The sequence below is a fragment of the Hemiscyllium ocellatum genome, chromosome 24, assembly GCF_020745735.1.
Source record: "Hemiscyllium ocellatum isolate sHemOce1 chromosome 24, sHemOce1.pat.X.cur, whole genome shotgun sequence".
NCBI lineage: Eukaryota > Metazoa > Chordata > Chondrichthyes > Orectolobiformes > Hemiscylliidae > Hemiscyllium > Hemiscyllium ocellatum.
The window spans coordinates 2,905,595-3,049,773 of record NC_083424.1 but is presented as its reverse complement, the minus strand read 5'-3'; the positions used below and the strand labels follow the sequence as shown (position 1 = coordinate 3,049,773).

At 45.2% G+C, this 144,179-nt stretch overlaps 2 protein-coding genes across 2 annotated transcripts; one reads left to right on the top strand and one right to left on the bottom strand.

Moving 5' to 3' along the window:
- Positions 1-13,902: 13,902 nt before the first annotated feature.
- ran (RAN, member RAS oncogene family) lies at positions 13,903-23,266 on the bottom strand. Its single transcript, XM_060843900.1, has 7 exons — positions 23,181-23,266; positions 22,353-22,412; positions 19,260-19,344; positions 18,095-18,220; positions 17,816-18,003; positions 16,220-16,390; positions 13,903-14,714 (listed from the first exon to the last, which is right to left on the bottom strand). The coding sequence occupies exons 2-7, from the start codon at positions 22,386-22,388 to the stop codon at positions 14,670-14,672; spliced, it is 651 nt and encodes a 216-aa protein (XP_060699883.1). The 5' UTR covers positions 22,389-22,412; positions 23,181-23,266; the 3' UTR covers positions 13,903-14,669.
- Positions 23,267-64,738: 41,472 nt separating this feature from the next.
- stx2b (syntaxin 2b) lies at positions 64,739-127,640 on the top strand. Its single transcript, XM_060843898.1, has 10 exons — positions 64,739-64,896; positions 80,253-80,327; positions 80,879-80,978; positions 96,195-96,269; positions 98,680-98,753; positions 101,895-102,003; positions 109,837-109,910; positions 111,782-111,919; positions 119,123-119,233; positions 127,265-127,640. The coding sequence occupies exons 1-10, from the start codon at positions 64,867-64,869 to the stop codon at positions 127,343-127,345; spliced, it is 867 nt and encodes a 288-aa protein (XP_060699881.1). The 5' UTR covers positions 64,739-64,866; the 3' UTR covers positions 127,346-127,640.
- Positions 127,641-144,179: the final 16,539 nt, after the last annotated feature.

Here is a 144,179-nt window from a genome sequence, read left to right as displayed (position 1 = left end):
CACTTTACCCCAGAGTCGTTCATTGTTTGCGTTTCCTATACAATACCGCCACCTACTGTCAGAGTAATGTACAGCAGGTCAACACTGGACAGCCTGCCAATTAATTTCTAAACGTGACAAATTGATCATTTAACTGAGATGCATGTTTTTAGTTTACAGAGCAGATGTTGAGAATTTCTTGATGAGTTGATTTATTTCTGGTAGACATGAGACCAATGGCGAAGTCAGACTGGTTTCGCTTCTGTACTTAGGCAGATTTTCAATGAGAATTACTCATTATCATAAAGACAAATTCTAAACAAAGGAAATAATTATAAGAGTCATAGAGTCATAGAGATGTACAACACGGAAACAGACCCTTCGGTCCAACCCGTCCATGCCGACCAGATATCCCAACCCATTCGAGTCCCACCTGCCAGCACCCGGCCCATATCCCTCCAAACCCTTCCTATTCATATACCCATCCAAATGCCTCTTAAATGTTGCAATTGTACCAGCCTCCACCACTTCCTCTGGCAGCTCATTCCATACACGTACCACCCTCTGGTGAAAAAGTTGCCCCTTAGGTCTCTTTTATATCTTTCCCCTCTCACCCTAAACCTATGCCCTCTAGTTCTGGACTCCCCAACCCAGGGAAAAGACTTTGTCTATTTATCCTATCCATGCCCCTCATAATTTTGTAAATCTCTATAAGGTCACTCCTCAGCCTCCAACACTCCAGGGACAAAAGCCCCAGCCTGTTCTGCCACTCCCTATAGCTCAAATCCTCCAACCCTGGCAACATCCTTGTAAATCTTTCTGAACCCTTTCAAGTTTCACAACATCTTTCTGATAGGAAGGAGACCAGAATTGCATGCAATATTCCAACAGTGGCCTAACCAATGTCCTGTACAGCCGCAACATGACCTTCCAACTCCTGTACTCAATACTCTGACCAATAAAGGAAAGCATACCAAACACCACCTTCACTATCCTATCTACCTGCAACTCCACTTTCAAGGAGCTATGAACCTCCACTCCAAGGTCTCTTTGTTCAGCAACACTCCCTAGGACCTTACCATTATGTGTATAAGTCCTGCTAAGATTTGCTTTCCCAAAATGCAGCAACTCGCATTTATCTGAATTAACCTCCATCTGCCACTTCTCAGCCCATTGGCCCATCTGGTCCAGATCCTGTTGTAATCTGAGGTAACCTTCTTCGCTGTCCACTACACCTCCAATTTTGGTGCCATCTGCCAACTTACTAACTATACCTCTTATGCTCACATCCAAATCATTTATATAAATTACACAAAATAGAGGACCCAGCACCGATCCTTGTGGCACTCCACTGGTCACAGCCTCCATTCTGAAAAACAACCCTCCACCACCATCACCCTCTGTCTTCTACCTTTGAGCCAGTTCTGTATCCGAATGGCTAGTTCTCCCTGTATTCCATGAGATCTAACCTTGCTAATCAATCTCCCATGGGGAACCTTGTCGAACGTCTTACTGAAGTCCATATGGATCACATCTACTGCTCTGCCCTCATCGATCTTCTTTGTTACTTCTTCAAAAAACTCAATCAAGTTTGTGAGACATGATTTCCCACACACAAAGCCATGTTGACTATCCCGAATCAGTCCTTGCCTTTCCAAATACGCGTACATCCTGTCCCTCAGGATTCCCTCCAACAACTTGCCCACCACTGAGGTCAGGCTCACCGGTCTATAGTTCCCTGACTTGTCCTTACCACCCTTCTTAAACAGTGGCACCACATTTGCCAACCTCCAGTCTTCCGGCCCCTCACCTGTGACTATCGATGATACAAATATCTCAGCAAGAGGCCCAGCAATCACTTCCCTAGCTTCCCACAGAGTTCTAGGGTACACCTGATCAGGTCCTGGGGATTTATCCACTTTTAACCATCCAGCACTTCCTCCTCTGTAATCTAGACATTTTGCAAGATGTCACCCATCTGTCTCCCTATAGTCTGTATCTTCCATATCCTTTTCCACAGTAAATACTGATGCAAAATATTCATTTAGCACCTCCCCCAATTTCTGTTGCTCCACACAAAGGCTGCCTTGCTGATTTCTGAGGGGCCCTATTCTCTCCCTAGTTACTCTTTTGTTCTTAATATATTTGTAAAAATTCTTTGGATTCTCCTTAATTCTATTTGCCAAAGCTATCTCATGTCCCCGTTTTCCCCTCCTGATTTCCCTCTTAAGTATACTCCTGCTTTCTTAATACTCTTCTAAGGATTCACTCGATCTGTCCTGTCTGTGCCTGACCATAAGATAGAGGAGTGGAATTAAGATCATTCAGCCCTTTGGGTTCACTCCGCCATTTAATCGTGGCCAATGGATGTTTCAACTCCACTTACCCGCATTCTCCCTGTCGCCATTAATTCCTCGAGACAACAAGAATCTATCAATCTCTGCCTTGAAGACATTTAGCGTCCCAGCCTCCACTGCACTCTGTGGCAATGAATTCCACAGGCCCACCACTCTCTGGCTGAAGAAATGTCTCCGCATTTCTGTTCTGAATTGACTCCCTCTAATTTTAAGGACTTTACTTAATTTTAAATAATTAAACAATTGTCATTTATTAGGTTTTCTTTGCAGAGTCTCCTGTTTCCTGTTTTATTTTTGGATCATAGTTGTATTATTGAGTTGCTCCTGCGGTTATACATGTGTGTGGGCCTTCATTGGGAGAGGTTGAGTACAGGAACGGGGATGTGTTGCAGTTATACAGGGCCTTGTTGAGGCCACATCTAGAATACCGTGTGCTGTTTTGGTCTCCTTATCTGAGGAAGGATGTTCTTGCTCTCGAGGGAGTGCAGTGAAGATTTCCCAGGCTGACTCCGGGGATAGTGGGATTGGCGTTATGAAGAGAGATTGACTAGATTAGGATGGTTTTCACTGGAGTTCAGACAAACAAAGGGGGAATGTCACAGAGACTTATAAAATTCTGACAGGATTCGACAGGGTAGATGCAGGGTGGATATTCCTGATGGTGGGTGTGTCTCAGGATTCGGGGTGGATCATTTAGGGTGGAGATGAGGAGACATTCCTGCACCCAGAGAGTGGGGAGGCTGTGGAATTCATTACCACCTTCTGTGTGAAAAAGTTGATGCCAAAACATGTAGCACTTGGAGCGAATGGGGCCAAAGGTTAGAGGGAGACAGCAGGATTAGGCTGGATGATCAGCCATGATGGTGATGAATGGTAGGGCAGGCTCGAAGGGCCGAATGGCCTCCTCCAGCTACTATCTTCTATGTTTCTGTTACAGAATGAGCTCAGCAATTTTTACAATGACCAGGTCATGACTGAACTTCAAAGGAATTGGGATGAAAATTGCATAAAATCAATGCTTCTTGTAGAATCATACCGCGCAGAACTTAGTTCCTGCTTCTCTTAAGGAGATGCCCAGAATCTGTCCTACAAAGGGTTGCATAAAGATGCCCGCCTTTCCGACTAAACCCACCTGTATATGGGACCCAAACATACACAAAATCTGATGGTTCTCCCACACACACCAACTTGGAGTATGTCTGGTATAGTCTGGAAGCAATTGTGTTGGAAGCAGAACATAAAACAAGCTAAAAAACAAATCAGTTAATCAGTGGAAAAGGTAACTGTGGCATTTCTGACGACAGAAGTAACCAGCAGCAGCAGCAGCAGCAAGGTTAAAACAGCGTGGGGTGCGTGAAGAGTGCTTCATTCTAAACCCAGCCCTGAGGTAGACAGAGCGGTCAGGCATGAACAGCACCATCGTGCTCTGACCACCTACTCTGCTGGGCTGTTTATTGGCACAGGGACACAGTGCCATAGTGTGGCTGTTACTGGCAAGAGTTCATTTCTCATCACTGCAGCTGGTGATCTAAGTTCAATACCTGATAAAGCCAGTATCAGTCATGGTGACCAGACCACTGACAAAATCACTTCTGCTTGACTGATACCCTCTTCCTCTCCTTAAGACAGTCTGCCTGAATCCATCTCCAAACTCTCAACAGTGAGACAGACTGGGGGGAAATGCCCCAACAAGCCTCTCAGTTCAATTTAGGAAAATGGCTCATCACAGAACACTGATGTTTATTGCAAGGAGGATACAAAAGATAGGTAAGTGTTGCTACAGTTGTGCAGGGTTTGAGCTAGTCCACATAGAGTCATAGAGATGTACAGCATGGAAACAGACCCTTCAGTCCAACCCTGTCCATGCCGACCAGATATCCCAACCCAATCTAGTCCCAACTGCCAACACCAGGCCCATATCCCTCCAAACCCTTCCTATTCATATACCCATCCAAATGCCTCTTAAATGTTGCAATTGTACCAGCCTCCACCACATCCTCTGGCAGCTCATTCCATACATGTACTCCCTCTGTGTGAAAAAGCTCCCCCCTAAATCTCTGTCATATCTTTCCCCTCTCACCCTAAACCTATGCCCTCTAGTTCTGGACTCCCCGACCCCAGGGAAAAGATTTTGCCTATTTCTCCTATCCATGCCCCTCATTATTTTATAAACCTCTATAACGTCACCCCTCAGCCTCCAACACTCCAGGAAAAACAGCCCCAGCCTATTCAGTCTCTCCTTGTAGCTCAGATCCTCCACCCCTGGCAACATCCTTGTAAATCTTTATTGTATTGTTAGAGGGGGACTCAGTGACCCGGGAGGTCTGAGTCTGCTGAGCTTTGCCCAGGACCCAGGCAAAGTGGGGTACCTACCCTCCCCTCACTTTCTAAACTACTAAACATAGCCTTTTCCCAGCAGCTCTGGTCATTCCACATCAAATGTTAGCAGTTTAATACAGTTTAAAATGACCAAAGATAAAAGACAACGGAGTTCGCAACAGACAGGGACCCTTCCCCCAACCCCCACACCCCCTAACGCGGCAACAAAGGCATCCACCACCCCCAGGAGGGACGTACCTGCAGAGGTGAGCCTGATCTCGGAGTTCGTGAAACTCTGAGAGAAGATCGACAGGTCCATCGAGGAGACCCGGTCCAGGTGGGAGTCGATCGCGGTCGTGCTGCAGAAGCATGACCGAGAGATCGAGAAACTCGGGCAGTGCGTTAGATGGGGCAGAGCAACAGGCCGCGGACTCGGAGAACGCTGCTGAATCAGGACTGGGCCTGGCACATCGAGTCCAAAGCTTAGAGGAACATATCGACATCGATTACCAAGGTCGTCAGGAAAATCTGCCGGTTGCTGGGCCTTTCCGAACGGGAGGTAGAACGCCAGTTTGTGGATCTCCAGCTGCTGAAGCTGGAGTGTGGGTTAGGCCGGGTGTGGGTTGAGTGGGCCCAACGGGTTGCTGTGCATAGTCCCAGGTCGGACCAGCGTCCCCGCCCGGTCCTAGTGCAACTCCACCACTACAGGGAAAAACAAATGATGCTGCAGGCCTCCAGAGTTTTGGGGAAGGATCCCTAGGCCATGGGATACAAGGGCTCCAGAATAATGCTGTTCCAGGACTTCTCTCTGGTTGTGGTTTGCAAGAGGAAGGCGTTTGACGAGGTAAAGAAGCATCTGAAGGGTTCAAATATTCAATATTCCATGCGATACCAGGCAACGCTGCGCTTCAGTTATGGAGGGTCTGTGTACAACTCCAGATCGCCGGAGAAAGTAAAATAAATTTTGGATGCTCTCAAATAGACTGATGGACTTGAATTATGTCCGGGCCGAGGGCATGGCTCTAGCTGGGACGGATTATTGGAAGGTAGGAGTGCCCCCTATGCACAAGGGGGAAAATCTTCTCTTGGTTATGTCTTACGTATTTTTTAGGAGTAGTTCTTAGTTGTTTTAAAGGTTGTATTTTTAAGTTTATGTGAATTGTTTATGGTCTCTACTCAATGCTCTTTGAGTGGGGTTCTTCCTCCTGGGGAATCTCGGATTTTCTTGAACAATCATGGTTTGTCATTCATTTAAACGATGCACCTGGAATCTCAAGGGGAATCACTCGCCAATTAAAAAGAAAAAGATATTATCAAGTCTTAAAAAAGAGAACGTTGCTGTAGCCCTCCTACAGGAGACACATCTACTTGATAAGGAGCATTCGAAGCTGCAGCAAGAGGATTTGGTCAGGTGTTCTTTTCATCTTTCAGCTCAAAAAGTAAGGGAGTGGCCATTATTATCTGGAAGAATCTTCCCTTCCAAATGCTAAGCCATATAAAAGATGAGTCCGGATGGTATATATTACTTAAAGCCCTAATATATAGAAAGGAATACGAGATTTTGAACGTATATTGCTCCCCCAGCACATCCTTTTAAATTTGTAACAGATGCGCTCTCCAAGTTGCTGGCTCTCGGGCTGCATCACACATTATAGGGGGAGATTTTAATTGTATTATCGACCCCAAGGTGGACAGGATACCTAAGAGCTCCGCAGGTATATCTCGGAGATCTAGGCAGCTGGGTGATCTGAATAGGGAGTTAGGACTGGGAGATGTGTGGAGGTGTCTTTACCCTAAGGGAAGAGATTTTACTTTTTACTCCAACCCACACCAGAATCGATATGTTTTTTTTGTCCCCTCAACCTTCCTGAATTCGATATTGTCTTGTAAAATAGGTGATATAACTATTTCTGACCACGCAGCAGTGTATATGGAGGTTAAGACTAGTGATGACAAGATGGGTTCCCGACATTGGCGTATGGACCCTTTCCTATTGGAGGATAGTAAGTTCTTAGAATATTTCTTGCAGGAATTTAAAACTTTCTGGGACATTAACTCAGGCACGGCCAGTAACCTGTCGATGATGTGGGAGACTGCTGAGGCACATGCGCAAGGCTTGGTTATCTCATATTCTGCGACCCAGAAAAGACAAAAGGCAGAGCAGCAGTGGCTGAGTCCGTGTATGTTGATAGGCCCTCCATGACTAAACTATAGCGGATCACAGCTGTCAGGGCAACTTTGAATCCGCACTTAGTCAAACAGCAAAGAGGGAGATATTAATTACAAAGCAGAGACTATTTGAATACGGGGATAAGCCAGGCAGGTATCGAGCGTACCTTGTCAGGAAGGAAAAGGCTCCCCAATCCATCACGTCTATTAGAGAAGGTGCTGGTACTCTGACTTGTGATACAAAAAAAATCAATGCGGCCTTTAGAAAGTTTTACTTTGAGTTGTATAAGTCGAAGGGCTGTGAGGATAGAGCGAGGAAGATGGAGTCTTTTTTTAAAAATCTGGCCCTTTCCGACTTAACCTCGGAGCAGGTGTCCCTTTTGAATGACCACCCCCTCCCCAATAAACCAGGAAGTCCAGGAGGTGGTGAGGTAGCTCCAGAGTAGCAAAGCACCCAGACCAGACAGATCCCAGGGTGAGTTCAATAAAGAATTTATAGACAAATCGGCCAGGCCACTTACAGATATGTATAATTATTCATATAGTGGTTAGCACTGCTGTCTCACAGCGCCAGGGACCTGGGTTCAATTCCCGCCTCAGGCGACTGACTGTGTGGAGTTTGCACGTTCTCCCCGTGTCTGCGTGGGTTTCCTCCGGGTGCTCCGGTTTCCTCCCACAGTCCAAAGATGTGCGATTCAGGTGAATTGGCCATGCTAAATTGCCCATAGTGTTAGGTAAGGAGTATATGTAGGGGTATGGGTGGGGTTCGCTTCAGCGGGTCGGTGTGGACTTGTTGGGCCGAAGGGCCTGTTTCCACACTGTAAGTAATCTAATCTAAAGTAATCTAATCTCCCTGAGAGAATATCTCTCTCATTGTTAAGAAAGGAAAAGCCCCAGATGACTGTACCTCGTACAGACCTATATCCTTATTGAATGTGGACTTTAAAATTCTCTCAAAAATGCTGGCAATAAACTGGAGAGGGTTTTACCTTTTATTATAAAAGAGGATCAGACGGAGTTTATCAAGGGTCACAGATTTACCAACAATATGCGAAGAGTGTTAAACATGGTATAAGTCTGCCTGCAGGGAGTGATCCCGGGATTAGTCGTCTCCCTAGATGCAGAGAAGGCATTTGATCGGGTAGAATGGCCACATCTTTTTTATACTATGGAACGGTTTGGCATTGGAGAGGTTTTTACCAAGTGGGTCACAATATTAGACAACGACCCTAGAGCAGCGGTGATTACCAACGGCATAAGATTGGATAGCTTTAGTATTGGCAGGGGCTGTGATCAAGGATGCCCTCTCTCACCACTACTACCTTACACTACTACCTTACACTAGTGATAACTTCTGCCAGCTGGTGAATCTGAACTGACCCTAACATAACGGTTCTGGAGGGAGGATCAGGTTTAGTATTAAATCACTCGTTACACGGAGAACATCCTTCTTTTCTTAAATAACCCATCGATATCCGCATCCTGCTTAATTCAAGTGGTTAACTTGTTTGGTATGTTTTCGGGTTACAAAATTACCTTTACAGAATCAGAGGCCATGCAGCTAGGAGGCCTTATCCAATTTTCCAGATGGATCCAACTTCCCTTTTCAGTGGCCACAGAGGTTTTCTCTATCTAGGTATTTTTTATTACCTCCATAGTTGGTCAGCTATACAAAGCTAATTATATGCATTTATTAAAGAAAATAAGGCAGGACCTCCAAGGCTGAGAAGACCTCCCGATATCCTGACTAGGAAGAGGAGGTTTGGTCAAGATGAATACTCTCCCTCACCTAATACTCCATGAGAATGCTTCCTCTGATGTTGCTGAGACAGGCACTGCGTAAGCTTTATGGTCGGCTTGGCTCCTTTATTTGGAACCATCGACGGCCCCTTATTGAATTAGATAAGTTGCAGCTCCCACAATTAAGGGGAGGTCTAGATTTTCTGGATTTCAGAAAGTACCAACTGGGTTCTCTGTTATCATACGTGCCTGATTGGGTCTCTTGTCACACACAATCAATGTGGTTGGATATTGAAGCTTCCCAAGCAAAATGCCCCCTCATCAATCTATTATTTATGGATAAGATGAGAGTTATTACAGATCATTGTAAAACCCAATTGTATTAAATACAATCAAAGCTTGGAGGATGAGGCAACAGGATGAGGGTAATTTACAAAAAACCTCCCCTTCTACTCCTACAGTGGGAACGTCGGAATTCCAGCCAGACTTGGCTGACACTGGATTGAAAATTTGGGAGTCCAGAGGTATCTCGTGTTTTGGAGATCTGTTCGACGGGGAGGTCACGATGTCCTTCAAATAGTTGCATCAGAAGTTCGGGTTGCCTAGCAAGGACCTTTTTTGATATTTTCAGGTTCTGGATTTCATACAAAAAAAGACCACATTGATGACTAATCGGTACAAATCAGATATGGGTGCACCCTCAGTCAGCACTCTCTACCACTCGCTAGGTAATAAGTTATCAAAGGACATGGAATGGTTATATAAACCCTGGAATCAAGACTTCGGGATAGAAATCTCCTTAGAGATATGGGAGGATATCTGGGAAAATGCCAGGAAGGTCTCGATCTGCAATAGAACTCAGGCTACTCAATTGAAGATACCTCATAGGGCTCATGTGGCACCACAGCAACTTGCAAAGTTCAAGGCAGGAGCATGTCCAGTGGGCCCTACATGTAAAGTAGAAGTTGGACTCTCATTGTTTGTGGACATCCAGAAGATTTGTAGATAGTGGGACAGTGCAGCAAATGCCTTGGCAAAGATTTTGGGAACAGAGATTGGGTTGGACCCAGTGTCTCTCCTTTTGGGCTTTCCAAATTTTCCTTCTCTAGATACATACGGGAAGAAACTATTTACTATCCTTTCCTTTTGTGTGAGGAAACATATTTCAGTAAGTTAGGTATCGGAAAGTCCCCCAGGACATTCGAATTGGCATAGGATAGTTATGGCATATATCCCCCTGGACTTCCGTACAAATATGGTGCATCACAAAAGTAATTGTTTTATAGAACACAGCAGCACTTTTTGAACTACACCGATGCAGATGTATCAGCCACACTGTTTCGGGCCTTTGTTGAGCCGTGAGGCTGATGCTTGTTGGTTTGGGGGAAGGAAGAATCCCTTATAGATACTGGCTTTGTTATGATTTGATAAATATGCATTCAAAATGCAATTATATTTATTTACATTTTTGTTGGTAATGTACTATACTGTTGTCTTTTTTAATATATAGACCTTTCTTATATCTTATTGTGTGTTTTGGTAGCTTGTAGGGTAGATCAGCAGTTAGTTTTAATTTTATATTGATGCTGTTATACTGTAAAGTGGATATACTATTTAATATTAATTTTGTAAAAACTCAAAACATTTCCCTTTCAATAAAAAAATTTAGAAAACAAAAAGCATAATAGAAGAATCGCATTGATGGCCATTCCAGAAATTCACTCAGCTGGTACACCAGTATTCTCCCATTTGAGGGATGTGAAAAGACTAGGTCTGTACCCATTAGTTTAGAACGAGCTGATCTTATTAAAATGTCTGAGGGGAGGGAACAAGGTGGATGTTGAGAGGTTTCCATTTAATAGAAGCATCTAAACAAGATGACAGAGTCTAACTACAGGAAAAGGCCACCTCTTACTTGGCAAGTCCCTCATTCAGCAACATTCCCTAGCCATCCTCCTGGGCATTAAAGAAACCTCCACCTCACAGCCTCAGAGGACAGATCTTTACAATCAAATGCTCCTCTGTAACAAGAGTCAGTAACCGAAGCACATTGGCGAACTGTCCCACCAACTAGAGTCTGCTTCCCTTAGAGAAACCATCAAATTGGTGGAAAAACACCACAGGTCCAGCAGCATCCGTGGAGAGAAACCATTAATGCTTACGGGCCTTCCCCCTTCTTCAGAACCAGACCAGAAATATATTAACTGCGTTCTCAGGCACAGTTTCTCCAGCAATTGCTGAGGTTTCCCAATTTCCAGCATCTGCAGCAGTTTAGTTTCTTTCCCTGCAGGGAGTCAGAGTATTGTAACAAGCACACATCAGTGAATTTGCTGCTTTCTTCAGAATGGAGGCCAGCTGACTATAGATTCTCCAGCTTCCAGAGTCAAGATAATGTTGGCAATGTCCCTACCTGAGTCAGGAGGCCTGCATTAGAGTTTCACCTGCTCTAGAGGTGGGTCACTAATAAACCTGCTGCAGCCATGTAGAGAAAAAAAAACTGATCAATGGAAGCACATTAGGACTGCAGTGGTGTCCCTGTCTCTAAGCCAGAAGGCTCACATTCAAATCTCTTCTGCTCCCAAGTTACTATTATAACATCTCTGAACAGGTTGATTAGTAAATGAAGGAGTAAGAGAAATCAGGATGAATGAACTCTTTAGCAGGCCAGATGATCTTAGCTTAACCTGCACCCAAAAAAAAATTCCTGCTCCCATTTCAGATGGCAAAAGCCATTTTGGTAGTCTGTGGGTAATGAGATTTACAAACCTGTTCAATCCTCTCCACCATCCCAGATCCTCCTGGACTCTGAATACTTTACAGTGTCAGTCACTTTGGACCCTTCCCCAGTTTCTGCAGGTACACCCATGTACACAGCATTTTAACAAGAACCTGATCCACTGGCTTTCTTGATAAAACAGATTATATTCTTCAAATAGTGATGTCATTTTTGTAATGAATGTATAAGTTGTGCACAAATCCCCTATGCTTCTATTACTTGGTCAGGGTTTGCTGCTGTACCACTTGCCTCTTGACCATCTAGAATACCCAATACCATAGTTGCTGGTCGATGAAGTGTTTGCTGTATTGGTCAACTTCACAATTCTACTGAACCCATAACCATAGTTCATGCCAGCTCAGTACAAAATGAAGAAAAGGTAGCACATCAGTGGCTAAACAGAAAAATTAGGGTTAGTATTACTAAACAACCTGATGCTAGGGAACAGTTTAGAGTTCAGCAAAGGAAAGAAATGAATAGAAAAGGTCTTTTCCCTGTTTAAGTGGGATTGTTCAAAAACTGTCACATTTTTAAAAAGGAGGAAAAAAATGGTTAAAAACCTTGTCCTTTTAAAAAAGTGATTCATGCATGGAATGAACCGTCAGTGGTAGTGGTGAATGCAAGTACAGTTACAAGACATCTGGATAAATAGGAAAGGTTTGGAGATATGGACCAGGAACAGGCAAGTGGACTAATTTAGTTTGGGAACATGATCAGCGTACATGTTTGAACTGAAGGGTCTGACCCTGTGCTGTATAATGGAGTTTGTTTGCAGAGGGTATACAAAATTGGTAAAGACAGACTCCTTACAGTGAGAAGTTATAATGATGAAAAATGATAGCAGACCAATTAAATACAAACTTTGGCTCTGCCTTCAGTAACAAAAAACAAATACCATCCCAACAATGTTGGTGATCAGAGTCTAGAAAGAAAATGAAGGAAATCAGTACTAGTAGAGAAATGGTATTGGGGAGAAATGCTAAATGCTACCCCATTATTTTAAAACGGAAATAGACAGGACAGAATTATAGACCAGTTAATCTAACATCAGCAAAGGAAAATACTAGAGCCCAAATTTGAACGATTTAATAGCAGTACTAGAGTGGCAAGACTGGACAGTCAATATGGATTTACAAAAGCAATAGTGCTTGGCCAGAATTGAGAGGATGTGACTATTAGTTAAAAGGGAAGCTGTCGAATGAGATTTATTTCTGCTTTCAGGCATTGCCCAATACGATCACACAAGAGATTAGCATGTAAAGTTAAACTGCATGGATCAGGGATATCAAGCACTGACATGGGGAGAGAACTGGCTGGCAAAGATGAAACAAACAACAATTATGGGTCAAATGGAATAAGTGACAGTTGTCCTTTTTCAATTTTTGTTTTCAACACAGACACCAGGTGCAGGTAGTGATATTGTGGCAGGTGGCAGTCCGGGGAAAAACTGCTGCAAGGGTCAACCTTTGTCTTCAGACACCATTTCCCTTGCTCATTTTGCATTTTAATCACAGCCAAGACACAAAGGCAGCAACTTTTTCCAACATGTGGACAGAACTTGCACTGCAATTCTCTAGTCATACTGCTATAAAAGCACACAACAGCAAATCCTTTCCATGTCCAGGAAGGAAATAGTTGACACCTGTTATGCATGTAGGCAAATACCAGAATAGATTACTTTATTTAGGTAGAAATTAATTGGAGAAAACACAGCTCTAATGAGCTGTGCTTTTATTGAAATACCAGAAGTTCACACCTTGGTAGCTGCACACAGATGGGTTACCCATGCATTATAGTCAATTAATCCCATTAGAAAGAATTGACCAACTTGACCAGAAGATTCCCCCAAATCTAATAGAGAGCCAGGATTGAATGGATTAAAAGGGTACCTTTTTTGCAAAGAGGCAGGCGCACAGAAGAGTTCAGACCTTAAAACAGATCTGCCACAATCTCTCAAGTGCAGCAGTCTACCATGCTCCGTGCATTCACCTATTAAGGTGAAAGATGCTGGCCCTGCTGCGACCACATTTCTACAAACAAAGCTAGTCCTGACCAATGCCTGCACATCCGCTTTCTTCCATCCACATTAAACTGCTCAGACCCTTCCTCTCAAATGCGATACATTAGTGACTCCACCCACATTTAGTTTTCAATCCCGATCACTGCTTATGGCATTTCCAGAATTCATTCCACCATGTTACACTTACTTTTCCTTCTAGATTCTGGTCTCATTCCTGAAACCAAAAAAAGAGTTTCCAAAGCCCAGCCACTTTAGTCACAATCCATGTTCCCGCACCATAAACATACCCAGGTATATTTTGATATCTCAATCACTGCTTGGTCAAAATGGAATTTTGCTGGATTCCCTTGCATATGTAATATGTAAAACAGGTAGCACGTAAACATTAGAACAGCTGTGCAAGAGAAAGTGATTGAACAAATTAACTAACATCACAAGCTACAGCCCGATTGCAGCAAAACCTCAAGGGTTGTTAAAGGCATTCTTTGTATCAAATTTGCAAGTTTGTGTAACACCAGATCACATAAAACACCAGCACTATATTGTGAACTAGTATCCCCAGCACTGGGAACATTTATTTTACCTCAGGTTCTATTAATGTAATTTGAAAGACAGCAGAACAGTCAGTCCTTCCCAAACAGGAGGGAAAAAAAAACTTTAAAGAGACAGTCATGTACAGTCACTGCAGTTACAATGCAAGCATTACAAGTGTACAAGCCATCAAAAGTTTCCATTTAAAGAAATCGCAACTGGGGTATGATGTTTCCAAATTCCTGAACCTATGTAGCTAGATGCAATATAAATTCAATCAGTCATCCAGTGGGTTCAGGACTTAATTCCTTACCCACAAAAAGGCGGTCTAAATACTAGCAAAACCAAACCAAGTTTTGAAAGGAATGCTCAGTACTTTAAATGCCACAATTCATTTAGTTATTTGGAATATAACTTTATTAAGATCACAACTTTATGATCCAAACAAAAAAGTTAACAAAAAAGAGTAGGAATGACATTAACATACAACTTGTAACGATGTATATTGTGATTCTACCTGTATCATAAATTAAATTATGCATACACGCCAATGTTGCAGTCTATCAATACAGTTTTAGTATCAAGTACACAGGTCCAAGTGTGAAGGAAATTGTCATACTGCACACCATTCACTCCCAATTACAACTCCTTTAGCCCCCTTAAGATTTAAAGATTATAAGCAGTTAAGTTCTGTTCAGCTAATTAACTGGCAAACACGCTGCATCACAGGACAGCGCCTATAAAACTAGGCTGCTGGTGCTTGACTCCAGCCATTAAATCACAGGTCATCATCTTCATCTGGCAAAGCAGTGCTCTGAGCAGTCTAGGATAAGAAAAAGTACACAGTTTAAAAAAGATCATGTCAGACTTGTTTTTATAAGGAGCAGGCAGGAGTGCTTTAGCCAGCAATACAACTACATTAACAGATCTTTGATTCAAATTAGTACAACACAAGAACAGCAATAATTATACAAACATCAGGACAGGACTAAAATCATTGAGCTCCTCAAACCTGCTCATTATTCAGGAATAACTCCATATACCTAACTTTAGCCCATATTCCTCAATACCTTTTGAGTAAAATGTTCAGATTAAAAAAAAACTGATTAACAGTTTCATTTGCTAAACACAACCACCTCTTCCCAGTGATCTGGTTTACTCCTACAGTCCAAAGATGTGAGTTAGGTGAATTGGCCATTCTAAATTGCCATAGTGTTAGCTGCATTAGTCAGAGGGAAATGGGTCTGGGTGGGTTACTCTTTGGAGGGTCGGTGTGGACTGTTTGAGCCAAAGGGCCTGTTTCCACACTGTAGGGAGTCTAATCTAGTCCGATTCTGTAGTGTAATTATTTGCAATTGTAAACAGGTTACAGGCAATTTAAAACCAAAACCCCCAATTCAAAATTCAAGTGCAGAATGACTGCTATGTTTGAAGTTTCAGGTTAATCCAAAATGCAATCAGAACAGATGAACATAATCTAAAGTGAACAAAACCATTTTTAAAATTTCAATTTAGACTCCATTGCCACGAACTATCCTTATGGCACCAGCTATTTAAGCTAACTTCAAGGGAAATGTTCAAAAGTCAGCTTTATTACCCAAGTAAATATTCCCAAATTTAATTTTCACTAATTAAAAACTCATGGGCAGAACATTAGTTATCATAACTGTGTACCAAGTTTGCCACACCAGTAAACTCTTCAGATAAAAGAAATATTACACCAATAATTAGAAGGGATTGCCTCAAGTAGCAGAAAGTGTTGCTGATAGCTGGTAGGCTTTTACAAAACTGATGCTATTAAGACTGCAGAAAGCTATAATTACAACTCAATTCACTGAAAACCTCTAGACATTGCAACTGAATCACTAAGATGACATGTTAGAGGGGCATACTAAAAAGGTGTTTCAGCAGTTATCTTGCAGATGCTAAAAGATATTAAAACGCATTACATTGCTTAAATTTTACCTTTGAACTTGCAAACAGTTCAAGTATGAATCTAATGTGTGTATTTGCCATTGTGAAATAACTTAAAAATAAAGGAAGAAATAAACTGGATGCCACTAAATGTCCGACAGTCAAGAGATGTGCTGTAAAAGCAAAAGCCAGAGAACGTGAGCATTTTCTGGACCCATATATTCAAGTTCCTCACCCAGATCAAACTATAACACAATCAAATCTCAAAAGGAAGTGTTTAAACCTTGGACAAAGAACGATAGATACTAATCACACTACACCTGTGTTAGAAGCGATAATTTAAAAAAAACAGAAGTACTTGGTTTTCAGTTGCCCCTTAATATCAAACTAACAAATAGTGGAGCAATACTGTACCTTCAGTTCTTGCTCGTACTGTGCTGCTAATACAGGGTCCATCTGAACCTCTGGTGGTGCCAAAGCTGGCATAGCAACAAACTCCAAATTGGGATCTCCAATCAGCTTTCTGGCAAGCCACAGAAATGGCTTCTCGAAGTTGTAATTACTTTTGGCAGAAATGTCATAGTACTACAAAGGAGGAAAGAAATGTCACTGGCTTATTAAATAGAGATTGTCACTATCTGGTTCATACATTTAACCACTGAACATCTTTTTATTCATATGCATAGGAGTAATAACAGACAACATCATTCTATTGACAAACCTCTGATAATATTGCATAGAGCAGAAAAATTATGTACAAACTCTAATACACTTGAGTAGAGATAAACAATACCAAAGATGCCTTCAATGCTCTTTACAAAGACAGTATTACTTTCCAATTTCATTAACAATGTTTTTGAGCCAAATCTATAAAATCACTTTCCTTTTTAACAAGGTTGACAAGCAAAAATACCAGACGTTAGCACCTACCCTCAACAGTAAAAAAAGTAATCATTGTACTTCTTCACAATAATCCAGAAAGTCATTGCCACTAATCACAGCCCAAACCAGATAAGTGTGAAAACCAATGCAACTTTCCTCATGATACAGAAGACCAATAAATCTTCTACTGCTGGTGAAATTAGTACACTAATTCCTGGGTTGGTGAAGTGAGGAGGTGCCAGATTTGAACTGGGGTGGACAAAGTCAAAAATCTCAACACCAGATTATAGTCCAACAGGTTTATTTGGAAATACCAGCTCTTGGAGCCCTGTTCCTTCATTAAGTAGCACTGACAGCTATATTAAGAAATAGGGCTCTGAAAGCTAGTACTTCCAAATAAATCTTTTGACTATAACCTGGTGTTGAAATTTTTAAACTAGGTCAGTGAAGCAGTAGATCAGTACTCTTTTCCTGTCTCATACTCACTTCAACTTCTGTTTAGACTTGTCATATCTTCAATGTGGAAATGACACTTCAGAAGGGAAGCTCAAAATGAATTCTTGTGCAAAAGGTCCCAGCCTGACTAGAGCCAAAAAAAAAGTACAAATTGCCCTGGCTGACAAATTCAAATAAATGGTTTCAAATGTAGCAGCCAAGTATCTGGTCAAAACCAGTATAGCTTCCTGCCCACATATGGTTTTCCTGTAATCATCCGACCTTTTTATCTTGTACTCAAAACTGAGTTTCTGAGATCAACGGAATGGATTCATTCTCTATGAAGGAAACTAAATCAGATTCAGAATGACAAACTTTGAAAAACTGACCTACAACTTAACTGAAAATTGTATTGACTATTCTACACTTTAGCCCATAACATTCATCATTAATACCCAATATTGCTTCAAGCTCCACATGAACAGATTCTCTTCTTATGGACTAGCTTTCAGCACTTCAACACAAAGCTTGAAGTTTTAATTTAGGAAGGACTGAAATAGTTATCTCCACTGAACTAATGATAGTTCAAACAAGTATTTCAGATCACTACATTTCATAAATCCTGGTTACAATTTCTTGAGCCAATATAATTTGCATACTCATCTCAATTACATAGATACTATAAAACCATACCTGAAGATTTTTCTTCCTGTGGAAGACAATAGATTTTGCCTTCACTTTTCTGTCTTTAATATCAACTTTGTTGCCACACAACACAATGGGGATGTTTTCACACACTCTCACCAAGTCTCTATGCCAGTTAGGCACATTCTTGTACGTCACTCGTGAGGTTACATCAAACATAATAATGGCACATTGAGCTGTGAAAGAAAGTAGTTGTTAAGCCCAAGACATTATTTACAGGATACAAAATGTTCTAGTGTCAAGTAGTGTGTAACTCTAGACACTTACCTTGAATGTAATAACCATCACGGAGACCACCAAATTTCTCCTGACCAGCAGTATCCCAAACATTAAATCTAATGGGACCTCTGTTAGTAAAGAACTCAATTGGGTGAACTTCAACACCCAAAGTTGCTGCAAAGGGTAAACACATTACATTGGCATTAGTATGGAACACCAAATTAAGCATATTCACCAAGTTTTGATGAAATAAGAAGGTTGATAAACATCTAGGACTGTCAAAAGGCATTCATTAAAGCAATAAACCGGTTAGCAAAATTAAAACAATTTCAGTCATTCCACTGACAGAAGGACTGAAAGTGGACTAGATTATTTTAATGTGAAACAAGTGCACTTTGATACACTGGTCATAAATTCTACACGTACTGATCACCAAAAAAGGTGATGAGACTCCAGAAAGACTACTATAAAGGGCAACCAAACTGAAGGCAGCAAAATGTGAAGTTGTTCTCCTTGTTAGAAAGACAATTAAAACTAATGGCACAAATCTAAAGGATAAGGTAAACAAGTCTTAGAAGTAGTGCAATGTGTCAACTACTGATAAAGAAAAAAGATCAATAATTTTATGAAAGTGAGAAGGACATAGCATGAAAAAACTGAAGTTAAACATTTATAAAAGTAATCAATCAATCAGTTAAGCCTTAGATAAATCACGGCATCCAATTCAGAGCACCACACTTGAAGATGTCATGGTCTTAAGATTTTAAGAGGATTTTAACAGCCCCATTTCCAAGGTCTCCTTCAAGTAGGAGACAAATGTTTCTAGGAAAAAGTGTGGACTGCAGATGCTGGAGGTCAGAGCTGAGTGTGGTGCTGGAAAAGCACAGCAAGTCAGGCAGCATCTGAGGAGCAGAGCTGACATTTCAGGCAAAAGCCCTTCATCAATTAAAAATGCTTCCAATGGTAGAAGAATCTGTAAACCAGAGATCAAAAATTTAAGGTGATGTTCAAAACTGCTTTTCTTAAAAAAAAGCAATCAAGAATGCAATCAGACTAGAAAAACAGATGCAGACTCAATATTTGAGAACGGCAAAAGTAATTTAAGAGAAGTTTCACATAGCCGGTGAAGTAAGGGAGAGTGATTTCAATAGCTTTTGCAAACAAAAAGACAGCCACATGGAGTAAATCATCTCCTGGCACCATTTTAACATACCTACATACTTCTTTTCAAACTCGCCAGTTATGTGGCGCTTCACAAAAGTAGTTTTCCCAGTACCACCATCTCCAACAAGTACAAGCTAGAAAACAAAAATTACCCAAAGTTACAAGGATGCAAATCCAATCTTCAAATACATATCAAAGTTAAATAAAAAGCACATGCAAAAGTAATGCCCCGGTGAATAGATGACATGAATTTATACTATTTGTGCTTGCAGGTATCTAAGGTTCAGTTAGATTTAAGGGGCATAGTGTTATGCCAAGTGTTATGTGGGTTAGATGGAGCCCTTCAAGTCTGCTCCATCATTCAATAGGATCATGACTGGTATGACATTCCTTATGCCCTTTTAGGATGGTAGAGGCAGAAATGCTCAACATTCTAGTACTTTGCATGCTCAAGACGCCAAGACACTCAAGGCTATGGGCTAGGTGCATGGAAAATGGGATTAGAATAGTTAGATGCTGACCAACACAAACTGGATCTACTCTAACACCTTAGTTCTGTGAATTTAATAGGAGAAAGCATCAGCCTTACATGACTCCAAACTACAGTGACCATATCAATACATGGATCAATTATCAACCATCAAATTAAAAAATGAAAATTTGGAGCCAATAGTTAGTGCTTTCTCACCCAGTAATTACAATCAAGTCACTCTTGCAGCATTTCTAAACATTAACAGCTTTGGAAAACTAAAGTTCCCAAAATGTTCATTATTCAGAAAATAAAACAAGGAACTGCAGGTGCTAGAGATCCAAAAGCAAACAAAAATTAAAAAATCACGATTAGATTATTTACAGTGTGGAAACAGGCCCTTCGACCCAACAAGTCTACACTGACCCGCTGAAGCGCAACCCACCCATACCCCTACATTTACCCCTTACCTAAAAGGTATGGGCAATTTAGCATGGCCAATTCACCTAACCCGCACATCTTTGGACTATGGGAGGAAACTGGAGCACCCAGAGGAAACCCACGCAGACATGGGGAGAACGTGCAAACTCCACACAGTCAGTCACCTGAGTCGGGAATTGAACCCGGGTCTCAGGCGCTGTGAGGCAGCAGTGCTAACCACTGTGCCACCGTGCCACCCACTGGAGTTGAGTCTGGCAGCATCTTGACAGAAAACAGAAGTTAACTGTTTTAATGACATGCGAGTGTGCTGCTGGAAAAGCACAGGTCAGGCAGCATCTGAGGAGCAGGAAAATTGATGCTTTGGGCTAAAGCCCTTCATTCCTGATGAAAGGCTCTAGCCCAAAACATCAATTCTCCTGCTCCTTGGATGTCAGTTTTCCAGCAACACGCTCAACTCTGATCTCCAGCATCTGCAGACTTCACTGTATCCTGTTTTGCGACATGACCTGGTGTAAAGGGGTGAACAAGGGCTACTTTTAGCACAGCCAAGTCATTTCTAAATACTCAATAAACACCCATTATCATTTATCCAGCTTCTCTTCCCTGGCTTACTAGCAAACAATCCTTTTGCTTACTATTATCTTCAGCTCACCCTCTCACTTGATTTTGCCCCAATCCACCCATCAGCATCAATACCAATTTTCTTAAACTGCAGATGCAGCCAAAATTAACATTGAGTGCAACGATCTTGTTCTGCCAGACTTGCAGGATTAAAAATACCAGTCAGTATTTCAGTTACACTAAAACAGTTGGTCAAATGAGCACTGAATATTCAGGGTTAAAGGTTGCCAAACTTACCAAACATTTTACATTAAAACTAAAAAAATTCAAACTAGTAACAGTCTTAACAGTACGATTGGGCTGAAGAAAACATTACATTTCATTGTGAGCAGAGTTAAAGTCAGCCAGCCATACATTAAATTTAAAATTGATTTTTTTTTAAGACTATAAACACAAATGAACTGCTAGTGGAATCATGTACCAACTTAAGTGAGCATGAAAAGACTAACTGCAGCTTTAACAAACATTCAAGAACAATATACACACCTGATTTATCTGGATTACAGTAGAGCCCCATAACTGCAGGGTCCCAGACCTACCACGGATATCCAAAATCTCAGTAGCAAACCCACCCACTTAAGTGAGAAACTTACCTCCCCAGCAGCCCCTGGTTCTGGAATGTTCATGTAATACGTTCAGGCCGTGGTAAACTGCAAGTAACTGAAACCATTGTGACCGAATCCCCAGATGTGGCAGTCCCTGTACTTACATCATTAACATTTATAACACTATTTAGTTGCCAATAGTCTATGTAGTTTTTCTCTTGATCGTTACCAAGAATGCTGGAAGTACAATGGCACAAGCCAAAGTAATGCTGACTATAGTACTTCCACTCCTACCACCTACAATGACCAGTGATCGTCACAAGGGAAACCTGAAAATTATTCCACTGACAGCATGTTATATCCCATTTCTATTACTCTTTACTTACCTCTTTGCTGCAATGCTCATTGTGTCACATAACATCAGCCTTCACCTTCAACATTACACACAGAGTATGCTTATTAAAGCATTCTATACAGACCACTCAACATTTTAAATGTGGATTTGGAGAGCTAATTTCAGCACAAACTCTGCTGAGAAAGATTTACAATCCTCATGAGCTGTACTGTACTGACATTCAAGACACATGGCAAGTAACATGAAGGCTGTAATAACTGAAGTGTGCCTACAGAAGATCCAATTCTTAGATCAAAAGTATGTCACAGGCACACCATATACATCTAAACTACAATGCAAGATACATCGACAGTACTTTCACAGGCAGATGTATTTATGCAAATAGATTGAAGATAGAGGAATTATCACAATCATTACTTGAGATACTGAATCTAAAGACTGACCTTATTGCCTATTTTGAATACATTTAGGTAACAAAAATACATGGACAGGGCAACAGACAACATTTGAGCATTAAATGTGCAGCTGTTAAGCGGTCAAGAGTCAAACAATAATAATTTCTAAAGCAAGAAAAGACAAGGACTAATGGACAAGAGGGGCTGTTCCTCTGTTCAAAGTTGCATGCGGTTCTGTAAGTTCAGGTGAAGCATGCAGAAGAAACTGGTTTCTGAAAGGGATGCATTTACATTCACTCCAGGAGCAGATTCTTACCTTGAAATCAATTGTAGGTTCTCCTTGCTCACTCATGGCTATTTTTTTTAAATTAAAAACCTTTAATAGAAAACAGGAATTAGCAACGTGTCAGGCACACCGTGCAGACATGGCGCATCTTTTATTAAAGCTTTATGAAAGAATACCTGCCCAATGAAGTTATTTACATTAACACGGAAAAGGGTCAGGAATTCACAATAAGAGGAGGGTCGGGGTGGAGACAGATTGCTGCCCCCCCCCCCCCCCCACGTGGGCGATTGTAAAGGATTTAAAATAAAACGGATATAAACCAGCGGGAGGTGCCGAGCCCGGGGCTCTCGGGGAGGCCGAACAAAGGGGCTCCGGCCCCCCGGGGGGAGGGGAGAGAGGGGACGGGGCTCGCGGCCTTGGCGAGGCCTCAGGCGGGGAGCTGGGCGCGGGCGAGGGGCCGGGGCAGAGGGCGCCATGTGCTGGCGCCACCCGGGCTGTAGGCCCTAGGCCCCAGTCCCCGCGTGGGGCCCGGCCACCATCCGCATCCCTCCCTCCATCCCTCCCTCTCCCGGGGATGGGCGCATCTCTCCCCCTCTTCCCCCCCCCCCCCCCGCTGGCGGGAAGCGGCGGCGATCCCGGGGCCGGCCGGCGGGCGGCAAGGCCTGAGGCCTGGGGCGAGGGCGGGAAATGGCGCCGCGGCCTCGCGGGCGGGAAAAGCCGGCTCCCGGAGGGTGGGGGGAGTCTGTGTCCCCCTCTCCGTACCCCCCTCTCTCCCTGGTGGGGGGTAAGGGACACACTCGCCGCACCATCTCGCTCTTGCCCCCCCTCACAGACGGACACAGGCGCGCGCTCTCTCACCTTCCAGAAACTTCTCTCCCTCAAAATGGACGCTCGAGCCTCAAATAGTCTGCTCAGCGCGGCACGTGACCAGCGGGGGACGCGCGTGCCCGCGGCGGGGTGGGACGTGCGCGCCACCGCTGGCGTGTGGGCGGGAGGGGCGGGGCTCAGGGCTGCGGGACGGGGTGAGCCTGCGCAGGCTCCGCCTCCCGGCGGGCGCCTCCGAGTGAGCATGCGCATCGGCAACATGTAACCACAAGGACCCCATGTGACTTGGTCAGAATGTTTCATCCCTGTGTCCACGTGTCCGTGTGAGCCAGGGGTGTCCATGTGGGCCAGGGGTGTCCGCGTGGGCCAGGGGTGTCTGTGTGATCCAGGGGTGACCGCGTGGGCCAGGGGTGTCCGCGTGGGCCAGGGGTGTCCGCGTGACCCAGGGGTGTCCGCGTGGGCCAGGGGTGACCGCGTGGGCCAGGGGTGTCCGCGTGGGCCAGGGGTGTCCGCGTGACCCAGGGGTGTCCGCGTGACCCAGGGGTGTCTGCGTGATCCAGGGGTGTCCGTGTGGGCCAGGGGTGTCCGTGTGGGCCAGGGGTGTCCGCGTGATCCAGGGGTGTCCGTGTGGGCCAGGGGTGACCGTGTGGGCCAGGGGTGTCCGTGTGGGCCAGGGGTGTCCGTATGACCCAGGGGTGTCTGTATGACCCAGGGGTGTCCGTGTGACCCAGGGGTGTCTGTGTGGGCCAGGGGTGTCTGTATGACCCAGGGGTGTCTGTATGACCCAGGGGTGTCCGTGTGACCCAGGGGTGTCTGTGTGGGCCAGGGGTGTCTGTATGACCCAGGGGTGTCCGTGTGGGCCAGGGGTGTCCGCGTGGGCCAGGGGTGTCCGCGTGACCCAGGGGTGTCCGCGTGACCCAGGGGTGTCCGCGTGATCCAGGGGTGTCCGCGTGATCCAGGGGTGTCCGTGTGGGCCAGGGGTGACCGTGTGGGCCAGGGGTGACCGTGTGGGCCAGGGGTGTCCGTGTGGGCCAGGGGTGTCTGTGTGACCCAGGGGTGTCTGTGTGATCCGGGGGTGTCCGTGTGATCCGGAGGTGTCCGTGTGATCCGGGGGTGACCGTGTGGGCCAGGGGTGTCTGTGTGATCCAGGGGTGTCCGTGTGGGCCAGGGGTGTCCGTGTGGGCCAGGGGTGTCCGTGTGGGCCAGGGGTGTCCGTGTGATCCAGGGGTGTCCGTGTGGGCCAGGGGTGTCCGTGTGATCCAGGGGTGTCCGTGTGGGCCAGGGGTGTCCGTGTGATCCAGGGGTGTCCGTGTGGGCCAGGGGTGTCCGTGTGATCCGGGGGTGTCCGTGTGGGCCGGGGGTGTCCGTGTGATCCAGGGGTGTCCGTGTGGGCCGGGGGTGTCCGTGTGATCCAGGGGTGTCCGTGTGGGCCAGGGGTGTCCGTGTGATCCAGGGGTGTCCGTGTGGGCCAGGAGTGTCCGTGTGAGCCAGGGGTGACCGTGTGGGATGGGGTGACCGTGTGGGCCAGGGGTGTCCGTGTGATCCAGGGGTGTCCGTGTGGGCCAGGGGTGTCCGTGTGATCCGGGGGTGTCCGTGTGGGCCAGGAGTGTCCGTGTGGGCCAGGGGTGACCGTGTGGTCCAGGGGTGTCCGTGTGATCCAGGGGTGTCCGTGTGGGCCAGGGGTGTCCGTGTGATCCAGGGGTGTCCGTGTGGGCCAGGAGTGTCCGTGTGAGCCAGGGGTGACCGTGTGGGATGGGGTGACCGTGTGGGCCTGGGGTGTCCGTGTGATCCAGGGGTGACCGTGTGATCCAGGGGTGACCGTGTGATCCAGGGGTGTCCGTGTGGGCCAGGGGTGTCCGTGTGATCCAGGGGTGTCCGTGTGATCCAGGGGTGTCCGTGTGATCCAGGGGTGTCTGTGTGAGCCCGGAGTGTCCGTGTGAGCCAGGGGTGTCCGTGTGGGCCAGGGGTGTCCGTGTGGGCCAGGGGTGTCCGTGTGGGCCAGGGGTGTCCGTGTGGGCCAGGGGTGTCCGTGTGGCTGGCTGGTTATAATACTGAAGCATTTATAATACTGAGAGTGCGGGTTCAATGCCTATACACAGCTGAGGTCACTATAATTGACTAACTAAACTTCTCCCCTCACCTGAGGAGTTGGTGACCCTCAGGTTAAATGACCGCCAGCTGAATGCCTTTGTGGTGAAAGGTTAGCCCTCCAGTCTGGTACAACTATGGGAACTTGACATTGCTCACCATGTGGCTGTTTGATGTATTATCATTCCTGTGTTTAATTTATTTTTCATTTCCAACATTACTCTGCATTTTTGATAATGCTGGGCATTCTTAAGTTCATGAAGTAAATTGAACGAGGAGATAGACAGATTTCAATTTAGTCATGGATTGGAAGGTGCTGGACAGCAGACAGAAACGTGCTGAGATAGGATCAGCCATGATTCTGTTCAATGGTGGAGCAGATTCAAGGGGCTGAATGGCCTAATCCTCCTAGTCCATAACCTCTAATACTTGGCGCAGCACTTTTACACTCTCATCAGCCCAAGCTGGAGCGCCTACTTACAGCACATGGACTGCTGCAGTTCATGAAGACAGCTTACACCTTCTCAACCGTCAACTAGGAACAGTCAGCAACGCAGACAACTTCCAACTGAATAAGAAAAAGTCCTGAATTACAGCATGGAATGGTTAGAGTGCAGAAAATAGTAATTAGGCCCATCACTTCCATGCTAGTTCACTGATACAATAATTCAGATAGGACAGAAACACAGCTTTTCACACAGATACAACTGTCACCAAAGCACAACTACGCCTCTTCTTCCTCATGATTACCTGATGAAGGAGCGTCGCTCCGAAAGCTAGCGTGCTTCAATGGTGGCTGCTTCCAATTAAACCTGTTGGACTATGACCTGGTGTTATGTGATTTTTATCTTCTTCCTCAGGCATCTCAGGAAATTTGCCTGTTCACAAGGATGCTGCTTGAGCCACTGGGATCTCCAAAATTAAAGGCATGCCACCTGAATAGAGACATAGAGATGTACAGCACAGAAACAGACCTTTCGGTCCAACCTGTCCATGCCGACCAGATATCCTAACTAAATCTAGTCCCACCTGCCAGCACCCGGCCCATATCCCTCCAAACCTTCCTATTCATATACCCATCCAAATGCCTCTTAAATGTTGCAATTGTACCAGCCTCCACCACTTCCTCTGGCAGCTCATTCCATACACGTACCACCCTCTGTGTGAAAAAGTTACGCCTTAGGACTCTTTTATATCTTGCCCCTCTCACTCTAAACCTATGCCCTCTAGTTCTGGACTCACCCAACCCCAGGGAAAAGGCCTTGTCTATTTATCCTATCCGTGCCCTTCATAATTTTATAACCTCTATAAGGTCACCCCTCAGCCTCCGATACTCCAGGGAAAACAGCCCCAACCTGTTCAGCCTCCTCTCCCTATAGCTCAAATCCTCCAACCCTGGCAACATCCTTGTAAATCTCTTCTGAACTCTTTCAAGTTTCACAACATCTTTCCGATAGGAAGGAGACCAGAATTGCACGCAATATTCCAACAGTGGCCTAACCAATGTCCTGTACTCAAGATGACCTCCCAACTCCTGTACTCAATACTGTGTCCAATAAAGGAAAGCATACCAAACCCCTTCTTCACTATCCTATCTACCTGTGACTCCACTTTCCAGGAGCTATGAACCTGCACTCCAAGGTCTCTTTGTTCAGCAACACTCCTTACGACCTTACCATTAAGTGGATAAGTCCTGCTAAGATTTGATTTCCCAAAATGCAGCACCTCAAATTTATCTGAATTAAACTCCATCTGCAACTTCTCGGCCCATTGGCCCATCTGGTCCAGATCCTGTTGTAATCTGAGGTAACCCTCTTCGCTGTCCACTACACCTCCAATCTTGGTGTCATCTGCAAACTTACTAACTGTACCTCTTATGCTCACATCCAAATCATTTATATAAATGACAAAATGTAGTGAACCCAGCACCGATCCTTGTGGCACTCCACTGGTCACAGGCCTCCAGTCTGAAAAACAACCCTCGACCTCCACCCTCTGTCTTCTACCTTTGAGCCAGTTCTGTATCCAAATGGCTAGTTCTCCCTGTATTCCATGAGATCTAACCTTGCTAACCAGTCTCCCATGGGGAACCTTGTCGAATGTCCATGCAGCTTTGGCAACAATATAAATGCGAGAAACTATAACAACCTCCTCAGGAGACAGTCACGAGCTGCAACCGACAGGGTGCCCTTTATTGTCCAGTACTTCCCAGGAGCTGAAAAACCAATTATTAAAGTTCACTTGAGAATGTAACTTTAAAAAAGTTTTTGTGATTTACATTAGAAACCAACATGGTCATTCTAAACGATGAGAGACTTAACCAACCATCTGGGTCTTTTTCAATATATAAGTTCAGTTACAATACACTGTAAACTTTTGCTACAAATTTTGTAGCTTACGATCTTATACTCCACAACCACCTGATTGAGGAGCAGCGCTCCGAAAGGTAGTGCTTCCAAATAAACCTGTTGGACTATAACCTGCTGTTGTGTGATTTTTAACAATATAAATGAGTAGAGAGTACAAATGGACATAAACAGGTATAATATAGTTTCTGTTATGGAGATATGGCTGCAGGATGACCAAAGAGAACGTAGAACATTCCAGCGCAGTACAGGCCCTTCGGCCCTCGATGTTGTGCCAACTTGTGGAACCAATCTGAAGCCCATCTAACCTACACTATCCCATTTTCATTGATATGTTTATCCAATGACCATTTAAATGCCCTTAAAGTTGGCGAGTCTATAACTGTTGCATGCCCTAACTACTCTCTGAGTAAATAAACTACCTCTGACATCTCTCCTGTATCTATCACCCCTCAATATAAAGCTCTGTCCCCTCTTGCTAGCCATCACCATCCAAGGAAAAAGGCTCTCACTGTCTACCCTATCTAACCTTCTGATTATCTTATATGTTGTGGTTCAGTTCGCCGAGCTGGGAATTTGTGTTGCAGACATTTTGTCCCCTGCCTAGGTGACATCCTCAGTGCTTGGGAGCCTCCTGTGAAGCGCTTCTGTGATACAGGAAAGCCACACACACAAACCAAATCCTAAACTATGAAAGCAACCACCCCAACACACACAAAAGAAGTTGCATCAAGACACTGTTCAAAAGGGCCACAACACACTGCAGTACACCAGAACTGCAAAAAGAGGAAGAAGAACACCTATACAATGTATTCGCCAAAAACGGATACCCGCGCAATTTCATCAACAGATGCCTAAGGGAAAGACAACGGAATGAGGACATGCCGCAACCCAAAGGACTGGCCACACTACCATACATCAGGAGCATTTCTGAACTGACAGCCAGACTGCTGCGACCACTAGGATGCATAACAGCACACAAACCAACAGCCACTCTCAGACAACAACTCACCAGGATGAAGGACCCGATACCATGAAACGACACGACCAGCTATCCTTAGTAGCCACACACTCAGATGACAAGCAACATGAGTTCGACTGGGACAACACTACTATTATAGGGCAGGCCAAACAGAGAACAGCCAGGGAATTCCTAGAGGCATGGCACTCATCCTCATGCAGCGGACAGCTGGAACTGACAACTGGAAATGACAGATTCAAACCACTATAAACGCCGGAGGAAAGATCACAGAAGCGCTTCACAGGAGGCTCCCAATCACTGAGGATGTCACCTAGACAGGGACGAAACGTCTGCAACACAAATTCCCAGCTCGGCGAACAGAACCACAACAACGAGCACCCGAGCTACAAATCTTCTCCCAAACTATCTTATATGTCTCAATAAAGTCACCTCTCAACCTTCTTCTCTCTAATGAACACATCCTCAAATCCCTCAGCCTTTCCTCGTAAGACCATCCCTCCATACCCAGGTAACATCCGAGTAAATCTCCTCTGCACCCTTTCCAAAGCTTCTACATCCTCCCTTTATTGCGGTGACCAGAACTATACATAATACTCCACCAGAGGCCGCACCTGAGTTTTGTACAGCTACAACATGACCTCGTGATTCCAAAACTCAATCCCTTTACCAATAAAAGCTAACACACCGTATAACTTCTTAACAACCCTATCAACCTGGGTGGCAACTTTCAGGGATCTATGTACATGGGCACAGAGATCTCTCTGCTCATCTACACTAACAAGAATCTTACCATTAGCCCAGTATTCTGCATTCCGATTACTCCTTCCAAAGTGAATCACCTCACACTTTTCTTCATTAAACTCCATTTGCCACCCCTCAGCTCAGTTCTGCAGCTTATCTATGTCTCTCTGTAATCTTCAACATCCTTCAGCACTGTCCACAGCTTCACCAACCTTAATGTCATCTGTAATGTGTTCTGGCACTATTCCTGTAGACAATGATGACATAAAGATCAAAGCCAAAGACTCTGCAATCTCCTCCCTAGCTTTCCAGAGAATCCTAGAATAAATCCCGTCTAGCCCAGGGGACTTATCTATTTCCACATTTTTCAGAATTGCTAACACCTCCTCCTTGCTCACCACAATCCCATCTAGTCTAGTAGTCTGTATCTCAGTATTCTCCTCGAAAACATTGTCTTTTTCAAATGTGAATACTGACAAAAATATATTCATTTAGTGCTTCCCCTATCTCCTCAAACTCCACGCACAACTTCCCAGTGCTATCTTTGATTGGTCCTAGTTTTTCTCTAGTCATTCTTTTATTCCTCATATACCCATAGAAAGCTTTAGGGGTTTCCTTGAACTTATCTGCCAATGACCTTTCATGTCCCTCCTGGCTCTTCTTAGCTCTCTCTTTAGGTCTTTCCCGGCTAATGTGTAACTCTGAAGTGCCCTCACTAAGCCTTCAAGTCTCATCCTAACATTAGCTTTCTCCTTCCACTACATGGACCACGACTTGGGGCTGGTCACCCTCTCCCTTCAGGACCCCAATGACACGATCTGAGACATCACAGACCCTGGCACCAACCGTGAGTCTCTTTCATTCCCAACAAACCTATCTGAGCCTCTAACTATTGTGTGCCCAATGATTAACACTCTCCTCCTTTCCCCCCTTCCCTCTGTGAGACAGGGACAGATCTGTGCCAGAGATCTGCACCCCACTGCATGCCCCTAGTAAGATGTGCCCTCCAACGGTGTACTTGTTTTTCAGGGGAATGACCACAGGGGATTCCTTAACTGACCACTTTTCCCCTTCGAACAGTCATCCAGCTTTCTTCATGCCGAGGAGTAACTGCTTCCCTGTAAATCTTATCTATCACAGCCTCTGCCTCCGGAATGTTCTGAAGTTCATCCAGCTCCTACATTCTCAGGACTGTTTGACAGGCTCGAAAATTCTCATCACTATTGGCTACCCCTTTCTATTTGTTAGCTCCACCTAAATTAATTGTGGGCGGCACGGTGGCACAGTGGTTAGCACTGCTGCCTCACAGCGCCTGAGACCCGGGTTCAATTCCCGACTCAGGCGACTGACTGTGTGGAGTTTGCATGTTCTCCCCGTGTCTGCGTGGGTTTCCTCCGGGTGCTCCGGTTTCCTCCCACAGTCCAAAGATGTGCGGGTCAGGTCAATTGGCCATGCTAAATTGCCCGTAGTGTTAGGTAAGGGGTAAATATAGGGGTATGGGTGGGTTGCGCTTCGGCGGTTCAGTGTGGACTTGTTGGGCCGAAGGGCCTGTTTCCATACTGTAAGTAATCTAATCTAATCTAATTCTACAGCCATTTTTTTTTGATTGGAACCCCCTCTCACTGATATGCTAATCCTATCCCTTACTAACATAACTACTCCCTCCTTTTCCTTTGTGCCTCTCCTCCGTAGATGTTGAATATCCTTGAAACAGGAAAGGAGGGGCCACTCTGTTGGGAGTTTTCTATAGGCCTCCCAATAGTTCCAGAGATATAGAGGAAAGGATAGAGAAGATAATTCTGGATAGGAGTGAGAGTGACAGGGTAACTGTTATGGGGGACTTCAGCTTTCCAAATATTGACTGGGAATACTATAGCTTGAATATTTTAGATGGGTCAATTTTTGTCCAATGCATGCAAGAGGGTTTCCTGACACTGTATGTAGACAGGTCAACAAGAGACAATGCCATATTGGATTTGGTACTGGGTAATGAACCCTGCCAGGTTTTAGATTTGGAGGTAGATGAGCATTTTGGTGATCGTGACCACAATTCAGTTATGTTTACCTTCGCGATGGAAAGGGATAGGTATATACCCCAGGGCAAGAGTTATAGCTGAGGGAAAGGCAATTAAGACTCGATTCGGCAAGATTTAGAATGCATAGGTTGGGGAAGGAAACTGCAGGAGATGGACACACTTAAAATGTGGAGCTGATTCAAGGACCAGCTGCAGTGAGTCCTTGATAAGTGTGTACCTGTCAGACAGGGAGGAAGTGGTTGAGCGCAGGGGCTCAATGACATCGGTAGAAAGAGGGATAGGGATCTAAGGCAGGATTTCTGGGAGCTAGGGTGGACGCTGGTTATCTCTGGTTTGTTACCCGTGCCATGTGATAATGAGGCGAGGAACAGGGAGAGATATCAGCTGAACACGCGGCTGCAGGGATGATGCAGAGGGGAGGGTTTCAGGTACTTGGATAATTGGGGCTCCTTCTGGGGAAGGTGGGATCTGTACAAACAGGACGGTCTTCACTTGAACCAGCGGGGTACTAATATCCTGGGGGGAAATTTGCTGGTGCTATTCGGATGGGTTTAAACTAGCTCAGCAGGGGATGGGAACTGGAGGTGTAGTTCCAGTACACAGGAAGATAAGAGTAGGGAGGACATGGATAGGATTTCAGGGTCACAGGAATGTGCTGGCACACAGAGAAGTGGTTTGAAGTGTGTCTACTTCAATGCCAGAAATATCCAAAATAAAGTAGGTGAGCTTGCAGCATGGATAGGTACCTGGGACTTCGATGTTGTGGCCATTTCAGAGACATGGATAGAGCAGGGTGAGGAATGGATATTGCAGGTTCCAGGGTTTAGATCTTTTATTAAAATCAGGCAAGGTGGTAAAAGAGGGGGAAGTGTGACCTTGTTAGTCAAGGACAGTACAATGGTATCTGAAAGAACTTTTGACAAGGACTAATCTACTGAAGTGGTGTGGGCTGAGGTTAGTAACAGGAGAGGAGAGGTCACACTGCTTGGAGTTTTTTATAGGCCTCCGCAGAGTTCCAGGGAGGTGGAAGAGTGGATTAGCAAAATTATTCTGGGTAGGAGTGAAATGAACAGGGTGGTCATTATGGGGGACTTTAACTTCCCCAACATTGACTGGAAATGCTATAACTCCAGTCTGTCAGATGGATCATTTTTGTCCAATGTGCACAGGAGGGTTTCCTGACACAGTATGTCGAAAGGCCGATAGGAGGGGAGGCCACATTGGATTTGGTGCTTGGTAATGAACCAGGCCAGGTGTTTGATTTAGTTGTAGGTGAACACTTTAGGGTGAGTGACCATAATTCAGTTACATTTAGTTTAGCGATAGAAAGGGATAGGCACATGGCACAGGGCAAGAGTTACTGATGGGGCAAGGGCAATTATAATGCGATTAGGCAAGAATTAGGATGCATAGAATGGGGGAGCAAAATGTAGGGGATGGGGACAATTGAAATGTGGAGCTGGTTTAAGGAACAGACATTGCGTGTCTTTGATAGGTATGTCCCTGTCAGGCAGGGAGGAAGCGATAAGGTAAGGGAACCGTGGTTTACTACAGAAATTACATCTCTTGTTAACTGGAAGAAGGAGGCTTGTGACGGTGAGACACGATGGTTCAGATGAAGCGATAGGGAGTTACAGATTAACTAGGAAGGATTTAAAGAGAGAGTTAAGAGGAGCAGGAGGGGACAGGAGCAGTCTTTAGCAAATAGAATAAAGCTTTCTATAGGTATGTGAGGAATAAAAGGATGATTAGGGTAGGAATAGGGCCTGTCAAGGACAGAAGTGGGAAGTTGTGTGTGGACCCTGTCGAGATCCACGGTCCACACACATAGAGATCCATGCTAAACGAACGTTTATCATCTGTTTTCACTCAAGAAAAGGTGAATATCGTAGCGGAGAGCACTGAGATATGGGCTATTAGACTTGGAAGGATTGAAATTAGTAAGGAGGAGATGTTATCAATTCGAGAAGGAGTGAAAGTAGATAAGTCCCCAGGGCCAGTTGGGATTTATCCGAGGATTCTCTGGGAAGCTAGGAGGAGATGGCGGAGCCTTTGGCCTTGATCTTTGAGTCATTATTGTCTCCAGGTTTAATACCAGAAGACTGGAGGATTGCAAATGTTGTGCCCTTGTTCAAGAAGAGATGACCCACCTAATTAGAGACCAATAAGCCTTACTTCTGTTGTAGGAAAAGTTTTGGAAAGGATTATAAGAGATCGGATTTATAATCATCTAGCAAGCATCTAAATAGTCAACCTGGTTTCATCAAGGGCAGGTCGTGTCTCACAAACCTTATTGAGTTTTTTGAGAAGGTGACCAAGCATGTAAATGAGGGTAGGGCAGTTGATGTGGTATACATGGACTTCAGAATGGCATTGATCGGGTTTACTTTTCATCTTTTAATACCAGAAGTAGGGGAGTGGCTACATTGTTAGGAGGAATCTTCTATTTAATTTACTAGAGTGTGTTAAAGACACACACAGGAGGTTTATAATTCTCAAAGCCCTGATAAATGGGAAGAATATAATGTTTTAAATGTTTATTGCCCTCTAGCTGATCCCCTCAAATTTCTAGTAGATGCATTCTCTAAATTGATCAGTCTCGAGTCCCAGCATATCATTACAGGGAGAGATTTTAATTGTCTCATGGATCTGACAGTAGACACGTTGCCCAAAGATCCCTCGATCCCCTCTGTACAAACTAAACAGTTTGTGGGTCGGTGTGGGGAGTTACGGTTGGTGGACATCTGGAGGCGTTTCCACCCTATAGGCAGGGATTTTATGGTTTTCCCCAATCTGCACAGATGTCACACCAGGATTCTTTTTTTTTCTGACCCTGTGGTAACTCTGGATTTGGTGGCAACTTGTACGATTGATAATATTACCATCTCTGATCAAGCTCCAGTGTACCTGTTGGTTAAGATTAAGGAGGTTACAGCGGGTTTGATGCACTGGTGAATGGATCCCTTTATCCTCAAGGATAATAAGTTTGTGGAGTACTTCTCTATGGAATTTTGGGCATTCCTAGCCATTAACTCAGGCTTGGCTAGGAGCCCATCCGTCCTTTGGGAAACTGGCAAAGCCTATGCCGAGGGTGAGTTATTTCCTACCCTGCCAGCAGGAAGCAGCAGAAGGGTGAGCAGCAACATGCCCTCGAAGCAGGGTTGAAGGCAGCTGAAAAGGCTTACTTTGACAGGCCCTCATTGGTTGAGGGTTACGGCACTGTGGTCTGCGTTGAATTCCATGGTCACACAGACGGCAAAGAAGGAGCTGGCTTTTGCAACACAAAGTTTATATGAACATGGTGACAAGCCAGGCAAATACTTAGCATACCTTGCCAGGCAAAGGAGTGCCCCTCAAGCTATTACGGTGATTAGGGAAGGGTCTGGAAACCTACCATGTGTTTCCAAAAAGATTAATGTGGTGTTGCAGAGATTTTACTCTGAATTATACCAAGCTGTAGGTGGTGAGGAAGGGTGGGCCGAGATGGAGTTCCTTTTTTAAGGATCTGGAGCACGCGGGCGTGACCCCCGAACCAGAGCCTTTTCTCAATGCCCCCTTATCAGAGCAAGAGGGACAGGGGAGCAGCTTCAGAGAGGAAAGGTGCCAGGTCCAGATGGAATTTATAAACATATTGTCAGGCCCAATGTTCAACATGTTCAATGCCTCGTACCGTCATGATCATCTCCCACCATCTCGAAGAGATGCCAATATTTCATTATCCTTAAAAAAGGGAAGGTTTTTTTAAGGAGGACTATGCTTCATACAGGCCCATTTCACTCTTAAATGTTGACTTTAAAATCCTCTCTAAGACTCTTGTGTTAAGGCTGGAGACTGTGTTACCTTCTAATGTTAAAGAGGACCAGATGGGCTTCATAAAGGGAGGTGGATCCTCCAATAATGTTATGAGACTGCTTAATATAATTCAAGCAGGTCAACAACACCAATACAGAGATTGGTGATTTCTCTAGATGCAGGGAAGGCATTTGACCGAGTTGAGTGGCCGTACCTTTTCTATACTCTAGAGGGGTTTGGTTTGGGTGAAGTCTTTATAAGATGGGTAAAGTTTTTCTACAGTGACCCTCTCACTGCAGGCATCACCAATGGGGTACGATCAAACAATTTTAATATTTTTAGGGGCAGCAGGCAGGGCTGTCCCCTTTTGCCATTGTTTCTTACATTGGTGATTGAACCATTGGTGGAGGCCATTCATGGGGGTTCTAATATACCAGCTCCAGAAGTGGGGTCAAAATTTCCATAAGATTTTGTTGTATGCGGACGATGTCCTAATTTTTTTGTCAAATCCAGCAGTTTTGGTACCTCACTGATACAATGCTTCTTGGTGTTTGGCGCCTTTTTCAGGGTACAAGATTAATTTTGCAATATCAGATAGTCTTACAAAGGTGCTGGTCTTGAAGGCAAATCTTGATTCCTGTTTAAGTGGTCATGGGGGGGTTATATGTATTTGGGCATATTCCTCACTCCAGTTCTTGATTGGTTGTTTAAAGCTAATTTTGTTCAATTATTAAACAAAATCAAACAAAGCCTTCAAAGATGGGAGGTGTTTCTGGTCTCATGGTTAGGCCGGAAAGCACCTATTAAGATGAATATTCTCCACCCTTGGTTGTACCTGATACAGATCCTCCCCCTGATGTTCAATTAGCAAACACTCAGGAGGCTGAACAGCTGGTCCAGCTCCTTTCTCCGGCATTGTAGGTGGTCCTTTATGAAATTAGCTAAACTGCAATTGCCTCACAGATTGGGAAGAGTGGATCTCCTGGTCATTAAAAATTATCAACTAAGCTCGCTTTTATCTTACACGAGTGATTGGGCCTGTGGTTCGATACCGAAGCCTCCCAGGCAGGGTGACCCCTTTACTAGTTTGCTGTTTTTGGACAAAGTGAGAACAGTTCGGGAATATTGCCCTAACCCAATAGTTTTCAATACTGTTAAAGTATGGAGGGCAATGCGACAGAGGGAAGGCAATATCTTTTTTTACACATTTTGCTAGATTTTCAAAAGGGATGATACATTCAGGATTCAAACATTGGGCAGCTCAGGGTGTGTCTTGCCTGGGCAGTTTATTTGAGGGAGACTCAATGATGTCCTTTGATCAGTTGGCACAGAAATATAAGCTATCTAACAGGAACCTCTTTTTTTTCAACGTAGGGATCTTATTAAAAAAATACTACACTTTTGACTGATCCCCACAAATCCAAGAAAGAGGGGAGGGTGCTCCCTGCTAAGAATACACTTTCTGTCTGCACTTTATATCATCAGTTGGGCAGTGCCCCCTCTGCAGGGTGTGTGTGTGTGTGAGAGAGAGAGTGAGGTGTTGAAGTCTCCTCAGAGGGATGGGAGGATATTTGGGAAAATGCTAGAAAGACATCAATTTGCAATAGGACCCATGCTTTACAGCTGGAGATTCTCCACAGGGTCCACTTGGCTCTGGATTGTTTGCCAAAATTTAAACCAGGAATATCTTCAATATGTGCTGAAAATGTGTTGCTGGAAAGGTGCAGCAGGTTAGGCAGCATCCAAGGAACAGGAAATTCGACGTTTCGGGCCAGAGCCCTTCATCAGGAATGAGGAGAGGGTGCCAGGCAGGCTAAGATAAAAGGTAGGGAGGAGGGTCTTGGGGGAGGGGCGATGGAGATGTGATAGGTGGAAGGAGGTCAAGGTGAGGGTGATAGGCCGGAGTGGGGTGGGGGCGGAGAGGTCAGGAAGAAGATTGCAGGTTAGGGGGGCGGTGCTGAGTTTGAGGGAATCGACTGAGACAAGGTGGGGGGAGGGGAAATGAGGAAACTGGAGAAATCTGAGTTCATCTTCAATATGTCCCAAGTGTAAGGTTAGTGTGGACACTCATACCCATTGTCTCTGGTCCTGTGGGAGGCTTCAAACATACTGGAGCGGTATGGTTGGTGCAATGGAGGGGATTTTGGCTGTGAGGGGGGAAAAGGACCTGGTCTCTCTTCTTCTTGGCCAGCCCAGTGTGCTCCCTGCAGATGTGCATACGAAAAACTTTTCAATATCCTCACTTTCTACTTGAGAAAGAATATCTTGCAAGGCTGGGTATCTGAAAAACCCCGGGTCTGTCAGAGTGTTATGGAGCATGCCCCCTTGGATTCTCTCACAAATATGATACGCCACAAAACTGAGAATTTCTATAAGACATGGCAGGCCTTTTTGAAATACCTGGACACAGATTTATCTGCCACACTAACAAGGGCTTTTATATAGCCGTAACAACTGTGCTTTGTGAGTCCAATATCCAGAGATGGGGAACTGCGAACGTATGAATAGGTAAAAGTTAATGCTCTCAATATTCGAGAGTGCGTGTTTTGTTTGGCTGCGCTATATTATTATTTATTAATTTGGTGTTAGTTATTATTTATTTAGTTCAGTAGTTGGTGTTTTCATTCTATATATTTTTATATACATATTTATGCATTTGGACATGAGGGCAGATTGGGTTTCTTACATTTATTTTTGGTGTTCTTTCTTGGTATTGTTTTGAATTATTTTGTTTTGTATTTGTTGTAATATTTAAAAATCTATTTTTCAATAAAAATATATTTTAAAAAAGATAGTGGGAGTAATCTTCCAGGGATCCTTAGATTTGGGAAAATTCTCAGAGGATGGAAAACTGCCGTGTAAAACCTTTTATAATAAAAGAGAAGGAGACAATAAACATGTGAGAAACATCGGCCTGTGTTTGGGAAAGCAACATGGACAAAGAGGAAGCAGGGATCAGTGCTGGGGCCTCATTATTTACAATATATATTCATGACTTGGATGAGGAAAGGGAATGTGCTGTAGCAAAGTTTGCTCATGACATAAAAATAGGTGAGAAAGCAACTGGCAAAGAGGCTGCAGAACATAGCAGGAGGCTATTCAGCCCCTCGAATCTGTTCCACTAATTCAATGAGACCATGGCTGATCTGTGGTCTGAGACTATATCATAGAATCTCTACAGTGTAGAAACAGGCCATTCAACCCAACAGATCCACACTGACCTTCCAAAGAGCATTGCATCCAGACTCACTCCCCATCCCGATAATGCTGCATCTCCAGTGGCTAATCCACCTAATCCTACACATCCCTGGACACTACGGGCAATTCGGCATGGCCCATCCACCCTAACCTGCACAACTTTGGACTGTGGGAGGAAACCGGAGATAATGTGCAAAGACAGTCACTTGAGATTGGAATTGAACCTGGGTCCCCAGCGCTGTGAGGCAGCAGTGCTAACCACTGAGCCACAGTGTCACCCCAGCTCACAGCCATGGGCCCAAAGCCCTTAATACCTTAACAAAGATGTATCTATTTCAGATGTAAAATTAACACTTGATCCAGCTTCCACTGCAGCTTGTGGAAGAGAGTTCCAAACCTCTCCCAGCCTTGTGTGTCGAAGTGCTTCCTAACATCTCTCCTGAACCCTCTGGCCCTCATTCTCAGACTTTAAGCCCTAGCTCTAGAATCACCAACTAGTGGAAACAGTTTATGTTAATCTACCCTGTTTTTTCCTGTTAATATCTTGAAGACTTTGATCAGATCACACTTTAACCTTCTAAATTCTAGAAACAAAACAACCTAATTTACACAATCACTCTTCATAACTCAAGCCCTGAAGTCCAGGATATAGACAAGCTAAGCAAGGGGCTTGGAAGATGGAATATAGTGAGGGAAGATGTGAGGTTATGCACTTTGGCAGGAAGAATAGAGGAGCTGAAGATTATTTAATAAAAGTAAAACTGCAGAAAGCTACAGAATGGAAGGATTTGGGATTCCTCACCAATGAATCACAAATAATCTAGTGTCCAAGTACAGCAGGTAATAAAGGGGGAAGATGGGATGTTGGCCTTTGCTTCAAAGGGAATGAAGCCTACAGGGCACCAGCCAGACCCCAGCGGGGATATTGTGAACGGGGTTTGGAGATAGTACAGAGAAGGTCCACTCGGCTGATCCCAGGGATGGAGGGACTGTCTCTGAGGAAAGGTTCATTCAGTTGGGCCTGTACTCATTGGAGTTTGGAAGAATTAGAGGTGACCTTATTGAAACATGTAAGATTCTTAGGAGGTTTGACAGGATGGATGCTGAGATTCATTCACATTGTGGAAGGGTCTAGTACCGGAGGACATCATCTTAGTGTAAGGAGTTGCATATTAAAGACAGAGATGATGAGGAATTTCTTCTCTCAGAAAGGAATGAACTGTGGAATGTTTTATCACAGATGGCTACCATAGGCGAGGTCTTTGAGTATATTTAAGGTTGACATGGACAGGGTTTTAATCATAGAATCATACAGCTCAGAACCAGACCCTTCGGCCCAACTAAACCAGATTTCCTAAACTGAACTAGCCAGAATTACCTGTGTTTGACCCATATTCCTCTAAACCCTTCCTATTCATATACCCATCCAAATGCCTCTGAAATATTGCAGCTGTACCAGCCTCCACCACATCCTCTGGCAGCTCATTCCATACACGTACCACCCTCTGTGTGTAAAAGTTGCCCTTTAGGTCCCTTTTAAACCTTTCCCCTCTCACCCTAAACCTATGTCCTCTAGTTTTGGACTCCCCTACCAGAGGGAAAACAGTTTTGCTGTTCACCTTATCTGTACTCCTCATTAGTTTATAATTCTCTCTAAGGTCACTCCTCAGCCTCTTATGCTCCAGGGAAAATAGCCCCAGCCTATCCTTATAACTCAAACCCTCCAGTCTCAGGAACATCCTTGTAAATCTTTTTTGGACCTTTACTAGCTTTACAACATCCTCATAACAGCAGGGCAACCAGAATTGTACACAGTACTGTAATTTGGCCTCACCAATGTCTTATACAGCCGTAACACGACGTCCCGTCTCCTGCACTCAGTGCTCTGACTGATGCAGGCAAGCATGCCAAATGCCGCCTTCACCATCCTGTCTGGGAGGAAGTGAGGACTGCAGGTGCTGGAGAGGCAGGGTCAAAACGTGTAGCATTGGGAAAGCACAGCTGGTCAGGCAGCATCTGAGGAGCAGGGGAATTGACATTTCTGATAAAAGCTCTTCATCGACTCTCCTGCTCCTCAGATGCTGCCTGACCGGCTGTGCTTTCCCAGTGTGACACTTTTTGATTCTGTACTCATTACAGGTTCCGAGTTGCTCTGGAGAAAACTAACCTGCTGCAGTCCATTGTCCTTGACGCAATAACTAGACAAGTAATATTGGATTTAGCAACGATTTTAATTTGTGGTTTAATTAGTAATCTTAATTAAACATGAACAATTTCAAATAATGATCATTCATTGTAGTGTTTAAGTGTGAAGGACATGACTCAGCTGTGAGGTCAGGCTGACTTTCATAAAATGAGATAAGACAGAGATTGTCCACAGTAAACTGAGAAATCTGCTAAAGGGTAAAACAACTGAAAATCAACGGAAGACATTTAAATAACATTTAATACAATATAGAGCCAGTTTATCCCCATGAGACAGAAACTCTACAGAACAAACAGCCAACATCAGACAACTACTGAGACAGTATAAAACTAAAAGGGCTTTCAAAAATGCAAAACCGCTCGCACAGATCCTGATAAATGTCAAAGGTACAAACACCAGCAAGGGGTCACCAAGCAGCTGGTGAAAGGAGGACTGTCCGAGCGTATTAAAACAACGAGAATATATGTTATGGTTACAGAAAGGAAAGGCGGATGGTCGGGGGCGATGTTGGCTGAAAGGGGGGAATTGTCAATAATTCTGGGGAAAAGCAGACATGTCGAATAATTACTTTGCATCAGTCTTTACACAAATCCCAGGGATGTTAACAGAGACTGAACAAAGTTCATGTCAGTAAAACATCAGTATTGAAGAAACGTAAGGAAGCAGAGAGTGCCAACACCGCGGCCCTAATGGTTTCCACCCGAGGGTGTTGAAGGATGGAGGGGAGCACATTGTAGATGTCGTAACTATAATCTTTCAGAGTTCCACCAACACTGGAGTTGTCCCTCTGGACTGGAAAATTACACGTCACTCAGCTTTTTAAGAATGGAGAAAGAGAAAATGGTGGAGAATCACAGAGCAGCTCACCTGACAGCTGTGAAGGGGAAATTGTCGGAGTCTATAAGTAAGGGTGGGGTAACTGAACACCTTGTAAATGTTCAAGGCAAAGCCAGCATGGATTCAGGACAGAGAAGCCATGCCTGCCAAATGTCATCAATTCTTTGAAGAGGTGATTAAAGTAATGGACAGGGGAATGTTAGTGGATATTGTTTGTATGGATTTGCATAAGGCATTTGATAAAATCTCACAATAAAAGACTGTTATCTAAGGTGGAAGCGCACAGAATTGAGGGCAATTCCTGACATGCCTGTGAATGTGACTGAGTGGCTGGTGACAGAAAGTAGAGGCAGTAGGTGGATACAAAAATTGGCAGGGTGTGTCCACAGGGATCTGTCTTAGCGCCTCAATTATTCACATTATTCATTAACAACTTGGATTATGACATAGAAAGTCAAATTTCCAAATTTGCTGATGACGTAAAGTGAGGCAGGCTTGCAGACAATGTGGATGACAGCATAACATTTCAGAGGGAGATTGATAAACTTGGTGAATTGGCAAAACTGTGTCAGATGGAGGAAGCAGGTGTGAGGTTAAATACAGCGAATATCCAAAGAGACTGTATTCTGATGAAACATTAACTCTGCTTTCTCCCTGTGGATGCTGCCAGACCTGCTGAGTTTCTCCAGCAATTTCTGTATCATTTAACATTGCCTCACTCAACATTATTTAGTTTTAACATGTCCATTCTTTGAGGCGTCTTTATTCCCTTTGTATCACAGTTCTGTTTTATCATAATTTACATCATCTGCTGCTATTGTAAATCCCCATCCAGTACCATGCTGCCTACATCCCAGGGCTCTTGCTTCCTGCTTAGCTTTGACTCAATGTCACCGTGGACTTCCTTCCCAATTCGGTTGTCTCCCCACAGGCCCCCATCAGGCCACATCTCCCCCACCCAGATCTAACCTCCTCCCCCTGGACCCTCACTTCCCTCCTGATCTCAAACTCAGACCCTGAGCTCCATCTAGGGGCAGAGGTCAGTCAGTGCAGGTGGTCCTGCACAATTCGGTGTCTGCCACAGGATGGAGTCTGGTGAATTTAACAGTACTGTGGCATATTACATTTTCCTTTTAAATGTTTGACATTTGTTTCATTTGTTAATGGAGGAATTTAGCCATTTAAAATACAGGTGGCACTGTATTAAATTGGGCACAAGTTTATTTTGTTTTCTCTGCTAAGAAAAGCCCGATGGAACCTAACTCCGATTTTAACACCGGGGTCCATGGCAATCACTGTTTCCCTGAAAGTCTTTTCACTTAAAGTTGCAATCTTCCAGAACTCAATTCCAATTTTAAATTAGGACATCCCACATTTACAAGTTTTCTGATGATATAAAATGAGATGAAAATTGGCAGAGGATGTGAAAAGAATTCTCAAGGATTTTGACAATTTGAGTGAGTGGGCAAGAACATAACAGATGGAATAAAGTGTGGAAAAATGTGAACTTTTACCCTTTGTTGGGAAAACCAGAAATGCATGGTATTTCTTCAATGGTGAGAGAGTGGGAAATATTGATGCCCAAAGGGATCTGGCTATCCCTGGTCAGAAATCACCAAAAGCGAACATGCAAGTGCAGCAAGTAATCAGGAAAGCGAACAGTCTGCTGGCATTTATTACAAACAAATCTGAATAGGGGACTAATGATGTCTCACTGGAGTTGTATCGAGTTGTACGTTGGTGAGACCATATTTTGAGCATTGTGTACAGTTATGGACTCTAGAAGGCGAAAGTGAGGTCTGCAGTTGTTGGAGATCAGAGTCGAGAGTGTGGTGCTGGAAAAGCACATCAGGTCAGGCAGCATCCGAGGAGCAGGAGAATCCATAGGATTGGAGCAGAGGGAGTGGAGGGCTGTGCGTTGTGAGGTTGAGAGGTTGGAGTGAGGGAGGGAGGTAGACAGTTTAAGGTGGTTAATGTCTCGGTGGCAGTTGGAAATGATGAGGTCGAAGGTGGGTAATAGGCCAGGGTGGGGTGTCCAGGTGGATGGAGTGTGTGGGAGGTGGATTTCCTGCTCCTCGGATGCTGCCTGACCTGCTGCGCTTTTCCAGCACCACTCTAATCTAGAATATGGACTCTAAAAGACCTTTACTTATTACCCCAGCTGATGGCAATATGGGGCAACTCAGATCCCAGAGTAAAACCTGACTTGATGGATCATAAGTTTTACTTTTCAGTTTGAAGTTGACCTCTCTGTGTCTGTCCTGATAGGTTCAAGACAAAAAAAATCCTTCACCAACTTCTCTCCCTCTCTCTCCAGCGACAGTAAGGAGGTTATGCTAAAACTGTTCAAAACATTGATAGTTTTATTTTTGCAATTTGGTTACTATGGCAGTCAGCCACGAAGAATATTTACAAGAGGCTATAAATGTAAAAAAAACAGCAAATTTTATTACACATAAAGGAGATGAGAAAGAACCATTCGATACAATACAATTGAAATGGGATTATGACAGCTGTCAGAAATAAAGTATGAATTATTTTGCCCTCGATAACAATCTAACAGCAAGTGAAACCTCAGTGTAGGGCCTCCCTGCTCTGGGTTCAGATGGTACTTTGTATTCAGTTTTTTTCTGACCAAGTTTTGCAATCACTTGATGCTAGCTTTCTCAGACAATGTTTCTTCATTGATCCTTGAACAAACTGCTAACACAGCTCACTTATTTCTTAACATGGATTCCTTAATATCTTCTCCCATAGCCCTCTGTTTCTGGAGCTTTCTCTTACTCACATTCACCACCGAGAATTCTTTTCTTGTCGCCTGATTGTCCTGGAAACTGCTAAACGACACTGCTGCTCTTTCAGGCTCCCCACTACCAGCTGACGAAATCTGCGAGCTCTCTGTCCTTCGAGATGGTCTTTCTAAAGGAACTGGCTTCTGTCTCTGCCTCTCTGTGTCACAGGACAACTTGGTGCGAAGCAGCAGCCAAATATTTCTCTCTTCTACTTATTGTTTTCTAAAGCACTGAACTATTCACCTCAAACACATTTCCGGTCACCCAGAGGCCACATACACACACACACACACACACACACACAACTCAAAGAGAATCAAAGTCCTTCCCTTCCTTACCAACACCACAAAAAGATCAAAGTCAGTGTCCATTTTCAAACAGGCGTTACCAAATAAGGATAATGGGTGGCACGGTGGCTCAGTGGTTAGCACTGCTGCCTCACAGCACCAGGGACCTGGGTTCAGTTCCTGCCTCAGGCGACTGACTGTGTGGAGTTTGTACATTCTCCCCGTGTCTGTGTGGGTTTCCTCCGGATGCTCCGGTTTCCTCCCACAGTCCAAAAAATGTGCGGGTCAGATGAACTGGTCGTGCTAAATTGCCCGTAGTGTTGGGTGCATTAGTCAGAGGGAAATGGGTCTGGGTGGGTTGCCCTTCAGGGGGTTGGTGTGGACTTGTTGGGCCGAAGGGCCTGTTTCCACACTGTAAGTAATCTAAAAAAATCTAATAAATAAACCCATTGCCCCACACGACTGAGCCCTAGGATGGCGGGATAGTTCTTTCAGGGGAGATTGGGTCTGCGTTCTGTCGAGTTTTGAAAAATGAGAGTCAATCTCAGTGAACCTTGCAGGTAAAAACAAGGACTGCAGATGCTGGAAACCAGATTCTGGATTAGAGTGGTGCTGGAAAAGCACAGCAGGTCAGGCAGCATTCAAGGAGCAGGAAAATCGATGTTTCAGGCAAAAGCTCTTCATCAGGATTTTCCTGCTCCTCGGATGCTGCCCGCACTGCTGTGCTTTTCCAGCACCACTCTAATCCAGTGAACCTGACAACCTTCTTTCAGGGTCAACGGAAGAGGATGTTTTCCCAAGCTTGTGCTGAGGGAGTGGGTTGGGATAGGGTGAGGAGGGGGGAATGGGGTGGAGAGGGGTCTAGAATCAGGAGACACCATATTCAGAGATAAAGGTAAAGAGGGATTTCTTCGCTCACAGTGAGACGGGAGATGTTGACTTACTGCTCGATACACAGAGTGCCTCTCAGATATTGGAGTCATCAAAGGATGTTGAGATTGCTTGGGAAAATGGCCTTGAGGTATCTGAGCAGCCACAGTCTAGCTCAATGGGGAGGCATGATCGAGAGACAGAATGGCTTTCGTCTGTTCCAGTTTCCGATGTTGCGAATACTGCGAGATCCTTCCTGCTGACCCTGACCGGACCACTCATGGCTGTGAACATCTCCACTGAACCGAATCCCAATCTTAACTCCACCAAGGAGAACAGTCCCAGCTATTCAGCTCAATCCACCTTCCTATCTTCCCTTGTCCCTCATTTCCCAGAGCAAACCCGCACTGACACGGGGGGAGAGTGTACACACTCCACACTGTGTGTGTGTATGTGTGTGTGTGTGTGTGTGTGAGTGTCTGCGTGTACCTGTGTGGGTTTATGTGTGTGCATGTGTGGGTGTGTGTGTATGTATGTGTGTGCGTGCGTGTGAGAGTGTGTGTATGTGTGTGTGCGTGTGTGAGTGTGTGTGTGTGTATGTGTGTGTGTGTGCGTGTGAGAGTGTGTGTATGTGTGTGTATGTGTGCGTGTGTGTGTGTGTGTGCGCGTGTAGGTGTGTGTGCGTGAATGTGTGAGAGTGTGGGTCTGTGTGTGCGTGTATGTGTGTATGCATGCGTGTATGTGTGTGTGCGCGAGTATGTGTATGTGTGCGCGTGTATGTGTGTGTGTGTGAGTGTGGGTCTGTGAGTGTGCGTGCATGTATGTATGTGTGAGTGTGAGTGTGTGTGCGCGTGTGTGCGTGTATGTATGTATGTGTATGCGTGTGCATGTGTGTACGCGCGCGTGTATGTGTGAGTGTATGTGTATGTATGTGTGTGCTTGTATATGTGTGTGTGAATGTCTGCGTGTGTGCGTGTATGTATGTGTATATGTGCGTGTGAGAGTGTGGGTGTGATAGAGTGTGTGTGTGCGTGTGTGTGAGTTTGTGTGTGTATGTGAGAGTGTATGTGTGTGTGTGTGTGTGTGTGTGAGTGAGTGTATGTGTGTGTGTGTGTATGTGTGAGAGTGTATGTGTGAGTGAGTGTGAGTGTGAGAGAGAGAGAATGAGTGAGATGACACAGGGATTTAGAGCATATAACTAAATTTGCATTGCAGTTTAATTGATAAGCAGTTTGCCAGGAATTTGAAGAATAAATTTACCTGTAAACAACATATCATTCTGAGTTTCTCCAAAAGCCTGATGAACATCCTTGTGTTCTGGTTAACAGAAATAAAGTGAGACAAAGTGACCATTTTTGGTAATTGAATGAGACTAACACTTCAGTCCAGTTGATGGAGAAGTGGGACTTGATTTCCAGGAAACACCTCCTTACATCGCAACCTTTTGGCTCTCTCTCTTATTCCTGATGAAGGGCTTATGCTCGAAACGTCGAATTCTCTATTCCTGAGATGCTGCCTAACCTGCTGTGCTTTGACCAGCAACACATTTGCAGCTGTGATCTCCAGCATCTGCAGACCTCATTTTTTACTCCATGACTGAGAAAACCTGGATTGTAAATTACCTGAGCTGTGGAATTTTCATCTGCTTATCATTTCAATTAATGTTGTACTCACCCAATTCAAATTCCCTAGTTTAAATAAAAGAGAAACAGGAACTGCTCATGAATCAATCAATCATTTCCCTCCTTTCCTCCTATGTGGCACTTGGTTTTTTTTTTATTTGGAATATTCTTAGCCCATATATTCATCCCTTGACCTTGTCTAACTCTTGCCACTATCTCCACGTTACCTTATCTTTCTGGGGAGCAACTTGTGTCTTCCACAGTGACTAGAGGCTAAAGCAGATAGAGAGAAGAGCCCCCTCCATCCCCCGAATTCCAACATAAACCAAATTCCCAGCCACACGCTCTGTCTGTGTTTCACTCGGACGCAGTCTCCTCTCCATGTGCGGCCTATCCATGGGACTGTGTTTGGGTGAATGCATTTGAGTAGGGAATGCGTTTGTTGGGGGATATATTTGGCCAGGGAATGTGTTTGTTGGGGGATATATTTGGTTAGGGAATGTGTTTGTTGGGGGATATATTTGGTTAGGGAGTGTGTTTGTTGGGGGATATATTTGGCCAGGGAATGTGTTTGTTGGGGGATATATTTGGTTAGGGAATGTGTTTGTTGGGGGATATATTTGGCCAGGGAATGTGTTTGTTGGGGGATATATTTGGTTAGGGAATGTGTTTGTTGGGGGATATATTTGGCCAGGGAATGTGTTTGTTGGGGGATATATTTGGCCAGGGAATGTGTTTGTTGGGGGATATATTTGGCCAGGGAATGTGTTTGGTAGCATAGAAGTTGGGAGCAGAAGTTGATCATTTGCCCTCTGGGGTCAGCTCTAACAGTCAATTAGATCAGGGCTGATATGTTTGAGTTTTGAATTCCAAGTTTCTATCTAAGCCAACAAATCTTATATCCCAGCTGAGGAAACACCCGTATCTGCCTTTAAAGTATTCAATCACCATCTCCTCTGCCTTCTGAGTTCCAAAGACAGGTTCTAAAGTTACACAACCATCTCAGAGATTTCTCCCCATTTCTGTCTTAAAACAGTAACTTTAACCTTTCATCACTGCCCTGGATTCTAAACTAACCCGCTAGAGGAAACATCCTTCCGATGCCCACCTTGTCAAGGCCATTCAGGATCTTATTCAACTCAGTCCTCACTATTCTAAATACCAGGGGAAACAAGCCCAGTCTCTCTAATGCTGTCTAAAGACAACCTACTCATTCCAGCAATCAATCTGACTATCTCCAACACATTTACAGTCTTCATTAAATACAGAGACTAAAACTGCACACAGTATTTGAGATGTGGTCTCACCAGTACTCTGGACAGGTCATTCTAAAATAACACACGTTTTGTCAATACAGATTGGCCATAATGTGATTAATACGTTATGGACACTGCTTGGATAATTGCAAACTTTCTACTGAACGGGCAGAGTGATTTCCCACAGCACGAGGTTGCAGAGGAACACAGCTGTCATAGTATTTCAGAATGACCTGGAGAACTGAAGTATAACATCCTTACTTTTATGTTCATTTCCTCTCATAGTAAAGGACAGTATTCCATTATCCTTCCTGATTACCCGCTGTACCTGCTCACTAACTTCCAGATTACCCACTATACCTGCTCACTAACTTCCGGATTACCTGCTGTATCTGCTCACTAACTTCCCAATTACCCACTGTACCTGCTCACTAACTTCCAGATTACCTGCTGTACCTGCTCACTAACTTCCGGATTACCTGCTGTATCTGCTCACTAACTTCCCAATTACCCACTGTACCTGCTCACTAACTTCCAGATTACCCACTGTACCTGCTCACTAACCTCCCGATTACCCACTGTTCCAGCTCACTAACCTCCAGATTACCCACTGTACCTGCTCACTAACCTCCAGATTACCTGCTGTACCTGCTCACTAACTTCCGGATTACCTGCTGTATCTGCTCACTAACTTCCCAATTACCCACTGTACCTGCTCACTAACTTCCAGATTACCTGCTGTACCTGCTCACTAACTTCCGGATTACCTGCTGGACCTGCTTACTAACTTCCCAATTACCCACTGTAGCTGCTCACTAACTTCCCGATTACCCGCTCACTAACTTCCGGATTACCTGCTGGACCTGCTCGCTAACTTCCGGATTACCCGCTGCATCTGCTCACTAACTTCCCGATTACCCGCTGGACCTGCTCACTAACCTTCTGTGCCTCCTACAGTAGGATACCCAGATCCCTCTGCGCTGTGGAATCCTGCAGACTCTGTTTTAGTAAAACTCTGCGTGTTCATTCTTCCCGCCAAAGTGAACAACTTCACATTTTCCATATTATGCTCCATCTGATTGTTTTTTGTCCACTCACCCAACCTATTAATAGCTTTAATGGAGAGGAGACTTTGGGAAACTTTGACCATAGCATGATAGAATTTTATGTAAAGTTAGAATTTGATGTCATTCATTCTAAAAATAATCTCTTTGTTCTGAACAAAGGAAACTATTTGGGAATGAGGGGCAAGTTGGCTCAGGTAGATTGGGAATCTAAGCTGAAAAAAGTGAAAAAGGTCTTTGCTAGCTAGACCATACTTGGGGATCATTTGCTCAAAGGACATCGTTATTTCACCTGCGAATAAATCACCCAAAAAGGCGATTCGCTGAGCTGCTTAAATCCGGGCACCATTGTCCTCAGCTGAAAACCCAGCCCATCCACGATCAGGGTAAGGAAGGAGTTTTGGACATATTACCCACCCTCTGCCGCATTAGCCTCCATGCCTTAACAGTGTTAGTAATTATCGGATTACGGCAAAATTCCATGACTGTCTTCATTTTATCCAAGAATAGCAGACTAATGAGGAGACATTTTGCCGGGAGGCTTGAGTATGTAACCACATTGACGCTGGGTCCTTATAAACCCAATCACTAACACAAGATAGAAGGGAACTCAATCAGTATCTTTTAATATCTGGGAAGACCACTCCCCCCAACCCATGAGGCAACTGCAATTTAGACATCTTGATAAGAGGCCGCCTGTGGTGCCAATTAAAGGAAGCAAACCATCCAATAACTCTCTGGAAAATCAAAGGGAGCATCCATAGGTGAGGAACGAAACTCACTCACAATTCAGTCTGAGACAAAACCTTGGAAACAAGAACATTTTATTCTGTACAGTTTTGTAAGAATGAGCGCCCGTGCGAGCAAGTAAGTGCGCACTCCAAAGCGTGTACGCAATCTTATTCAGTTTGCAAGTTGCGGAATCACACCTCCCTTTTTCCCATTAGTCTAGTCTCATCCTATCATAAGTCGATTACCTCACTTGTTTTCCTCTAACTTTCCTTATCCTGCTGTCCTTGTCCTTGTTGGTTACAGCCTTCCTGTTATTTTATCCAGTTCCCCTTATCATACCATAAGCTTATTGTGAAATGCCCCTGCTGCTTCTTTTGTGGTCAGCTACAACACTTTAAAGTTATTTCTTAGCTTAAAACTATTTCTTTAAAAAACCTTTACATTCATTAAAATCTTAGCCTTAAGTATCGGGGCTGCAAGAATCCCGTGACCGTTTGTGTAATGTTCCCCCCTCCCGTCCCCCACAACACCCCCCCCGCCCACCTGCAAAACCAACATCTCTAACCACACTGCCTGCAGAAACTACATTTCAAACCTCCCACAATTTCCCCTTTTTTCTTTTTCTCTAACTGTTGTTTCTGCAGTTATTAAGTCTCCTTTAATTCATTTTCTTATGTTCTGCCCTCTTACGCCTTTTGGCGATGAGGTTCACAATCTTATACACGGTATCATTTTACATTTGTGTTGTTCGTCCCTTGAACTCTAGAAGCATTCTTTGACTTTCCCTTTGTTACATATCACCTGCTGATTGTAAAAGCATCTGATCATTTATTTGGGTTCCTTCCTCAAGGGATTAGATTAGATTACTTACAGTGTAGAAACAGGCCCTTTGGCTCAACAAGTCCACACCGACCCGCCGAAGCGCAACCCACCCATACCCCTACATTTACCCCTTATCTAATACTACGGGCAATTCAGCATGGCCAATTCACCTGACCCGCACATCTTTGTGACTGTGGGAGGAAACCGGAGCACCCGGAGGAAACCCACGCAGACACAGGGAGAACGTGCAAACTCCACACAGTCACCTGAGTCAGGAATTGAACCTGGGTCTCTGGCGCTGTGAGGCAGCAGTGCTAACCACTGTACCACCGTGCCGTCCACAATATCATCAGTCGGCTCATTACCCATTTTAGGACATTGAACCCTACCACCAGACCCACTAATATCAATAATCCGTAGATAGCCAGATTGACTAACCACCTTCCCCAACCAGTCAATCTCCAATTCCCCCATTCCCATCCCTTTTCATTCCAGTACTGATTACCGGCCTTCTTTATTTTGGCGATTTTGTCTCACACGTGTTTGGAGATTTCAATAATGTTAGAGGAGACCTCAGGTATGTACGTACAACATTCCTCCCCAGTTACTGCACAGGTACCACCTTTCTGTGCCAGAATATAATCCAGAGCCATCCTGTTCTGAAGGGTCGTTAGCCTAGTGGCAATCATTTCAGTCGTTATGGCTGTTACTTGGGATTGGGTTTCGGCCAATGCATCAGCAGTATTGTTGGCCAACTCTTCCAGGGAAGTCGCCAACTTCTGTATTTCTACTCCTGCTTGAGCGGTCCCATACATAGGTATCAAAGTCCAGAGGAGGCAATCTCCTTCGGTTACTTTCCGGGTTACTCGCCTTCCTCCCTGGTTATTCCGAGGTATTTTTGGGGCTCTCTTTAACAAGTGGGGAATTATATAGGTGAGGTAGCAGCAGCCACTCCAGCCTTTCTGGTTTTGGGGTAGTGTCTGAACTGGATGGTCTCAGCACCCAATCCCGATACATCCGCCACTCCCAACGTACTTCTCGCCGGGGATAAATGGGTAGGCCTTTAAGCCACCCACCTAATATGTCCCATCCAATACTTGGGGAATGGGTGTGGGAGTAGCTTGGCTGGTGTGGACACAAGATGAATTTCCTAATCGGAAGGGTGCGGCATTATTCTGATTACAGAAACAAGTGGTATTTACTGCTCCATTCAGTGGGGAAACTCTAAGGCCACCGATAGCGCCCGGGGTTTTCGGGGTTGGTCGAGGGAACCATCCCGCAAAGTTATAATTACCCCTGTCGGATTTCCGTTTTGTATTGTTTGAGCCCGAGTCGAATTGTTGTACATCGTACATTTCTCTTTTGGTAAGTGGTATTACCGTGAGAGGAATTCCAGATTCCCCACGGTGTGGGAACTCCGCACATACCCAACAGTCGGATTTCCCCTTTAGTTTAGCATAATTTAGACATAAAGCGGTAAAATGATTTTTCCCAGCCCCCTTGGCAGCTAGCACCAATACTATCATGACAATATAAAGCTGACCACTCATTTCAGCTCACAACCCTATCTGTCTACTCCCTAACCCTTTGAATGCCAGGGAAGAGTGAGTCCATGCAACACTTACAATTGTTTTGGGATATAGTTTTTTTAACCATTACTTAATAGTCTCTTATCTCAGTCCATTCTTTTTGCTCAGCTTGATTTTCAGAGGGTTGTCTGGAGGATGAGCTTGCCACTCTGCCGGAGGGGAAGGAGCGTCCACCGGGCCCTTAACACGAGTGTGATGACTCCACCCTTTCTCAGCAGTTCGGACGGCTGTTTCAGTAGTCAGGAGGGTTAGGAAGGGTCCCTCCCAGCTTGGGTGCAGTTTGGTATCTTTCCAGGTCTTTATCAGGACCCAATCACCTGGTCGTATCCGATGTACCGCGAACTCAAGTGGAGGTGTCTGGGTCAACAGACCCTTCTTCCTAAGGACTGACAAAGAAGAGCCGAGCGCCACAATATAGTTCTTTAAAAACTTATCATTGCACTCTACAGTTGGTAATTCCCCTCTTCCACCCAAGAACGGTAATCCAAACATCATCTTATAAGGAGAGAGGCCTATATCACGCCTAGGCGTAGTCCTAATGCGTAGCAACGCAACAGGTAAACATTTTGTCCATGGTAATCGAGTCTCTAGGACTAGCTTAGACAATTGCTTCTTTAAGGTTTGATTGATTCGTTCCACCCATCCAGAGGAAGGAGTGTGGAATTCCCAAGAGATTTCTAATCCCGCCATTACTTCTTGTAGGATCTTAGAGGTAAAATGGCTACCTTGGTTTGAATCTATACTTTCCACCACTCCATATCGAGGAATTATATATTCTAAAAGAGTTTTCACTACTCCCTTCGAGGTGGCTGAGGACATTGGAAATGCCTCCACCCGCCCAGTTAAGTGATCCATTAGGACTAATAAGTACTTTTGTTTCCGTCCTGGGGGTAATTCTGTGTAGTCTACCTGTATGCTTTGAAAAGGTCTTACCCAAGGATTTCTTCCACCTCTTGGCCCCCCCCTCTCGTTACGTTCTTATTAATCTTTTGGCAAGTCGGGCATCCTGCGCATACCTGCTTGGCTAATGTGTATATCCCTTTACATCCGTACTTCCTTAACACTATGTCACACATAACCTGGGAGCCCCAATGACTGCCTTGGTGCAAGGTGGTTAGGAGGTTTCTCATGACTGGTTTACTTAATAACTCCCTCTCATCCGGGTGGATCCATCTTCCTTGGGTTGTCTTAGTGGCCCCTATTTCCTGGAATTCTTTTTCCTCTTCTTCCGGGTACACAGGGTTCATGGAAGAAGACTCCACTAGGGGTGTGAGAACTCGTATTTTTGTTACTGTAAGGTTCATAGCTCGTCCGCTAGCCTATTCCCTGTTGCTTCTAGAATGTTCCCCTTCTGATGCCCAGGTACATGGACTATAGCTATTTCCCGGGGTAATTCCAAACTTTTCAACACTTGTCCTATCAACTCTTCGTGTATTAATTCCTTTCCCAGGCTATTGATTAGTCCACATTCTTGCCATATTTTTCCGAAGGTATGTACCACCCCATAGGTATACTTAGAATCGGTGTAAATTGTCCCATCCCTGTTCTCTAATTGTTTTAAAGCTTGGTTTAATGCATACAACTCACAAGTCTGGGCCGACCATGTGTTAGGTAATCAGTCAGCCTCAACTGTTCGATTCTCATTACCGTCCACTACTGCATATCCATCATGTCCTTTTCCTTGTACTACTCTTGATGACCCGTCTATAAACAGTCTGTCCCCATCATGTAAGGGGATATCCTTTAGGTCCTGTCTAACTTTGGTTTGATACTCTATGATATCCAGACAGTCATGTTCTAATTCTCGTTTGTCCAGAGGTTCTCCCTTCCATAGGAAGGTAGCTGGGTTTAGACAGGTGTCTGTTGCTAACACGAGGTCATCTCTCTCCATCAGGATGGCTTCGTAGTTCAAGATTCGCGAGTCTGTCAACCACCTCCCTGCCTTTTGGTTTAGCACAGTTCTGACTTGATGGGGGGGGGTAGTAACGACTAGCGCCCCTCCAAAAGAAAGTTTACGGCTTTCCTCTACCAGTATGGCAGTGGCTGCCACTGCCTGTATACGTTCAGGCCATCCTCTCGAGACAGGGTCCAAGATCTTGGACAGGAAGGCTATGGGCTGTCTCCTTCCCCCTCCCTTCGGGGTTAACACTCCTAAGGCTGCTCCATCATTTCCTGTCACAAAAAGTGAAATGGTTTCTCTCGGGAGGGAAGGGCCAGCACCGGAGCTTGTATTACACTGCGCTTCAACTCATGTAACCCTTCCTTTTCCTCTTCTGTCCAGTGCAGTCTTTCATGTTCAGACTCTGTCAATTTACAATATAACCCCTTCATTTCCTGGGCGTATGCTTCTATCCATAATCTACAATAGCCCACCAGCCCCAAGAACTTCCGTAATTCTCGTTTGGTGGTTTGGAGGGACAGTTCTACTATCCCTTTAATTCTCTCGGGGTTAATGAGTCTAGTGCCCTCACTAATAAGGTGTTCTATGTATTTCACCTCTTTCTCTACATATTGCAATTTATTCCTAGATACTCTTAAACTCTGTTGCCCTGGGAAATTTAACAGCTTATTGGTGGCCAAACTCACGTCATCTCTCTTTCATCCTGACACAAGTAGATCGTCCACAGATTGTAACAGTGACGCCCCTTGAGGCATTTTATGTTGTTCCAGGACCTGTTCCAGTACTTGTCCAAGTAGATTAGGTGATTCTGTGAATCCCTGGGGAAGTACTGTCCATCGGAACTGTTGCTTTCTACCAGTGTATGGGTTTTCCCATTCAAAAGCAAACATGTCGCGGCTTTCTGGGGCCAGAGGACAAGCCCAGAATGCATCGTTTAAATTTATTACACTAAACCAGCGGTGGTCACACGGTATTTTACCGAGCAAAGTATATGGATTGGGGACCACCGGGTGTCGTGTTCGAACCAATCGGTCCAATGCTCTGAGATCCTGCACCAATCGATAGGTTCCATTTGGTTTGCGGACGGGCAGTATTGGGGTATTAAAGGGCAACATACATGGTTCTAACAATCCAGTTTTTACCAAAGAATCTATAACTGGTTGCAGACCTTTACGACCTTCCAGTGATATGGGGTATGGTTTAACCCCAACTGTCTTATCTTCTTGAGTCAATGTAATGACCATCGGAGTAATAGTTAGATGCCCTGTATTGCCCGGTCTCGCCCACACATCAGGGCTGTTCTTCTTCACGAGGTGTTAACATGGCCATCGTTACGGTCACTGCACTATCCTCCACCCCAATTTTTAAGCCTAACAATATAATCAAATCCCTACCTAATAGATTACTTCCAATGTCGGGAATATACAATAATTGTCCTGTCACTTCCTCATCATTTCCTCTAATTAGGGTTGGCTCAAAAATAAGCACCAAGAATTCTTCACCTTTTCCTCCGGAAACCCTGAGACTCTTGTTAGTCAATTTAACACCAGTAAGTCTACAACTTAGGTATGACTGTGCTGCTCCCGTATCCACCAAAAATACTGCCTCCTCCCCTTCAGGTCCCACCTTTAGATTTATCAAGGGTTCCCGGTGGGTCTCAGGAGGAAGGAATCCCTGACTCTCCTAATCTTCATCTAAGGTCATTAGGGAAACGGCTTCCCTTTCTCGTGCTAATCCCGGGCATTTCCCTTTAAAATGCCCCACTTTTCCGCAATGGTAACATCCTGCCTGTTGCCTCCTTCCCCGGATGTCCGACCTTTGTCTTTCGTGTCCTCCCCTTTCCTTCCCGTTATCCCCGATCCCAGTCTCCTTTTTGTTATTTCTTCTACTGCCGCCACCATCATTTTGGCTTTCTGTTTCTGCTTCTCATCTTCCCTTTTCACATACACTTTCTGTGCCTCACAGAACAGTTTTACCATCTGTCTTTCACTCCATCCATCTAATTCCTGTAATTTCTTTTGAATGTCTGGCCATGATTTAGTCACAAACTGGACTTTTAAGAGTCCCTGAGCTACTGGATCATCGGGATCCATCCCGAATATTTCCTTGTGGCCTCCTTGACCCTTTGAAGAAATACAGAAGGGGTTTCATCCTTCTCTTATCGTACTTCGAAAGCCTTAACAAAGTTTTGTGATCTAGGCGCCGCCTCTTTAATTCCCAATATTACCATTTCCTTAGATCCCTCATTGATTCTCTATCGCGTGTTCTATCATTATCCCAGTGAGGATCGGCGTTCGGGAATTTCTGATCTGCCGGGATTACATTTAGTCCGGCCGAATGCCTCTTTTCCCATTCCCGTAAGGCTGCTCTCCTGATCATACCTCGCTCTTCCCCTGAAAATAGGGTTCCCAGAATTACCATCAGTTCTCCCCAGGTATATAAATTGGGTCCTCGGAATTGATCTAACTGCTCAGCCAGTCCTACTGGATCCTCTATCAAAATTTTCATTTTCTTCTTAAAGGCCCTAACTTCACTCCTGGTTCAGGGAGCGTTTACATATCTGATTGTACCTTCCCCAATCGGGACCTCTCTTAAGGGACATAATTTTATATTTTCCATTATCTCTGCCCCTCCTTCACGTCTGGTGGTTCGAGTGACTCTGGGCCCCCCCAGGTTCTACATCTTTTAGCTCAGAGTCCGTTTCTCTTTCAGTTACTGGAGTTGCTTTCGGTTCTGGGGCCGTAGGCCGGCTGTAGAGACGGGATAGACATGTCTCTGGAGGAGGGTATAGTGGCGGTAAACAGGTTAAGGGATCCCATTGTGGTTTCTTTGTTCATTCTTTTCTTGCTCTTTCCCTGATTCTTCCGCCTTCATGGGATATAATTTTACCCCCATGCTCCCTATCCAGCAAGCCGCATATTCTGACACTTTTTGACTGTATGTTTCTTTCCGAGTGATGTATATTTTTAGGTCTTGACACAGCCAATCCTCATCGGACCCATGTTTGGGCCAAAAAATACCAGGCTCCTTAATGCTTTCTCGAGTCCAGACAAAACAACAATAGTTTATCATTACAGCCTTATCATTCCCCCGCGTACAGGAGTTGTGTTCCCAATTTCCCGACATTCTCCCCAAAGGACTGCCGGGCGGGATATATTCCCCTTTAACGTTATTTGCAGATCGATCATTACCCAGGCAACTCCCCATGCCTCCCATTGTTGCTAATTTAATTAATGTTAACGAGGTCCGGTGTCACCTTCTTCCACACCCCCTTCAGGGTCCTAACTAGACACCTTACTCATCGATTAATCTGGCCAATTATATGCTTTATTTTATATCTCGCCAATTCCCCATACTTTTCGTACGTTCCCAACCACCAAGGCAATACTTAAAAGGTCTTTTTCTTACCTTGGTCAGTGCACAGAGTTTCCTGGTCGTTTCAGTTCGACCCGTCCCACTGCAATACCTGCAGCAACTACCACTGCCTACCCCGGTCACCCGGATATACCTTTTAAGACCTTTCCTTACCCGGATCTTGTGCACAAGAGTTACCCGACCGAACCCGCCGCGTCTGCGCGTATTGTTTCCAGGGGTCTCCCAGTCCGGATCACGCTCACCCAAACCACGAACGACAAGCAAGGGAGTCGGAGATCACCGAAATCGGCGAGGTGCACCTTCCCCGTCGTCCCAAGAGTGTCGAGTGGTCGGAGTTTCGGATCCTGGACGAGCCCCCAACTGTGAGAAACAAAACTCACTCACAATTCAGTCTGAGATAAAGCCTTGGTAACAAGAACATTTTATTCTGTATGGTCTTGCAAGAACGTGCTCCCGTGCGAGCAAGTAAGTGCGCACTCCAAAGCGTGTACGCAATCTTATTCAGTTTGCAAGTTGCGGAATCACACCTCCCTTTTTCCCATTAGTCTAGTCTCATCCTATCATAAGTCGATTACCTCACTTGTTTTCCTCTAATTTTCCTTATCCTGCTGTCCTTGTTCTTGTTGGTTACAGCCTTCCTGTTATTTTATCCAGTTCCCCTTATCATACCATAAGCTTATTGTGAAATGCCCCTGCTGCTTCTTTTGTGGTCAGCTACAACACTTTAAAGTTATTTCTTAGCTTAAAACTATTTCTTTAAAAAACCTTTATATTCATTAAAATCTTAGCCTTAAGTATCGGGGCTGCAAGAATCCCGTGACCGTTTGTGTAATGTTCCCCCCTCCCGTCCCCCACAACCCCCCCCCCCGCCCACCTGCAAAACCAACATCTCTAACCACACCGTCTGCAGAAACTACATTTCTAACCTCCCACACTATGGGACAGAGCAAACGGGGAGCACGTTCATTTTGACAAGAGATACCCGGCCAAGCCGGGATATTGGGTGTGCTGCCCAGTGATGATGATCTTGTCTGCCACGCAAGCTGCCTTAAACAACTGATCAAAGGCAGGAGTAACAACGATGCCGAGGTTAAAAAAAAACCCTCCTGTGACCATTTGAAGGGGACCCGTGATTCGGCCTGCACCTCAAATATTCTCCTCAGAGCCCCCATAGGCACAGCCTCCGATTTTGAGAAGTTAATCTTATAACCCAAAAAGGAGCCATATACATTGATGCGCTGTATAAGGTGGGAGACAGTGACCTGTGTGGATTTGACAGAAAAGCCAGAACATCATCTGTGTATGACATGATCCGAGGCAATTTTGATCTTACTTTTGGGGTGGCTATAATAGGATCCGTACGCATTGCCTCTGCCAGTGGCTCAATCACCAATGTGGACAGTAACGGTGAGAGGGGACAGCCTTGTCCACTGCCCCTACAAATAGCAAAGTTACTAGACCTCACACCATTGGTGAGAACTGCTGCCGGGGGTCAGCATAAAGGACCCTCACCCTCTTAATAAAATCCTTCCCCAGTCCAAATTGCTCAAGGGTGTAAAAAAGGTTTGGCCACTCGACCTGATCGAATGCCTTTACTGCATCTAAGGAGACCACTAATCCCTGAACTGATTGTTGCTGACATGTTTGAATCATATTCAGCAAACTCCTGACATTATTAGAGGATCTACAGCCTTTTATAAAACCCGTCCGCTCATCCCTAACATTGGAAGGCAGCACAGTCTCCAATCTTAACGCAAGAGCCTTTGACAAAACTTTAAAATCAGAATTGAGATGGGCCTGTAGGAAGCACATTCCTCTGGATTCTTTCCCTTCTTAAGAATGAGAGAAATATTAGCCTCTCTCAGGGATGGTGAGAGATTAGATTACCCACAGTGTGGAAACAGGCCCTTCGGCCCAACAAGTCCTACCCTCCGAAGAGCAACCCACCCAGACCCATTCCCCTACATTTACCCATTCACCTAACATTACAGGCAATTTAACATGGCCAATTCACCTAACCTGCACATCTTTGGACTGTGGGAGGTAACCCATACAGACAAGGGGAGAATGTGCAAACTCCACACAGAGAGTTGCCTGAGGCGGGAATTGAACCCGGGTCTCTGGCGCTGTGAGGCAGCAGTGCTAACCACTGTGCCACCGTGCCGCCCAGATGATCATGGCTGAACGAATCATTATACATGTCTAACATTGGTCCTGACAGTATACTTATAAATTCTATATAAAACTCATTGTGGAGACCATCAGGCCAGTTGCTTTCCCATTCTGCATCTGTTTAACAGCTCCCGGTACCTCCTGCACTGTTAAAGGGACATTAAGGATAGACACCGGTTCAGAAGTGACACTTGGAAGATCCAAGTTCTCAAAGAAGGACTCTATTTTAGCCCATCCACCCTCACAACGCTCAGACTGGTGGAGATCAAAATAGAACTTCTGAAATGCTGCATTGATCTTTTTAGAGTCACCAGTGACCATCCCAGTCCCATCCTGAACTGAGGTAATGGGGAGGTTTTCTTTCTTCTAACAAGATACACTAGAAACCTGCCTGGCACAACACCATATTCAACAGTAAAGGATAGTTCCTTCCTTGCTGTCTGTGTTAGCACGGAATTCACAGGGGACCAAAGGGTCATAACCCACTGCAGCTTAACCAACGATGGCTTGTCAAAATACGCCTTTTCAGCAGTCTTTAACTGTGCCTCAAGCAGGCGCTGTTGCTTCCTCTTCTGCCGTTTCTGACTAGCAGGGTAAGTCTTTGCCGTCTCCCAACGAGTCAACGGGTTGCTGGCTGAGGCCAAATTGATGGATAAAAATAGCTTAAATTCATTGAGAAAATATTCAATTAACTTTCTAAGAATAAAGGGATCCATTTGCCAATGCCGAGAGCTTGCAACACTGCCCTTCACCTCAGTCTCTGGATATACTGCAGCACGATCTGAAATAGTGATATTTCTAATTACACAGGGTGTTACCAAATCCAAGGATAATGCAGGGGTTAGAGAAAGATCAATCCTGCTATGGCACTTGTGTTGACTAGAAAAGTAGGTAAAATCTCTACCAGTGGGGTGAAGACACCTCCAAACATTGGGCAATCCCAATTCTGCACCCAAGTCTGTTTAGATTGTGGAGAACATGGTGAGGGGCCTTTAGACATTCTATTCACTGTGTAGTCCATAAGGTAATTATAGTCTCCCCCTATAATAAGCTGCCAGGGTGCAACAGCCATCAATTTGGAAAATGTGTGTATCAAAGCTTTAAGAGGGTGTGCTGGGGGAACAATATACATTCAGGATATCATACTCTTCTCCATATACTGAGACCTTAAGAATGACAAAGCGCCATAGTCATCGTGAATCTGTTCTAGCAACTTAAATGGAAGCTTCTTCCTAGTGAGTAGGTACACTCCCCTGCTGCTGGTATTAAAGGAAGTGGAGTAGCCCTGATCAAACCCACCCTGCTGCAACTTCAGATGTTCTTTATCATCGTGTATAGCCTCCTGCAAAAGGGTAATGTCCACACTCTCCTTTCAAAGACCAGAAAGCAGCTTTTTCCTTTTAACTGGTGAATGGATCCCTCTAACATTCCAGGGACACCATTTGAGGGCAGAATTAGCCATGACTCTCCATAGCATCATTTAATCGCCAAAAAGGAAGAATTTGGTTTATCAACTGCTGAGTATAAACAAACCAAGATTCACAAAGCCTAAAAAAACTAAGTTAAAAAAACTACATTTAACATTCTACTAACTACTGTTATGAAGGTGTAAGGTGTACTGTACCTTTAAGAGAGTTGAAGGACTTAGCAAGCACAGACTGCTGGAGAATTTATAATGGAACATTTGGTCCAGCAACTAGTAGTACCTGAGTTGCTCTGAGACAAAAACAGATTCAAATTTGTCCAATCAATCTAAATTATGACCAAAGATACTACACTCCAATCAAGTTTGAATTTGGTATTTTGACAATATTAAAACCAATGAAACAATCCAATGTTTTGAGGTACAAAACCGTAAAGAAAACTGAAAGTTGAGGGAGAACTGCCAAGCCACCAACATATGCAGACTGCCCGGAGAATAGCTCTCTTAAAGGTACCTTTATCTATCAATGACCTATGAAACAGAAATCCTTAAGAAGAAGAAAGAAGACAGAGGAAGATACAAAGAGAAGATTCGACAACTGACTGGTTTTGAAATTAAAATGTTTGGTAAATCTTAATTGGAGATTTTAATGGGCCAGTATCATGAAAGGGAAAGTAAAAGATAGGTTAGAGGAAGGGGTTGTAAAACAGTTGTTAGTTAATCATTCTCTGTTAGACTTGTTAAATAAATAAAGTTGTTAAATTTTATTTTAATAGTGACCTTTAGGATAGTTCTTGCCTCTCGAAGTTTAATAGATTACTGCACGGGTTAAGTCATTTCTGTGTTGTTGGTTTAAATTAGCAGGGGAGGTTTACCCTGCGTCAGAACACTGCACATACAAAATAAACCAATAAACTAAACCAAATACTAAACACATAACATGGGGCTCTACCCCCTGCCCACAGGGTCACTTACATATCCCAAAAACACCATCATACCTCCTTCCAGTTTGAGCCGCATCCCAGACTCAGGCCAAAAAAAGGAGAGATTAAAATAAACATAATCTTAACAAGAAAGTTAAAAAATGACACTTGACTCATCCCCAAACATACATCATCAGTCATTAATATCAGAAAAAAGGTTCAACCTGTTCTTAAACAAACATGGGAGAGAGAAAAATGGATAAAGAAATGCTATTATCCAGGTCCCTTAAATTATTCTATTTTAAAGTGTCCAAAAACTTATTCACTTTTTCCAAAGAGTCAAAAGAGCGGACAGACCCACCATACATAAAGTGAAGCACCGCCAAGTACCTTAGGGAATACTGGACGCCAAGGTCTCTCAGTCTTCTCATGGCTTTATCAAAGAGCTTCCTTTTCCAGATTACAGCTGCTAAGAAGTCCTAAAAGAACATAATCTTGGAACCTTGGTATGTTAAGGCCTGTGGACCTTTTCCCTTTTTTCTAGAGGCTTCAATAATTCAAACTTTGTCCCTATAAGTGTAGAGTTGCAGTGGGATCACGCGAGGACGCTGGTCCGGGCTGGGCCTGCATAGTGCAACACAATGGGACCTTTCAACTTCTACCTGGCCCAACGCAGCCTCCAGGCCCAGAAATCAAGGCAGCCAGCTCACTGGCTGATCACTTTCTAACCCCCTCCAACATCCCCAAAACGAAGACATTCTTCATCCTACATCTGCTCTTGAGGTGATTGACCTGCTTCTGTAAGGTAAGGACCTGCTTCTTCAGTATTCAAGTTCTTTCTTTTGAAAAATTGATCTCGGTTTCTAAAGCCACAATCCTCCTTTCAATTTCCTCTGTTCTGCATCCTAGGCCTTCCAGCTGCACTTTACGTTTGTGAAGCATTGCCCATGATTAGGTCCAGTCTGGTGTGGAACTTCTCTTCAATCGATGACTCGATCATCTCTCTCAGCTTTGCAAACTCCATAGCCAGGGCCTAGTGAGTGAGCGACTCTGATGGTAGAGGGAGCTGCAGCTGTAGCTGTGAAGGTATCTGACTTCTCAGGTGAGTGTGTGTTGGGATTTGCTGGAGCCTGTAACTTTAGTCATGTTTCTTTGATAAAGCAGGCTTTATGAAAGAATTTACATAAGGTCTGTAAGTTCAAAAGCTCTTTAAAGACCAAATTGCATTGGAAATGATTAAAGTGGGAAGGTAACAGTGCTACTTTGCCTGAGTTAAGATGCAGAGCTCGGCAAAGCAAACCTCACAGATCGCTGCCATCGTGGATAGCCCCTTCAATCATGTGTGACATCTTTCCAAATCCCATCCTCCTGCCTTCTCCCAAAAGCCTTCATCCCTTTACCGCTCAAGAATCTACGTCTGTCCTAAACACACTCAGTGACTCAGTGGTTAGCAACGCTGCCTTGTGACGCCAGGGAACCGGGTTCAATTCCAGCCTCAGTTGATTGTCCCACATTTGCCCCGTGTTTGTGTGGGTTTTCTCCGGGTGTTCCGGTTCCCTCCCTCGTTCTAAAAGATGTGCAGGTCAGGGTGGATGTGCCGTGGGAAATTGCCCAAAGTGTTCGGTGCATCAGTCAGGGGTAAATGTAGGGGAATGGGTCTGGGAGGGTCAGTGTGGGTCTGGGAGGGTCAGTGTGTGGGCAGGCTGGAGGGAATCCAATCTAAAGGAGAACCTCCTGTGACAATGGGTACCACAGATTATCCCACCCCCCACCCCCCCCCTACCGCAACCACACCCCACACCCCACACCCCAACCGCAACCACACCCCACCAATCCCCCCACACCCTCCCCACCCCACAGCCCCACCCCCACCCCCAGACTGATCCCAGCTCCTCTGGGAGCTACTCTCTCCCACTTTACCCACTCTCCAACTGGGCGGGGCTGTGGGCAATGGGCGTGGTTAAATGGAAGGGGCGGGTGGGGTTACGGCGAGTGGGCGTTGGAAACACGTTAAATGGGCGTGGTTGGGGTGAGAGTGAGTGGTTGGGGTGAGAGTGAGTGGGCGGGGTGAGAGTGAGTGGGCGGGGTTAGGGTGAGTGGGCGGGGTTAGGGTGAGTGGGCGGGATGAGACTGAGGGGCGGGGTGAGAGTGAGTGGGCGGGGTTAGGGTGAGTGGGCGGGGTATGGGTGAGTGGGCGGAGTAAGGGTGAGTGGGCGGAGTTAGGGTGAGTGGGCGGGGTTAGAGGCGAGGGCGGGGGTGAGAATGAGTGGGCGGGGTTACACGGCGAGGGCGGGGTCAGAGGCGAGGGCGGGGGTGAGAATGAGTGGGCGGGGTTACACGGCGAGGGCGGGGTGAGAGGCGAGGGCGGGGGTGAGAGTGAGTGGGCGGGGTTAGTCTGAGTGGGCGGGGTTACACGGCGAGGGCGGGGTCAGAGGCGAGGTCGGGAGTGAGAGTGAGTGGGCGGGGTTACACGGCGAGGGCGGGGTCAGTGCGGTCGGTGCCCTGTGCGCATGCTCGGAGCCGGCAGCCCGTCCCCCGGTGGCCGTGTTCGGTACCGGTTGCCCCTGCCGTGCCCTCCCCTCCCCGGGGCCGAGCGACGATCCGGTGGATCCCGGGAGTGAGTCACTGAGCCCGGGCCGCCCCACCATGAAGGACCGACTGGGAGACCTGCACGCGGTAAGTCAGCGCCCGGGGGCCCAGCCCGGGCGGGCTCCGGGACCCCCCCCCTCTCCCCCCGGGCTCCCGCCCCCCCGGGCCTCCCCTCCCCCCCCCCCGCGCCCCCTCCCGGAGCCGGTCACCGACTCTCCCCCGGGCCCCGCCTCCTCTCGGGCTGGGACCGTTATCCGGCGCCAGCGGCGGGAGACCCACCGTAAGTCCCCGGGGAGGGGGACACACACCCTCACACCCCCCCCCCCCTCACACACCCCCCCCTCACACACACCCTCACACACACACCCCCTCACACACACACCCCCCTCACACCCCCCCCTCACACCCCCCCCCTCACACACCCCCCCTCACACACACCCTCACACACACCATCACACACACACCCCCTCACACACACACCCCCCTCACACCCCCCCCTCACACCCCCCCCCCCTCACACACCCCCCCCTCACACCCCCCCCCTCACACACCCCCCCTCACACACCCCCCCTCACACACACCCTCACACACACCATCACACACACACCCCCTCACACACACACCCCCCTCACACACCCCCCCCCTCACACCCCCCCCTCACACACCCCCCCCTCACACACCCCCCCCTCACACACCCCCCCCTCACACACCCCCCCCACACACCCCCCCTCACACACACCCTCACACACACCATCACACACACACACCATCACACACACACCCCCTCACACACACCCCCCCTCACACACACCCCCCTCACACACACCCCCCCTCACACCCCCCCTCACACCCCCCCCACACCCCCCGTCACCCACCCCCGTCACTCACCCCCCCTCACACCCCCGTCACCCACCCCCCCACACCCCCCCGTCGCCCACCCCCCCCGTCGCCCACCCCCCCCGTCGCCCACCCCCCCCGTCGCCCACCCCCCCCGTCGCCCACCCCCCCCGTCGCCCACCCCCCCCGTCGCCCACCCCCCCCGTCGCCCACCCCCCCCGTCGCCCACCCCCCCCGTCGCCCACCCCCCCCGTCGCCCACCCCCCCCGTCGCCCACCCCCCCGTCGCCCACCCCCCCCGTCGCCCACCCCCCCCGTCGCCCACCCCCCCCGTCGCCCACCCCCCCCGTCGCCCACCCCCCCCGTCGCCCACCCCCCCCGTCGCCCACCCCCCCCGTCGCCCACCCCCCCCGTCGCCCACCCCCCCCGTCGCCCACCCCCCCCGTCGCCCACCCCCCCCGTCGCCCACCCCCCCCGTCGCCCACCCCCCCCCGTCGCCCACCCCCCCCCGTCGCCCACCCCCCCGTCGCCCACCCCCCCCGTCGCCCACCCCCCCCGTCGCCCACCCCCCCCGTCGCCCACCCCCCCCGTCGCCCACCCCCCCCGTCGCCCACCCCCCCCGTCGCCCACCCCCCCCGTCGCCCACCCCCCCCGTCGCCCACCCCCCCCGTCGCCCACCCCCCCCGTCGCCCACCCCCCCCGTCGCCCACCCCCCCCGTCGCCCACCCCCCCCGTCGCCCACCCCCCCCACACTCATCCCATCACCCACACCCCTCTCACCCCTCCTCTCATACACCCCCCCTCTCACACACCCCCTTCCCCCCCTCACACACCCCCCTTCCCCCCCTCACACACCCCACTCACACAATTCCCCTCCACACACCCCGTCACACACACCCCGTCGCACGCCCCCTCCCCGTCGCACGCCCCCCCAAACCCCCCCTCGCGTGCGCTACCCCCCACCCGCCTTCCTCTCCCCCTCCAACCCCCACACACATACCATTTGCTCATTCCTCACCCCCTCCAACGGCCGCACATCCACCTCCTGCTTCCTCCCATAATGCCCATCATGCACCCTCAGACCCATCCCCCCAACCTCACCTCCCCACCTCCTTCCACTCCCACAGCCTCATCCCTTTCCAACCACCCACCCACCCCACTTCCACACCCCCACCCTCTTCTGTGCCACTCCTTCTGTCACTCCTTCTGTCACTGTAAAATACTATCCCCTCTTCACAATATCCCTGCCCTTATCCAGACACTAATCCCCAGGCACCATCCCTACCCCAACCCCTCTCCTCCCGAGCACTTCACCCCCACCCTGTCTGGAGCTTTCATCCCACACTTTCTCACATTCAGGAGACTTCACCCCCACTACACAGAAAGTCTGCCCTCCCCCACTACAACCACCTCCTGCCCCTTACCCCCCCAAAAAAACATCTGCCCATGAAGCTGGGGGGATTCCCACAGGAAATCTCCTGCAATAGGCAATGATTGGTTTATAAGTCATCTGTTATCTTCAGGTCTGTCCATTGGGTTAGCAAGTTTTTGTTTGGTGTGTTGATCTTTCAGATGCTCAGTTTAGTAGTGGTTAACTTGGCATACTAATAGTCCGGAACTGGAGTAATAATTTTGAAATGGTAATCTGAATGATCTAGAGAATTGTAAAAATTAATGTCCAAGTTCTGGCACGCGGGCTGGTGGGTGTGTCTGTAGACCGTGTAGCAGTGAGCTGCGGATGGTGGAAACCAGGAACAAAAACAAATTGCTGAAAAGGCATCCCCAGAAAGAAATCAGCATGAACATTTCAGGTCGAGTGACCTTTCTTCAGAACTGATGTTGCTGAACCTGAAATGTTAACTTTGATTTCTGTCAGCATAAACTTTGTATTGGAGATTGGATCTGCTTCTAAATGTCTTTAAAACAGAAACAGATGTTTACTGCTGGGCACTTTGGGCAGTCTCAAATAAAAACAAAAATCGCTACACAAACTCGGTAGGTCTGGCGTTGTCTATGGTGATAGGAACAGAGTTTTGAGTCTAGTGTCATCCTCCCGTCTGGAGTCAAGGTGCCAGGTCAGAGCTTGTCCAGCATTTTGATTTAATTTCAGCTTTGTAGCAGTCTCAGTATTTTATGTTTTTAGTATGTACTGTGAAATCCCCTTGTTGGAAGCAGAGGAGACCACCCGTGCTGAACGATGCTCAGTTCAGATATTAACATTGTTTTGGAAAGGGGGTTTTACATGTGACATAGATAAATGTGGTTCTGTTCAATTAAGATTTTCTTTAAGATCAAGTCAGAAGTCACATAACACCAGGTTACAGTCCAAAAGGTTTATTTGAAATCTCAAGCTTTCGGAGCACTGCACCCTATCTGACTATGATCTGGTGTTGTGTGACTTTGAACATTGTCCACCCCAGTCCAATACTGGTACCCCCACAACACTTTAAGATAAATCAAGGTCAGAGTCTTTGTGAAAGAATGGCCTCACTGTGGTATTGCTCAGGAGACATGTGGCTGTGGACCCTGTAGTGTTAATTGAAAATTGTTTGTACTGTAATTTTTTTTGACAGGTGGGTAAACATTGAAGACAACTTGTTTCTTTTGTGTCGAAAGCTTAGAGACTGAAGGTTTTCAGGGTAGTTTGGAGATATTTGCCTGCTGTTGAAAGCAAGTTTAGTTTCTCTGAAAGAAGTTCAGGACCATGGAGGGAAAAGGCAGTGACTTCAAGAGAAAAGTTTAGTTTGTGCAGCTTCCAAAGCAAGAGAGTTTGATTAGAAATCTGTACGTTATTAGAAGCTGAGAAAGTTGAAGCTCTTAGCTTTGAGAGTATATATGTTTTTTAGAAACTCCACAGTTGAGAGGAAAGAAATTGGGGAGAAGGCTATAAATAAATAATTAAATAGAGTTGTTCTCTAAACTTTATGGTGCTGAAAAATAGGTTGAAAACATTGTTTTAAGATTTTTCTAAATGGTTTTCTACAGCTAACTGAGATTGTTTCTGTTTTCCTCTTGTGTGATAAAATATCTGTTAAAGAAACTCTATGGTCTTGTGTGACTCAAAAGAAAAATCTATCAATCCCGATTTCACTCTGAAATCTGACTTGTTCCACATCAGCTGGGATTAGCATAACCCAGAGTCAGACTGGTGGAGGTCCTGACACTGGGAGGTCAGGTAATAGCCGAAAGAGTTTGAGTTGTATAACACTTTTCATGACATCCACAAAAAGAAACTCAACAACCCGGAAATGGTAGTAAGGGTAAATTTTCCATCGTCCCAGAGGACTGCTGTCTCACGAGAGAGAAGACTGGTGGTGGTTTAACCGGAGGTCACCACACCTCTGGTGAAGGGCACGTCTGAGAAGGCAAAACCTCATGGTAACCTCAGCTGGTACACGGATTGAACCCACACTGTTATCGTTACTCTGCTTCACAAACTAGCTGTCCAGACAACTGAGCTTGATGAAACTTTTTAAACCAGTGCATAAGCAGCAAGCTTCTTCTTAACCACACTGCGGTTTTAAAGTTGTGACATTCAACCAGTTAAACCAACCTGCCTTTTCGTCACGTTCGATTTCTAACCACATGGCACAGCAGCACCATCAGATATGCAGTTTCATTGGGTATGACCAGCTGGAATGGGAGATTTCATTGACCTAGAAACATAGGCTATCTCTAACTTTAAGCATTCTGTCAATGTTGATTAAAAGTTTAATAGCTTCACATATGATTTCATCCTTAATGCAGCAGAATGAAGATTCCTTGGGATTATAATACTTAAGAATTGTGTTAAGAATCTGACTTAATGACGAATTGTTCAACAACAACAGATTGCATTGAATCAGCTCCTTGTGTAAGACATCTTGAAGTGCTTCCCAGGAAGGTTAACAGACAAAATTGGACCTCAAACGTGTGTTAAAGTACTATGTTTTAAGGAATGTCTTAAAGGGTCAAGGCATAGAGGGTTGGGAGGGGTTTCTAGGACTTGGGGACCAAGTAACTGAAGGCAGGAACAATAATGGTTGTAATAAAAATCAGATGAGCTCCACTCCAGAATCAGAAATGATAGAGTGCTCAGAGAAGATGTAAGACTGGAGGAGGACGCCAAGGAGGGATTTTAAACACAGATTGCAAGTTTGCAAGCAAGGTGTTACCAAACTGAGAACTAGTGTAGGTAAGCCAGCACATGGGCAAAAGGGGTTTGGTGCAGGTTTGGACTCAGGTAGCAGAGTATCAGTTAGATAAAGTTTATTTTATTCTATTCAGTGTTTCTGTCAGCTGTGGTATGTGCTATGGCATTCTTTTAATATGAACTGGAATGTGTTAACGCAGATAGGTGGTGTTAATTTTATTTTTGAAAGTACCTTTGTCAAATCTCTCATCCTAAACTGCTGCTGGCTGTCACTTCAACCATCATCAGTCGTGGTGAGTGAGTTAATGAGATTACGTGATCTCGCACAGTCTGTGTTCCAATTTCTCCAATTTAAATGACTTTAAATAATCATTTATTTTCTTCGCAAGACTTGAAGTAACTTGCATCGTCTCAGTACTTCACAATTAATTAATTATTTTTGAGAAAGAATGACTTTAATGTAGGAAACACAGCAGCCAACTTGCACCAAGGTTGAGTGAGGCTGATCTGTTGGTTTTCATCAAGACACCTGAGCGAATTCCCCTGCTCCTTTTCAAAATAGTGGCATCAAATTGCTAACTCCCCCCTGAGATGGAATATAAATGTTTCAATCCAAAAGATAATGCCTTTGACAGTGTAGCATCCCATCAGTCCTACACTGGGAGTATCAGTTTAGGATTGTTTGTACATGTCTGGAATGGCACTTGAACCCACTTTCTTCTGATTCTGAGGATAGTATTTATTACCTGGTGAGTTAATTCTGCCTGAATGATCCTTCCTTCAGGAATTACAGATAGCTTTGTTTTTGATTTCTTCCTTTGATGGGTCAAAGTATTCCTCAAGCAGCCTTAACTCAGGTTAACTGAAAAGTGAGATTGGGAAATCAGGCGAGGAGCTTAAATGGTATCCGCTTAGTTATAAGACCTACATCCTTTCAATATCCGCTGTGTTCTGTGTTTCTGGTTTTTTTTTGTATTTTCCTGATTTTAATCCCTCCACTGTTTGTGGCCATGCCTTCCGCTGTCTAGCCCTAAGCTTTGGAATTCTCTCCCTAAAGTGCTCTCCTCTCGAGACTTCTTTCAACCTATCTTTAACTTAGATTTTGCTCACCTTTTGGATTATCTCCTTATGTAGCTGTGTCAGATGGAAGTGTTTTTTTGTTGCTGCACCATTCAAATATTCTTCATCCTCTGATTCAGCTGAGAATGAGAATTTAGCACATTGTGGCCTGCTGTTGTGTGCAACTCTCTCCTTTGTTCTAACTGTATGCCAAGTGCAGAACACCCAGTACTGTTCAGAGTAACCGAGGTTGTAAAATCTGTGTGGCACTGTTCTGTGCTTGTTCTTTTATGTAAACACTCAGTATCAAATCCTAAGAAATACTTGACACCTCTTCACAGCATGTATCTTGCCCTTTCATTAGACTGATCTAGTTGAACTATAGAATTTTGCAGCATTCCTGACATATGTGCTATTATGAATGGTGAGCTGTTTGAACTTGGGTACAGCTTTGTTACTGACTTTGGATGAATTTGGTCCCCACGTTGTGCCGGCACTGGGTTTAATCTGTTCTACTGTTGATTCTCACTACAACTGCAAAACACTTTGGAAGAACATCAAGAAAAAACAAATGGGTGGGTGGGGGAAGTTGATAAGATATGGTGGCTTTCACATTCTTTAAACAACACAGCTGTATCACTTTCAGACCACGAAAACGGTTTGTACCTTGCCTGAATTTGTTTTTACTTAAAAAGAAACTCAAATTCTTGTTTTTTCACTCAGTGTGTTGGAACTGAGAGGAATACACCCTTCTGCCTTGGACTGTCATCAGAGGGAGAAGGGAATGATTTTGTTTTTAGTGTAGCGTCAAGGCGACAGGCAGAAAATTACATTTGACTGAAGCACTTTTTTTTCAATGAACCATCCAGATGACTTGATGGGATTGTTGTGTGTTGCTCTTCGCCCCCCCCCCCCGCCCGCTGTCATCAGCAAAAGTACCATCCTGGCCCTGCTGTTTTCTGTTCTGACAAAGGGTCACTGGACTGAAACCATTAACTCTGTTTCTTCCTCTACAAATGTTCCACGCCTTCTGAGTTTCTCTAGCACTTTGAGTTTCTGGTTTCCAGCCTCTGCAGTTACGATACAATACAACAACACTCAGGAACAGGGCCTTTGCCCACCAGCCTGCACTGATTATAAAAGTTGGTATGTTATGTTGCAGCTGTACAAAACTTCAGCTACACCACTTCTGGAGTATGGGCCAAAAGAATGTGGATGATTTGCAGAGGGGACAGAGGAGGTTTACGAGGATGTTGTCTGGTCTGGAGGGTTTTAGGTATGAGGAAAGATTGGATAAACTCTGGTCGTTTTCACTGGCAAAGTGCAGACTGAAAGGAGATGCAACCTAATAGAGGTCCATAAAATTCGGCAAGATCATGGACGTGAGGGCCCAGATTCAGGCTGAGTGGGGAAAGGTTTTTACCCAGAGATGGTAGAAGCAGCATGGCAACAGTGTTTAAGGCCTGTCTTGATAGACATGTGAACATGAGGCAAACAGAGAGCCAGATACAGCACATGGGCAGGAAATAGTGGGTCTAAATAAGGACAGGGAATCAGTTATTTGTTACATTGTTGAATGTGTGTCTGTGGTCTCCATCTCAAGCTGATGTCAAATTTGTTTTTTATCCGTCACAGTTAGCAAGGTCTTCATCTCAGTGTGGGATTATGTGGAGGCAACACAGGATCCCACTCTTATCATCTACAGGTGCTCCTTCAAATTGACTAAGAAATTTGGGGATTTTTCAGTTTCATGCACTTCATATCAAAATGTGCGAAAATCCAGCAGGGAGAGTAGTCGAACTGTAACCCCAAACTTCCTGGGTAAATCGGAAGCAAATTTAGTACTTTATAAAAATGTAACTTTTAATTACTAAAATACAAGCACAAAAGATCTTTGAACAAATAGCTAGTTTTAGGAATTGGAAGATTATGGAATAGTTTGGATGTTTTTGGATGGAAAAGGATGCCATGCTGATTTATCAAGAACTGAAGTAAACAATGTTTTGTGTTGTAAGCCTCCAGATGTTTATCGAGTGGAAACTGACTTTGGAGATGACAGACAAAGCTTTCAAGGAGATAAGAGACACATTTGTGGTTCTTAATTACCTAAAGACGACATTTTGAAATGTCTTGGGTGGCCTTTATGCTAAGGTGGCACAGCACCCTTTTCTGGATTGAATTTTCTGCTTCACAGACTTGCGAGTCAATAGGGGAGATTCCCAGAAATTGAAATCCTTTTCTCTACAGAAGTTCATGGGAACTTGAGTTTCCAAATACCGATATTACTGGTTACCTCGTAAAATCTGGATAGATGGACTGAGACCAATATCCAAAGACTCAGACCTAGAATGAATGCAATCTCAACTGAAGTTTTACTATTAGGCTACAGCTTTTCACAATTCCATTTCATTGACAGGAAACCAAGCGGACTATGCAAAGTCTGTTTCCAGACACTTGGTCAGCAGTTTTCCTTTGTTGCCTTTTTGTTTAAAATATCACCTTTGCAGAAACTGTCTTTAGTTATTTATAGAGTTCATAGAGACATACAGCACAGAAACAGACCCTTCGGTCCAACTTATCCATGCCGACCACATATCCCAACCTAATCTAGGCCCATTTGTCAGCACTAGGCCCGTATCCCTCCAAACCCTTCCTATTCATATACCAATCCAAATGCCTCTTAAATGTTGCAATTGTACCAGCCTCCACCTCATCCTCTGACAGCTCATTCCATACACGTACCACCCTCTGTGTAAAAGATGCCCCTTAGGTCTCTTTTAAATCTTTCCCCTCTCACCCTAAACCTATGTCCTCTAGTTTTGGACTCCCCTACCAGAGGGAAAACAGTTTTGCTGTTCACCTTATCTGTACTCCTCATTAGTTTATAAACCTCTCTAAGGTCACTCCTCAGCCTCTGCTCCAGGGAAAATAGCCCCAGCCTATTCAACCTCTCCCTGTAGCTCAAATCCTCCAAACCTGGCAACATCCTTGTAAATCTTTTCTAAAGCCTTTCAAGTTTCACAACATCCTTCCAATAGGAAGGAGACCAGAATTGCACGCAATATTCCATTATTTGATGATTAGATTAGATTCCCTACAGTGTGGAAACAGGCCCTTCAGCCCAACAAGTCCACACCAATCTTCCAAAGAGCAGCTCACCCACACTCACTCTCCTACATTTACCCTTGCACCTAACACTATGGGCAATTTAGCATGGTCAGTTCACCTAATCTGCACATTTTTGACTGTGGGAGGAAACTGGAGCACCCGGAGGAAACCCACACAGACACGGAGAACGTGCAAACTCCACACAGCCAGTCGCTCAACGTGGGAATTGAACCCGGGTCTCTGGCGCTGAGGCAGCAGTGCTAACCACTGTGCCACCGTGCTTGTGTTTGGGATTGAAGACATTGTTTAATTCCAGATCACAGCTTAGATGTTAACTAGTGTTTGCCAGTTATTTTAAGAATAGATTTTGTTTCTGATCAATGGATTATGTTTGGAAAGTCTGATGAAATTCACTGTTAGGAGTTCAGACACAGAGTTCCTTAAAAGTTGTCACAGGTTGACAGGGCAATAAAGATGGTACATTTGCCGTCATTACTCATCCAGTGAGTATAAGCGTTGGGACATCGCATTGTGGTTGTAAAAGACATTAGTGAGACCACTTCTGGAATACTGTGTACATAGAACAATGCATCACAGAGCAGGCCCTTTGGCCCACGATGTTGTGCCGAACATTTGTCCTCGCTTAAGCACCTATCCATGTACCTATCCAATTTCCGCTTAAAGGTCACCAATGATTCTGACTCTGCCACTCCCACAGGCAGCGCATTCCATGCCCCCACCACTCTCTGGGTAAAGAACCTACCCCTGACATCCCCACTATACCTTCCACCCTTCACCTTAAATTTATGTCCCCTTGTAACACTCTGTGGTACCCGGGGAAAAAGTCTCTGACTGTCTACTCTATCTATTCCCCTGATCATCTTATAAACCTCTATCAAGTCACCTCTCGTCCTTCGCCGTTCCAATGAGAAAAGGCCTAGCACTCTCAACCTATCCTCGTACGACCTATTCTCCATTCCAGGCAACATCCTGGTAAATCTCCTCTGCACCCTCTCCAAAGCTTCCACATCTTTCCTAAAGTGAGGCGACCAGAACTGCACACAGTACTCCAAATGTGGCCTTACCAAGGTCCTGTACAGCTGCAACATCACCTCACGACTCTTGAATTCAATCCCTCTGCTAATGAACACTAATACACCATAGGCCGCCTTACAAGCTCTATCCACCTGAGTGGCAACTTTCAAAGAGCTATGAACATAGACCCCAAGATCCCTCTGTTCCTCCACCTTACTAAGAACCCTACCGTTAACCCTGTATTCCGCATTCTTATTTGTCTTTCCAAAATGGACAACCTCACACTTGACAGGGTTGAACTCCATCTGCCACTCCTCAGCCCAGCTTTGTATCATATCTAATTCCCTTTGCAGCCAACAACAGCCCTCCTCACTATCCACAACTCCACCAATCTTCGTATCGTCTGCAAATTTACTGACCGACCCTTCGACGCCCTCTTCCAAGTCATTTATAAAAATCATGAACAGCAGAGGACCCAGAACTGATCCCTGCAGAACTCCACTTGTAACTGGGCTCCAGGCTGAATATTTACCATCTACCACCACTGATGAAGGGCTTATGCCTGAAACCTCGAATTTCCTGTTCCTTGGATGCTGCCTGACCTGCTGCGCTTTTCCAGCAACACATTTTCAGCTCTGATCTCCAGCATCTGCAGACCTCACTTTCTCCATCTACCACCACTCTCTGACTTCGACAGGTTAGCCAGTTCTCTATCCAACTGGCCAAATTCCCCACTATCCCATGCCTCCTGACTTTCCGCATAAGCGTACCATGGGGAAACCTTATCAAATGCCTTACTAAAATTCATGTACACTACATCCACAGCTCTACCCTCATCCACATGCTTGGTCACTTCCTCAAATAATTCAATAAGACTTGTAAGGCAAGACCTACCCCTCTTCCTACCTATGTCGTTGGTGCCAATGTGCACCACGACTTCTGGCTGTACACCCTCCCCCTTAAAGATTCTGAAGACACGGTCCGAGACGTCTCAGACCCTGGCACCCGGGAGGCAACAAACCATCCAAGAGTCTCGTCCATGTCCACAGAACCGCCTGTCTGTCCCTCTAACTATAGAGTCTCCTATAACTAGCGTTCTCCTCCTCTCCCCCTTTCCCATCTGAGCCTCAGAGCCGGACCTCGTGCCAGAGACCCGGTGACTGCAGCTTACCCCTGTTAGGCTGTCCCCCCCCCCCCCCCCACCCAACAACAGTGTCCAAAGCGGTATACTTATTGTTGAGGGGAACGACCACAGGGGATCCCTGCACTGCCTGCTTCCTCCCTGTACATTCTGGTTGTCCTGCTATAGGAAGGATATTATTAAATTAGAGATGATGCAGAGAAGATTTACAAGGATATGACCAGAACTGGAGAGGTGGGATAGGCTGGGATCTTTCTCATTGGATGTTCTGAGGAAGGGTCACCTGATGCAAAACGTTAACTTTGATTTCTGTTCATAGATACTGCCAGACCTGCTGAGCTTTTCCAGCAACTTCTATTTTTGTACCTCTTTCACTGGAGCATAAGACGATGAGGCGTAATCTTAGAGGTTTATAAAATCACGAAGGACGTAGATAAGATGAATGGCAAAGGTCTCTTCCATGGGATAGGGTAGTTCCAAACTGGAGGATATAATTTTAAGATGAGAAGAGAAAGAGTTAAAAGGGACCTGAGGGGCAACATTTTCCACACAGGGTGGTGCATGTATGGAATGAGCTGTCAGAGGAAGTGGTAGATGCAGGTACAGTTTCAACGTTTAAGAGACATTTTACCTGATACATGAAGAGGAAAGGTTTAGAGGGATATGGGCCAAACGCTGGTAGATGGGACTCGTTTAGTTTGGAAAGCTTGGTTAGCATGGATGAGTTGGACCGAAGGTCTGTTCCCTTGCTGTATGACTCAAGTTGTACATAAAGAAAGCGATTAGCCATTTGTGAGAGAGCGCCAACATGATTGGTGGGACTGGGGAAATCCTGGGGCTTGATTATCAGCATATTCCTTCTGGCACAGCTACTGTGGTAAGAAAATGGGAAACCTGTTTTTATTTACAAGCCATCTTTGGAATTACTCCAAGGTGTGCAGTTGCGAAAAAAACCCACAGATGTTTTATTTTCCAGCTCAGCCTCTGTGGAGCTGGGTCACACACAGGAATACTTAACGATGGCCCACAACCTCTCCGATAAACATAGAACACATGATGGCATCCATCAAGGTTAAAACAAAGCAGAGAGGATTAAACATCCTAGAGTGAGAGGTGGTAGTGAAAGGAATATTTGAAGTTTACTGGAAAATTTAGTTAGAAGGAATGAAACTCACTTATACAAATCAGGGAAGTGAAATGGAGAGGGGCCAAATTTTAAAAAATCAAACATTCTAAATGATTTTGAGTTTAGAATTGCTTTATTGAGCAGCTGGTTGGAAAGAGATGATGGAGCCACCAAGTGATGCAGCAAGAAGAGACCATCACAGGAGATTGCAAATTGACCCCCCACCCCCCGCTCTTTCCTTGCATTTTAATTTCCGATTCTAACCAGTTTGCTCTAAGTTCCTGTTGAAGCTGCTCCCTTTCAGGAAGTACCTTTCAGATCATCATAACAGTGTAAATTCCGTTTCCCATCATCCTACCTCCTGTAGTTTGCTAATTTCTTTAAATGTGTGTCTCTTGTTACTTACTATCCTTTCCTCCACTCGAAACAGTTTCTCCTTATTTACTCTACCAAAATCCTTCATTATGTTGAATGTCTTAGTCTAATTATCTTTTTAACTTGCACTTTCACACTGAACAGCAACTCTGACATCTTCAGTCAGTGACAGTTTGAAAAGTCACTGAGGATAATATTTAAATGACTTGGCTAGTGGGAAACTTTCTGGGTCTCTTAACTCCTTGATTTTTATTTTCCACAATGTCTGTCCTGCTTTTCAGTTAGACTTCAAGGTGAGGAATTGCCTCCTTAACCTCCTCCATCACAGAGTGCCTTGTTCCACCTCTGTAGCATCATTAATCACCCTCCACTCCTGCCCCAGTCTATCTGCTGCTGAGTCTCTGCTGACACTTCTATTATCTACAGACCGAAGCATTCTGACGCTCTCCTGGTTGGCTTTACTTCGGGTGAGGGATGGAGAATTGCATTGCTCATATCCTAACCCCAAACTTCCTCATCCAACCCCACCCCCACCTACGCACCCTGCCACCTTGAAATTCAAATTTGTGTTGATACTCCTCACCCTTCCCGACCAACAGCAGCTCATCTGTATACTGTCGATGCATTAAAGTGTGCAGAAGAGTCTCTCTGCTTTTTGTGGGAGCTTTATTAAAGTTTTCACAATGTATTTGTTCTTTCGCACTGTGTGTTTGTGAATTAGAGCCAAACTGGTCCAATTGGGAGAGTACATCCTGCTACACAATTGTGGGACATGACTGCACAGGAAGGGGATGGTTCACACACACGCACACACACTCCATGTACTCACCATCATGACATTGGGAGGGATCTGGAAACTAAGGGTCACACTTGTACAAATCAGAACAACGATAAAATGACCCAGAATCTGAAAGGCGATGAAGAATCTGGCTTGCTGATTCTGGAATTGAGTCTAGTTGCATCACAAAACTTCAGTAAAACAGTGTTTTTTTATTCTTTCATGGAAATGGATGTCATTGGTTAGGTCAGCATTTACTGCAAATCTCTCGTTATTGATCCTTGGGAAGATGGTCCTGAGCTGCCGCCTGTTCCACTGAAGTCCGTGTGCTGGAGAGAAAGCCATGGCGCTATCTGGGGGAGAGTCCCAGCATTTTGACCCAGTGATAAGTTGCAGTTGGTGGTGGCTTTGTGTGTCTCCTGCTGTTGTCCTTCTAGGTGCTGGACGTCACACGTTCAGAAGGAACCTTGGTGAGTTGCTGCTGTGCATCTTGTGGATGGTACATGCAGCTCCTATTGTGCACCGGGGCTGAAAGGAGTGAAGGTATAAGTTAGTGAATAGGGTGTCCATCAAGTGGGCTGCTTCCTCCTTATGTTTCAACTGCACCCATCACACTCCAACTTGTGCCTTTGTAGATGGTGGACTTTGGGAAGTCAGAATTTCCAGATTCTGACCAGCTCTTATAGTCAAACTGCTTGTGTGGCTGGTCTAGCTGAGCTTCTGGTCAATGCTGGTGATTGGCTGTTAATTGTGGAGTACTCACCAAAGGCAATACAATTTAATTGGCAAAGGGAGACTGATCTTGTTGGTGATGGTCACTGTCTGGGACAAAAGGCAAAATTTTACGCACACACTCTGAAGTGTGTGTGTATATATACACACTGCAGTCTGGGTACCATGCTGTTGTGTGCAGAACCATCGAGCTGTGTTGATTTTGTCTGAATAAAAAGGTGAATACGTTACAGATGTTGTCTGTCAGTATATGGGCTGTGGGTAGATAAAGTCTTCAGTATTTATAACAGGAGCGTATGGCATTATTGCAATGAATTAAGAATAGCATGCCAGAGGTGATGAATATCATGAGGTTGTTGGTTTAAATGTTGGTTTCTGTGGTGCATTGGTAATGCAGATATGACAGGCAACTATAACCCAGAGAGCCGAACACAAATACTTGAGCTAAAATTTCACTGCAACAGCTGAGGAATTTAAATTTAGTTAATTAAATCTGCAATAAAAGCTGCATTGGGAATGGTGATCGTTGAGGTTCTCATTGTTTTAAGAATTTGGTTCACTTTAGGAAAGAAAACTTGCTGTTGTCTGATCAAGCCTAATGTGTAACTCCTAACTCCCACAAACAGGTTTGACTCTTTCCCACCTGAAGTGACCCAGCAACCAGTCAGTTATACTCAAGACCAAGGCTCATCGTTACCCCAAGCAGTTAGGGATGGATAATAAACATTGGCCTTGCCAGAGCTGCCCCCACACAGAATTAATAAATCAAACCTTACTCCGTGCTCTTGACCTCTCTCTCTCTTTCTGAAAGTGACAACTCAAAATGTATTTATCATGAAATCCTTATTTGCAGAAACGAGTTCAGCAACTGAAAAGTTTGAAAGTGAGTCAGTTAGTGAGGGATAAAGCAATAGCAGTGCAATGTTAAGTGGAAATAATAGGTTTTAAGTCCCAATGAAGTAAATTCAGTGCATTAATGGAAATAGATTGAAGATTAACTGAGCTCAGTAAACCATGCAGGCTACAGAAATAATCAAGAAACAAAATTAATATTCTGTGTTACTGAAATGTGTTCCTTGGATTTTTAATTGATAATTGTTGGTTTTTTTATCCATCTCTAGTACAAAGAAAACTATGATGATGAAGTCACTATTACTGTGGAAAAGGAGCAGTTTATGGATGAATTCTTCCATCAGGTAGGACATTGAAACTGGATCGATGGGGCGGGCACATCGGGGTGAGTTTTATTTAACTATTTGGCGCCATTACAACTACTAATGTTTGGCAAACATTCAATGTTGTATGTTTCCTGTTGTCATTGTTCCTTTCCTCCTGAAGTGTCAAGTGCATTAGCGCTGCTCTGTACTGATGCTGTTATAAAAATATCTGGCACCCACCAGTTTATCATTTCCCTGTCTTGCTGAGGACGAGCTCCCTGTACGTGGCTTGTCTTTTCAACCCTTCACAGTTTGTGTCCAGACTCACTGACTGAGGACCACCACATCATTATGTGCACTGGGCTGCAGGCAGAGAGTGATCAAAGCTTGACCCATTCTGCATCACTTGCAATAGTGCTATCGAAGTGTGGCTTATTATAAACAGGGCTCTCTGAACAGCAGACATGTTGGGTATAAACATGAGACTGTACGGTGAAATTTTGTGATCGAGTTGTTTGGGCATTGTATGTTAAACTGGTGAACCGGCTATGCAAATGCAACTTGTAACTACAGAAAAGATTTCCTTCTAGGTTGAGGAAATCCGAGGATACATTGACCAGATTGCGGAAAATGTGGAAGAGGTGAAGAAGAAACACAGCGTCATCCTATCCGCACCGAACCCCGAAGGGAGTAAGTAACGGCTTGGAAAAAAATTCAAATTGCAGCTGTGTAAATCTGTGTTATGCAGATGTTCTATTTGTTGTTTGATATCAGTGACATGTGGGTTGGAATTTGCAATAATGAAAATCCATTTGGAATTTAACCAGCTCGTACTCTTAGTTCAGGAAATGGATGCTGAGCCTTATAGATTCCTGATGGGCGCTGTAATAAACAGGAAATTACATTTGTTAGGAAGTGGCTGCATTATAGCCAAGATTTTTCTGTAAATTGCTGAAAACCACTCGGTATAAGAAGCATACTCGAGAGCAGGGACTAAAGCAGCCTTGGCATTTGGACTTATGTTTGCTCTCGTGCTTTAGTATCAATGCTGATGACAGTGATGCAGCTGCTTTAATTGGATTTCAAGGAATTTCTGATCCTAAGCTTCAAAATTTCCTGAACTTCAGGCAGGCTGAGGTTAAATTCAGTCAATATGATGAGCTAGTTTGTAATGGCTTCTGACCACCATACAATATAGGAGCAAAATTAGGCCATTCAGCCCATTAAGTCTGCTCCACCAGTCGATCTTGCTAATTAAGTTTCTCAACCCCATTCTCCTGCCTTCTGCCTGTAACCCTTGGTCAAGATACTGATCAAGAATCTATCTATTTCTGTCTTAAATACACTAAATGACTTGGCCTCCCTTTGGCACCAACTGCTATCCTGAAAAAGATGCCTTTATCCCTACTCTGTACCTTCTACCAGTTCAGCTAATCCTCTATCCATGCTAGTTCCTTCCCCCTAAAACCATGGGCTCTTATCTTATTTAGCAAGCTCCTGTGTAGCATCTTATCAAAGGCATTGTGGAAATACAAACAGAGCGTGTCCACTGGGTCTCCTTTGTCAAACTTGCTCCTTACCACCTCAAGGAAATCTAACAGCTATGTCAGGCGTCACCTCCCTTTGATGAATTTGTGCTGACTCAGTCCTATTTTACCAAGTGCTTCAAAGTAATCCACAAGCTCAACCTTAAATAATGAAAATTAAAAACTTACCAACCACCAAGGTCAGGATAACTGGCCTATAATTTCTCATCTTCTGCCTCATTCCTTTCTTAGAGGGGTGTTACACTGGCTTATGCCTGAAACGTCGAATCTCCTGTTCCTTGGATGCTGCCTGACCTGCGCTTTCTCAGCAACACATTTTCAGCTCTATTATATTACTAGCGAGCTCACTCTCACCTTTCATTTTCTCCCCTCTAATTGTTTTTTTACATTATCCTCCACTAGTTTATAAATGCTTCCCAATCCAGTGGCTTCGCATTAATCTTCACCACACAGTTTGCTTTTTCTTGCACATTTTTCCTGTCGCTGACTGCCCTAGTCAGCCATATTTGCCTTGACTTCCCCTCAGCATGTTTGTATGTTCTTTAGGATGAGTTTCTGCTATGCCTCCTGAATTAACCCCAGAAATTCTTGATATTGCTGCTCTACAATTTTCCCTTACGATCAATTTTGGCCAGCTCCTCCCTCATGTCTTTGTATTACCTTTCCTTAATTGTAATACCGTTGCATCTGATTCAAGCATCTCCTTCTCACACTGTGAGATGAATTCCCTCATATTATGGTCACTGCTCCCAGGGGTTCCTTCATCTTAATCAAGTCTGCCTCATTACACGTTCTCCAAATCCAGGGTTGCCTGTTCCCTAATGGGCTCTGCCAAAAGCTGCACAAAAAAAACCATCTTGTGGACATTCCACAAATTTGCTTTAGAATGTTGAGCAGGGAACGGTACAATGCAGAAACAGGCCCTTTGGCCCATGATGCTGTGCCAAACATGACGCCAAATTTTCTTGAGATCCACGACCAACCTGATTTCCTCATTCTATGTGCACATCAAATTCCCCTAAGATTGTTGTAATTTTGCCTTTCTGACATGCCTTTTCTAACTCCTCATTTATTTTCTGCCCCACATCTTGACTACTGCTAGGAGGCCTGTACATGACTCCCATTAAGGTCATCTTCCTTTCCTGGTTCCTCAACTCTTCACTTACACCCTTCGAACCGATGTCACTTCTTGCCAGTGACTTCAGTTTAATCCCTTCCTAACAAGGCAACCCGTGCCCATCTGCCAGTCATAGAGATGTACAGCATGGAAACAGACCCTCCGGTCCAACCCGTCCATGCCGACCAGATACCCCAACCCAATCTAGTCCCACCTGCCAGCACCCGGCCCATATCCCTCCAAACCCTTCCTATTCATATACCCATCCAAATGCCTCTTAAATGTTGCAATTGTACCAGCCTCCACCACATCCTCTGGCAGCTCATTCCACACACGTACCACCCTCTGCGTGAAAAAGTTGCCCTTTAGGTCTCTTTTATATCTTTCCCCTCTCAACCTAAACCTATGCCCTCTAGTTCTGCACTCCCCAACCCCAGGGAACAGACTTTGTCTATTTATCCTATCCATGCCCCTCATAATTTTATAAACCTCTATAAGGTCACCTCTCAGCCTCCGAAGCTCCAGGGAAAACAGCCCCAGCCTGTTCACCCTCTCCCTGTAGCTCAGATCCTCCAACCCTGGCAACATCCTTGTAAATATTTTCTGAACCCTTTCAAGTTTCACAACATCTTTCCGATAGGAAGGAGACCAGAATTGCATGCAATATTTCAACAGTGGCCTAACCAATGTCCTGTACAGCCACAACATAACCTCCCAACTCCTGTACTCAATACTCTGACCAATAAAGGAAAGCATACCAAACACCTTCTTCACGATCCTATCTACCTGCGACTCCACTTTCAAGGAGCTATGAACCTGCACTCCAAGGTCTCGTTGTTCAGCAACACTCCCTAGGACCTTACCATTAAGTGTATGAGTCCTGCTAGGATTTACTTTCCCAAAATGCAGCACCTCACTTTTATCTGAATTAAACTCCATCTGCCACTTCTCAGCCCATTGGCTCATCTGGTCCTGATCCTGTTGTAATCTGAGGTAACCCTCTTCGCTGTCCATGACACCTCCAGTTTTGGTGTCATCTGCAAACTTACTAACTGTACCTCTTATGCTCACATCCAAATCATTTATGTAAATGACAAAAAGTAGAGGGCCGAACAGACCCCACTCTCAGCCACACCGGGAGCAAGAATCTCAAATGTGTTCGACAAGTTCAAAGGCTGAGCCTCCTTCAGCACTACCCCCTGGATCCCTTGACCTGCCTCACTGATGGTCAGATCCTCCTGTCTCTGACCACTGACTGAATTTGAGCTAATGTTAATGGGGTGTGCCTGCCTCCTAAAACACAGCATCCTGGTAACTCTTCCCTCCCCTCACTGATGTCAGTGATTGTAGCTCAACCTCGAGCTCAGTAACTCTGAGCCAGAGTTCCTGAAGCAACCAACTCTTGCTACAGATGTGGTCACTATGAACTACAATGGAACCCAGTACCTCCCATATCATGCAGACACAACACATTACCTGGCCCTGTATCTCTCTTTTCTTCGTTCATTCTTAAATTTCCTACTGGTCACTTAGTTTGTAATCTGTAAATATTTTCATATTTACTGTCAATCTGAAGTTAAGATTAGATTACTTACAGTGTGGAAACAGGCCCTTCGGCCCAACAAGTCCACACCGACCCGCCGAAGCGCAACCCACCCATACCCCTACATTTACCCCTTACCTAACACTACGGGCAATTTAGCATGGCTGTTTCACCTGACCCGCGCATCTTTGTGACTGTGGGAGGAAACCGGAGCACCCGGAGGAAACCCACGCAGACACGGGGAGAATGTGCAAACTCCACACAGTCAGTCGCCTGAGGCGGGAATTGAACCCAGGTCCCTGGCGCTGTGAGGCAGCAGTGCTAACCACTGTGCCACCGTGCTTAACCTGAAAGTAACAGATAAATTTGGAGTTGTTACCATCCAATGAACTTGTGTTTTTCCTGTGATGTCACTGTTTGGTTTGTGCTGTGATTGCCAGAAGAGTGACATTATTGTCAACTGGGAGCTTTGAGTATATCAGAACCTCGTCTGGCTCACGGTCGTGGCTAGAATAATGGGGAATGAATGTTGTGTATGGGGTCTTTGTACTGGTCTTTACAGAGTGTGAGTTCAAGTTAGGAGAGTAAAAGATGCAAATAACTCTTGTCAGTTTATTGAAATTTCAGATTGTGAACAGAACCTCCTTATAGCTTACTTAGTTTATTTAAGCCACACTTCTAAATATAAGCTGTTAGAGTACTTGATCACATTGGTGTAGAGCTTTACGGTTGAAGAGTTTTCTGCCAACTATGCAATTTGATGCAGCAGCCAGTTATCGTGCTAGAATTGGTTTGAGCTCTGCTAGCTAATTTTATATAAAAGTTAAATATTAACATTTTGTGGTGAAATCATGCATTTACTTTATGGTCAGTTGAGGAGCTGAGGTTTTGTCGAGTAATTCATTTTCCTGACTGCTAAACTAGGTTTGTATTCCTTCAAAGTCAGGTGATGAAGGGCCAACTCCTGGAGCTGTTTCATATATTTAAACACTTAGGGTCAATATAGATAAACTATTTCCTCTGAAAATGGGAGCCTTGAGGCAGGGGAAAGAAGCTTCACTTTTGAGCCAGGCAGATTAGGTCGGGGTGATATCAGGGAGCACTTCACACACACAGGAATGGAAATGTGGAATGCTGTTCCTCAATAAGGCTGAGGAACAACTGAAAATTTCAAATCTGGGCGTGATTGACTTTTGTTGGTTGAGGGATGGAGCTAAAGATAGTCAAATGCAGTTGTGAATCAGATCACCTCTGATCTGAATGAATAGTGGAATGGCATAAAGGCTGAATGGCCTGTGTGGGTGTGTATCTGAGTCTGTGTGTGTGGTGAGTGTTAACGTTGAATCTGCCTGCATGGTCAAACATGGGATGGCTGGCACTATGTCAGATTCTTTCTCCTTATTAGTCAGGAAACTGAGAGAATCATCCAGTGATAGAGTTGGATATGTCCCCATTTGTCACTTGCACACTTCCCCTCACCTTCATCTGTTTTGTTTAATTCTTTTTCTCTCCCTCGCCCATCTGTTCATGTTTAATCTCCTTTCCTTTCCTTCTCTTGTCTCTCCCCACCCCTGCACCAAAACACACCTGCACAGACACTGTTCAATGAGAGATTTCTGGAGATGATTGGCCTCGGAGACTATGAAGAGAATGCAGTGTTGGATGATCGATTGTGGTTTTCCTAATGGCAGAACAGGCTTGCTGGGACTGAAAAGCCTACTGTACGTTCTCCTCACTTTCTCTCCTCCTCTCCCATTTGTGGTCTTTGTCGACCTCTTTCTCTCCCCTCCCTTCCCCCCCCCCCCTCAATGCTGGTGAAATTTGCTCATTCTGGGTAAAGTTGAATACGGAAGCACACTGAGGATAGGAAGTTCCACTCTGCTATTGTGTAGCAATGAACACAGAGCCATTGTTACTGGACATGAACACATTTCCCTCCTGACTGGACAATTTAGTTGAGTTTTTGTCACTTTGAAGAAACAAAATAAAGTTTTGTATTACTCCAGATTCCTGTCAGAACTTCAGGAAGTTGAATACTTTGTGTAATCATTCTCATAGGAAATGCAACAGCCAGTTTCCACAGAGAAAGCCAAACTGCCCTTGACTCAGCATGTCTGCAGTAAAACAAGGTCTGGATTGTTTTTCAGTGTGAAGTGGGAATGAGCCACGATATCATGAGATGGTAAAAAGGTCCATTGGATTTTCTAGTGTTTGCTCTGCCCAGCTGATCAGACGTTCCTCGGCCAATCCATCCTTTCCACCTTTTGGTAAAGTGATTGGGTATGGTTGATATGTTTTGTTGAGCACGCAAAAGGCAGTCTGATCAGCTTTGGAGAAATGATTGTAATAGTTTTTAATCTGTTGATTATAGGCATAAGGTAATGATTTGAGTTTGATAATGACGACAGGAGTATGGAATGTCCTCCCATAAAAAGCAGTAACTGTTCATTCAATTAATAACTCAAATGCTTAGCTTCAGGTCAGCCATGATTCCGCTGATGGAGCTCAGGGATGAGGGGCTGAGTGGCCTTCATTTGTTCCATTGTAACTTCTGTGATTTTACAACTCAGATGAGGAAACATTTCTTCACTCAAAGGGCTGTCAATCTGTGAATTTCGCTGTAGGTACTGGACACGATCTGTTCCAGAAAGCGATTGATGCCTTTAATACCTAAAGAATCAGGGTTATGGAGAGAAAGTGGGCAGTAGGACATTGCTAGACAGTCAGCAATGATGGTATTGAATGGGGAAGCAGGGCTGAATGGTGTACTGCTGCTTCAAATTTCTATGTTTCAGTGTGAAGGTTTGATCATAACATGGGAACACGAGGAGCTTCCCAGGCCCCTCAAACCTGTTCTACCATGTATCATTGTTGATTCTTAACTTGAAGTCCACTTTCCCAGATTATCCCCATTGTCCATGATTCTTTTCATGTCCCAAGATCAATCTTTCACGCATATACCTGATATGTGCATGATATCAACATGCTGCTGTAATATTGTGCACACCAGCACTGCAGTTGCTGTAGCACAGAACTGTATTGAATTTAACAGCTGAATGTTTTGCCTTTGTATCCAGGGAGCAGTGCTTGTGTGCTTATCTTTGTCCCTGAATTGGTGAATCTGCAGCTGACATCTGATTGTGTAGAGAGTCTGGCTGCCAGAGAATGCTGATTATGTGCAAGGATATCACAACTGTAGGGGAGTATGTTCGACAGTGGTGTCGCAACACAAAGGTTTATCTCTTCCTCATTTTGAAACCATCTTTAGCTACACTCGAAATCTTCAAATACTCTGTGAGACCAGGAAGTCGTGTGACTGGTCCAAAATAACCCTTTCTTGTTTTATTGTGGTTTCAACAATATTTCAGCTGTTTTAGTTCCTGGAAGCATTGGTTGTGTAATGAAGCCATTTTGAAATTTAGTCATTGAATTTTCACATTGGTCTTGTAAGGGCTGTTGTGCAGTGGCAGTGCCCTGTTATTGAACCAGGAAGTCCAAGTTCAAATCCCACCTACTCCAGGCATGTGTTATAACATTTCTCAGCAGGCTGATTTAAACACATCTTTATATTTTAGTGTAAAACTTCCCAAAGTGGGAGTGTGAGCAGAAACTTTGGAGTCATGAATTCTGTTACCACTCTGGTCTCCTTTGGGCACTGACCATGTTTTAACCATTCTACTCCCCCTCTAACGAGTTCCTGCTCTCTCAGGTCCCCACGATTTGTGAACATTTTCAGGTGTCAGAATGGAGTCACTGGGGCGAGGAGGAAGCGTGAAGCTAGGGCCTACCTCTGACACTCTCCCTGTGTGCCCAGTCAACATGAAGGGGCATCAGAGCCACCATGATTCAAGCTTTCCCCTCTCTCATTATTTTTGTTAGTGTTATTGGTGGAGGAAATGTGAAGTGGTTCACTTCAGTCAGAAGAACAAAGAGATAACACTAAATGGTGTAATTTTAAAAGTGTTGCAGGAACAGAACTTGAGGCCATTGTTTAAAATAAGGGTCTTTTTTTAAATCTCTCTTCCTCATGGAGGAATGTCTAAATGTTTTTAAGGCTGGGGTAGGTACATTCTTGAGAAGCAAGGAGATGCCAGGTTATAATGAGTGGATGGGAATTTGTAGCAATCAAATCAGCCTGATCTTATTGAATGGCAGAGCTGGCTAAGGGTCTGAGTGACCTATCTGTGCTGCTTTTTGTATGTTCAGTTGTCTGTGTGAGTCTTTGAAGGTCCTTGAATAGGTACAAAGGTTTCTAGCTTTATAAATTGGAACATAGCATGAAATAGCTTAGCTCAGGTATTGTGTTCAAACCTCCGCATCCCTTTAGGATGCCAAGTTTTTAGAGAGAGTGCAGAAGTGATTACCCAAAATGATAACATCTGAGGGACTTCAGTCACAGACAAGCAACCTCGTCACAGGTCTGGTTACCAATGTTTGGACAGGATGGGGTTTCAACCCACACCTCCTGATATAGAAGAAGGAACACTATCATTGCCCCACAGGAGCTCCCAAGAGGATTCAGTGATATGGAGAGACTAAATGAGCTGAAAGTTAAGGAAAGATTTAATCAAGAGCTGTTTAACATTATATGGGATTCTGGTTGGGTCTCTGAGAAGTTGGTTCCATTGGCAGGGGACTTATTAACCTCAGGACAGAGATTGAAGGTGATGGATGAAAGAATGAGGGTCTTACACGTTGAGTTAAGATTTGAAATGTCTGACCTGAAAACCCAGGGGAAGCAGGTTGAACAGTGTTCTCAAGGGAATTGAATATATTCTTGAGATGGGACAATTTTCTTTGAGAAACCAACATGAAAGGGTTGACTTTAAAATGATAATGCACGTCATTGATGTGCACTGTTTCTGGTTATTATTTCTTAAACAGGCGTGAGAGATATAAATTTCTTTCACAAGTCGAAGGATATTCTGTTAGATGAGGAACCTTTCCCATGTAAAGTTAAATGTCCCACTGTGCTGTGAAAGTGTGATTACATACCCCCGTTTAAGGCCAGCTGTTCCACTTCCTGCACCTTGTTGAGACCAGGCACGGGGCAGGTGGTCATCACCCTCCCAAAGCAAATGGGAGGAAATAGGGAAATGATTGACACCTGAGGAGTTTGTTCATTAGCTGGGCATCTTGGTTATTATTAATAATTTGATTAACAAACTCTTATTCTGCTGTCAGCCTTTAAAGCTGCAGTTTGGTTCGGTGAAGGTGCAAGTGATCACCTGATTGGAACATGTTTAAAGCTTTAAAGCTCATGATCAATGACTAGGTTTTGTTGTAACTTGTCAAAAGCTGTAATATTGGGCATATGTTGATGTGTATTTATCGCTACCTGAGCTGCAGAAACTGATCAAAATCAGGGATGTGTTGTGATGACACTTTGCTGACAATCATTGTGGATTCAGCACAGTTGGTTCCATTCATCCAGATGGAATCAGCAATTTCTCGATGTACTCCTCGATGCTGAGCTGGAAAGCTATCAGCTTTCTAAGTTGTGGCCAAATGCGCTTTGCCTGCTCTGCTGCTCATATTGCACTCTGAGTCATATTCAGCAGGGTTCTGTCAAACCCTGAGACCCATTTTAAACCCATCCAGCAATTTGATCACAGCACATGTAAGTGAACACGGCAGCTAAGTATGAAATTAGTGCTTGATTAATGTGAGAATGTCTTATTCATGTTTTTGGAATTTCTGTGGTCATGCAGAAATAAAATTTCTGTTTGAGTTTGCTTTCTCAATCCATACTGCCCTTGCCCAACACTGACGAGAATACGTCCAGTGTGACCTGGAAAAGAGTGAGATAAACCACATTGAGTCGGCAAGCAAGCTGAAGGGTTACCCTTTTAATGGCAGCACCCTGGAAAGTACTGAAGATGAGAAGGGTCTTGGTCCTCCTATTCACAAATCTGAGTTTAGTAGGGCAGGGAGATAAGGTGGTTAAGGCATTCAGGGTACTTGTCTTTATTGGCCTAGAGGAGTGGGGCAGTTATACTGGAACTGTGTAAAATGCTAATCAGACGACATCTGGAGTACAGTTATGTTCACATTGTCAGAAGAGTATGATTCATTAGAGAGAGTGCAGAGGAGATTTACCAGGCTGGAGGGTCTGAGTTCTGAGGATGGATTGGACAATCAGGAGCTGTTTTGCTCAGGGTAGCAAAGGCTGAAGGGAGCATGCTGAAAATGTGTTGCTGGAAAAGCGCAGCGGAGCAGGAGAATCGACGTTTCAGGCATGAGCCCTTCTCCTCCTGAAGAAGGGCTCATGCCTGAAACGTCAATTCCCCTGCTCCTTGGATGCTGCCTGACCTGCTGCGCTTTTCCAGCAATACATTTTCAGCTCAGATCTCCAGCATCTGCAGTCCTCACTTTCCCCTGAAGGGAGCATGAGCAAGTATATAATTGAGGGGCACCGTTAGGCACTTTCCGATTATTTTTATCATCTAGAGCAATCCATCTCATCTCCCCCTTCAAACATTTAGCTGGTATTGTTTAGAAGTTACTGTTTATTCCTTATTTAACAGTTATGTTGAACAGTGTCTGGACTGAACCTGATGTTGTGCAGTACAACATGATCTTCTAGACACTGTTGGTACATTATTTACTCACTTTACTGAGTCAGTGCCAAGATATTTTATGGTTTCTTGAGTCATAAGATTAAAATTGGTATGTCACATTACCATTCAAGGAGCCTATGTCACCAGACGCAAAGTAATCTTCAGTGTCATGTCTGCAACTTGGAGCATCTACGCTACCATCTTGTAATAGAATTTTCCTGTTAAAAATGTGGTGATTCCACATTTGCATGCACTGGGTAGCTTGAGAAAACTTATCAATTTCCATCTGACATCTTTCTCGTGCTGTATTTGCACAAACTCAAAATTCCAATTTCAGAATAAGTTTTTTTTTTAAAACTTCAGCATTATATGTTTCACATTAATCGCATTGGATAAATACAATGAGGTTAAAGTTTTAATTGGATGAATTGGTTTCTTGAAGCCTGGCTTGGACTGAGTAATTTATCTCAAAGGTTCTGAAGATTTAGTTCAGATTGGTGACTCAATTTACAGAGCTGGCAGAATGTTTGTATTTCAAAAGATTGTTTGCGAATTCTATCACATTTTCCAAATGAGTGAATGAAGCTTGGAGAGTGAATATTTAAAACCTTTTGTTTCAGGTGATGACTGGATTGATATAAATATTACCACAGTGCTGTTCTGTTAGGGTGTCTTCATGAGGGAAAAGCAGCAACTGCTTGTGTGAACAGCAACAGAATTAATACCAGCTGTTGTTAGTTGCATTGGAAGAAAACGCATTGTTTGACAAGATTATATACAGTCAGTCTAATGAAACCATAACTGAATTGTAACAATTATAAAACCGGAGGTTTTGAACAGATCTCAGTTTGAAATTATAAAACTTGTCTCTCATGTTGGGACTGGTAATAGAGTCTTAAATCAGACCTACTGCATAATGTCTAACTATTCATTTTAATAAGCAAAACTTCATTCTAAATAATTGTCGAGATCTGGTGATAGCGATTGGCTGGTGCTTGAGTCCACGCATAAGCAACCCCAAGGGGCACATGGTAGTCTGGATCTCACGCCCATCGTGACAGTGGGTGTCACTGCCAAGGGTGTTAGCCAGCACACTTGACAATCCTATTGGATCTCAGTTAACACAAGTGCTCCTGAGATCATATGAAGCCCCTTCCTGCTTTCTTCCCCATCACTGTAGTTTCTTAATGTTCTCTAATCCCTCAATCGACACCCCACTCCCACACACATCCCAAGTCTTTGAACCCACTGTCAGTATCCCCAGATCATATCACCTGCTCTGGCATTTCAAAATCTCCCCCTCTCGATGCTCCTGAAGTCTGAGGTCCCTTAATTAGATCTCAGAAAACCATTCCAAAATGCATTTGGAATTGCTTTCCAGCACCAGCCCATTCAAAGACAGCCCCCATCACCAGTAAGTCACATTCCCAAGAAACAGGACTTTGCTCCAAGCCATACATTCTTATAAAAATCTTCATGTCACTGAACTGCCACAGAAGGTTTGGTTATTAATATTAAATGTAATATCACACTTGCTTCCTGTGATACTTTCCCCACTTTGTTAACAGCTCTTCTGTTTTGAAATAACATCTCCTCAAACTCTGCGAAAAGCGCCAGGAGATAAGTGAACCCATTAACTAACATCAGCATTCACTCCAGGGAACCCATATGCGTGTGAACATAGAAAGGTTGGCTGAATGGAACTGCGGTAGTTTTGCCTTGTCAGCTGGCAGTTTTGAGTTAGGTGGTACAATGATTGTCTGGGGTTTAATGTTTGCTGAGAATTGAAAGTGTGACACAGTCCAAGAGACTAAACTAACTATGATATGAGATCCAATAACAAAGCTCATAACTCAGCAACATTTGTGAGCATAAATTAGCCTCTGGTGTGTGGGTGCAATCTGTTGGATCTCTTTTACACTAGTCGTTACATGGGTCATAACATTTTAGGAGCTCGGGTGCACGAGTCAGATACTTGGTCTGCTCCACCAGGCAATAAAATCATGGATGCCCCTCAGCCATTGATTTTGACAATGAAAAGAATCAATCTAACTCAGCTTTTAATGGACGTAATGACCCAGTTTCCCTTTTGTTGAAATAAGAAAATTCTAATGACCCTCATTCTCCACATCTTTGCCTTAATAGGGACATCATTTTCAGTCTCCCCCACAAGACGCAACACCCTCTGCATATACATTCTTAAAAAAGTTGTATGTTTCAAAAAGATCGTCTCTCATTCTTCAACGGATGGAGGGTCAATGTACATAACCTTTCTTCATAAAGTGAGCTTTTCCTCCCAGGCGTGAGTTGAGTAAACCTTCTGTGAACTGCTAGTGGCAATCAGAAGGGCTATGGTGAATATGTGGACAGGCCATTAAAGCTGGTCGGACTGGTTGATAGAGCAGACAATGAAGCATCTATGCTGAAAATGTGTTGCTGGAAAAGCGCAGCAGGTCAGGCAGCATCCAAGGAACAGGAAGGGCTGGTGAAGGGCTTATGCCCGAAACATCGAATTTCCTGTTCCTTGGATGCTGCCTGACCTGCTGCGCTTTTCCAGCAACACATTTTCAGCTCTGATCTCCAGCATCTGCAGACCTCACTTTCTCCAATGAAGCATCTATTCCTATTAATAAGATCAGAGAGTATGAGAGAGAGGACAGCAATACATCTGGTTCACTAATGTCCTATAGGCAAGGAAATTTGCTGTCCTTCCCTGGTCTGGCCTGTGTTTAACTCCAGACCCACACCAATAGGGTTGACTCTCAACTGCCCTCTGAAACGAACAATCACACCTTAGCATTGTGTTCCGTTCCGGGCGCAACTTGACACAAGTTGTGAAGGTTGTCCAGAGAGCTCAGAAAAAGATTTGAGGAACTTCAGTTGTAATGGTGGATTGGAATAAAAATTTGAAATCTATATTGCCAAACAGTGGCTTGGATGTAACTGGCTCTTATCAATGACAGCTATGTATCCGGTGACACATTACAGAATCAAACGCAGGCAAGTGATGTGGTCAGCGGGAGGTTTGGGTGGAGCGGGGTGCTGAGGAAGGAACTTTGAGCAGGTTACACTTTTCAACATATAATGCAATAGCTGCAAAGCTAAACACCAAAAGCCAGAAATTAACAGCAACATCACCTGCTGTGCTAAAGATAGGAAAGGTTATTCTCTGGGGACGGTGGTCTGTGCGTTTTGGTTAGACTGAACAGAGCCCTGACTCAGTGAGTAGCACCGTTGTCTTAAAGACAGAAAACTCTAGGTTCAAGTCTCTTTTTGGAGACTTGAGCACATCGCCTATAGTGCTGCTGGAATTGCCAATACTGAGTGAGCACTCCCTTATCTATGGCATTGTCTTTTGGGTGGGTTGTTCAAAATTTATCTCTCCATGATCATTGCGGTTTTCAAAAAAAAACTGTCAATCATCGGAGTCATAGAGGTCTCCAGCACAGAAAAAGACCTGCAGCCCACCAAATCTGCCCCAGTCAAACAGCCACCTTATGATTTCAGTCCCATTTTCCAGCACTCTGCTTATAACCTTGGATGCCTTGGGATTACAAGTGCACATTCAAATAAGATGATTGTGTCTGCCTCTACCACTATTAGAGTTCCAGGTTCTCACCACTCTCTGGGTGAAAAACATTTTCCCCACATCTCCTCGAAACCATCTGCCCTTTAACTTAAACCTGTGGTCTCTGATCATGTCTCCAAGGGGAAAGGTTTCTTCCCATCTGCCCCTTGTCTATACTCCTCATCATTTTAGACCTTGCAATCATGTCCCCTGTTTCAGGGAAACAACTGCATTCTGTCCAATCTCTCTGTAACTAAAACTTTCCAGCCCAGTCAATATTCTGATAAATAGTCTTTGCACCCTCTCCAAGTGCTGGCCCATCCCTCTTCTAATGTAGTTTCCAGAATTTTAAGCAATACACTAAACGGAATGACCTCCCTACTTTAAACTCCATGCCTTGGCTAATAAAGACAAATATCCCATATGCCACCCTAACCACTTGCTATAATTCTCCTGCTGCCTTAAGGGATTGGTGGATCAAATCCCTTTGATCTTCATTATTCCTTGGATCTTACTAGTTGTCATGTGTTCTCCTTATTGAAGTTTAAAAATAAATCAGTATGTGCTGCCCTCATGAAAATGTGGTGAGCCACTGTCTGGAACCGCTGCAGTCCCTGGGGTTGTTCGGCCACTGCTACCCACTGAGCAGTTCGGGAGGGACTCTCAGGATGTTGGCCTTACATCAGGGTGGAGTGGGGTTTGGAGGAGAGCTTTCAGGTGCCCTTTTCCTGTGGAAGCACTGTTGGTGTGTTACTGAAGTGCATCTTGATGAGTTGGAGATGCCGGTGTTGGACTGGGGTGGACAAAGTTCAAAATCACACAACACCAGGTTATAGTCCAACAGGTTTGATTGGAAGCACTAGCTTTCGGAGCGCTGCTCCATCAGGTGGTGGTTTATCTTGTACTATCTTGGAGCGTGCTGCTGCCCCCTGTGTGTCGGTGGAGGTGGGGGAGGCGGTACGCCCTCCTGCCCACCCCCGTGTGTCGGGGGGGGGCTGGGGGTACGCCCTCCTGCCGCCTGTGTCAGAGGGGGAGATGCCACCTGCTGTCCCCTCTGTATTGGGGGGCGGTGCCCCCTGCTGCACCCTGTGTCAGGGGGGGCGGTACACCCTCCTGCCCCCTGTGTGTCAGGGGGTGCTGTGCCCCCTGCTGCCCCCTGTGTGTCAGGGCATGACACAGCACTAACAGGTGGGTTGCTTTGTCCTCACTGGTGTTGAGCTTTGTAGAGCAGCCCCCACCCAGGCAAGTAGGGAGTGTCCCCCCCCCATCACACCCCGGGCCTTGTGCCTTTCCAGTGGTACTCAATTACAATGTGACTGCGTTTCAGAATATTTTCTTTGACTGTAAAGTGTTGCTAAGGTTTGTGAAAGTCACTTTTTAATACCAGCCTGTCTTAAACAAAATACTAGAGATATGGGGAAAGCAAAATTAAAGGCAGACTTTAATAACACATTGCTGACTATTTCCATCCAACACTGTATCAAAATTGAAATGGCTGATAAACATTTTGATTCCAGATTCCTTTTTATCAGTTTGCAAGATCATTAAATATTTCTTTCTTTCTTAAAAAGAAACCAAAGAAGAACTTGAAGAACTTACGCTATCAATTAAGAGAATTGCAAACAGAGTCCGAAATAAGCTGAAGAGTAAGTGTTTTTCAACAGGTCACTGAGGTATTCTGATTCTCTGCACACTGTTTGAATGTTTGATAAAAACCAAAGGTATTACAAGGAAGCTTTTTAAAAGTTGTTCAAGTTGTGATATGAAAGGTTGGTGGAAGCAAATTCATTAATGTACAATTTAAAGGAGAGTTTAAAAGCATTTGAAGATGGATAAATAACGTTGCAGGACTGTGTGAAGGATTGAGTAGCTCTACATAAGGGCGATCAGAAGCAGGATGGGCCAAGTGGCCTCTTTGTGTGCTGAATAAGTTTAATGATGTATAGAACCATCCGGCACAACTCTCTCTGCTGTCTCCATCAAGAGAAATTCCTTCACGACTTGGCTAGAGTAGGTGATCATGATCAGTCATACCACCCTGAATTCCCTACACCTTGAAAAGTGTTGCTGTTTGTCATCCTCCCCTGTATATTTGCATCTGGAAGGCAAGTTTGAGAACTTTCTAAAAGAGGTTATAAATTGCATGTATCTCCCTCTCATTAAAATAAGCCATTGATGTTTTTGTTGTTTGGAATTATATGTTTGGTTTTTAATTTCTGAAAAGTTCTTCTCTTCAGTCCTAATAACTGGTTGAAACATTAATCATGGTCAAGATACTGTCACATATTGTTTCAATGCATGTGATTCCCAAGTCCCAACCTTATTCCGGGTGAGAAAGACAATTCCATCTTTATTAATTGGTCTCTTCAGAAGCTTCAGATCCTGAATCCCTCCAGCTTTGATTCTGTCAGAAAGGCCTTGCATGAGGAACTTTGGTAAAAAGACCTTGGAAGGTTAGCCATTTACAACGTAGAGTCACCTGTCGTTTTCACACAGTCCTGCAACTTTATTTATCCATCTTCAAATATTTTTAAATTCTCCTTTAAATCGTATATTAATGAATTTGCTTCCACCAGCCTTTCATATTGCAGCTTGCACAACTTCAAAAAAAAATTGGCCCATGGAACTACTGTCTCGATGGAACAGAGACACAATTGGTGGTGGTTTAACCTGAGGGTCAGCTGACCTGAGGTGAGGGGAGTGTTTGAGAAAGAGAGAACCTCATGGAAACCTCAGCCAGTTCATTGAGGATATTGCCTCCTTCAGGTGACTGTTCCTTCATAGTCTCTCCCTCCTGGACCCAGGGCAGTTTCCATTTGGCATGTTGTTATTGGTAGCCCTGAGGATGATTCCTGCTGATGAATTCCACTCATTTAAATGGATATGACTGGCTCTGTCAGTCTCTTTACCTCCTCCTTGAATGTGGACGTTCTGAGTCTGTTCCCAACTTACTGTTATTTTTCCAGCAGCTCGAGTCATTTAGGAAAAGTCAGTTCTGCACAAATCATCTTCAGGGTTTTTCTTTTGGCTGAAACATCGAGTGTCTAATCCTCAGAGCGATTTGTTTTGACCGTTTAGTCTGCTCTAGTTTGTTACATTGAACCTGTAGTTGATTAGAGGAGGGCAACTTATTTTGTGATATTTTGACCCAGTGACACTGAAGGAACGGTGATATATTTCCAAGTCAGAATGGGGAATGGCTTTGGGGAAGCTTTCAGGCAGTGGTATTCCTGTGTATCTACTGCCCCCCCTCTATCCAAGATGATTCCTGGGTTTGGAAGCTGATGTAGAAGGAGCTTGTTCAGAATTTCACTGCCCTGACCGTGTGCTGAAACTGGGAAACTGCGATAGTCCCCAGTATTGTGTACGTTTTTTTTTCTGGAATAGTTCCCTTGAATGCTTAGCTTTATGCCTGAAGGTGATCAAAGTGAATATTTTTGAGAGGATTAAATTTCTGATATTAGTTCTAAATTTTTTGAATAGTTTGAAACCAGATTTCTTTGTCCCACAAGCTGCATATCTTGCATGTTGCACCACTCTGGGTTTAAGTGTTTTTTTCTGTACTACTAACCTTCAGGTCCTGTCAAGGTTGAGATTCCCAAAGAATATGCTGTTTTTCCTCCAAGCTGAAACATCTAGGTGGTTAGCTGTGTAGCTCGTCTCTCCGCTGCCTTCGAGGTGTGTGTCGCTGTAATCTTGTGCCCAGAACTTGCCATTCGATGTTCTATCTGTCCAGTGTGAAGCAGAGGACTGTCCCTGATTGGATCCTACTCCCTGGTGCTGCACTCCAACCTGCTGGTTTTATTGATTGCCACATTGGATGTATTGGTACACCGAGTCTGCTGAGAGTTTGGAACACTGTCAACCCTGGCAAATCCAATTCTGTTCTTAAAGAATGATTATCATCACGTGTTTTATATTTCTGTGTATTTAATCTACCATTGCTACCTCAAACTCTTGCTGTAAAACTATACATTAACTTGTACCTTGTATATCTGTCATTCTTACTTTGCTTGATGCTTAACAACGATTCTCGCCTTTTTGTTTCAATTGTAGTTATAGAACAAAGCATTAAAACAGAGGACAATGAAAACCAAAGTTCAGTAGATTTAAGGATACGCAAAACTCAGGTACAGTGCCATACTTACGGTGTTTCGAGTTTCACGTAGACCTGAAAAATGATGCCTTTTTCACTTTTTTGAATTTAGACATGCAAACCCGTTACCTTTTATGTAGACTGGGATGTTTTTACAGTGAAATAGCATTACCACCCTCCTGTTCTCAGGTGCACATAACTGCTATAATATGGGATCGTCGCTAGTGCCCACACAAACATACAAATTAGCAACAGGAGTTGGCCCACTTGAGCCTGATCCTCCATTCTGAAATCCTGATCTGATTGCTTCTCGTTCCACCTCATGCCCAATAATCTTTCAAAGACACTGTTCCTACTGCTTTTGACAAAGACCGTTCTGAAGACATCTAACTCTGAGGAGGGGGGAGAAAAAGTTCTCCTCATTCATCTTAAGTGGGTGACCCCATATTTTTAATCAGTTACACCTATTTCTAGAACTAAATTACCCGTCAGGATGGTATTGGAAGATCAGACAGGCAGAAGAGAAAGAAATAGGAATTAATTGGTGAAATAGCATCCGAGGAGCAGCAAAATTGATGTTTCAGGCAAAAGCCCTTCATCAGGAATAAAGGCAGAGAGCCTGAAGCGTGGAGAGATAAGCTTGGAGAGGGTGGGGATGGGTAGGGAGTAGCGTAGAGTACAATGGGTGAGTGGGGGAGGGGATGAAGGTGATAGATCAGGGAGGAGAGGGTGGAGTGGATAGGTGGAAAATGAGATAGGCAGGTAGGGCAAGTCTGGACAAGTCATGGGGACAGTGCTGAGCTGGAAGTTTGGAACTAGGGTGAGGTGGGGGAAGGGAAAATAGGGAAACAGTTGAAGTCCACATTGATTCCCTGGGGTTGAAGTGTTCCGAGGCGGAAGATGAGGCGTTCTTCCAACAGACGTCTGGTGGTGAGGGAGCGGCGGTGAAGGAGGCCCAGGACCTCCATGTCCTCGGCAGAGTGGGAGGGGGAGTTGCCATGTTGGACTACGGGGCAGTGTGGTTGATTGGTGCGGGTGTCCCGGAGATGTTCCCTGAAGCGCTCTGCTAGGAGATCCAGTCTCCCCAATGTAGAGGAGACCGCATCGGGAGCAACGGATACCGTAAATGATATTAGTGGATGTGCAGGTAAAACTTTGGATGTGGAAGGCTCCTTTAGGGCCTTGGATGGAGGTGAGGGAGGAGGTGTGGGCGCAGGTTTTGCAGTTCCTACGGTGGCAGGGGAAGGTGCCAGGATGGGAGGGTGGGTTGTATGGGGGTGTGGACCTGACCAGGTAGTCACAGAGGGAATGGTCTTTGCAGAAGGCGGAAAGGGGTGGGGAGGGAAATATATCCCTGGTGGTGGGGTCTTTTTTTTGGAGGTGGTGGAAATGTCAGCGGATGATTTGGTTTATGCGAAGTTTGGTAGGGTGGAAGGTGAGCACCAGGGGTGTTCTATCCTTGTTACAGTTGGAGGGGTGGGGTCTGAGGGCAGAGGTGCGGAATGTGGACGAGATGCATTGGAGGGCATCTTTAACCACATGGGAAGGGAAATTACGGTCTCTAGAGAAGGAGGCCATCTGGTGTGTTCTATGGTGGAACTGGTCCTCCTGGGAGCAGATACGGCGGAGGCGGAGGAATTGGGAATACGGGATGGCATTTTTGCAGGAGGTAGGGTGGGAAGAGGTGTAATCCAGGTTGCTGTGGGAGTCGGTGGGTTTGTAAAAAATGTCAGTGTCAAGTCGGTCGTCATTAATGGAGATGGAGAGGTCCAGGAAGGGGAGGGAGGTGTCAGGGATGGTCCAGGTAAATTTAAGGTCAGGGTGGAATGTGTTGAAGTTGATGAATTGCTCAACCTCCTCGCGGGAGCATGAGGTGGCGCCAATGCAGTCATCAATGTAGCGGAGGAAGAGGTGGGGAGTGGTGTCGGTGTAATTATGGAAGATCAACTGTTCTACGTAGCCAACAAAGAGACAGGCATAGCTGGGGCCCATACGTGTGCCCATGGCTACCCCTTTGGTCTGGAGGAAGTGGGAGGATTCAAAGGAGAAATTGTTAAGGGTGAGGAACAGTTCGGCCAAACGAATGAGAGTGTCGGTGGAAGGGTACTGTTGGGGACGTCAGGAGAGGAAAAAAACGGCGGGCTTGGAGGCCCTGGTCATGGAGGATGGAGGTGTAGAAGGAATGGATATCCATGGTGAAGATGAGGCATTGGGGGCCGGGGAAACGGAAGTCTTGGAGGAGGTGGAGGGCGTGTGTGGTGTCTCGAACGTATGTGGGGAGTTCTTGGACTAGGGGGGATAGGACAGTGTCGAGGTAGGTAGAGATGAGTTCACTGGGGCAGAAGTACAGACTGCCGATTAGAAAGGTGAAGTTGACCGAAATTGATGTTGGTGAAGATCTGACAGTCCAGATTGGTTATTTCAGGGGAAAAAATACAACCCTCTGCATTAGCGCTGTACATGTTCAAGAGGTTTGGAATATTCTAACTTTCCCTGAATTATGTCTGTTTCCATATTAAGTAAGCTTACTCTCCCATGTACATACTTGTATATCACGCACATATATATGTGCAAGCTAATGGGTATACACTCTGCAATCCACACAGGACAGTTGTAACTTATAAGAAAACATTGAGTTGTGCAGGATTTGAAAACCTTTTTTGGAGTGTAATTTAGCATCTTATAATTAAAGGATAAAGTTGCTATTGTCCTACCAGAGCATAGAGCTGCTGTCTTGTGATGCAGAGCAGGCTGACCTGGGTATGGTTTAATCTGAGGGTCACCACGCCTATGGTGAGGGTAAAGGTTGAGAACAAGAGTCCTTCATGGTAACTTTGGCCAGTGCAGGAAGTGAACCCACACTGGTAACACTGTGTCACAAACCAACAGGCCAGCCAGCTGAGCCAGTCAAGCCCCATAACCTTCTCATTATACCTTACATGGTAGTGGACGTGAGAAAGCCTGAGGTGTAATGGTTATAAGGAGACTGGGAAGCTTTATAAAGTTTAAATCGGTGAGTCTCTGATTTCTCATCATGACAAGTCATGAACTAGACACTGGCTTCAGATGATCATCTGGGGGCTTTGATATTGGCATAAAAACTGATTAGAAAGAGTCCGCCTATGGTCCATTTCTTTATTTCCTTTAAATAATTCTATTTGTCTTTAAATTCCAGCACTCAACTCTATCCCGAAAATTTGCAAATGTGATGACTGAGTACAACGAGATACAAATCCTGTTCAGGGAACGCAGCAAAGGCCGAATTCAGCGGCAGCTCGAGATCAGTGAGTGATGTCTGCTCATTCTGTTTTTACATTGATAATATGTAGATGAAGGCCATAGACCAATATATTCTGTATCTTTTAAATATGCTAACTTTATTTAAAACAAAGAATGGAACTGAGCACAAGTAAAACCTCAGACTTGTGTTTGAGGTTATTGTACAACGTTGGAATTCAAAACTGCAGAATCACAGAATCCCTACGATGTGGAAGGAGGCCATTCGGCCCATTGAATCCTCACCAACCCTCTGAAGAGCATCCCACCCAGACCCACACAACCTCCCACTATCCCTGTAACCCGGTATTTCCCTCGGTCAACCCATCTCAGAACACAAGTACAGCACCAGAGCCGATACACATTTGAACGGTGAGGAAACTGGAGCACCCAGAGGAAACCCACAAAGTCGTGGGGAAGGTGCCAACTCCACTCAGTCACCTAAGGGTGGAATCGAACCCAGGGCCCTAGTGCTGTGAGGCAATAGTGCTGTTATCCTCCAGTTGTAAAAAATATTAATCAGATCCTCAACTGGCTAAATCATATTCCTGTCTGTGCAAGCACCTGGGAAAAGATAGGGTGACCTTGGAATAGAACACATACAGAACAGCTTTGACAGAATGGGAGTAGAAAGGACAAGCCGTATGGATGCAATGTTGCTATTCTCTGGAATTATAATCAGAAAGTGCTGAATGTTCTCAAATCAGGCAGCCGCTGTTCAGGAGAAACAGTTAATGTTTCAGGAAGACTATCACTGGCACAAAGTTCCATTCAGGTTAGAGGGCGAGGAATGAATTGACAGATGTTTAAAATGATTGGATTCAATAGAGAAAGAGAAATTAATCCTTCTGGAGGGAGTTCAAAATTGGGGAGGGAATGGGGGGGGGATGTGTGGGAGGGGCGTAATGTCAAAATTAGATCTTGGCCCATTCAGAAGTGAGATTGGAAAGTACCACTTCACGCACAGCAGTGGAAATGTGCAGCTGTCTTTCCCTGGTCGGTGTGGGTGCAGGGGGTCAGTGTGAAATTTGCACACTGTGTTTTGCTTAGGTAAGGGTGTCATACAACACAGATTCAATAAATGTCTAAGGAAAGAGAATGCTCCTGTTCTTACCATTTTTGTTTATATTTTTATATCAGTTCCTAAAAAAAATTACCTCACAATATTGTGGTTAAACATTGTGTTGTATGATTTTTGAGAGTATATTCTGTGTAACTATGCGAGGGAGAGTGGGACTGTTCACTGCAATCTAAACCTCAATCTTGGATAGTCATCTGTAAGTTTGAAAAACAGGCATCAGTCCTCTCATTGGAAAGAAATATTCTTCTCAACATCTTGTTTTTCCTTCTATGAAGAAAATCATCAGTTTATTTGTTAAAAACCCTTGGCTCTGACACAGGCTTCATTTTCGAAGCCCCAACATTGGGTATTGCTTCCCTTTTGAGTTTTAGGATGCAAGTTTCCATTAAATTCCCTGTTGTATGTAGCTTGTTTCATCATTTGTTGATGAGCAGTGTGTTTGAGTTAACATAAAACAGAGTTTTGGAATAGTCTGCAGCCAGTAGTTTCCTACTCCAGGGCGTGACACATTTTCAGCTCTGATCTCCAGCATCTGCAGACCTCACTTTCTCCGTGACAGTAACATAGAACACTGAGTTACATGGGAAGGCTATCCTAAAGCTATCTAATTGCCAAAGATACAAGACAAACCAAAAAATATTATTGTTAAGTTTGTCTTTTGGTTCTAGAGCTGAAGGGTTACAGTCATATGGATCGAGAGAGAGACTGTTTTGGGGTTGACCTATTGCAAACAGAGTGCGTGGTTCATGAAGGCAGCTCATCACCACCACCTCCAGAGCAACTAAGGATCGGCTCAACCAGCTGTGCCCACATCTCCTGAATAAAAACATAAACTGGGATTGTGGAGGGAAGGTCGCTAGCTGGTTAATTGTATTTCTTGGAGCCAATTAAACTGGAGGTTTAACAGAGGTATTCAAAATCACGGCGGGTGTGTACAGAGGAACTGTAGTCGAAGGCCCAGTAATCAAAGGGGATTGGCAAACAAACCAGGGGCAATATGGAGAGAAGCTTTTTTGTTTTGTAGTGGTTGGTTAGGATTTGGACTTCATTGTCAAGCAGTAGAGCTGAGCCAGCAGCAGCCTCTAAAATGGAATTGGAAGGAGAAAGTACAGCAGTGATATTGCATCCCAACCACATGCAGCTAGTGACCTTCCCTCCATCATCAGGTCAACGATGGGGATGGTCACTGATGACCATGCAATGCTCAGCATGTTTGTGACTCCTCAGATACTAAAGCAGTCCATACCCAAATGCTCCAAAACCTGGATAATATCCAGGCTTTGACAAGGAGCAATTGTAGCACACAAGTGTCAAGCAACGACCATCTCCAACAAGAGAGAATCTAACCAGTTAAGAGGTGGCCACATTACTGTGGATCTGGAGCCCAGACTGGATGAGGCAGGTTTCTTTCCCTAAGGGATTAAGGGATTCAGTAATTAGTTGATAGTTGCCATGGTCACTGTTACTAAGACTTACTTTACAGTTCCAGGTTTATCAAAGGGATTTCAATTCCACCAACTACCTTATGAGCCAGTGTTGTTGATGTGTTGGATGAATGGCTCATTGACATTACCACGACATTACACCTCTCCTAAGTTTCCAAACGATTGTTCGAATTGTTGTAATATTGGAAAACAGATGGCCTAGATAACTTTGGTAATTGTCCATGTTAATCTTTTATTGTTTGGAACTTCATCTGGTGAATGTGTTAGCCACGGTTCAGTGGTTAAGGCCCTTGTCCCTGAGTCAGAATATTGCAATTTCAAGTCCCAATCTGGGCACTTAGACATGGGCCTAACTCTCCAGGGTAATACTGAGGGAGTGCTGCAATATCAGGGTAATACTGAGGAGGAGTACTGTAATATCAGGGTAATACTGAGGGGGAGTACTGCAATATCAGGGTAATACTGAGGGAGTGCTGCAATATCAGGGTAATACTGAGGGAGTGCTGCAATATCAGGGTAATACTGAGGGGGAGTACTGTAATATCAGGGTAATACTGAGGGGGAGTACTGCAATATCAGGGTAATACTGAGGGAGTGCTGCAATATCAGGGTAATACTGAGGGGGAGTACTGCAATATCAGGGTAATACTGAGGGGGAGTACTGCAATATCAGGGTAATACTGAGGGAGTGCTGCAATATCAGGGTAATACTGAGGGGGAGTACTGCAATATCAGGGTAATACTGAGGGGGAGTACTGCAATATCAGGGAGTGCTGCAATATCAGGATAATACTGAGGGAGTACTGCAATATCAGGGTGATACTGAGGGGGGAGTACTGCAATATCAGGGTAATACTGAGGGAGTACTGTAATATCAAGGTAACACTGAGGGAGTGCTGCAATATCAGGGTAACACTGAGGGAGTGCTGTAATATCAGGGTGATACTGAGGGAGTGCTGCAATATCAGGGTAATACTGAGGGGGAGTACTGCAATATCAGGGTAATACTGAGGGGGAGTACTGCAATATCAGGGTAATACTGAGGGAGTGCTGCAATATCAGGGTGATACTGAGGGGGAGTACTGCAATATCAGGGTAATACTGAGGGGGAGTACTGCAATATCAGGGTAATACTGAGGGGGAGTACTGCAATATCAGGGTAATACTGAGGGAGTGCTGCAATATCAGGATAATACTGAGGGAGTGCTGCAATATCAGGGTAATACTGAGGGGGGAGTATTGCAATATCAGGGTAATACTGAGGGGGAGTACTGCAATATCAGGGTAATACTGAGGGGGAGTACTGCAATATCAGGGTAATACTGAGGGAGTGCTGCAATATCAGGATAATACTGAGGGAGTACTGCAATATCAGGGTAATACTGAGGGGGGAGTATTGCAATATCAGGGTAATACTGAGGGAGAACTATAATATCAGGGTAACACTGAGGGAGTGCTGCAATATCAGGGTGGTACTGAGGGAGTGCTGTAATATCAGGGTGATACTGAGGGGGAGTACTGCAATATCAGGGTGATACTGAGGGGGAGTACTGCAATATCAGGGTAATACTGAGGGGGAGTACTGCAATATCAGGGTAATACTGAGGGAGTGCTGTAATATCAGGGTAATACTGAGGGAGTACTGCAATATCAGGGTAATACTGAGGGAGTACTGCAATATCAGGGTAATACTGAGGGAGTGCTGTAATATCAGGGTAATACTGAGTGGGAGTACTGCAATATCAGGGTAATACTGAGGGGAGTACTGCAATATCAGGGTGATACTGAGGGAGTGCTGTAATATCAGGGTAATACTGAGTGGGAGTACTGCAATATCAGGGTAATACTGAGGGGGAGTACTGCAATATCAGGGTGATACTGAGGGGGAGTACTGCAATATCAGGGTGATACTGAGGGGGAGTACTGCAATATCAGGGTGATACTGAGGGAGTGCTGTAATATCAGGGTAATACTGAGTGGGAGTACTGCAATATCAGGGTAATACTGAGGGGGAGTACTGCAATATCAGGGTGATACTGAGGGGGAGTACTGCAATATCAGGGTGATACTGAGGGGGAGTACTGCGATATCAGGGTGATACTGAGGGAGTGCTGCGATATCAGGGTGATACTGAGGGAGTGCTGCGATATCAGGGTAATACTGAGGGAGTGCTGCAATATCACAAGTGTCCCTTTCCGAATGGTTTGTTCAGCAAGGTCCTGTGACTCGACCATGATGAAAATGCTCCAAGTTGAGGTCTCAAAGTGTAGCAGTGCTGACATCTCAGGCCAGTTGTGAGGCTGGAGGAGGTTAGAGAGGACAGAAAGGATTATTCACCTTGCCACACTGAACATATTGAACACATTTACTTTTGCATTGCTGAGGTTACATCGGGGAGGAGAGCCAATGAGCTCCAACAAAGCAATTAACTTTCTCACATTCCAAATCCGCTGACGTGCTTATTGTGGACTGTAGGTATTTAACATGCAGTGCTAAAATCCTCTAGCAGGCTGCATGCCAGAATGAAATAATTAAGCATCTACATTGATGTCCAATGTTTATTGAAATAATTCCAACTGATTGTGCCGAATCACTGATCTCATCTGATATGGAATGTGTGAAGTCAGATTTTTCTGTAACTTGATCTCTCCAACTGTCAGTTGTTAAATGTTTTAACTTCCCATTTCCTTCCTGTCCCTTTAACTATTTAAATGTATTATCACAAGGTAGAAATGCTTTTTGTTTTGGATTGTATTAGAAGTGGTTGTTAAGGGTGTTCATTGTGTAAAGATGCTTTGCTTAGTTCACTCCTTGGATATTTTAATTGATTCCCTCAGATGTTACTTGGCAACAGTTTCCATGTGTCAGCTGTAGACTCTGTCCCTCTCTCTCGCAGAACAAGCATGTTGAGCCAAGCTGGTTACAGCTTTCATTCATATTTGACCCTGATATGAGCTTTGATCCACGCTACCCCTGGATTTTCAGGTTGAAATGCCCATCCCTGCCTCTGGATTTGCCAATTCTCTCACTCCAGGCCAGCCTGCCACTTTCTCCCCTCTGTAACCTTGGGCAACAGAGCTTTGCCATGTTCTGACTCTCTCCAGCTGTCGAGTATTTGCTGACCTGCACTCCTTCCCAGTGAAATGATGTCTTGATAATTCAAATGTTCATCCTGGATTCCAAATCATCCAAGGCCTTTCCTCACCCAATCTCTGTAATCTTCTCCAAAGCTCCAACCCTCCACAATCTCTCAACTAATTCTTGCATTCTGTGCATTCCCAGCTGTAATTGGTTCACCTTTGGTCATGCTTTCAGTTGTGTTGACCACAGGAATTAGGGACAAGAGTTGGCCATTCTGTCTGTTGGGCCCACTCTGCTGTACAATAGGATCATGGCCGATCTGACTGACTTCACTTTCCTGTCTGTCCCTACAAAGGACCACCCTTATAACATCCACCCTGTCAAGTCTTTTCAGGTTCTTGATTATTCCAATAAGGTCAGCGCTTCACTGCTGAGAGTGTAGGCCAACCTGCTTCGCCCCTACAAGCTAACTCCATCATCCCAATCATTAGTAAAGTCAACCTGCTCTGAATAACTTCCAATTACCTCCTTTCTTAGATCAGGAGATCAAACTATAAACAGTACTGTGTAGGTGTTGTCTCACTAAGGCCCTGTATAGCTGCAACAGCCCTGTCTATTTAACTGTGGCTAACCTTTAACCTCCCTAAGGTTCTCAATCTTTACCTTGCTTTCCTCTTAAACATTCTTTCAAACCTCCCTGTTAGGCCACCCATCCTAATGTCTCTTGATACAAGTTCCATGTCATTTTGTTTTATGCTGCTCTGTTGGGAACTGTTATTGTGTTACAGAGTCGATATAAATACAAGTTGCTTGTGCAGGGCCTGTGTTGGTTTTGAATGCTGAGCAATGCCATTTCTGCGTCAAATGGCTGACTGCGTGTGTTTTACAATTTGGTTTGAGAGCTTTGGTTTCCAGTCAGCAGCAAGCTCTCTCTCAACCCCAGTCAAGGTAAACATTCATACAGCTTGGATTCGACCAGGAGCACAGTGAAAATTCACTTCTTTTGTGGGGGCTCCAACAGATGGGACTGAAGTCGCTAAACCACCTAAAGATATGTAGTAAAGGAGGGTCCTTAACACTATCCGCACAGTCTCGTCCAGCCTCTGCTGAACTGTGTGATTGTATCCAGAAACAGGCAGATGCTGTTCAGGCCCCTTGCTGAGTTTTGCTGGTCTAAAGCCAAATGAGTTGAGTCTTCAGGTTTTATAGTCATTTGAGCCCGTTGATTTTACACGGCCTCTCTCTGTGAAGCAATCCAGGCAGTGCATTCCCCACCCTCCCCCTGGAAACCCATCCATTTATTACCCTCAAATGCCCATCAGTTGACATTGGCAATCAATGATCATCTCCACTTCTGTCAGACTGATAGGGAATGAGATCTGGATAATTATCATTTACTACATAAAGCCGTTCTACCTCGCATTCCCTCAGCCTCTCCTGCCCAAAGTCTACAATTTGCAATCCCTGGTCCTTGTACCTGCCGCCAATGGGACAGCTTTTCTCTGCCGACCATATCAAAGCGTGTTAGCTAAAGTCTAACTGAGGTCTGTCAATAACTCCTCTTAAAAAGAAAAATTCTGTAAATCTGACACAAAAACAAAAAAAACATTGAAATCACTTGGTCAGGCTCATTCTGTACAGAGAGGAAAAGAGTTAATGTTTCAGACCTGACAGAGTTCAAGGCTTGAAAGTTTTCTACAAGTTTTGAGCCAGGAACGAGTCAGGGAGAGAGGGTTTGTGATCAGGTGAAGAGTACAAGAGATTAAATGGCATTTAGTGTGAGGGTGTGAGGCAAAAGGAAGCTGGCAAGGGAAGAAATGAGGTCTCTGGCAACACCAGATCATCATTTACAAAACAGATCCTCAAAGGACAGTGGAGTTGAGATTTTTAAAAAGCCAACTGTATTGGAATGAGCTTGAATGTAGTTTTCTTTCAGACACTCTTGGTGCCTGTACTATTGTTGAGTGCCTCATCCTAACTGATTTGAGTTATCTATTTGGGCTTTATAGTGACTGAACATCAGCCTTGGGCTGATTTAAAGCACTTGCATCATTGTTTTAAAAGATGTTCAAGATATCAAAGAAAAGGCAGGGGCATGGCTTGTGATTTAATTTTTCATATTCCTTTCTTAAAAATCCATTTATGCAGCTTTGTAATCTTAATGTTCAGCCTGGAAAATGAATTACACAGGATCAGAAGTCTTTGAATTCATTGTGTCAACTTTGCTTTGACAGCTGGAAGAACAACCACCGATGATGAACTGGAAGAGATGCTGGAGAGTGGTAACCCATCTATTTTTACATCTGATGTAAGCAAGCATTAAAATTTTGTTAGCAAAGTTCAGCTGGCAATCAGCAATTTGTCAGTTGTGATGGACAAAGGGTCGTTGAGCTGAACATCAACCCTGTTTGACACTCCGTGCTTTTTCCTGACCTCCTGAGTGTTTCCAGCATTTTCTGTTCTTGGAATGAAATTTACTTGGTTTAATCTCAATTGCTTTAACAGTTTGTGGAAAACATGATATTAAAAAAAAGTGAATAAAAGTAGGGATAGAACGAGATGAGTCTGTAAGTAGGAATCCCTTTGTGTCTCCTCATCTTCCATCCACTGTGGGAAGCACCTCGTATCTGAATACGAAGGTCGTGGGTTCAAACGCCAAATACTGCCGAAATAAAAACAGAAAGTGCTGGAGAAACTCTGCCAATCTGTGGAGAATCAATAGTTCAGTTGTGGTTGTGGCTTCTGGTCATGTTCTAGACACTTGGGTCCAATATTCAGGCCAACAATCCAATGCAGTACTGAAGGAGTGCTGTCTTTCTGATGAGTCATTAAACCAAAGCTTTAAAGTGCCATCATGTGGCACCACAGGAGCAATGTGGTAGTTCCTGCCATTAATGGAGTACCTTCATTTCCCCAAGCTTTGGTTAAATCCGTACAGAAGCTGCATACCACGTGGCTAGGTAGGGTAGAGGAATCTGGAGGTGGGTAGATGTACACATCACATAAAATAGTACTTCAGTTAATAAGACCAGAAAAAAGCAAACAAAGTCCTGGAGTTCATTTCTAAAAGGACAGAACTGAAAAGTTTCAAAGTTATGTTGAGCTTGTATTGCACCTGGGCTTAGACCACACTTTGAGTCCTCTGGTCTGTACTATACCAGGGTGTGGAGGCACTGGACGAGGTGCCCACCATAACTCGATGGTAACATCGAGTGAGACTATGATCACATCGGGGACTTTCTTCTCTCTCAGAAAATGAGGGGGGACTTAACAGAGATCTTTAAGATGATATGTCTAAAAATACAATAGAGTGGTGATTAAATCCAAGAGGAAAATCTGGAGATGATTCATTGCCAACTGAGTGGTGAGACTGTAGACCTTCCTCTGGTAAAATGTTGTCGAGGTGAATGCATTTCAGGGGGAGCTGGATAAACCTGAGGGGGAGGGGAGTAGAGGCTTGGATGATGATATGAAATAGACAGCAGCTGAAGGTTTGCTTGAGCTCAAACACATTTGATCAAATGATCTGTTTCTGTGCTGTATGTACAATAAAAACTCAGGACATAAACGTGGTGAAACAGGATAGATAATTATAGGTGTTTCCACCAGCTGGGGTGTCTAGCAGTAGGATCGCTCTCTCTCAATATGGGGTTGATATTTAGGACCGAGGTGAGAAGGAATTGCTTGACTGAAAGGATTGTGAATCTTTGGAATTCTGCATCCCCCCAGGGATCTCCAGCTGCCCCACTGCTGAATGTACTTCAGACTGAGAGTGATAGATTTTTGGAAGCGAAGTAAATTGAAACATGGGGTATTACAGGGAGACACAGTCAAGGAAAGAGACACTCTATCACCCATTTAAATGGCAGAGCAAGATTGAAGGGCCGAATGGCCAACTCCTCTTTCCTGTATTCCTCAATTCTGTCAAACCATTAGCATTGTCTACAAACTGCTTTTGCAGTTTACGTTATGCAGAATCATAGCCTTCCCCATGCCCCAATCTCTGATCTAACTGTGGTAATTACCTGGGTGACCCAGTTTGAATGATGCTTCCTCAATGCCCTTCAGAACATGTGCAGAAAACACCTTGCCACCGTTTTTAAACTTCTGAGCATCAGAAAGAAGGAAAGAGAATCCCCAAAGATTGCAGCAATCAGCTCCCTCATCTTTGTTTTCCAGATTATATCAGACACCCAGATCACCAGGCAAGCTCTTAATGAGATTGAATCACGGCACAAAGACATCATCAAACTGGAAGCAAGCATACGAGAGCTGCACGATATGTTTGTGGACATGGCCATGTTAGTGGAACAGCAGGTGAAGTGTTTCAGCGTTTACGGGGTTTTGTTTTTGAGGTCCTCCGTTTAACTTTGAGTGTTGAATCCCAGAGTTATTTCTCCAGTTTAAGTAAATGAAAGTATGCACACGGTGTTTAAAAAATACAAAAGAACTATGGATGCTGTAAGTCAGAACTGAAAACAGGAATTGCTGGAAAAGCTCAGCAGGTCTGGCAGAATCTGTGCAGAGGAAGCAGAGTCAACGTTAACTCTGATTTATCTCCACAGGCGCTGCCAGACCTGAGCTTTTCCAGCAATTTTTTGGTTTTTGTTCTGCATACAGTTTGAGGTATCGTAAAATGAGCCATTTGATCCATGTTACACTCCAGCATGTACGAATGAGAAGTGACATCCTTGTGAACCTGCTGTTTCCTGACTTGCACTGTGCTTCCCACAGCAAAGATGTTTCAGAAGTTAACCCAGTGCTTGATTGGTGGTGCCTGGACATTGTAGAATATATTCTCCGGTGCAATTGGGGGTGGGCTACAAATGCTGGCCTGACCATCCACACCCAATACCATGAAGGAATTAAACAGAAGAGACCTTTATGAAAGCTGTTCTTGAATCAGTGAAAGGCCAAGTGAGATTTCGACAGTAAGTTTGTTGGGTTGTAGAGACAGTAACCATAGAAACCAAAGCCCCTCGCTGTTCACAGGAGTCACTGTGCTGCAGATCTTCACCGATGGCCTACAAGAGGATTGCTCGGTATTGACTGAACACCAGTGCAAAGCTCCTCCAAACGAATGTGGTCACAGACTGAAAGCACAATGTATAGGACATGTTTGTCAGGTTAGGCAGAACCTGGGCTGCAAGAAGCAGTGTTAATCGTTTTTACCCATGATTATTATTATACCTAGGAGGTTTAAAGATGAATAATTGTAAGTATCGTTTGAAATTTGGCATTCTTGTATACATCCTGATGAGTGCAAGATGGCTAAGCTTGGCATGTATAGGAGCACACTGGAAATCAGGCCCTGCTGTTCTCAGTTGTCACAAGATTAATTATTTTATAAACGGACACAAAGCTCTTGGTTTCACTCCCAGGTTGACAGAAAGTACAGACCAGGTTTCTGTACTTTACAAGAATTACTGTCTTTTACAAGTGATTTGGCTCTAGCTACCAAAACGCAATTATGAACTATCAACTAGAAAAGTCACATTGCTCTAGTTTACCAGATTATAGGGCTGCACTCTGATTAGAGAGAGAGATGACTGGTGGTGATTTAACCTGAGGATCACCACACCTCAAGCAAGGGGAAAGGTTCAGGAGGAGAGTCCTTCACGGTAACTCAGCTGGTGCAGGGATTCAACTCACATGGTAACATTCTGCATCACAAACCAGCTGTCTGACCAACTGAGCTAACCAATCCCCTTTAACTCTTCTGGTTATATATACCCCCACTGCACACCCATGCAGCCAGCTAGGCAAAGACCAGGAAACATTGTAAACCTTGTGGATAGGGACCAGTGATTATCCTTTTGGCTTGTCAGGACCTGCTGTTACTTAATCTCTATTCTCCAGGTACTTTCACTAGTGGCAGGAGAGACAGCAACAGGTTCCCAACTTACAAAGCCTTGGTTAAGAGCTGCAGCTTTCTTCAGGCTTAAGGTGTTTATTTTAAACTGCAGAGAAAGTTATAGCTCCTTTGTGTCTGGAGGGCCAGATATTCACACCCAGGAGCTGTTCAGGTACATGCTGCCTTGTGTGATCATTTCTGCCATTGCTTGAACAAGCAGCAGTGTAACCAGCGCACGTAATGAGTGTTGGTGTCCTTCAATCCTTGCCATAATCCTTAGTTTTAGAAGCAGCCCTTTTTCCATTTCAGCCCACAATAAAAAGCACAGCAAAATAAAAATAATATGGTCTTTACAAAGTTTTAAATTCATATGGAACCATGGGAGAGAGGGGAATGGAAAAAAATCAGTGAGAATAATCAAGTCCATGGTGAGGAGAGGAAATACTCAGTGACAAAGTAATAATAAATCAGCGAGGGTTGGGGCAAAAAGTGAATCCAGAGGGAGGTGTAAAGGGTTCCAGAATGTTTGAGAACGAATTAAACCTTGGACTCTCATTTGCTGACTGACCCAGGATACTCAGCAAAGCAGTGAACTGTATTATCTTGCAGTTACCTCTCCTGCTAGTACATTGTATTTCTGTTTGGATCAGAATGCTTCATCCATTTGGGGAACTACAGATTTCTGTTAAACAGCAAAGTGGAGTGTTAGGAGACTGGCGTGGAAGTATATTTTTTTTAAAAACTGGATTTTTTTGATGCAGCTTCCATTCTCTTCCCTCCTTTCTTTAAAAATGTGTTTCTTTAATATAATATCAGAATCTGACCTGTCTTATAACCTCAGTGGTGTTGGTTTTTCGTTGTGAATTTATCCTAAGGATCTATGAAATTTTCCTCCTTTCACAAAAGAAACATGATCTAAAGTACTAAATATTGCACTCACCTAAACCATGTCAACATTTAACCATGCCCTATTTTCATCAACATTTCTTGATAAATATCGAAAATGGCATTGGAACATCTCTGGGACACCCGCACCAATCAACCACACCGCCCCGTGGCCCAACTTTTCAACTCCCCCTCCCACTCTGCCGAGGACATGGAGGTCCAGGGCCTCCTTCACCGCTGCTCCCTCACCACCAGACGCCTAGAACATAGAACAATACAGCACAGAACAGGCCCTTCGGCCCACGATGTTGTGCCGAACATCCATCCTAGATTAAGCACCCATCCATGTACCTATCCAATTTCCGCTTCAAGGTCGCCAATGATTCTGACTCTACCACTCCCACGGGCAGCGCATTCCATGCCCCCACCACTCTCTGGGTAAAGAACCCACCCCTGACATCTCCCCTATACCTTCCACCCTTCACCTTAAATTTATGTCCCCTTGTAACACTGTTGTACCAGGGAAAAAGTTTCTGACTGTCTACTCTATCTATTCCTCTGATCATCTTATAAACCTCTATCAAGTCACCCCTCATCCTTCGCCGTTCCAACGAGAAAAGGCCGAGAACTCTCAACCTATCCTCGTACGACCTATTCTCCATTCCAGGCAACATCCTGGTAAATCTTCTCTGCACCCTCTCCAAAGCTTCCACATCTTTCCTAAAGTGAGGCGACCAGAACTGCACACAGTACTCCAAATGTGGCCTAACCAAAGTCCTGTACAGCTGCAACATCACTTCACGACTCTTGAATTCAATCCCTCTGCTAATGAACGCTAATACACCATAGGCCTCCTTACAAGCTCTATCCACCTGAGTGGCAACTTTCAAAGATAGCCTGGAGGAAGAACGCCTCATCTTACGCCTCAGAACACTTCAACCCCAGGGCATCAATGTGGACTTCAACAGTTTCCTCATTTCCCCTTCCCCCACCTCCCCCTAGTTTCCAAACTTCCAGCTCAGCACTGTCCCCATGACTTGTCCGACCTGCCTATCTCCTTTTCCACCTATCCACTCCATCCTCCTCCCTGATCTATCACCTTCATCCCCTCCCCCACTCACCCATTGTACTCCATGCTACTTTCTCCCCACCCCCACCCTCCTCTAGCTTATCTCTCCACGCTCCAGGCTCACTGCCTTTATTCCCGATGAAGGGCTTTTGACCGAAATGTCGATTTTCCTGCTCCTCGGATGCTGCCTGAACTGCTGTGCTCTTCCAACACCACTAATCCTGAATTTGATGTTTCTGCAGCCTGGTCTAAGTATCCCCTGGCCTCAACCCTGCTTCACCTAAAGATATTTGGTCTTTATCACATCTGTGCAACATCTCGCAGTTAGTTTGCTCCTTAACACAGTTTCTTAGAATTAGGTTTTATTATCACATGTACTCAAGTACTGGGATACAGGAGCACAGTGAGGAGTGTGCAAATTCGCCAGTCGCTGGGAAATAGGAGCACAGTGAGCAGTGTGCAAATTCACCAGTCGCTGGGAAATAGGAGCACAGTGAGCAGTGTGCAAATTCACCAGTCCCTGGGAAATAGGAGCACAGTGAGCAGTGTGCAAATTCACCAGTCGCTGGGAAATAGGAGCACAGTGAGCAGTGTGCAAATTCACCAGTTGCTGGGAAATAGGAGCACAGTGAGCAGTGTGCAAATTCGCCAGTCGCTGGGAAATAGGAGCACAGTGAGCAGTGTGCAAATTCACCAGTTGCTGGGAAATAGGAGCACAGTGAGCAGTGTGCAAATTCACCAGTTGCTGACACCAACTCAGCTACAAAGGTACAAAGTCTCAGGCATGAAGTGGAAAAATAAACCAAGTTACTGCAGTTCTCAACCACAGGCCTGGGTCTGGGCTCTTCTACTTGTCACTGAGAATTGCTGATACAAATGTAACTTTGGTGTAAAGCTTAATGCCAGGAATCCTGCCCAGTTAAGCTTTTAATAATGCATTAAATATCAGCTCAAGATCAGCACCAGTTTTTTCCAATTCTCTCTCTCTCTCTCTCTAAGTCACTTCCACTGCAGTGTAATTTGGGTGTTTAACAGGCAGCACAGTTACCAGCCTTAGCCCCCTGAATGTTTTTTTGTTGGAGGTGTAAGAAAATAAATGGGATGTTTCTTCTTTTGCTGATTGCTGCTGATGGGACAGTTCCACAGGTAACCAACAAATTCACATGATTCCATCCATTTCATCGATGGCCCTGTTGAATCACTGTGGTATTTGTGTAGCACGTTAACATCGAAGCATGAAAATATTTCAATTTCACAAACATGAGTTTCCACCCAATAGAAGAGAACATGCACAGGATCAAAAGTTGTGATTTATTATTTTCACATGAAATTACACCGTTAAAACAATTATTTCACACCCGCCTATTTAGGATTGTTCATTTCTTTGCACTCGCTTGCCTTCAGAACTGAGCAGGGTAAGCAGTTTGTACACTCTACTCCTGATGTATCTGTGCCAACTTAACTGAGCAACGTATTGATTCCTGTGCCTGTTAGTTCAGTTTCACAACTATTTGTTATGCACTCGTGTCTTCTCTTGTAACTTTTCATCCACCATGCTCCTGTATTGTATCGGCTTACCCATTTTTATACTCATTAATCCAAACAAAAGCAATGTACTGTACTGTGAAACTCTGAAATTGAAACGCGGTGCTGGAGAAATTTGGCAGGTCTGACAGCCACCACAGAGGCTAATGTTCTAACTCTCCAAGTCTGTATGATGACATTGCTGCCAGACTTGCTGAGTTTCCTCAGCACGTTCTGTTTCACTATTCCAGAGCTCTGACTTGAACAAGTGAGATGCTTATTTAAGCAGTTATTCATGCATCAGTTCCCACAAGTGGACCGACAGAATAAAAGTTGGTATTTAATATTAAGCCATCAACTGAAGGTGTGATTTCAGATTTCTATCCCATTACTTCAGGAACACAAGAATTCCTAATCTGAGCACTGGTTAATTTATGAACGTTAAAACAAGGAGGGGATTTGATAGAGTAAATACAGAAAAACTGTTTTCTCTGAGCAAGTCTAAAACAGGGGGAATTTAGGTTAGAACTGGGTCACTAAGGGCCAGTGAAACCAAGAAACATCTTTTGCACAAAAGGTAGTGTAAATATAACATTGTGCATTGCTCAAAAGGCTATGGATGTCACTGGTCAGTTGAAGTAAGTTGCATTTCCACCGTTTGGAATATCCTAAGGCAATAATCTCACTGGAGCTCTGAGAACAGTTGAAGGATCATGGAAGACTCACAGGGAAGGCAAAAGGAGAGGCTGAGTTACCCCCCCTCCCCCTCTCTTTCCCCCCCCCCCCCCCCCCGCCCCAATCCAGGACAAAGCAGCCCCCACTTGATAGGCACCACATCCACGAACACCCCCTCCCTCCCCCACTGACGCTCAGTAACAGCAGTGCGTACTACTTACAAGATGCAGAAACTCACCAAAGATCCTCAGACAGCACCTTTCAAACCCACAGCCAGTTCTATCCAGAAGGACAAGGCGCAGCAGTATCATGGGAACACCACCCCCTGCAAGTTCCCTTCCAAGCCCCTCACCATCCTGACATGGAAATATATCGCTGTTCCTTCACAGTCGCTGAGTCAAAATCCTGGAATTCCCTCCCTCAGGGCATTGTGGGTCTACCCACAGCACATGGACTGCAGCGGGTCAAGAAGGCAGCTCACCCCCACCTTCTCAAGGGGCAACTAGGGACGGGCAGTAAATACTAGACCCAGCCAGTGACACCCACATCCCACAAAATGAATATTTTTAAAAAATACTTGGACAATATAAACAGTGGGCTGCACTGTTAGGGTGTTATTGGTACTGGAGATAAAAAAAAACTTCTAGATGCTAGAATCCAAGGTAGACAGGCTGGAGGAACACAGCAAGCCAGGCAGCATCAGGAGGGACAGGCAGGAGGCTGGGGGAACACAGCAAGGCAGGCAGCATCAGGAGGGACAGGCAGGAGGCTGGGGGAACACAGCAAGGCAGGCAGCATCAGGAGGGACAGGCAGGAGGCTGGGGGAACACAACAAGGCAGCATCAGGAGACACAGGCAGGAGGCTGGGGGAACACAGCAAGCCAGGCAGCATCAGGAGGTGGAGAAGTTGATGTGTTGGGTGTAGCCCACCCCTAGCCCTGAAGATGGGTTACACCTGAAATGTTGACTTCTGCACCTCCTGATGCTGCCTGCCTTGCTGTATTCCCCCAGCCTCCTGCCTGTCCCTCCTGATGCTGCCTGGCTTGCTGCGTTCCCCCAGCCTCCTGCCTGTCTACTTTGGAACAAGAGGTGACAGTCAAGGGGTGGAGGGAGGGAGTGTTAGGGTTGCCCTGCTGAGCTGAGAAGTTTAAGCAGAGAGATAGTAGGATGGAAAAATCTTCAAGGTCAGAAGAAGTTATATTCAGTAAAGACTGGGTTATTTGCACCAGCCGTATTGTATTGAGAAGATGGGGATTTGAGACATTCAAGGATAGAGCAGAGAATGGAATTATCCAGTGTATTGAAGTAGGATCTATAGACTCTATTTGAAAGGAATTTAGCTTTTGTTTCAGTAAGTGGTTTTATTCACTGACGATAGCCATGAGTTTTTAGCGCTCAGCAGTTCCTGTTTCGGGGGTGAATGAATAAACATAGTGGGAATGACAATGTGCAGGATATATTTCACAGCGTTTCTTAAAGTGACTTTGTTTTTCCTTTTTCCTAAACACAAAAGGGTGAAATGATTAATAACATAGAGACAAATGTGGTAAATGCTACTGAATATATTGAACGGGCGAAAGAAGAGACAAAAAAAGCAGTTCGATACCAGAGCAAAGCAAGGCGGGTGAGTTTACTGTTGCATAGCTTCCAAATTGTCATTCACAGCATGAAACTAACTAACAGCACAGGAGGCCATTCAGCCCCTTGTGCTAGTGTTGGCTCTTAGAATGAACGTTTGCGTTTAGTCCCATTTTCTTGCCTTTTATAACCTTTCAATTTCTCATCCTCTGGTACTGTCTGTTTCCTTTTAAAATTGGTGATGGAATCCATTTGTAAATCTTTACAGGACAGCGCTCTGTACCTGTCAACTCTGAAAATATTTCCCAATCTCCTCAATTGTCTGTGACTGGTCTCCTTCCTATCGGAAAGATGTTGTGAAACTTGAAAAGGTTCAGAAAAGATTTCCAAGGATGTTGCCAGGGATGGAGGATTTGAGCTACAGGGAGAGGCTGAACAGGCTGGGGCTGTTTTCCCTGGAGCGTCGGAGGCTGAGGGGTGACCTTACAGAGGTTGATAAAATCATGAGGGGCATGGATAAATGGATAAAGTCTTTTCCCTTGGGTGAGGGGAGTCCAGAACTAGAGGGCATAGGTTTAGGGTGAGAGGGGAAAGATATAAAAGAGACCTAAGGGGCAACTTTTTCACACAGAGGGTGGTACGTGTATGGAATGAGCTGCCAGAGGAAGTGGTGGAGGCTGGTACAATTACAACATTTAGAAGGCACCTGAATGGGTATATGAATAGGAAGGGTTTAGAGGGATATGGGCTGGGTGCTGGCAGGTGGGACTAGATTGTGTTGGGATATCTGGTCGGCATGGACGGGTTGGACTGAAGGGTCTGTAACCATGCTGTACATCTCTGACTCTATGGCCATCTTCCTTCCATGTCTTTTGCAATGATTTTCAGCGTATGGCCTTGCGTTAATGACTCACTCCAGTAAATGTCCCAGAATCCCTCCATCTTATGAACCTCTCTTCACTCCCTTCCTGACCGTGGAGAGAAGACCAAACTTATCCAGCCTGCCCTCATTCCCAGGGTCCTTTTCTGGAATGTGTCTTATGTCTAAAGTTGCTGGGAATTGGGGAATGGAGGAAGGGAAGATGAGAACACTCCACTAGTTAGTTATACCTGCACAAAGGCCGATGGTTATTAGAGGTCAGTTACCTCAGCCCCAGGATATCATTGAGAGTTCCTCATGGTTGTGTCCTCAGCCCAACCATCTTCAGCTGCTTCATCAATGACCTTCCCTCCATCATAAGGTCAGAAGTGGGGACGTTCACTGATTGTGCAATGTTCAGCATCGTTCAAGACTGCTCCAGTATGGAAGCGATCCATGTTTGAATACAGCAACATCTGGACAATATCCAGGCTTGGGTTAATATGAGAAAAACAGTCCTGGAACAATTCAGGTCTGACAGCATCTGTGTAGAAAGAATCAGATAATGTTATATCTCTGACTCTTTGGAACTGTGGCCTGACAGGTGAGTACCATTCATGCCACACAATGACCAGGCAATGACCATCTCCAATAAGAGAATCTAACAGTCGTCCTTGGCATTCATTGGCATCACCAGCACTGAATCACCAACCCTCCACCAATCAACATTTTGGAGGTTATCATTGATCAGAAACGGAGCTGAACACTGGCTGCTAGAGCAGGTCAGCGGCTAGGAATCCTGCTGCCAATAACCAGCCACCTGATTTACAAAGATTTTCCACCATCTACAAGGCGTACGTCAGGAGTGTGATGGCATATTCCTCACTCACCTGGACAGATGTTGCTCCAATAACACTTGAGCACAACTCCATCCAGGATAAAGGAGCCCACTTGATTGGCACCCAGCCACCACCTTTTCATATTCACCAAAGCAGAAATTGCTGGAAAAGCTCAAAGTTTGACAGCATCAGTGGAGAGAAATGAATTAAAGTTTTGTGTTGAGTGACCCTTCCTCAGAACTGATGGTAGCTAGGAAAAAGTTGATTTTTATGCAGAAGATAGAGTTGGGGGGACAGGGGGTAAGGTGTAAACAATAGGTGAAGGTAGAGCCCAAAGAGAGGGAGGAGATGTTAGACAGACAAAGGAGTCAATAATGATCTGGCTAAGAGGATGAATAATGGGGACTATTACTAGCAAACACTGTATGGATTAGCAGACCATGTGATAACAAGGCCCAGGGATTGGGGTTTGGGCAGAGAAGATAGCTCAAGGCCTAACATTGTTGAACGTGATACTGAGTTCAGAAGGCCCTTGACTTCCCACGCAGAAAATGAGGTGCTGTCCTTCCAGTGTGTGCTGACCTTCACTGGCGCACTGCGGCAAGCCTGGGACAGAGAGGTTAGCCCGGGAACAGGGTGGGCTGTTCAGTGGCAGGCAGCTGGGAGCTCGGTCGTTTTTTTTTTGTGGACAGAACGTAGGTGTTCCGTCACCCAGTCTGTATTTCGTTTCCCCAATGTAGAGGGAGACACATTGTGAACAGCGAATGCAGTAGACTAGATTGTGGGAAATGCAGGTAAAATGATGCGTTGTCTAGATGGTGTGTTGGATATTGAGGAGGGAGGAGGGAAATGGGTGGGTCTTACCCCTGTGGGTGCACGGTAACATGTCGAGGGAGGTTGGGAAGTAAAGCAGGAATGGGCCAGGTTATCCTCGAGGGAATGGTGCTTGTGGAAAGCTGACAGGAGAGGGGAAGGCATTGTGTGTGTGTCTGCTTAAGATCCCACTGGAGCTGGTGGAAATGGCAGCTAATAATCTGAATGTGGAGGGTGCTGGGGTGGTAGATAAGGATGAGAGGAGCTTTGTCGCTGTCGTGGGAGGCAAGAGAGAGGGATGAGGGCCGGAATGTAGAAAATAGGTCAGACCCAGCTGAGACTCTTGACAATGGTGCTAGGAAATCCTTGATTAAGGAAGGAGGTGGACATTTCAGAACCCCCTTGTTGAAGTTGGCGTCATCAGAACAGATGCGATGGAGACCGAGGAACTGAGAAAATGGAATAGTGTCTTTACAGGAAACAGTGTGACAATGTACAGTGAAGGTAACTGTTGGTTTGTAACAGACGCTGGTGACCAGTATATCCCCTGAAGTGGGAACACAGTTCGAGGAAGGGTGAGGTCTGGGATGGACCAGGTGAAGGTGAGAGTAAGGTGGATATTGGAGACAAAATTTATAAACTTTTCCATGTCTGGACAAGAGAAGGGAGCGATGATATCATCAGAATATCAGCGGAAGAGTTGTAAGTGGGGGCTGAAATCGGACTGGAACAAGGAACGTTCCACTTTCCCCATAGAGAGACAGGCATCACTGGGCACATGTGGGTATCTGTGGCCGTCCCTCTGTCCTGAAGAAAATGAGAGGAGTTAAAGGAGACATTGTTGAGAGTAAGGATGGGTGGGGGTGGGGGTGGGTGAGGACGGTTCAGACCTCTTCTCTAAGAAGAAGCAGAGAGCCCTGAGATGATCCAGGTGGGATGGACGTGCACCTCCATGGGAAAGAGGAGGCAGCTGGAACCTGCAAACCAGAAATTCCAAAACTGACAGAAAGCAGCAGAGAAAACTGGGCAGAGGGAGAAAGTATAGAGTTGAGGTAGGAAGAGACCACGTTCTGTGAGGCAGGAGCAGGCGGAAGGAGTGGCTCTGCCCAAGCAGTCCCTGTTAGTGGATCTTTGGAAAGGGGTAGAAGTGAGCTGTGGTGGGGTTGGGGGGAATGTGAGGTTGGAGGGAGCGAAGGCTAGAAGGGGGGAGGGGGGGAAGATCATCAGATGAAATAAGGTTAGTGACCACTGAAGATAATGGCCTAATATTTCATGGTGGGCTGTTGGTCCAGGGGGAGATAGGAAGAGGTCTCGGAGCTGGCGCACAGCCTCTGCAATGTAGAGGTCAGTCTGCCAAACGATGCCAACAGCACCACCCTTATCGGCACACTCACTCCCTTCACCGGTGATAATTTGCAAATATTATAATGCTGTTCCTGTCACCAGGGCAAGTCGAAATACTGCAGGGAGCAATGGCCATGTACAATCTGCACATAGGCATCTTCCAAACCCACACCCACTTCCATCCAGAAGGAAGGGGCAGCAAATACATAGGAACGCCACCCCCTGCAAGTTCCCCTCTGAGCCCCTCCCCATCCTGACTTTGAAATATATCACTGTTCCTTCACTGTCACTGGGTCAGAATCCTGGAATTCTCTCCCTCAGGGCATCGTGGGTCTACCCACAGCACATGGACTGCAGCAGTTCAGGAAGGTGGCTCAACCCCACCTTCTCAAGGGACAACTAGGGACGGGCAGCCTCCTCCTGTGAATGAATTTGTTTCTTTAAAAGTGTGTTGGTAAAAAGATCTGTCTTTTTGTCAACCTTTTGAAACCATTCCATTTATAATCTATCCCTTTCTGTACACTCCCGTAAAATGTCCCACTCCACACTTCTCTGCATTGACCTCCTAATCTTGTGCATCTGCCCAAATCATCATCCAGTTCATGTTATGCTCAGTTTGATAACGCCCTTCACCATCAAACACTCAAGTTTCAGTTCATTTGCAAATATTATAAAGCTGTTACGGGGATAGCTGTAAACACCGCAGGGAGCAATGGCCCCAACACAGCCTCTTGTGGAATATCACAGTAAACCAACTTGCAGTCTGAAAATCATCCCCCACTATCACCCTCCACATCCTTGTCCATATCAGCACGCTCCTCTGAATTCCATGAGGACACAGGTTTAGGGTGAGAGGGGAAAGATATAAAAGGGACCTAAGGGGCAACGTTTTCTCTCACAGGGTGGTACGTGTATGAAATGAGCTGCCAGGGGATGTGGTGGAGGCTGGTACAATTGCAACATTTAAGAGGCATTTGGATGGGTATATGAATAGGAAGGGTTTGGAGGGATATGCTGGCAGGTGGGACTAGATTGGGTTGGGATATCTGGTCGGCATGGACCGGTTGGGCTGAAGGGTCTGAGTGTATTTACTATTGGTTGTTGCATCTTCTGTCCTCTGCTGTGTTGTCTAACAGCAGCAGGTGTGATGTGAGCGAGTTGTTAATTGGTTTGATGTTTGGTTCAGCTCCTCACCCAATCCCGTGTTGATGGTGCACGCGCACACGCATGATGTGGAATGAAACGCTACAAGTTCCCCACATGCTTCAGCTGGTCACAGATTATCATCCTCAAATCTTTCAGCACAGGAGGAGCCATTCGGCCCGTTGTGACAGCTGTTTGAAAACAGTCCAATTTGTTTCTGTCTATCTCTCTCTCTGTCTGTCTGTCTCTCTCTCTCTCTCTCTCTCTCTCTGTGTCTCTGTTTTTCTCCCCCTCCCCCTCACTATGTCTATTAGTTGTTGAACACAGAGCAGGCCCAGTTGCATCAAATTGCCGCTGAGGCCAAAGTATTGAGTAAGACATGCTGAAGCATCAGTCACCATTATGTTTATTCCCTAATTGGGGCAGTCACAAGGATTGATATTGGGTACTTGTGGCAAATCAGGGGCTGGTTCAAGAGACAGAGGTCCTTTGATTATTCTTTCCTGGATATTTCACCTCGATCTGTGCGCTTTACTTCCAGGTCTCTCATCCAGTGACGCAGCACAAACATTCCCCTTGTCTCCTGACCCATGTTTACTTCTCAGCTAACCTGACACCATTTAATAACATAACAAACTCGATATTTGTTTTGGAAGTTTGCTGTGTGCAGATTTGTTGTCACATGGGTTTGTATAAAGCAGTAACTGTACATGCTAAACCGTGAGCTGACTAATATATTCTGGAAATCTGCTGCAGGAGCAAACATTTGTTGTTCAACCTTTTCCTTCCTTTTGCTGCTGCTCCTTGGAATTCTTGTACCTGTCCACAGGATGAGAGACCTGGGTGTCTATGTGCACAGACCATCAAAGGTGACCGGACAGGTGGATAGAACAGTTGATAAAACATTCAGTGTCCTTGGCTTTATAAATGGTTCACAAGAGCAAGGAGATGATGTTGACCTTATAACAAGACCTTGTTACACCTTTGCTGCAAAGGTATAATTAATAAGGTTGTAGATGACATGCAAATTGGTGTTGATAGTGAGGAGAGATTTTCGGGCTGCAGTCTAATGTTGATCAGCTGTTAGACTGAGCAGAATAATAACAAAGAGAATGAGAGTGAACATAAGTCCTTAGGGAATGAGGCTGTGGAAATGATAATGGGGGAACCAGAAAGTGGCAACAAAAATTAAATACTGTTTAGCAGTTGTCGTGCTATAGGATATTAATAGCGTTCCAAAAATCTCAAATAATGAAGTGGGGAAGGAAATACACGTAATAGCTATCACTTGAGGGAAAACTACAAGGGGAACTAATGGGGCTAAAGGTCAGTTAGACCTGGTGGGCTGCGTCCTCTGATTTTAGTGGGAGTAGCTTCAGAGATAGTGGGTGTAACTGAATAACCTTTGAAGAAACCTTAGATTCAGCAGACGTCCCAGAGGACTGGCAGTTTTCCAATGTAGCATCCAAATTCAAAAAGGAGGGAGATAAAAATACGTAACTATAGGCTGGTTAGTTAAACATCAGTCATGGGGAAGATGTTAGAGTATTATACAGATGTCATAGCAGAGAATTTTGACGTACATAATAAAATCAAATAGAGTGAACATAGTGTCATAAAGGGAAATCATACCTTCAAATTTATTGTGGCACGGTGGCTCAGTGGTTAGCGCTGCTGCCTCACAGCACCAGGGACCCAGGTTCAATTCCAGCCTCAGACTACTGTCTGTGTGGAGTTTGCACATTCTCCCCGTGTCTGTGTGAGTTTCCTCCGGGTGCTCCGGTTTCCCTCCCACACTCAAAGATGTGCAGGTCAGGTGAATTGGCCATGCTAAATTGCTCATAGTGTTCAGGGATGTGTAGGTTAGGTACATTAGTCAGGGGTAAATATAGAATTGGGGAATGGGACTGGGTGGGTTACTCTTCAGAGGGTCAGTGTAGACTTGTTGGGCCAAAAGGCCTGTTTCCACACTGTAGGGAATCTATGATTCTGAGTAATGGCAGATAGAATTTAATCCTGATAAGTATGAGGTGATACAGTTTGGGAGCTCTGACAAGGGAAGGAGAGACACAATGAATGGTAGATCTTCAGGGAGTACTGAGGAACAGAAGGGACCTTAGTGTACAAGTCCATCGATCCCTGAAGGGGACCTGTCAGCACAGTGGGATAGGAGGTGAAGGTGGCAGATTGGATGCTTATCTTCATTAGCTGGGGAGTAGCATATAGGAGCAAGGAAATCTTGTTACACTTAAAATTACAACCCAAAGATGGAGTACTGTGCACAGTTCTGGTCACCACACTATCAGAAGGATGTGATTGTACTGCAGAGGGTGTGGAGGGGATTCACCAGGATGTGGCCTGGGATGGAAAGTCTCAGTTATGAGGAGAGACTGGATAGGCTGGGTTTGTTTTCCCTGGAACAGAGGAGGCTGAGTGGGAATCTGATTGAGGGAGACAGAATTCTGAGAGGCATACATTGAGGAGATTGTGAGAATCTCTTGCCCATGGCAGATTGGTCTGAGACCAAGACTGTGTGTTTAAGGTGAGGAGGGAAGTGATTTCGAGATTGGAGAGAATGTTTCTCCTCTGGAAGGTGGGAGAAATATGGAAGGCGCTGCCTGAGCGGGTGGTGGAGGCAGGTACACTCAACATTGCAGAAGCAGCTGGATGAATCCTTCACATGCTTATGAACCAAGTGCAGGTAAATGGGATGAGTGTAGCTTGTTGGTCAGCATGGACTTGTGGGCCGAAGGGCTGGTTTCTCTGCTGAATGACTCAGTAGTTAGAGTATAGAATACCCTGCCTGAAAATGTGGTGGCAGGTTCATACAAGGTGTTCAGGAGGGTATTGGGTGGTCATTTGGATAAAAACATGTGCAAGAGTCCGGGCAAAAGGCAGGAGGTTGGCCTTTGGTCACAATGCTGAGTTGAAGAGCAGGTATCAGAGCCAAATGGCTTCCTCCTATACCATAGGATTCTAAGTCTCCACGTTAATAATTCCACTGAAATAATGATCACGGTTTTAATGGAGAAATAATGTTGAAATTGTAATTATTTTTCCCTTCTGTCTTCTCTTTCAGAAAATATTCTACATTCTGATTTGTGTTGTGGTCTTATTGGTCATCATTGCCATTATCATAGGAGTGACCGTCCCATCGTAGCGACCACCCCAATGGAGCCATTCACCAGGAAGACTTACTAACAGATCCTGCATTGCTGAATCAGGCTAATCATGCAGCTGAGCCTTCTAATATCACCCCCCCCCCCCCTCCCCCTGCCCCCCCGATCCTCTAATATCACCCTCCCTCCCCCCCTCACTCTCTAATATTACCCTCCCTCCCTTCCCCCCCTCACTCTCTAATATTACCCTCCCTCCCTCCCCCCCACTCTCTAATATTACCCTCCCTCTAATATCACCCTCCCTTCTCCCCACCCCCACCCTCTAATATCACCCTCCCTCCCCCCCACCCTCTAATATCACCCCCCCACCCTCTAATATCACCCTCCCTACCCCCCACCCTCCACTCTCTAATATCACCTTCCCCCCCCCCACTTCCCATCCTCTCCTATCACTCTCCCTCCCCCCGCCACCCCCATCCTCTAAAAATACTCTCTCTCCCCACCCTCCCATCCTCTCCTATCATCTCCCTCCCCCCACCCCCCACCCCCCCATCCTCTCCTATCACTCTCCCTCCCCCCGCCACCCCCATCCTCTAAAAATACTCTCTCTCCCCACCCTCCCATCCTCTCCTATCATCTCCCTCCCCCCACCCCCCACCCCCCCATCCTCTCCTATCACTCTCTCCCTCCCCATCATCTTGTTCTGGGATGATAGGGAGGGTAGGAACAGTAAACAGCTATTGCCTACAGACTGCGTCTGACCAAAGCATTTACTGCCATGAATTGACCAGTTGTACAGTTCTTGACCATTTTTATATCATTGAAATGTTTACTTTTTTTAAAAATGTAATGATTTGCTGTTTACAATATAAAGGTTGTGTTGATTGCTGATGGTGACGATGTGGCTGCCACTTCAGGAACGCGAGCATCATCTTATTGATTAATGGGTAAAAGCTGGCTGCTTTCTCCATCACTCCATCTGGTGGTCAACAGGTGCTGACACTCCAGCGGTCAGTGCCCCTCTCTCTCTTCCCCCCCACCCCCTGTGCTTGCACATGTATTTTTATAAGAAGCATTAAGTTGTTACCTCTCTTCCCTCCTCTCTCTCTCTCTCTCTCTCTCCCCGTCCCCCTCTCGTGCTCTCACACGTTTTCATAAGAAGCTATAAGTTATCACCTCTCCTTTCTTTCTTTCTTTATCTCTCTCTCTCTCTGTCATGCTCATACACGTGTAATTTTATAAGAAGCATTAAGTTGTCAACTAGAATGTAGCCAATGCATTGACAGTAACTGGGAGTGAGAGTCTGGAAGGGCTGACTGGATACCAGCAGCCTCACTTCCTGTTTAATGTAAGGGAGGACCACACGAGAGGTGCTCTACTGTACTGTGTTCACGTTGGACTTTGGCCAATGGTTAAAGGGGGCATGCACCCGCATTCCACAACAATACTTCATCAGGCAGGGGCAAACAGAGGGTTAAACCTCACGATTAAAGCGTGCACTGCCTCCCAGAACAATGAGGCTTGTTCGCAGTTTTAGAAAGAAAGTTAAAAATCTACACTTTAGCAAACTTGCATTTAATAATTGTACTTTAAATCCTGCTTCAGCTTATGTTTACACGTTTTGGAAAAGGTAAAAGCCATGATGAGAGTGTGTGTGTAGTTACAGGTGTCGTACACATTACCGTTAGGCTGGGTGGATGTACCTGTATGTATCCTTTAATACATTCTGCTAATATGGACACTAAATGTTTAGTGTGTGACTGAGAGTGAGTGTGACCGTGTGTGCTCACACCCAGAGAAGTAAAGACAAGCCAAGCAGACAGGTCTGAAGTGGCAACTGTATATTTCTGTTTAAAACAAAACTCAAAATAAATTAAGGATTGTTTTGAATAGTCTTGCAAATACAATATTATTGATTTGCTAATCACTTACTGTGTAACCTGAGCACACCATTTGATATGAGATTATTGTAGCAGTGTACAATGTTTGATGTGGTCTCTGAGATATTGCCTAATGTGTTATTTACGTTATCACTGTTTATGGTCAGTTTTTCCATTGTTATGCTTTTTTAACATACATTTTCAAGAGTTATGTAATCTCTTCTGAAATGCAATATCCTTTTTCGTTGTAAAAAGAATCAAAATTGAGAATTCTGTATTCAATCCTCTGTAGATATTTCAGAATGTAAATTAAATTTGGATTGCATTGATATTTCGGACTGTAAATTATGTTTTGTTTAATTTGGAAATAAAAAATATCAAAGTGATCTTAAGTAGCATGTTTGAGAGTGTCCATAGAACAGTACAATACAGGAACAAGGCCCTTCAGCCCATCATGTCTGTGTCAACTGGGATGCCATTCTAAACTAATTCCATCTGCCTGCACATGGTTTGTATCCCTCTGTTCTCTGCCTGTTCCTATGGCTCCCTAAATGCCTCATGAGTGTTGCTATTATATCTGCTTCCCCCACCTCCTCAGGCACCTAACACCATCTGTGTAAAAGGAGACACCTTTCCCCCTCTCACGTTAAACATATGCCCCTAGTATTTGACACTCACACCCTCAGAAAAAGATTGGCTATCCACCCTGGCCCTGCCCCTCTCAATTTTACATAATTCAGTCTGGTCGCCCTTCAGCCTCCGAGGCTGTAGTGAAAACAATCCAAGTTTGTCCAACCATTCCTTATAGCTAATACACTCCAATCCAGGCAACATCCTGGTAAACCTCCTTTGCACCTCTCCAAAGCCTCCACATCCTTCCTGAACTGTGGTGACCAGAATTCCATACAGTGTTCCAAATGTGGCCGAACTAGAATCTTATACATAGCTTGCCAACTTTTATACTCAGTGCCTCGACTGATGAACACAAGCATTGATGCACACTGCCTTTATCACCTTATGCACTTGTTGCAACTTTCAAGGAGCTAGGGACGTGCACCCAAGATCCCCCTGGATATCAATGTTCCTAAGGGGCCTGCCATTTACTGGATACTTTCCTCTTGAATGTGACCTCCTGAAACCCATTACCTCACACTTGTCCAAATGAAAGTCTCTCTGCCATATCTCTGCCCAACTTTCCAATTTGATCTACATCCTGCTGCATTACTTGACAAATTTCCTCACTACCCACAACTCCTTCAATTTGTGTCATCTGCAAACTTACCAATCAGACCACCTATATTTTTATCTAAATCCCTTTTCTATATATTACAGACAACAGATCCTTGCAAACTGCCACTGCTCACAGAGCTTCAGTCAGAATGATAGCTATCCACAACAACCCTCTGGCTTGGTCATAGATGACAATGCTGTATCCAACTTACCAACTCACTGGATCCCATGTGACTTACTTTTCTGGACCAGTCTACCATGAGCAGCCTTGACAAATGCTTTAGTAAGGTCTTATGGGGACAACACCTACTGCCCTACCTTCATCAACCAACTTTGATACTTCCTCAAAAAACTCAGTCAAATTTGAGAAATAAGACCTTCCCTGCACAAACCATGCTGACTACCCCAATAAGATCATCCTTTCCCAAATGTAAGTAAATGCTCTCCTGAACAATCTTCTCCAGTTTTCTAACCACTGATACAAGACTCACCAGTCCATAATTTCTTGGATTATCCTTGGTACCCTTAAACAAAGGACTAACATTGGTTATTTCTGTTTTCTGGGACCTGGCTTGTGGGTAAAGAGGATATAACGATCTCCGTCAATGCCCCAGCAATCTCCTTGCTTGTCTCCCTCCGTATCCTGGGATGGATCCCATCAAGGTTTGGGGTCTTACCTACCTTAATGTTTTTTTCAAGACACTACACACCAGCTGCTCCTTGTTATCAACATGATCTTCCCTGATCGAACTGTCATCCATGTCTTTCTCCTTGGTAAATATTGCTATGAAGAATCTCACCCACTTCCTCTGGTTCCATACATAAACTCCCTCCTTTGTCATGGAGTGGACCTACCCTTTCCCTAGCTACCCCCTTGCTCCTAGTACATCTGTACAATGCCTTGGAATTCTCCTCAATACCCTTTGCCAAATATATTTCATGGACTGTTATAGTCTTCCTAATTCTTGAGCTTTTTCCTGGTTCCTCCTCCTGCTGCTGTGCTTTTCTAGTGCCTCACTCTCTATTCTGATCTCCACATCTGCAATCCTCACTTTCTCCTCCTTAATGTTCCTCACAGGGCTTGTCTAATTTCAGTTTCTTAAACCTTACAAATGCTTCCTTTTCCTTTTGACTAAACTTTCAACATTTCTTGTCCTCCGAGGTTCCTGAATCTTGCCCTCCTTATCCTAACGGGAACATGCCAGTCCTGAACTCTAATCAACTGGCTTTTATAGGAGTCCCACATGCCAGATGTGGGTTTGCCCTCAAACAGCATCATCCAATTGAATTCCTCCAGTTCCTACTTTATACTGTTGTAATTAGCCTTCCCCCACATTTAGCACTTCCCCTTGAGAGCCAACCTCATCCTTATCTAGAACAGTTTTCCAGAATTATGATCACTGTTCCCAAAATGGTCCCCCAGTGAAACCTCAATCACCTGGCCAGCCTCATTCCCCAATACAAGATCTAGTATGGCCCCTTCCCTAATGGGAATATCTACATACTGTTTCAAGTCTACATGTTATAATGAAACAAACCATTTGGTATGCAAGTTATGACTGGTTTTATGGAGAGGATAGTCTTATTCGTTTAGTGAGGAAAGAAAATTTAAGGGCAAGTTATTTATGATTATAAATATTTTGATAATGAGAAATTTTCTCTTTGAAAGGTGGACCAGAGGGCAGATTTTTTTTAAAAAAGATAATTCCTTTCAAATAGCTGCAAAAGAAGCAGATGATTGTTTAAAAAGTCAGTGGAAGGGCAGCAGAAACCGTTTCGATGATCGCTTTCAAAAAAATGCACTTTGAGCAGTTCTGAGAAAAGACCCAATCTAATTGTTTATTCAATAACTTGGCACAGGCCCAACGGGCTGAATGGCCTTGAGATGTTGCAGGATGCTGCCAGTTATTCCGAGTGAGTGAAGTGGAAAATGTTTCTCTGCACACAAGCCTCCCCTGAGCTTCTCCTTCTCTTCCTGTCAACAATCTCAGATTCAAATCAATATCTTTGACCCAGAGCGCATCCTCTCCCTTATCCAAAGGGCTCTGATTGTAGCCATTTACTTGGCAAGTCAAATCCCAGACTGAACTCAACCCTAGTGGGTCATTTTTTAAAAAATTAGTATGCTGTCTCACTAAAACATAAACATGCAGAGGGAGGTTCAACGATAAAACAATTTATTGCAGAAATGCAATGAAGATAAAAGATAATAAACCAAGCTGTTAACATATAACAGTTTAGACAATTCCAAAATGCAGTGTTAAAATGTATAATCCCATTTTATCACGACACCATCCCTCTACAACTCTCCCAAAACCAGAGAGAGCTCCCTTCTCTGTCACATCTTGAGGATTGACTCAACTGACATCACTTCAATTCCTGGTCTTGAGAGTTTGATAATGTGTTCCTTGACTATTCACACAACTGAGTATAAATTTTTACTTCAAAAAAGCAGAGCGCTTTAGGGAACATCTCCGGGACGTCCGCACCAATCAACCACACCGCCCTGTGGCCCAACATTTCAACTCCCCCTCCCACTCTGCCGAGGACATGGAGGTCCTGGGCCTCCTTCACCGCCGCTCCCTCACCACCAGACGCCTGGAGGAAGAACGCCTCATCTTCCGCCTCAGAACACTTCAACCCCAGGGCATCAATGTGGACTTCAACAGTTTCCTCATTTCCCCTTCCCCCACCTCATCCTAGTTTCAAACTTCCAGCTCAGCACTGTCCCCATGACTTGTCCGACCTGCCTAGCTCCTTTTCCACCTATCCACTCCACCCTCTCTTCCCTGACCTATCACCTTCATCCCCTCCCCCGCTCACCTATTGTACTCTATGCTACTTTCTCCCCACCCCCACCCTCCTCTAGCTTATCTCTCCACGCTTCAGGCTCACTGCCTTTATTCCTGATGAAGGGCTTTTGCCCGAAACGTTGATTTCGCTGCTCGTTGGATGCTGCCTGAACTGCTGTGCTCTTCCAGCACCGCTGATCCAGAATCTGGTTTCCAGCATCTGCAGTCATTGTTTTTACCTAACCCTTTCTCTGTTCTATTCAAACACTTCTGATCTGGAATTTCCAAACTCAATCTCTTACTTTGAGGTAGCCAATTTCCTAGCTGTACTGAATTGCAAGAGAAACCTTTATTATATCGAACTGCAGCTAGGTCTTTAGTGATTGAACAGAAACTTTGCAACCAATGGATTTTTCAGAAACAAAAACAAATTTTTGGTTCTTCTAAACCAAAAGCAATGCCTTTTAACTCAGGCCCTTTGTCAAATGCAAATCATTCCCAGGAACTTCTGGGAAGGTGAATAAAACTTTAAAACACTTACTTCAGGCATCGGGGCCTCCATTTGCCGAGAGATGCGAGGGAGGAGCAAAGGACTTCTGGGAAGGTTTTCAGTGGGTTACCGTCAGGGGTAGGAAAGGGAACCGACGGTCAGAGCAGGGATCCCCTGTGGCCGTTCCCCTCAGCGATAAGTATACCGTTTTGGATACTGCTGGTGGGGACAGCCAGAGTTGTCAGGTCTCTGGCACTGGGGCTCAGAAGGGAAGTGGGGAAAATAGAAAAGCGCTAGTGGTAGGGGACTCAATAATTGGATGGATTGACAGGAGATTTTGTGGTCAGGAACGGGACTCCCGGAAGGTATGTTGCCTCCCTGGTGCCAGGGTCCAGGATGTCGCCAATCGGGTTTACAGGATTCTGAAGGGGGAGGGTGATCAGCCAGAAATCATGGTACATATTGGCACCAATGATATAGCCAGGAAAGGGATTGAGGATCTGAAAAGTGACTACAGAGAGCTAGGTTGAAAGTTGAAGAGCAGGACGAGTAGAGTAGGGATCTCAGGTTTGCTACCGGTGCCACGAGACATTGAGGTGGGGAACGGTCAACAAATGTAGCTTAACACATGGCTGTGAGGCTGGTGCAGGAGGGAGGGCTTCAGATACCTAGACCATTAGGATGCCTTCTGGGGAAGGTGGGACCTGGACATGAAGGACAGGTTGTACCTGAACTGGAGGGGCACAAATGTCCTGGGTGGGAGATTTGCTCGTGTGGTTCAGGAGGGTTGAAACTAGATTGACAAGAGGAAGGAATCAGAGCCACATATCTGAGAGGGGGGGGGCAGTGGTGGATGGGGCAGTGACAGGAGGCAGTGAATCTATCAGGAAGGTCTCTCACGCGATGAAACAAAGGGATTGGTTAATCCTTTAACGCACGGAGTGTCCGAAATGAGAGTGAGGAACTTAGAGCATGGATCAGTACTTGAGGCTACGATGTTGTGGCCATAACAGAGACATGGGTTTCACTGGGGCAGGAATGGTTGCTTAATATTCCAGGGTTTAGAATGTTTAAAAAGAATAGGGAGGGTGGAAAACCAGGAGGGGGTGCAGCATTGCTAATCAGAGAGTGCATCACAGCTACAGAAATGAAAGTTGTTGAGGAAGGTTTCTCTACTGAGTCAGTATGGGTGGGAATTAGGAACAGCAAAGGGAGCAGCCACCACATTGGGGGTTTTATACAGACCCCCTAATAGCAGGAGGGAGATTGAAGATCTCACAGGCCGGCAGATTCTGGAAAAATGCACATGTCACAGCGTTATTGTTCTGGGTGATTTCAACTTTCCCAATATCGACTGGAACCTCCTCAACACAGATGGTTTGGATGGAGCCAGTTTTTGTCAGGTGTGTTCAGGAGGGTTTCCTTACTCAGTATGTAGACAGACTGACGAGGGGAGAGGCCATTTTGGATTTGGTGCTTGGCAACGAGCCAGGAGAGGTGTCAGATCTCACGGTGGGAGAACACTTTGATGACAGTGATCACAACTGCCTCACATTTACCACAGCCTTGGAGAGGGAAAGGAGCAGTTACCGAGGGAAGATATTTAATTGGGCAAAAGGAAATTATGATGCTACCAGACAGGAGTTGGGAAGTACAGACTGGGAGCAATTGTTCCACAGAAAGGGCACAGCAGACATGTGGAGACTGTTTAAAGGAGCAGTTGTTGCGAATGATGCACAAATTTGTTCCTCTGAGACAGGTAAGAAGGGGTAAGATTAAGGAACCTTGGATGGCGAGAACAGAGGAAATTCTCATCAAAAGGAAGAAGGCAGCTTATGTAAGGTGGAGGATGCACAGCGTTAGAGGATTATAGGCTTGCTAGAAAGGAGCTCAGAATTGGATTGAGGAGAGCCAGGAGGGGGCACGAAATAGGCTTGACAAGGAGGATTAGGGAGAACCCAAAGGCATTTTACTCGTACGTGAGGAATAAGAAAATGATCAGGGAGAAGGTAGGGCTGATAAGGGATAGCAGAGGGAACTCGAGTGTGGAATCTGAGCAGATAGGGGAAGCCCTAAATGAGTACTTGTTTTGCTTCGGTTTTCACTGAGGAAAGGGAACTTGTTGTAAACGAAAACTTAGAGGAGTTGGGATACAGTCTTGACCAGATCAAGATTGAGGAAGTTGTTGTGCTAGAAATTTTGGAAAACATTAAGATTGACAAGTCCCCAGGGCCAGACCAGATTTATCCTAAGTTGCTCTGGGAAGTGAGAAAGGAGGTTGCTGAGCCACTGGCGAGGATATTTGCCTCCTCACTCTCCACAGAGTTGTACCGGAGGATTGGAGGGAGGTGAATGTTGTCCTCTTTTTCAAGAAGGGGACTAGGGAAATCCCTGGCAATTACAGACCAGTCAGTCTTACATCTGTAGTCAGCAAAGTTTTGGAAAGAATTCTGAGGGATAGGGTTTATGACTATTTGGAAAAGTATAGTGTGATTAAAGGCAGTCAGCATGGCTTTGAGGGGGACAAGTCATGCCTCACAAATCTTATTAAATTCTTTGAGGAGGTGACAAGTTGACGATGGTCAAGCAGTGGATCTGGTGTATTTGGACTTCAGCAAGGCATTTGATAGGGCTCCCCATGGTAGTCTCATTCATAAAGTCAGGAGGTATGGGATACAGGGAGATTTGGCTATCTGGATTCAGAATTGGCTGGCTGACAGAAGGCCGAGAGTGGTTGTAGATGGAATGTATTCTGCCTGGAGGTCAGTGTTCAGTGGTGTTCCAGAGGGCTGTGTTCTTGGGCCTCTGCTCTTTGTAGTTTTTATAATTGACTTGGGTGAGGAGGTTGAGGAGTGGGTTAGTAAATTTGCAGATGACACAAAGGTTGGAGGTGCTGTTGATAGTATCGAGGGCTATTGCAGGCTGCAGCGCGACATAGACAGGATGCAGAGCTGGGCTGAGAAATGGCAGAAGGAGTTCAACCTGGATAAATGTGAAGTGATACATTTTGGAAGGTCAAACTCAAATGCTGAATATAGGATTAAAGACAGGATTCTTGGCAATGTGAAGGAACAGAGAGATCTTGCTGTCCAAGTACATCGATCCCTCAAAGTTGCCACCCAAGTGGGTAGGGTTGTTCAGAAAGCATATGGTGTTTTGGCTTTCATTAACATGGGGTTCGAGTTTAAGAGCCGCAAGGTTTTGCTGCAGCTCTACAAGACCCTGGTGAGACCACACTTGGAATATTGTGTCCAGTTCTGGTCACCCTACGATAGGAAAGATAGAGGGTTTTGGAGAGGGTACAAAGAAGGTTTACCAGGATGCTGCCTGGAATGGAGGGCTTGTCTTATGAAGAAAGGTTGAATAAGCTTGGACTTTTCTCTCTGGAGAGAAGGAGAAAGAGGGATGACCTGATCGAGGTGTACAAGGTAATGAGAGGCATGGATAGAGTCAATAGCCAGAGACTTTGCCCCAGGGCAGGACTGACTGGCACGAGGGGTCATAGTTCTAAGATATTAAGAGGAAAGTATAGAGGAGATGTCAGAGGTAGGTTCTTTTCACAGAGAGTTGTGAATGGATGGAATGCGTTACCAGCAGCGGTGGTGGAAGCAGAGTCATTGGGGACATTTAAGCAACTGCTAGACATGCACCTGGGTAGTAGTGAATTGAGGGGTGTGTAGGTTAGGTTATTTTATTTTACATTAGAATTAAACCTCGGCACAACATCATGGACCAAAAGGCCTGTTCTGTACTGTATTTTTTGATGTTCTATGATGCAAATCAACCCTCAGGATTCAGGAAGGCTGGAACCACCTGCTTTCTGACGCACTCTGGTTTAAAGTTGTGGCTGAATTGAATTGAATTTATTGTCACGTGTACCAAGGTACAGTGAAAATCTTTGTCTTGTGAGCAACACAGGCAGATCCCAGAGTTAAGTAGCATAGATAGTAAATAATAGGGATACAGCGTCAAAAACAAAACACAGGTACAGGTGAATGTTAAGAGTTTGTGAGTCCATTCAGTATTCGAACAACAGGAGGGGAGAAACTGTTTCAAAAGCAGCTGGTGCCTGTGTTCAGGCTTCTGTACCTTCTCCATGATGGTAGAGGTTGTAGAAAAACATTGCCAGGGTGGGATGGATCTTTGAGAATGCTGGCGGCCTTTCCTTGACAGTGGGCCTGGAAGATGGATTCGATAGATGGGAGGTTGGTCTTTGTGATTGTCCGGGCCGAGTTCACCACTCTCTGTAACCGTCTCAGGTCTTGAATGGTACAGTTCCCATACCAGGTAGTGATACATCCAGACAGAATGCTCTCGATGGCGCACCTATAGACGTTGGCAAGAGTATTCACCGTCATGAGTAACAGGCGTGAGTACCATCCCGCTGAGAGTCAGTAATGAGTTCCTTGGTTTTGCCGGCATTAAGAGCTAGGTTATGCTCAGTGCACCATTTTTCCAGGTCTTCCCCCTCCTGTCTGTAGTCTGTTTCATCGCCATCTGAGATTCGACTGACTATGGTGGCGTCATCAGCAAACTTGTAAATGGCATTAATCTGTAAAAATGCTGACAATGATTAAATCCTCTCTTCTATAAATAAAACAAAACCAACACACCATTTGTTCAGAATCCAACCCCTACATGATATCTATGCATCTCATACTCTGCATCAGAAAAGCTAACACTCCATGGCTTAGAACATAGAACATAGAACATAGAAAGATACAGCGCAGTACAGGCCCTTCGGCCCTCGATGTTGCGCCGACCGAATCCTACCTAACCCACACTAGCCCAATAACTTCCAAATGCCTATCCAATGCCCGCTTAAATGACCATAAAGAAGGAGAGTTCACCACTGCTACTGGCAGGGCATTCCATGAACTCACAACCCGCTGCGTAAAGAATCTACCCCTAACATCTGTCCTATACCTACCACCCCTTAATTTAAAGCTGTGTCCCCTAGTAACACCTGACTCCATTAGCGGTAAAAGGTTCTCAGTGTCGACCCTATCTAAACCCCTAATCATCTTATACACCTCTATCAAATCTCCCCTAAACCTTCTCTTCTCCAATGAGAACAGCCCCAAGTGCCTCAGCCTTTCCTCATAAGATTTTCCTACCATTCCAGGCAACATCCTGGTAAACCTCCTCTGCACTCGTTCCAATGCCTCCACATCCTTCCTATAGTATGGCAACCAAAACTGCACACAATACTCCAGATGAGGCCGCACCAGAGTCTTATACAGTTGCAACATGACCTCAGGACTCCGGAACTCAATTCCTCTACCAATAAAGCCCAGTACACCATATGCCTTCCTCACAGCACTATTTACCTGGGTGGCAACTTTCAGAGATCTGTGTACATGGACACCAAGATCCCTCTGCTCATCCACACTACCAAGTAGCCTACCATTAGCCCAGTAATCCATCTTCTTGTTACTCCTACCAAAGTGAATGACTTCACACTTAGCTACATTGAATTCCATTTGCCACATTTCTGCCCAGCTCTGCAACTTATCTATATCCCGCTGTAACCTACCACTTCCTTCCTCACTATCCACAACTCCACCGACTTTTGTGTCATCCGCAAACTTGCTTACCCAGCTTTCAAGCCCCTCCTCTAGATCATTTATAAAGATAACAAAAAGCAATGGTCCCAAAACAGATCCTTGTGGTACACCGCTAGTAACTGCACTCCAAGATGAACATAGTCCATCAACTACTACCCTCTGTCTCCTTCCAGCCAGCCAATTCCTAATCCAAACCTCTAATGTATCCTCAATGCCATACCTCCGTAGTTTTCGCATTAGCCTACCATGGGGAACCTTATCGAACGCCTTACTAAAATCCATATACACAACATCTACTGCTTTACCCTCGTCCACTTCCTTAGTCACCTTCTCAAAGAACTCAATAAGGTTTGTGAGGCACGACCTGCCCTTCACAAAACCATGCTGGCTATCCTTGATCACATTATTCCTATCCAGATGTTCATAAATCTTATCCCTTACCATTCTCTCTAAGACTTTGCCCACCACTGAAGTCAGACTCACTGGCCTATAGTTACTAGGGCTATCCCTACTCCCTTTCTTGAACAAGGGGACCACATTCGCTATCCTCCAGTCCTCTGGTACTATTCCCGTTGACAATGACGACATAAAAATCCAGGCCAATGGCTCTGCTATCTCCTCCCTAGCTTCCCATAGGATCCTAGGGTAAATGCCATCAGGCCCAGGAGACTTATCTATTTTCATCCTCTCCAATATTCCCAGAACCTCTTCCCTGCATATTTCCAGGCCATCCATTCTAATCATTTGTGACTCCATATTCACATCAGCAACAGTGTCCTGTTCCTGAGTGAATACTGATGAAAAGTATTGATTTAGTGTCTCTCCAATCTCCTCCGCCTCCACACACAACTTCCCACTACTATCCTTGACTGGACCGATACCTACCCTAGTCATCCTTTTATTCCTGACATACCTATAGAAAGCCTTTGGGTTTTCCCTAATCCTACCAGCTAAAGACTTTTCATGTCCCCTTCTCGCTGCTCTTAGCTCTCTCTTTAGATCCTTCCTGGCTACCTTATAACTCTCAATCGCCCCCACTGAACCTTCACGCCTCATCCTTACATAGGCCGCCTTCTTCCCTTTCACAAGGGATTCCAATTCCTTATTAAACCACGGCTCCCTCACAAGACCCTTTACACCATGCCTGACTGGTACATACTTATCGAGGACACGTAGTAGCTGCTCCTTGAACAATCCCCACATCTCAATTGTGTTCTTCTCTTGAAGCCTGTTTTTCCAATCCACACATCCTAAGTCATGCCTCACTGCATCATAATTTCCCTGCCCCCAGCTATAACTCTTGCCCTGCGGCGCACACTTATCCCTCTCCATCACTAAAGTAAAAGTCACCGAGTTGTGGTCACTGTCCCCGAAGTGCTCACCTACCTCCAAGTCTAACACCTGGCCTGGTTCATTACCTAGAACCAAATCCAGTATAGCCTCACCTCTTGTTGGCCTGTCTACATATTGTGTCAGGAAACCCTCCTGCACACATTGGACAAACACCGACCCATCTAATGAACTCGAGCTACAGCTCTCCCAGTCAACATCTGGGAAGTTAAAGTCCCCCATAACAACCACCCTGCTACCTTCACTCTTTTCCTGAATCATCCTCGCAATATTATCCTCTACTTCTCTAGGACTATTAGGAGGCCTGTAGAAAACACCTAACAGGGTGACCTCACCTTTCCTATTTCTAACCTCAGCCCAAACTACCTCAGATGGCAAGTCCTCTTCCATCGTCCATTCCACTGCTGTGATACTATCTTTGACAAGTAATGCCACACCTCCCCCTTTTTTACCCCCATGTCTGATCCTACTAAAACATTTAAACCCTGGAACCTGCAACAGCCATTCTTGTCCCTGTTCTACCCACGTCTCTGTAATGGCCACAACATCGAAGTCCCAGGTACCAACCCACGCTGCAAGTTCACCTACCTTATTTCTTATACTTCTGGCATTGAAGTATACACACTTCAAGCCACCCTTCTGTTTACAGGCACCCTCCTTCGAGATCGATGCCATGTTCCTAACCTCCCTACACTCAAGGTCCTGTACCCTAAAGCTACAGTCCAGGTTCCCATGCCCCTGCAGAGTTAGTTTAAACCCTCCCAAAGAGCACTAGCAAACCTCCCCCCAAGGATACTGGTGCCCCTCACGTTCAGGTGTAGACCATCCTTTTTATAGAGGTCCCACCTTCCCCAGAAAGAACCCCAGTTGTCCAGAAACCGGAATCCCTCCCTCCTGCACCATCCCTGTAGCCACTCATTTAACTGTTCTCTCTCCCTATTCCTCGACTCTCTATCACGTGGCACGGGTAACAAACCAGAGACAACAACTCTGCTCGTTTTAGCTCTGAGCTTCCAACCTAGCTCCCTGAAAGCCTGCCTGACATCCTCACCCCTCTTCCTACCTATATCGTTGGTGCCAACGTGGACCACGATCTGGGGCTGCTCCCCCTCCCCCTTAAGGATCCGGAAAACATGATCAGCGACATCACGTACCCTTGCACCTGGGAGGCAACATACCAAACGTGAATCACTGTCGCCCCCACAAAACCGTCTGTCTGTATCCCTCACTATCGAGTCCCCAAGAACTATCGCTCTACCTTTCTCCACCTTCCCTTCTGAGCAACGGGGCCAGGCTCCATGCCAGAGGCCTGAACCTCGTTGCTTACCCCTGATAAGCCATCCCCCCCACAAGTATCCAAAACGGTATACTTGTTCTTGAGGGGAATGACCGCAGGGGGTCCCTGCACTGGCTTCCTCCTCCCACTCCCCCTCACTGTCACCCATCTATCTTGAACTTTCGGAGTAACTACTTCCCTAAAGCTCTGATCTATGACCCTCTCTGCCTCCCGAATGATCCGAAGTTCATCCAAATCCAGCTCCAGTTCCCTAACACGGGCTTGGAGGAGCTGGAGATGGGTGCACTTCTTGCAAGTGTACTCAGCAGGGACGCTAATGGCTTCCCTCACCTCATACATGTTGCAAGAGGAACATTGCACTGCCTGCACTGCCATCCCTCTAAAAAGCTAGCTTTCTTTAAAAAAAAACTAAACTAAAACTGGCTTATGCCTGTACACTCAGGCCTGTGATCCTGTGGATGATACCAGCCTTTGGTTTTCAATTGGCTGATCCAGACCCTCCTGATAGTTAACCATAGACAGGGTTATCGCTGCATTCATTACCTTCAGATCTTCCCCTTCCCTTCATCTCATTTCCATTTTAACTGCCACCACCCTCTTGGTTTGCCTTAATTTTATTTTTGGAAACTGCAAATGATTATATTGTACAGAAGTCGTCAGTACCTGGAATTACCACCAGAAAATCAGGCCATTCAGCCCAGTTGGTCCATGCTGTCATGCTGCACAGCCACCTGTTACCTTATGTCAGCCAGCTCTAAGCTGACTTTGATCTCCCCCACGGTAAATCTAACTTCCTTTTCGGGCGGCACGGTGGCACAGTGGTTAGCACTGCTGCCTCACAGCGCCAGGGACCTGGGTTCAATTCCCGCCTCAGGCGACTGACTGTGTGGAGTTTGCACATTCTCCCCGTGTCTGCGTGGGTTTCCTCCGGGTGCTCCGGTTTCCTCCCACAGTCCAAAGATGTGCGGGTCAGGTGAATTGGCCATGCTAAATTGCCCATAGTGTTAGGTAAGGGGTAAATGTAGGGGTGTGGGTGGGTTGCGCTTCGGAGGGTCGGTGTGGACTTGTTGGGCCGAAGGGCCTGTTTCCACACTGTAAGTAATCTAATCTAATCTAAACGGCAGTAACCTGAAACAAAGAAAAGCGCAGCAGGTCAGGCAGCATCCAAGGAGCAGGAGAATCGACGTTTCGGGCATGAGCCCTTCTTCAAATACTGTTTAACCTGAGGGTCACCACACCTCAGGCAAGGCGAGGGATTGAGAACTGGTAATCTCAAGGTCAGCTTCTTCTTCCTGAAGAAGGGCTCATGCCCGAAACGTCGATTCTCCTGCTCCTTGGATGCTGCCTGACCTGCTGCGCTTTTCCAGCAACACATTTTCAGCTTTGATCTCCAGCATCTGCAGTCCTCACTTTCTCCACTTTGATTTATGAGCAATTTACTTCTGATGTGGAGATGCCGGTGTCGGACTGGGGTGGGCAAAGTTAAAAACCACACAACACCAGGTTATAGTCCAACAGGTTTAATTGGAAGCACTAGCTTTCAGAGCCACCTGATGGAGGAGCAGCGCTCCGAAACCTAGTGCTTCCAAATAAACCTGTTGGATTATTATATTTATTTATGCTATGTCAGTGCAGCCCATGTGCTGTAGGTAGACTCGGAATGTGTTCAGAGAGGGAATTCCAGGATTCTGACTCAGCGACGGTGAAGGAATGGTGAGATATTTCCAAGTCAGGATGAGAGTGGCTCAGAGGGGAACTTGCAGGGGGTGGTGTTCCCATGAGACAGCTGCCCTTGTCCTTCTAGATGTGAGTGGCCGAGGGTTTGGAAGGTGCTGTCTGAGGGTCTTTGGTGAGTTTCTGCAGTGTATCTTGTAGATAGTACACACTGCTCTTACTGAGCGTTGGTGGGGAGGGATGAGATGCTTGTGGGTGTGGAGCCAATCAAACAGGGGCTGCTTTGTCCTGGATGGCGTTCGAGTTTTTTGAGTGTCGTTGGTGCTGCCCCCATCCAGACAAATGGGGAGTATTCCATCACCCTCCTGACTTGTGCCTTGGAGATGGTGGAGAATTCATGCAGAATTCCCAGCCTGTGAATCGTTCTTGTAATCCTAGTTCCTCTCAGTCTTTATGGGAATCTGAAGACCAGAATGGTGCATAGTCACTCCGAGTGGTTCATTGCCACGTTCTGTGAATCATTTGTCATTAGAGTAAATCTGCAGAGACAGCGCCAGGATAAATTTAACGACCATATAGTTGTTATAAACCGTCA

What these genes read in the sequence shown, in the direction of transcription:
- ran (XM_060843900.1), bottom strand. Translation starts at nt 22,388, where the DNA reads ATGAGTGAGCAAGGAGAACCTACAATTGATTTCAAG. An exon ending in TGATGGTTATTACATTCAAG is followed by an intron (nt 18,004 to 18,094) that starts GTAAGTGTCTAG and finishes TTTCTTTCACAG; the next exon opens with CTCAATGTGCCATTATTATG. An exon ending in AGTACGAGCAAGAACTGAAG is followed by an intron (nt 14,715 to 16,219) that starts GTACAGTATTGC and finishes TTCTTATCCTAG; the next exon opens with ACTGCTCAGAGCACTGCTTT.
- stx2b (XM_060843898.1), top strand. Translation starts at nt 64,867, where the DNA reads ATGAAGGACCGACTGGGAGACCTGCACGCG. An exon ending in TGGATGAATTCTTCCATCAG is followed by an intron (nt 80,328 to 80,878) that starts GTAGGACATTGA and finishes ATTTCCTTCTAG; the next exon opens with GTTGAGGAAATCCGAGGATA. An exon ending in CATCTATTTTTACATCTGAT is followed by an intron (nt 109,911 to 111,781) that starts GTAAGCAAGCAT and finishes TTTGTTTTCCAG; the next exon opens with ATTATATCAGACACCCAGAT.